We start from the raw sequence: 121,896 nt of genomic DNA on the forward strand, positions 1-121,896 counted from the left end.
GATGAGCCCTGTATTGAGGTGTATCTTTTGTATACCACTTTAGAAGGCTGCTTACTCTGTAACCCCCCTTACACAATGCCCCCATGGGGCCTGTAAGGTATTTTAAATAAATAAAAAAACAACGATTGAAGAGAAACGTTATATAATAGTTAGCAAGAGAGATTCAGCAGAATACAAGTAAATTTTAAAAGGCGTTATACAAGTTTCAAAAATGCGACAAGGTGGAAATGGAACATGATTTTTCACTTAACTTAGCAAGGGCACACTTTCATTCATATTATACAGCAGTAAAAGCAGTACACGGCCACACACGCCACTGCTCGCAGCGCGGTGATGTATCGGGCAACAAGTAATTGGTTCTCGAGAGTGTGGTAGTGGCTCACGCTTTTGTGTCATCTGCAGTGAGGTGGAGGGTTGTTTGCAACATCCAAATTTATGTGGATTGCACACAACACATACTGGCCAGGGAATATTATGAATTCGTAACGTCCCGAAATTCGTATTATCGACATTCTGCTGCACAAGCCCTATCCCCTGGCTTTAAAAATACATAAATGTATGTAATCCTGCGGGAGTGATGTAATTGGCTAGACTAAGCACAATGTGGCAGTAATTTTGTATGTTGCTTGACCTGTGTGTGCTATGGTAGAGAATAGGAAGAGTTTGTTTTGTGCTACGCATCACAGAAAAGACTTTTTAGTTGAACCCCTTTATAAGAGACACGTATTGAGGAGCAGTGTTTCTCTTATAAGCAGGGTACCATGTTTTCATTATCTGATCAGCCCTTATTTCAAAGTACGCACCCTACGACCCAAAGAAACACAAAAGAAGGCTACAGCTTGCTTCAAAAGGTTTATTATGTCATTTGTTTTTATGCTGTTGTCACAGCCACACATTGAACACAGTTCATGTTCTCTCAACAACAACTTTCTCACTCTACTGTGCGGGTGAAATAGTTCTACATGTTGGTCTGTTTCATGGCTACATTAACATGTTTTTCAGCAGAGCTTCTTCCAGCTTGGTGACAAGGCCAAGAGCTTCATGCTCACTTGGCCGAAGCTGTGTATGTCAGTGCGCTTGCCCAAGTGCTGTCATCACCTCACCAGAAGTCAGTGCTGGACTCATCCACTGCACTGTTTTCTTGGTCCTCTTCCTGCACCATTCTGATAATGTTTTCATCAGAAAAGTCTTCCGCAAGAGGAATCTTGTCCTCTGCTTCAACAAAGCTTAGAAATGTGCCATACCCTTCAATCACTCTCAATGACTGGCCGGGTTTCTGGCTCCTCAGGTCCTGCACATTGCATGTTTTCATCAATTTCCTCTTCATGCTGCAGACAAAAAAACCAGCTTTTCGAAAGCACCCTCTTACTGTGCTGCCCTCAATGTTGCTTCAAGCGGCAGTAAGCATTTCATTTGCTGTCCTCATGTTGACGGTCATTTCTCGCTTCTGCACCATGTCAAAGAGCAGTCGTTCAACAAGCCGCCCTCTGTACTTGGATTTCACAGCTCTTATGATCCCCTGGTCTAAAGGCTGTAGCAGAGAAGTGGAGGGAAATACTTAAGCTGAACAGCTTTCAATGGTAGTGGTTTCACATGTGCACAACAGCTGTACAAAAACATCAGAATTCTCCTGTTTTTCCTGGCCATCTTCTCATCAAAGCTTGTCAGCCATTTGTTGAAGATCTGGCCGTCATCCATGCAGCTTTATTAGCTGTGTACTCCACATTGATGGAGTAATTCTCTAAACAGCGTGGTTTCTTAGACTTACCAATGGCTAAAATTCTTTCTTTTTCACTTCCATCCATGTTAGTACATAACATAGCTGTAAGGCTTTCTTTGGGCTTTTTGCCTGTGCTGCAGCCTTGGTTAGCAAAGGCAAACATTTTGTCGGGAGCGTAGCGTTTTGAAAAATAGCCCGGACTTATCAAGGTTAAAAACATCGCACGCCTTCCACCCTCTTAATAAAGACGGCAGCGTTTAATTTTTGCACTGGTTTTTGCACGGGTCGGCAGTCGGGCACCATAACCACTGAGCCAACGTGGCGGCGGCACAAGAGAATTGGGGATGATATAACTGTGCCCCTGGCAGAATTATTTCACCCTCAATTATTTCGGTTGATATCGTAAATCTAACTGCTATGATGTGAAGACTATTTGTTGTTAACTGCAAGTTCTTCAGCCAAAAAAAAAATAGCATCTTTGCACACCAGATCTTTGTTAATGGTCTGGGAAACAAATCCACAAAACTGCTGCCTGTAACCATGTGCAGTCGTCCATCCCATCACATCAGTTGGTCAACCTGAATATTGTTTCTGTAACTGCAGGAGCTGTATGTAGCAGTGGGCATCTCTGGTGCCATTCAACATCTTGCCGGAATGAAGGACTCCAAGACCATTGTAGCCATAAACAAGGACCCTGAAGCACCCATTTTTCAAGTTGCTGACCTTGGCCTTGTTGCAGACCTCTTCAAGGCTGTCCCCGAGATGCTCAGCAAAATAGACAATTACATCACCAAGTGATAGTGGGGTACTTTCACTAATAAATGCAATATTTTATGTATCGACTGGGAGCGCAGCTTTCATAAAAGCCTGTCTGCAGGAGCTTCATTTTGGACCAGCGTGTCATGGCAGATTATTAGGCAACATATGGGGTTGTACAGAAGGGACCACGAGAGAGAAATTCTAAAAACACATCTCCAGCTCACTCCCTCCTATAAAATATGTTACCTAACAAAATGCCATACATGAGAGTTGGCTAGTAAATTGGCTATGTTTTAAGACATTTGAATATGGATCCTACAGCAGAAAGTAGGCCAATGTGATATTGCTTTAGTCTGGTTGCTGTACATTACGTTTGCCGACTTGCATTTACTGTTACTATTCGCTACATGCCGAAATAAACTATGTCACAGGCAGTGTAAAGAAAAAGCACTTTTTCACAGTACCATTCGATGAAAAAGTGCTGTTTAAGAGTCAAGTTTCCCTTTTCACAATAAATTTTTTTTTTGTAATAACTTCACTGGACTTGTGTACTTTCTTTTATGTGGCTGGAACATCATGTTACTGCATCCTTGCCCAAGGCCATGAGGATGATGCATTTGGGACGAGAAACTGAACTCCCCTGGATGTAAAAAATTTATGCTGAGAAAAGGCAATGAATGCACAGATGTTGCTACCTCCTAAACAGCAGCGCAACTATTGCACGCCAGATCAGTTGCATCTGGTTCTGCTCTTCCAGGCAGTGGCTCAGACTCCACAAGCATTGGCAAACATATCGGCACAATGTGTCACCAACTGCATTTGCCAGTACAAAAGCGTGTAATCTGCGACGTGCACATAAAGGGAGATTTTAAGTCTGCGCTATTGGTAGTGCCTTTCATTTCATCAGTGCAAACCCCTTTCTTGAACAAAGGAACTGAGAGTACTTGGCCTCCACCTAGAAAACCTCGCTGCTACTCCAAAAGGGGCGATATGCACATGATAGATAAGCGGGCGAGTTGGTGATACATAATGCAAAAAACAGCGCGAACAAACGGGGACTAGACGAGGAATACACAGGAACAAGCGCTGTGTTCCTGTGTATTCCTCGTCTAGTCCCCGTTTGTTCGCGCTGTTTTTTGCGATATGCACATGTTCGCTGATCTCTTGCAACAGCATACACAAAGCTGGACGACCTTTTCTCAAAGTGGCATTCTACTCTACACTTCTCCGACACTGGCAGAAAGCTTCCTTTATCTCTTACTCTCTGCCCATGGAGCTACTCGCAGTTTCCTTATCAGTGCATTAGGAAGTTTAGGCAGGATGTCTATAAAATATGCCTACACACTGCACGCCCCATATGGCTGGCACTTAGCCTTTCGTGCAGACATTTTGCAGGCTGCTTCGTTCATACAGATTTATCTGCTACCCATGGGCACTTGCAAGGACCAGTGCTAATAAGATGGTTGATAAGGCAGTCCTGCAAGTGGGCATTTATGTCGTGTAGCTCTAACGTAGGCTTCGACAAGAGGCATAATGGAGGGCTCCAAGTTTGCTTGGGTTGTCCTGATTGAAATGTGGTTACCGTATATTGCCGATAAGTCAAGATTTCTTCTTTTTTTTTTTTTGAAGAATGACCATCCAAATTTTGGAGTCTAATCTGAGTCGACCTTTACGCGGAGCCATAAGGTCGACCTACATGGGGGTCAAAAGTACGTATTTACTTGTGTAATGAGCCCACTCCACTTCTGCTGTTGAGCATTTACTTTTTTTAATGTTGGCTTTTCGTAGCGCATTCCTCAGTTTCAAGCCATCTGCAGCGCACACCTTGGCAGCACGCCAGGATGCAGCACCCCGATAACATCGCAGCTTGTTTACCTTTGGGAAGAGCTCCTGCAGGGGTGACGTACTCAGCGAATTTGGCAAATAGTTAAGACGCTGTGCGCACTCTCAGGAGCGCCTGCTGCCAAGCGACATTGTCTGTGCAGAGTTTTCCATATGCGGCATTTCGGCACCGCTTCCGCAGACCAACAGCAGCAGTAGCTCACAAGATGGCCATGAATGCAACAGTGTTCTCCTCACAAGCGATGACGAGTCATAAGAGATACCTCATTGACAAATGTTTCATTGCATGACTCAAGTCTTCTGAAAACCTTGCTGGTGAGCTAGATCTGTAGAGTGAGGAAGTACTGACCTACATTTGGAGTCCAAATTTTTAATGCGAGAGCGTTAAGGAGCTCATGAGGCAGGAAAGCCGTCATCGCCGTCGCCAGTCTAAGGCTGACTCTGCTAGACATGTCTGCTGCCACAACTTCTTTGCGTCATTCATGAGGGAAAAACCTTGCACAAGCTTTCCACTTCTCACAGAGGCAATCAGGAGTGCTGTGAATGAGTGCGGCGCCACCATTCGTCCTTGAGGAAGCGCTTGAGGTTCCATGAGGTTCGCTTGCACACAGGGACCTCAAGGTCCTGCGCGGCGGAGTGATGCTGTCATGTGGATGGCCTACGGAGTGAGCACTTGCTTGCTTCTGACATGCATGTGATGGAGCCAGTATTGTCTACTAGTGCTCGGTTTTCTTCTGAGTCCGCACATTCTGTGAATGCTGGCGTGCCATCTACAACGACGGGTGCTCGACCACAAGGGAACGGTTTGGTTTGGTTTACAGGGGCTTAACGTCCCAAAGCGGCTCAGGCTATGAGGGACGCCGTAGTGGAGGGCTTCGGAAATTCTGACCACCTGGGGTTGTTTCATGTGCGCTGACATCGCACAGTACAAGGGCCTCTATAATTTCGCCTCATCGAAATTCGACCGCCGCGGCCGGGATCGAACCCGCGTCTTTCAGGCCAGCAGCCGAGTGCCATAACCACTCAGCCACCGCGGCAGCTCACAAGGGAATGCTATCGTGTTTCACTCTTAATGCAGAGCTTAAGCGTCTCCCAAGTTTCTTTTTTTTTGTTCAGAGGGGGTCACGAGTTGAACATCGACTTATAATCGGCGATACGGCAATTTAGCTTTGTCCTCAGCTAGCAACTTAGCACTAAATGGCAGGCGTAGCAGGCAGGAGGTCTAAAATGACCATTTTTCAGGAAAGGGGTCTGCACTCACTAAAATGAGCAGATGAAAGTTTTTGCAGAAATGTGGTGAAGAGTCCGTTTTTTTTGCAAAGTGTAGTGATCTGCACCAGTGTTGCTATGCACCTCACACCCAGAGAGCCGTCAAAAGATCCTTAAGATGGCTATCCAAGTCTACATGAAAGAGGAAGGTTAACCCTTTCCGGCCCAAATTAAAAATGTTCAATAGAAAAAATTGATATCCAGAAACTAGCATGTGTAGGGGGAGGATAATTCTAAAAGATCAGAAAGTTTCGTTGTTCCTTACAAGTTTTTTGCATGATTCCAAATGGAATCTTTGGAATTTATGGGGTGCGAAATGATTAGTTTTTGAGATTTCTTTGAAAATTTCAATAAATATGAACTGCTTTGAAACTACGCTAGCCTTTGGCAGAGTATAGGATGCTACATTTCTTACCAAGAATTCGCGAGAATGACATGACACACAGCTTGTACCTCTATTGTCATCTTTTCATTGTTTGCGACACTATGTCACCAGAATTCTTGAGTTGGTTGAAGACGAGCACCGATTCTTTGAGACATGCCATGTAACAGGCTGGGCAACCACACTGCCAGTATCCATATTTCCAGCCTCGTGCTTACGGCATCTACTTACTACAAAAACTAAAAATTTGTGATGCAATTATATCAAAGATTGCGTTGATGCAGAATCATTTGAAGTATTCGTACAGTGAAGGTGCTCCTTTGAGTGAGGGTTCCTATGAATTATTTCTGCCTTGTTCAGTAGTATTGTGCAGCATCCATAATAAGCATCGTTCCGCGATTACTTTTTTGGTCCAAATATGAACTGTTGGGTGAGTTGGCCGGCTTTTCCGAGGTTGAAAGCTGTATGCCTTTTAATCTTCGGCATAGTTGTGCTACCACTCGGCTCTGCATCGTCCTGCAGTTTTCAATTTGCTAGCGTGGACGATATTCCATAGAAATTCAATTCTTTTGCCTTGTGCTTTGTCTTTGGGTTGTTGTTGATGATCTACGTACGATAAGTGCTATTTCTTCATCATTGGATGAATCCACACTTCAACACGTCTAGTGGGCCACTCTTGAAAGTTCTTCCGTTCTGTATGATGAAAAGTACTAGCGCTTAATGTATGTATCTCTTTCAGAAAAAAAAACGTTTGTTACATATAGACTGCTAAAGAAGCAACATATACAAACAGTCACAGGCATCTCAAATAAGCAACCGCGCTGCTTATTCTACAATAGGGCCTCTAAGTCTCGGTAATTCCTTTGGAATCATTAGTTGTGAAATGTTTCATCGCTTGTAAATGTGTTTAGCAGAAAGAATTTATTTTGAAGGAGTAACGTGAGGCTTACTTGTGCCCTCCCATGTTATTAAATAAAAACAGAAATGGCTTTCTTCTACATGGCGCAAGGGAGGACGCAGCACCAGGCGATGGTGACAGCGAAGCATAAGCAGTTTCTATATCCCTCTCCTACCTACTAGCATACGTTAGTCAGGAAAAGGCCGCTAATATACCGGGTGCTTCAGCAAACAGTTTCAAAAAATTTCAAAAGTAGGCCTTTTGGGGTAATAATATGGCTTTCGTGGCACAGTATCACCAGTGTTGGCGGACACCAAAAACCGGTGAATCCTCTGAAGTAGTAAGCTGGTTAACTAATTTTTAATAATTAAATGTTTAACTAGTAGAGTTAGACGTCTAGTTGCAATTAGAGATTTGCAGCCGGTCGTTGGTAACAGCCATATCAGTTTTTATAAATTTTGATAACGCGATTACCCTTGGCACTGTGGCTCAACGAAATTTGGCTGCATCTTGCGAAAATGCATGCGCTTTCGAAAGCATGCAGGCAAAGCAACCACTCCAGTGCACGTAACTAGTCAAAAAAGCCAAGTTTTGCCGAGCCACAAAGCCAAGGGTAACCGCGTTTTCAAAATTTATAAAAACTGATATGGCTGTTACTAACGACCGGCTGCAAATCTCTAATTGTAACTAGATGCCTAACTCTCCTAGTTAAAAAGTTAATTATTAAAAATTAGTTGACCACCTTACTACATAAGATGATTCACCGGTTTTCTGGTGTCTGCCAACACTGGTAATATTATGTCGCAAAAGCCATATTTTTACCCCAGAAAGCCTGCTTTTGAAATTTTTGAAAGCGTTCGCTGAAACATCCAGTATGTTGATGAATTGCTAAATGTCGGAACTACCACATAAACAGCAGGACTTTCTCACTCAATTCGAGACTGGCGGCCCCCCAAATTTGGTGATTCCAACTGGAATCTCTCTTGAAAGCCTCTGCAAGTAAGTGGCACTAGCCACATTAGCAACCTGTGCTGGACTGTCTTAGCAGCAGAATTTCCATGCCTTGTGCACCACTACCACATGCTGGGATACTCATGAAAATACGTAGCCTACACCTTTAAAGCTGCACGAAATGAATGCCGACGTGTACTAACCATCCATCGTTATTTTCCAAGCAGCCGAAGTCTTCAAAGTCTTGGAATGCTTCCTAAATACTTGTACAGTTCTCCACAGACCTGTCTAGAGCGCTTGAACAGCGTAGTGCAGATTACACTGGCGTCGTTTATGAGTGGCTTATGGCTCGAAACAGAATCTTATCATGCAAGCACATTCTCATGGATCGTGCTCAACTGCTCATGTCTTTAAAAGCTACATCAGACCCACCAGGTAGCGGCGATTTTTATAAATGCACAACAGAGCATGCCGTTCGAGTACTCTGGACAGGTCTGTGGACGACTGTACTGTGGTGGAAAAAAAGACAGGCAACAGATATTTTTTTTTCCAGCTGGCAAAAGGCAAAGATTCAGATGCTGCATAATTACTGGCAGGAAACACAATTCTAAGAGTAAAAAAAATGCACCATCAATGCGTAGGCCACTACAGCCTGATGTGGCGTCCAAAGTAAATCAAAAGTTAGAAGACAAGCCAAAAGATTTTGGTGTAAATACATCCCAGATTCTCATGCCGGCTGGCAAGACACTTTCAGTGATGTGATGCAGAAATACACAGGACGAGAATGAAGCAGTGTTGTGCACATTGGCCTTTTAAGCCCTCATGCCACAATACTGCAGCGGTTATCCCCTTTTAGCATATGACCTGTAGAATATTCAACTTGCATGATCTCTTCAGTGGCAAGCAGCTGCCAGTAAGAAGCACAAGTCTGCATGAGAAAAAGCCAGTGGTTTTATGCAGCTCACGAGAGAGGAATCAGGGTTTGCAGCGACCCACAAAACGTGGGTAGAGGCAAGCATCACGTATGTGGTTGCGCTTGAGCACCCAGGTAAGGAAGCGTTCAAATCCCAGGCCATAGCCACCATGTGGACAAGTGCCGTAGCGTCGCTGGTCCGTGTACCAGTAGTAGTGGCTTGCGTCGATGCCTTCTCGCTCATAGCCCTTAAGCAGTTCCTCATGGTTCCAGATCCTCATGGAGCCGCCCACTATCTCACCCACACCAGGCATCAAAAGGTCGACCTGTTTGCAGAGAGGAGAGAAAGAAGCAACGGTCCTTAGACCTGAATCGCAACATTCTGTGATCCAGCTGCACATTTCTCTTAGATGATGATGCACCAATGTAGTGGTGGTACAGCATCATTTTTTTATTATTTTTTTTTTGCAACTGTAATAGGTGCCAGTTTGATTTATAACTGACGCCGTTTATGACAATCACGTCAGCGAATGGTAACGTGTTGTAGAGCGGTTTTTTATTCTAACACTAATGTTGGTGATATTAATTGATGACTCTAATTAACTAAGTGTTTGTTGCCTCCTCTGTGATATAAGGTGGTCGCACAAGGCTTCTATAGCACTGAATGAATGCTCCTCAGTGGTGCAGAGGTAGCGTGCCTGGCTTGTGAGTCAGAGGGCAATGGTTTGATTCCTGCTCGACCATTTCTTTCTTTTCGGTGAAAGTGCTTTTCTTTTTCTTTTTTTCAAGACACTTTGCAATGGTGGTTGGATGAAGTCACGACCCTCTTGACCAATGGGCCTTTTTCATGACAGAGTAGTAGTAGTAGTAGTAGTAGTGGTGATTTAAAAATAAAATAAGAAACGGAAGGAAAAGAATGTTGCCGGCTGCAGCAATTGCTATCTAATATCTTAAGCACCTGAGCTGCAGCCGGCGGAGGTGAAAGGGAAAGGGAGAGGAAGTATAGAGGGAAGCGACAGCAAGAAAGGACAGGGGGAGCTTTGTGCACTATTTACAAAATATATAACATGACAGAAACAACACTGGTATTTCTCGAGAATGGGACCTCTAATGGTATTGCATCAAAACTGTGCAGAGAAAAGCAGCTGCACAGCTGTGTCCTCTGCACAGTGACTCAGCTCAGCTCAGCTTGCTTTTTCAACTGTGTAATTAAGTTCTCACTTGCAATGTGACACAAGACACATACCGACTCCGTCAAACGAGGGTCATCAGCACATCGTTGCATGTAGAAGGACTTTATCTCGGCAGGAAAACGGCACAGCAGTATGGGCTGCAAGAGAGCATATGTCAGTGCAGTACATGCAGCTATAAATGAGGTAAATTTTTGACAAAGCATGCACGAACTACAGCAAAGATGCTGTTCAGAAAGTCTGTGATAGGACTTCAAAGCAAGTATCAACGGAATGCCAAGACCATGCGTAACTTTTTGGCCAACCCCATGTTTTTATATGTCTGTTGTTTTAACCTCAAAAGAATGTAAAATTTGATGTGCTCTGAGCTTTTTTGCAGTGGCAGTACTATGCAAATTATGTATGTGTACTATGCCAGGACACAGGATTAATTTTCACTCAAATCAACCTGTGACAAATAGAGACCCGTTTAATTAAACACTCTCTCATGGCACAAGGAGCCACCCATGACATGGGTTCTCATGCCAAGTGAAGCTGCTTGATATATAATTACTAGACTACTGAGCACCTGAATGGAAATTTTCCTGAAATAAAGTGCAATGCCTGTGCTCTACTCCTAAGCCTGTTTCATACAGTGCATACACAGTAGAACCTCACTGATCCATTCCAAGGTGTACAATTTGTTGGTATATACATTCAAAATCGTGACCAATAAACTGTCCCATAGAGTTAAAATACTGTTTTAGAGTGATAGCGTTTTTTTTTTTTTGTGTTTACCAGAAGTGCATGATTGGGCAACGCACCGTGCCAGAGTGCGTCAACACTGGTGTTCTGAGTTTTGTGGAGCCGCTGTTATGAGCGTGTTACAGCTGCGCCGCTGAAAGATAGCCGACTTCATAATGAGCTTACGACATGTGAGGTGACATCATGGCCAATTATGTAAGGTGTGGCATTGAGCAGGTTTGCCATTGGTTATGTGTCGCACCCACACCAGAGAGCGGAAACAGTCACCGTGCATGAATGCTCAACAGCGCGCCGCGGAGAATGCAAGTGATGGACGGTGATGCCATACGACGAACCATTGCTATCTTTGAGTTATGGGATCTGCGCAACAAGTGTAAATGTAAATTTTTCTTCTGGTTACTGCATTCCCACATAATACAATTTCCCGGCAAGTAAGTTCAAAATTTCGACAAATTCTGTTCACACGATTGAATTCATATTCTACTCATTTAGAGGCCAACAGAATGTGTGTTAACATAAGAACGGCCCGAATTTTGGGGCAGACGACATGAAGAGCTGCAGAGCAGAGGCAGTAACTTGCCGCCACGGTTTCTCTGCGGAGCCTAGTTGCAAGGGGGCGAAGCATCCAAAAATGACAATGATGCACTAATAAATGAGTGGGCCAAGTCCAAGAGAATGCGACAACAGTCAGCTGTCGCAGCAGTTACCCCGTAATACAGATGTGCAAGGGGGCAAAGTTTCTTCTGCACTAAAACAGCAAATGCGAACAGAATTCTTCATAATAAGGCTATAACATCACACCAGCACAAGGACGAGGCAAGATGAGACAAGACACAGTGCTGACTTACAACTGAAGAGTTTATTCAGAGTGCCATCATTATTATGTCATAACAACTCGCCCTTCAATCCGCACTGTAGAACTCTGCAGGCACTAGTAAAAGGAGCTGCTCAGGCCTTGTTCCTACTAATGAAAACTGACATCTATAAAAAGTGCCACCACATGTCATTGTACCTCATTCCACAGTTCAGCTTTTAAAAATCTTGGAGGCTTTGGACTGCACATGTTCCCAAATAATGTTTCTATTCTCACATCTTTTTAAAACTGCATCAACAAGGTGCTACTGTGTCAGCGTGTATTGTACACATAATGATGTCATTTAATCCACCTGACCTTCCTGCACAAGTACAGGGTTTGCAGCACTGCATCTCTTGATCCTCCACTGCACATGCACCCCCTGTACACCGTGGCTCTTGACTGTGCCTTGTGCAAAGCACCATTCCAGAGCAGTGCAAAGAACCTCTCAAATGGATGGCAAGGAGGCACAGCCACAGCACACAGTGTTTTGCTTGCTACAGTCAACTTAAGTAGTTGCTTTCAGTAGACATGCAAAGCTTTCATACACATTTTAAAAAAGAATTTATGTGAATTTATGCAAACAGTTTTTATGTACGAATTCAAATTTATAGGACTGTTCACCGATGCATCCTAATACTTCTGGAGGACAGAAAGTTAAGCGAGCAGAATTATGCATTCTAATATTTTCATTTGGCTGACATGCTCGTGAGGTCATGACGCTGGAAACAACAGGCGCTACATTCCCCTCTGTATGTTCCAATGAGGACCAAATGCCTTTGGCTTTGGCAGGCAGGCTGCTATAAATGCCATGCTAATGTGAAAAGATGGTGCTTGACGATGACGTACCTTGTTGATCTTGTCAGTCATCTGACGCTCTGGAAGCTCAGGAATGTCCTCACCAAACTCGTAGAAAGTGCCGTCCTCCTTTGTGATGTTGTTCTTACGCAAATACTCTATGGCCTCTGAATATTGTAGCCTCAAGAAAGGCCGCTCTGGCACAGCAAACTCCTGCAAGTGATAGGGTGTGCGGACTGTCATGCCACAAGGCAACAAGACAGGTGACTACCAGCACAAACAAGGTTCTTGGGTCAGTCAGCATGACTTCTGACCAAACTGTGCAAGGATGGGAAAAGTTGCTGCACCCGGTTTCATAGTTAAGACCACAGTTACAAGTGCATCTATGCTGATACACTGCAAGATAATTTCGGGGCTTATTCCTGAAGCGGTGATGCCCAGATGACACTACCTCATATCACCAAAACTTCAGAACACAAATTGAACAGAATGCCTTAGCTGTTTAAACACAATAATGAGTCAATGCTATGGCTATGCAAATGCACCAGCAAATCAAAAGCCTAAAAATCTGAAAAAAATTCTCCCAAAGAGCTGGGTGTCACGGCTTTCACAGATTGCTGACGGTGATTTAGTGTGTGTAATGAGCTAACAAGTTTAAGCATGCAACCAAAATAGTAAAGAATTAGCACAGCTGCAAGGCCTTGTGTAAAGAACATGGCCCGAAGCTAAGAATAAATAATTCACTTGCTAAAATCTGCCAAATTTAATGACGTCTGTCAAGTTGAAAAGGTAGCACTGGCATCAGTCATGAGAGCTATGTAAACAAACCGCTGAAAAACAAGAATAAACATTCATTTTTACTTGAATTTTTTACAGACATGACATTTCCAGCAAATTTCTTAAAATACCCCATTCAACAACAGTAGCTGCCTGCTGATCAGACACCAAATTTAATGCCTACACACACATTTACATGCAGCAAGACCTTGTCAAATGGAAGGCAATCATCACACAAATAACAGGCATCCAGCTTGCTAGGAAACAGTAGCCTTTTCCATTTGCAAATTTCATTGTTCTGATACCCTGTGTCACAACAACCTGCACAATTAAAGCACAATGCTGATGTTCACAGCACGCTACTTTAAGCTTAAAGGTGCACTAAACAGAAATCTGAACTCGTCTTTTTACAGCGGGAACTCAATCTACATGTTCCGAGCATTCTCAGAAACTTCGATATTGTCCTGTGCGGCCAATTTCCCAAATTTAAATCAGATTACATGTCCCGGCTCCCGCATTTTTTGAACTTAACGCTGAAGGTAGGAGTCAACCAACGCGTGGAGTGCCTTTCAGCCAGTACTGTGGCGGCTTCGCTTTCACTTTTATTTTGTTTTTTTTTTAGGTTTCTATGAATAAATAGTTTCAGTCTCAGACAACATAGCTGCAAATTAGGCCCACGGAAATAAAAATATGCATGAACTCTTTGATTTATGCATCACTCCGCCGATGGCAGAGCAGCAAGCTGCCACAGGACTGGCTGGAAGGCACTCCACGTGTTGGTTTACTCCTCCTACCTTAAGCATTGAGTTCAAAAAGAAAGGCGGGAGCCGGGACGTTTAATCCGATTTAAATCAGGGAAATCGGCTGCACAGGTCAATAATTTGCAGTTTCTAACAATGGTCGGAAAGTGTAGATCGAGTTCCCGCAATAAACAGACAAGTTCAGATTCCTCTTTAGCGTGCCTTTAACTGCTTAAAGAGTTTGTAACAATAAAAATGGATCATTACTGTTGTTATTACGTTATAAATAGCAAGCAGGCCAAACTATTACTCACAGGGTTCAGCTCGAGCACAATGGGGGCAGCATGTGATTTGAGAATGCGCTCACATACACCCACCACCAGGTCCTCCACTCTGTCCATGAACTCATCAAATGTCAGGAAAGGGCATTCTGCCTCAATGTGTGTAAACCTGAAAAAAGAAAAAAAAAACATTTGGTGTCAAGAGGTATCCATTCCTTATCTCTCCTCCACAGAAAGCTGTAGACCAAGCTACAAGTGCAGACAATGTGAACTCATGAAAGCGGCACTGACTTGCAAAAGCAACATTACGATACTAAACATGATTTGGAGTCGCCATAATTTTACAAATGCCTCTAACAATGTGAGCATATGGGTTGTTCCAGTAGGTGCACTGTAGCCACGCTTCACATTAAGGTGAATACATACCTCTGTGCTACAGGTAGCAAGCTGTAGCGCTGGACCGATACCCAAGCACCTCAATTAAATAAAAACTGAATCTTTTTTTCACACAGAGAAGTTTGCATTCCAGAAACAAGGTTCACTGATTTTGTTCCTTATTTTACTTTAGTATGGTTAGCAACTGTGAGAAAAATAACGGTAAAAGAGAAGCAACGCACTCAGACAAATGGCGCCGTGTGCGAGATTGTTCTGCCCTGTAGGACTGTGCCACACAGAATACATCCCCAAGAGCTGGGACAACTGTTTCCAAGTACAACTGTGAAGACTGTGTCAGGTAAGCCTATAAATGGCAGAAAAAGAGAAATAAGAGAATTCTTCATTGAAGCCGACAGTTCGAAAAACAGTACACAAAAAGCTCAGTGAAATAACTAAATAACTGAAGCTATTCACTCAGACCAGAAAACAAAGAAAAAAATTTACAAGTTAAAGCCCTTCAGACCAGTTTTTGTTTTCAGCAAAATTAAAAGTTTTTTTCAGAAGTGCTAATTAGGACAATGCAAACATTCATGAAGCCCACATGTAGGCACCTGCAAAACTGCAATGAATGGCTTAAAGGAGAGAAACCATAAAAAAAAAAAAACATACCGGTTCCCCAAAGTAGTCAAACGCAAAGAGCGTTGAGCCACCTTCCACTTGTGTCTGCACCATGGTCGGAGGGATAACCTCCACATAGTTTTTGCTGAAGAAGTAGTCTCGAAAGCAGTGCATCACTGCTGACTTGGCCATCATTATTTTGGAAAGCTGGTAACGAAAAGAAAAGTCACATGTGAACCATGATATATATATATATATATATATATTGACCCATGCAAGTCATACAGCTGGACAGATGACCAAATGTTCAGTTGTAGTCAAGTGCCTAGCACTGGCTACAGTCCCAATAACACTTACTCAAACCTCTAGTTCTCAGAAAGATACGTAACCAATTCTTAGAGTTAACAGCAGTGGCACTAAAATTTCGTCAACATGGGACTGAGCACTTGCAAGAAACTCCCACCACTGCATTTTGTGCCGCCACATCCTCTATAGAGGTTGTTGAACAGGCTTGTACTTTGGGCAACAGCAACATTACTACTGTACAGGAGCAACAATATGGTCAGAGCCACAGAAGCCTAGCTAGATGCAAACCAGGTTCCTGCCTTGGTACTGAAGTAAGCAGCTGGGTTATAAAATGTCAAAAATCCGCATCTGCTTGTTTAGATTCTAGTGTAAAAGAACTGGTGGTTGACCAAACATGTCGTGAGATTACAATGGATACGAGATCTTATGTTACACTCATGCTTTTTCTAACTAAAAGTGTTTGTCACATGTTACCAGTGTTTTTGCTCTTTTCAGCGTGCCTTCTGGTGCAAAGAAAGATCACGCTGAAAAGCAACACAGCCTAACCACCAAACAGCATCGCTGCTTTTGTACATATGCATGCTCACAAAGGAGTGCAAGAGAGGGCATTATTCGTGCAGAAGTGAGGCAGCAATCCTGGAGACATGTTCCAAGGTGTCAGTCTACTTATTCAATAAAACATTACTTATTTGCAACTGGGGCCACATTTGTTTTTTGGTTTCTGATTCACCAGGAATGAACCATTTCTACTTCCTGGGCACTTCTATCAACACCAAAGCAAATGCTGATACCAGAATCTAACAGCCATCACTAACATGGCACAAACTGCTACACTTCATTTATCACATCTGCTGGAGTATCAAAAGGGCCGGTGAAGCCTTTGCCTACCTCTCAGTTCAACTCAAGCTACCCTGCTGCTCAGGACAAGGAGCACATAAACCGACCTACATTCTTCACGAAGGCCCATCACTAGACGACCTTTGCATAAGACCAGAAATGGAATTGCATTGCTAAGCCAAAATTCCAACTATACAGTAGCTAACACCACCAATACTCAATTAATTTAGAAAAACTGTTTATATGTCGATTACAAGAAAAATGTCTAAATTATATTATATGCACGCTTCGAATAACATGAATATTCAAAGTGTGACTGGTGTTCTGATCACTTCTGACTTAAACTGGACTGCGCATGTTCGAAGCACTACCAGCAAAAAAATGATCAAGTTGTTCTTCCTTAGAAGGGCCCTGCATCATTCCATAAGTGATACAAAACTTTTAGCTATGTCACGTTTATCTGATCACTCTTGGAATATGCTAACATAGCCTGGTTCCCCTAAAGTAAAGGTAATGTCAGAACACTCGAAATAGTGCAAAGATAAGCCGTGAATTCCATCTTCAACTGCCTTCTTCAGCTGTCGTACACATTCACTCGCACGTTTATGCTCCGCAAGTTTCCACACACAGTCCAGCTGTTCTAAATTACACCGCCTCAGATTTTTGTACTTAATATTTAATTACTCATTAATGATGTCCTATACATACTTTGTTCACATCAGCCAATCATGAGTAACTTGACACAAGCATGCACTCACTTATGAAGAATTTTCTGTTCTAATAGCACTTTACAATGCTCATTTTTTCCAAAAGCAGTCCGAGATAGGAATCACTTGAGCCCATCAATTAACCAACCATGGACAAATTTATCAAGCTGGCTGAGAGTTATGTTATATTTCTTTTGACATGAATTTGTTAATATTATTCCACTGCAGTGTTTCTCCCATTGTATTTATGAGATGCAACTGCTTTCTCATTTTTTTACTTGATTCGTTCTTTGTCTATGCCACATGTGCTGCATGTGTATCATCTTATTGGTGGAGCTTCAAACAGCAGCCAATGAAACTACACTTGTGTACACCTTATGTTTTTGTCCACTCCTGTAAAACTTCCAAAAAGGGATTGACAGCATTCCAAGATAAATACAGTATGATAAGCTCAGAATATCACAGCAAGGCAGGGCACTACTAGAACACACGGGTGAAAAACACCTCAGATTTTTTTCACCCACCACCTCTCATATTCTCTTGAATGGGGCCCAACACTGTAGATCCCAGGTCCTTACCCACATGCAAAGACCCAAGATGCCATCTAAAAATACACACTTTTATCAAGAGATATTGGCCAACATGTCAATCACATTACATTATTTTTCTCAGATGCAGCTTATACCATGAAGATGTACTTGTATAAAGCATTCGCAACACTACTACATACATAACTGGCGTCTCTCATAGCCTGAGTCGCTTTGGGACGTTAAACCCCATAAACTAAACTAAACTACATACATAACTCAAGGTGTGAAAATATCATTACAATATTCACCACTAGATAACTCCAACATGAAGCAGTCCATCCACGCTATCGTTTAATTGGCCACCAACATCGGCTACCCTTAAATAAAATAACTTATACACTGCGAGACCACTGTCCAGATACCAGCTAACCGGAAAACACAGAAAACTGAGTGCCAAATGTAGACAGTACAACTTCAGTGGTATGTCCACGGTTCATGTGCTCAAAACTGCAGACAATAAAAATATCTCAGAGAGTGACACCATTACGCTGTTTTTCTTCCGATTAATATTGCAACAGATAATCTCCAAAAAGACGACGTGGAGGAAGTGTCCGGTTTTGTGCGCGCTATCCGCTCAGTGTTCGCTGTGATCTGTGCCCTGTGCTCCGGTCGTCCTTGTGCCTGCCTAGACTTCGAGCCACGCAACATCTTTGGTGGAGGTGCTGGGCAGACGATCTCTACGCCACGCAGCTCCAAAGCGGTCGTCAGGCCGGGCCTACTACCATCATGGCTCCACCCGGCGAGCCACAAACCACTCCTACTGCTCCCTTCCTGGTCATGGCTCCTCCCCGTGACCCCGGTACCTTTTCTGGGAATGACGGCACCAATGTCGGCAACTGGCTCAGCCTATATGAACGAGTGAGCACGTATAACTGGTGGGATCCCACCGTGATGCTAGCGGATGCTATCTTCTATCTTAGTTGCACGGCCCCCCGGCAGGATCCTTAACCAAGCTGGCCCAGACCTCCTCCTCGTTGTGCCCAAGCACCTTCGCACTGCTGTCCTCCAAGAGCTGCATGATCTCCCCACTGCTGGTCACTTGGGTGTTTCCCGTACTTACGACCGCGTGCGTCGTTGATTCTTTTGGCCCTGCCTCTACCACTGTGTATGCCGTTATAATGCTGCCTGTGAGGAGCCGGTCTGCTTCAGCCCATTGACATCCCACCCGAACCATTCCACCGCGTCGGCTTAGACCTTTTGGGACCGTTTTCAGAATCCACCTCGGGAAACAGATGGGTAGCTGTTGTCACACACTACGCTACTCGTTACGCGATCACGCGAGCGCTCCCTACCAGTACTGCTACTGATGTTGCTGATTTTCTTTAGACCGGCCTCATCCGACATCATGGTGCTCCCCGTCAACTTCTTATCGACCGAGGCCAATGCTTTCTGTCCAGAGTTGTCGCTGACATTCTTCGCTCATGCTCTACAAAACATAAGCTCACCACCGCCTACCACCTGCAGACAAACGGCCTCACAGAATGCCTCAACCGCACTCTCACCGATATGCTGGCTATGTACATTTCTCCAGACCATCGCGACTGGGATATTGCTCTCCCCTATGTGATCTTCGCCTACAACTCTTCCCGCCATGACACTGCCGGTTACTCCCCTTTTTATTTTTTGTACAGCCGCGAGCCCCTGCTGCCTCTGGACACGCTGCTTCCCACTTCTACTGCTCCGCCATCTGCATACGCCTACAACGCCATTGCTCGCGCTGACCACGTCCACCAACTCGCACGCTCCCAGCTACCTCGCTTCCCAGACCTCTCAGCAGGAATTCTACAACCGTCGTCACCGTATGGTCTCCTTCTCCCCCAGCTCCCTCTTCCTGCTTTTGTCGCCATCTCGCCGCGTGGAGCTCCCAGAAAAACTTCTGTCCCGCTATATCGGCCCGTATCGTGTCCTGCGCCAAGTCACCGCAGTAACCTACGAGATCGCTCCGGCCTTCCCCGGTGCCACGTCCTCTCAGCATCAGACTGATGTTGTGCACGTTTCTCGACTCAAACCTTACGCCTCGCAGTCCCCTTCACTGCCCTGATGTACACCGAGACAGTGCCTTTTCAACTGGGGGGCCGTGCATCGAATAATCTCCAAAAGGACGACTTGGAGGAAGTGTCTGGTGTGTGCGCACTATCCGCTCCATGTTCGCTGTGATCTGTGCCCTGTGCTCCGGTCGTCCTTGTGCCTGCCTAGACTTCGGGCCACGTAACACCTTGTTCCCGGAAAACATGATTTCTTAGCTACTAAGTTCAAAATTTAGACAAGTACTGGCAAATATAATACATTTAGCGACCAACTGCACATGTGCAGATATGCGAGTGGGCCGAACCTGGGGGCATGCGACATGGAAGAGACGGTATACAGTGGCAGTCACCTGCCATGGTGGCTTCTCTGCCGTGTATTGATGCAAAGGGACGAAGCATAAAAAAAAAATTACGCATTTACATAAAGGCGGGCCGTTCTCGCAAAGACGTGACATAAAGAGGAGGAACACACCAGCTTTGGAGTGCTTTAGGGCAAGAGGGCAAAGCTTACAAACGAGGATGTGCTTACATATGAGCAGGCTGGCTCTCGAGAACGTAAGCAAGAATGCAGTGACAGTCAACTGCTATGCAACTTCCCCACAATGCATTCATACAAGGGGATGAAGTGTCCAAAAACACGGAAGAGACCACTAATTTTGCCACTGCTGTAAACGGAGCTGACGTGCTGTGAAGTTTCTTCACTACCAAGAACAACACAAATAAGGACTGAATTCGCTGCCCAGACCTGGTGCCTCGGAATGCTCATCGCTATTTTTTTTATGAAGTGAAAATGTCAGTATATACCTTCGTACCTCATTCAACAGTTACATTTTTCAAAATTGGGCCGTATGATTCATATGTTTTTCCGGATAATACGTTTATTTCCCGCATTTTTTTAAACAACGTATCAACGAGTTTTAAACAACGTATCAACGAGGTTCAACTGTACTCATGATACAGGTAGGCAATACAGCATAACCTGAACCCTAGCCCATTGCAGCATCACTGGGAACAAGGCAACCACATTACTGCGAGCTCATCTCTCCATCCTGTAACTGCAACGTAGTTTCACTCAATGCTGCCACCACTGCTGTGCTTATCTATCTTGCTACATTCCTTTAATGCATCAAAATTCAACAAAAACTAAATGACGCTCGTTCTCAGAATGCTCACCACTGCCTGCCAAGCTTCTTCATTACTCATCCACACTATGCGCCAGTAGCCCTGGCAAGCATACAAAGGACCCAAAGGAATGCCTGAAGATGTGATTATCCAGGGAATATTACATTCCTTCCACATGCTTTCCCATGACTTTGAATGCCCTTTATACAAGCTTGAGACAACACCTACAGTGAAGCACCTCCTCTGAAAATGTGCTGCTCTAGTGCCCCGGCATGTAAGGTACTAGGACCTACTGACACATCAAGGGTCAATTCAAAATTTTCAAGACCTGTCACTGCCACCTCCCAAAGCCCTGGCTTCAACTACCTTTGAAGTAGTGCCTGTCCACTCACTCATCTACTTGCCCAGGCACAAGTTACATGCTTTAGTCAGAGCAGCAAGTGCCGTAATATAAGCAGAATATAACTGTTGTGTGTCAAGAAATCTGATACATACATGGCACATTTTTTCCAGCTGCTGTATTACTACTACTTACCGTGTCTCCCCGCAGTGCCAGGTGGCGGTTGTCTAATAGAATGTCGATATGGGATTCCTGCAAAATAAGAATGTCAAAATGAATAACAAGAACCCACAATGCAAGAAGACAGAAACGAAAAGAATGAAACTTGCAGAAAGAAACTTATCATTGCTGCCTGTCCATTAGCAAGCATGTCAGATTACATCTAACATTAACAACTCACTGCTGCACAGCTACTGACATGTGTGAATACCTTTCCTACTTAAAACAATTAAAATCTCTCCTGACCAATCAAAATTTTGCATAGCAGTGCATTCTGTCGAATACTGAATTTTGTGATAAGACTTCCATGATCCATCACAAAAGAAAAAAAGTCAAGCTGCTTTCAAACATATCTCCCCAAATATGCACATTTTGCACCTTCGTGTAATTTGCACACCCCTAATTTAATACCCACGTTTATAAAAGAAAAAGCTTTTACTCTTTACAATCCCTGCTGTGCCAGACCACAAACATGCACGTGAGTGCGTGCAAGGCATGCTTGGGAAGATCGGCATGGCCAGATTGCCATTTGTGGCTGACATACCGATACTACTGCATGCACTGAGTGTAATCGGCTTACTGTGACTACATGCATCAAAAAATTACAGGGACGTTCTCAGTAATGTGGCCTCTGCTAAGAAGACATTTTTGTTTGCGAAAGGGTTAGCAGAGAAATATCACAAGCTTCATTGCAGCCAAGTTTATGCAGAGAATGAAACCAGGTCACATCCAGTGAACTGATTGGTGACGTTATTTTCCTGCACAAAAATAAATGCTTGAATCTTTTGCTATACATGGCAGAAGCAAGCACACTTCAAATTCTAGCACATCATGTACACAGCCAAAAGTTTCATCAGTCTTGGCCGCTGCCAGCGGACCTTCACAGGCACGTCTATCTCTGGTCAGCATAGGTGTGCGCAGGGTCCTCCCTTAGGGGGAGCAAAGTTCCACTGCAGTGCCCCCGCCCTCCTATTAAACCTCCTCTCACCGAGGCCTCAAAAGTCAAAACGCAGGGCAACGATGATTTTTTTTTTCAATCTGACGGAATTGCAAAGTATACAAAATATTATTAACCCGCCGCGGTGGCTCAGTGGTTAGGGTGCTCAGCCACTGATACGGAGTACCCGGGTTCGAACCCGACCGCGGCGGCCGCATTTCGATGGAGGCGAAACACTAAGGCGCCCATGTGCTGTGGGATGTCCGTGCATGTTAAAAATCACCTGGATCCCCAGGTGGTGGAAATTATTCTAGAGCCCTACACTACAGCACCTCTTTCTTCCTTTCTTCTTCCAGTCCCTCCTTTATCCCTGGCCCCATGTTCTGCTGATATGTGAGACAGACACTGCGCCATTTCCTTTCCCCAAAAACCAATTTTTTTTTCCAAATATTAAGCAGTAGTTTTTACTTTCATCTGTAACATTGGAAAAGGAAGGCAGTCCCTATGACATTGAGGCATAAATGTAAACAAAGCGCTTCCAAAGGAATTTCCATTCTCTCACCCACAGAAAATATGCGCCACATTTATCTTTTCTTAACTGCAAAAAAGAACCTGGAAAGGTTGTCTGAAAGTGACCAGGCAAGTAAACAGTTTCTGAAACGCAAAATCACAGGCAGGTCCTTGGCTGTCAGTATCGTCAAAAAACCTGCATGGCTATAACACAGCACTATAAACAATGACAGGACAGATGCGACAGAGTAAAGGTATGAGGCAGATTTGGTGACCCCCTAAGATGATTAGGGAGGGGGGGCTGCACCCTCTCTCCCCAGCCTGTGCGCATGCCTATGCCAGTCAGAACTACCTACAGACATAAGAAAACAAAGGCTGCAACAAAAAAATACTGGCAGAACCTTCAACTCTGCTATAATGAGATGTGCAAACCATCGGGACGCTTTTAGCACACAAAGGCAATCCCTCACTGGATTGACACCTAGGAGAACACACTATTGTACACCGCAAAATCTAAATTGTATGCATTGGTATGAATCATGCTTTTCAAATTATCTTTGCCAGAGCTGAGCAATCACCTCGTTAAGGACGTTATCTAGGCCCCCCGCTGGAGCATCTCCAACCAGCTCCCAGAAGTCCACGTGGAGCTCATGACCCCCGGGTGCCTGCAAGTGAAGTGCCATGAGGTCAATGACTAAAATGCTGAATTGCAGGCAGAAGGCATGATCAAAAAGAGAAGTTCTTGGACACAAGCCCGGTGTGCACCAAACAATGTACATTTCATGCAGACACATGCCCAAACATGATATTGAAAAAAGAAAAAGCAATCTAGCAGCTATCAGAGCAGTAAACAACTTCATATTCTTTACATGTGGTTTGCCATGCCAATGAGGGGAAAAATTACTGGTGATTCCTGTCAATCAATCAACGGCCACTCAATAAAGAAACTAATTCTCACTGCACATATTTATTCAGTTAGAAAAATGGCTACTCGTCTCAAACCGATATGGCATCATGGTACACAGAGCAAGCATGGGACATCATGCCTTGAAGCAATGAATGTCCAACAAATTGAATCCTTGCTCTGGCATTATTGTTTTGCTCTATTGAATCTTAGTGCTTAACATATTGCAAATTTCTCCTTTTTAACTAGCACCAAGCAAATGCAGCACAACAAAGCATAACTTAAAGCTGTTTTCTAAACTCACCGATTTGCCTTCAAGTACAGGACGAAGCTCTCCATAAACATGAACAGATGATTCAGTTGTCAACACCAAGGCCTCGTATGTATGGCACTGAAACAGAAACCAAATGTACATCCAAGTGTTTTCAAAGTTAGACACATGGCATAGTTCATAGCGGAAATGCTGTGCAGTAAACTGACGTCTTTTCTGTTGTCTCTCCTTTTCCGTGAACATCAATTTAGCACACACCATTTCTAAAAGATCATGTACCAACTAGCACGTCACAAAGTCTTACTTTATTTCATAGTGGACACACTGTAGGCTCATGAATTCAGCCATTCCAATAATGAACACAGATTTGTGCATGCAACAAACTGACTAAAGTCCCTGAACTAAAATAATGTAAAAAGAATGCATGGCTTTCTGAACTTCGATAGTAGCACATCAGTTTTAATTTCCAAGAAGTTCAGAGTAAGCAAACAACACATGCACAAAAAGTACAATAAGAGCCATTCTCACACATTTTGGTAGACACAGAAAGCTGGTTTATTCTGTCACCTTACTCTTTACCTGTAGTTCATTAAAGAGGCATTGATGACAAATTGAAGCTGACCTGTACCGATTAGGGGTGTGCGAATAGTATTTGAAATTTTCAGTGAAAATTTTTAGATTTGTTGACAATTTTTTGATCATCAATGACAATGCCAATGCGGATTTTATAGCAGATAGCATTTAATCCCATTAATTTTGATGCATACGCTTCATGACAAGAACTACACCAAGTTACTACAACGAAGACTAAAGTTTTCAACAATGACATCTGTTGGGGTTATGAACCTCGTGTGAAAAAAAACACTACTACCAGCTGTTTCAGCACATTATAAGGAGGTAAAGAGAAGAATTATCAAGTAATGCCTGACAACTGCACTAAAAAACTTATGCGAGCACATGATTCAAGAATGCTTAGCACTACAGATCAGACGACAGTCTGATTCCAGGTACTTTAGAGCCACTAGTGGCTACTGCAGCTGAAGGCATGCTCCAAAAAATAAAAATATGGCGATCAGCAAGAAGGAAGGTACAAGTGGACAGCATGACTGCAGGAAAATAACTGTACTCCCTTACATTTGCCAGACCTCTCACAACCTAAAGAAGATTGGGAAACGAGCAGGTGTTGAAGTGACGTTTTCGGCGCCTCCCAAATAGTTGATCCTTTCTTGCTGTCCCCTCACCTCTTTCATTTCCCTTCTGCATACTGCCTTCTATCCTTTCTTTCCCCTGCCTCAGCTCAGGCGCCTACAGTGATGGCAGATGCCTTCCTTATTATATTTTTAATTGAACACTTACTACTACTACTACTACTTGTTGATGCTTTGCAAAAGGACAACATGCGCAGCAAAAAAAGCATGCAAAACTGACAACCAGAAGCAATCTGCCACTTGTGATGATGTTGTTTATCGCATGCCGTTGTATTATGAACACAAGTATATTGGTCAAACAGGCAGATGCGTAAATACCAGAATAAAGGAACATGAATAAAATGTTAATGAAAGCAGTCAGGGCCACCACAGCCTGTACTGCCATCAATGCGGGACTCAATCTAGGCGATGGGGCTGTTCTAGGCCATATGTGCCTTTGTTTGAGCAAAGTCAGATTATTGACTGTCACAAAGACCATCGAGGCAATGAATACTGCACATGCAGGTAACAGGTGTGTCAGCATGGCATGCCTTCACTAACAAGAAAAGAGCTCATGTTTTTAGATGGTCGACAATCACCAACGAACTGAGTGATATCACTTATGCCTCAATCACCCTGATTGTTCTTTTCCGTTTCATGCTAGAGCTTTGTGTGTGCATGTATACTGCCTCAAATTCGCTTGTCCGTGGCAATATGCAGGAACAGCAAGAAATAGACAGCCGGAAGTGAGCTCTCGTTTCGTTGTGTGCTCTTTCTCGTCCCATCTTGGTTTCACATTGTTTAGCAGCTGCTATGAAGGCCTGTGAGCTTCTTAACAAGTTTTTTAAGCAGATGCTCTCTTATACTTGTCACAATATTTTCACACATTAAAAACAGACATTTGATACATATGCCTGGTTGGCATGGCCACTCCTTGCAGGAAAGGTGACGTCATAGGTTGCTATCAGAGGGGTGTGGCACAGTGCATGGCAAGCAAAACGCAATGCAAGCAAGAGCACGACTTCCACGTCCCCTCACGGCACCCGGCTGGCCTGACAACCAAGCATGGGCTACGAAGCACCGCCATCCCAAATGCCACGTTCTCAACACAGGCGAAAACAAAAGTTTGGCACAAGACATGCACAGCGCAGGTGTCAACGCTCTTTGAGTGCAGTAGCGCGGACCAGCTTTACGACCGCTTGCGACTACTGTTTCTCCTGTGGCGTAAAATCCGTATAGTTCCTAAATCCGAACATACCAAAAATTGCTCAGCACGAAGACTACCGCCGTGTGGACAACGCTAAAGTGCATGCGTGCGACGGCCTCAACTACTTCAGTACCTAGCTATGGTGGGACTCTTCGGAGCTAGATTGGCTAGATGCTCAGTTTCTGGGAGTGCTATCACAGGGATAAAAAATGGTATTAGACTCCGAAGAGAGCGTTTGCACCCATCCACTTTCTTTACCAGTGTTAATGAAGAGTTGGAAAATGTGTTGCAAATGGCGCACTGAACAATGCTGCACCTCGTTTCCAGTCCATGAGCGTGGAGCAGCCAAGCCAAAACTCACACAGCTCAAGATGGCTGTCAACTCGTTTGTTTTGTTCGGTCAGATCAGATCGACCTGGTACACAGCAGGATGCAGACAGATAGGCCTAGCAGTACCGCGTGTACGCGCTTGCCCCGTACCAACCATCCAGTCTGAGAGGAAAGAGCTAGTACAATGATGTGACAGGCTCGAGACCCCGTAGAATGAATTAGCAAGCTCATTTGGAGATGCCACGATGCTTGGCCACAAAAGTACAGATCAATAAGAAAATTCGTAATCTTTAAATGTTCCAAAACTACAATTGCTTCAAATACTGAAAGTGCGGCACAAATCGAATCAAATGGTGAATATAATTTGCGAACTATTCAAAATTTATAACACTCACACACCACTATGAGCAGGTGTCACCTTTTGCTTCTATCCTTTACCAGTATATCTTTTAAAATCCTTTTCAAAAACCCAGCTCTAATCTTCGAGACAAATGTGCTAAGAGAATTTGTTTCGTTGGACACAAACCAGCTGCTCCACCTCAACAACACAACTGCTAAAGAGAAAGCAATGGAACAAAACAAGATGAGCAAATTTGATCATAAGTGAAATGAGATGTTCTGTAAACCAGGCAATACTGCTGCTATGTCCGTAAAATATGCTCACAGTAGATCAAAGATAATTAAGAAAAGCTTGTTGTATACCGTACCAACAGTGTCAGAAACATTATGAGCACACAGTGACCACACACAAAATTATATACCCCTCTTAAGCTGGACATTTCCAGTGGCACTTCATTTGATCGACAGTTGAACTAAATGGCAGCTGAGTGGCATTACAAGGCATCGCCAAATGTCACTGAGATCTCAATAGCACTTCAGTTCAACTGAGGTCAGGGGTCACAGTTGAATAGGCCAGCTGACAAAACTGTGGTTGATGGACCTGCTGCATCAGCCGAAATGACAGAGATAAATGCTGCAGACACATGTACTGAAACCACATGACAGACTGCTGTTCTGGCTTGTAAAGTCCTTCATCTACAACTGTGACTGGTTAAATCCATGTAAGCACACTAACATGTGGAGCAGTATGAGAAAAAAACTGACCATGCACTAAACCCTAGCATGCCCTCTGTAGTATTCAGCTGTGGCATATACAAGAACAAAAGCTTGTACAAAAATTGCAATTCAATGAAATGAAGATTGGAAAGTGTTTAAAATTAAAAATGTCAAAATACAAGCATATTTCTTTTATAGTTATCTTGCTCCAATTAATGTTTGCCTTTTGCTAATTTGCACTAAAATTAACAATGTGCAAACTATTTACGGTATACCCTGGGTGTGCGTTACCTTTAGGTCAGGTGTTGAAGTGCTTCTGAGTTAAAATCCCCATTTATAAAACTGTGAGGCATAACCGGAGGTTGTGGCGCTCTGTCTTTGAGAGACTGAAATTATATCAGCTGCAGAGGTGGTAATACAGCCTTTCCTGCTGTTCCCTCACACTGCTTTAAACAAGATATGCAGCACACACTATCACGACCTTTGCACAGCAGTGCCAAGCACATGCTCAGTGCATGACGTACAAGCTGGTCGGTGAGGATGCACTGGAGAAAGCCCGTGCCGTCTCGCAGCAGGATGAACATGAGCGAACGGCCTTGCCTTCGGAGGTGGTGAACCCAGCCGAACAGGTCCACTCGCTGACCCCGGTGACTTTTTGCTTCGCGCACTTTGATCTGTGAACACAAAAGAAAGGCAGCCATCACTACAGATGATCAGAGAGTCAAGTGCAGGGAGCAGATAGTCCGGATGTCTCGATGACCACAAATCTGGTTAAGTATGAGAAGTTCCGCACACATCAATGCATGTCTGAGGTCACCCGCAAGGTCCACAATAAACAACTCCAAATTACCATTGTCCTTGCATGAGGCATTTGAAAATAATCAAATACAAGTAAAATAACTGAACTTCTAGCCTTGCACTGCCAATCAGTCAAACTGCATTATACTGATTGAATCAGCCATTTTGTAGCTTTTGCTACTTTTAAAGCTCTATCTGAACAAAAACGGTGCTGCAGAATGCACGTACGACAAGGTAGTGACATGACATCATACAGGCACATGCACAGTAAGTGCTGCTAGTGCTTACTGATGCTCTAATGCACTCATTTAGTGGATTTCCAATTTTGCATATTGTTGCAAAATTGAAAAAAAAACAGCAAAGCTTAATGTCAAAACCTAAAGAAATACCAGTATCGTGAAAGAGAGTTGATAGGAAAGGAATCGACGCACAAGCGACACTAAGGCTATGATACGTATTGTGCCAGTAAGTAGTTGGTTAGTGATTAATTGAAACAAGTAACATTTGTTACAAGACACTGAAATACCACAATACACTAATACATTCTCACTCCATAACACTTCAGAGAAAGTATTCAGAAAGAAACCCATTTTCATGAGCGCATCAAAGCACATCATGCAAATGAAATTATGGGATTCAATGGATATAAAAAAAAATACCCAGAAAGGCAAACATACCTTAACTGGAGCAGGCAGGGATGGATCAAGCTGTATCGTCACTTTTTTAGCCTCTTCTATGTTCTTTTCACGCCGTGCTCCATCTTCTGCTTCTTTCTGCGTTCGCTCAGCATTTTTGTACTGCTCTCGCACCCAGATCTTCCGCACTTTTTTGATCTGGGACTGGGACACTAGGGCCCATTTCTGCATGAAAGACAAGGTCAAGCATTACTTGCATCCTGCCACAATACACAAAGTAGTGTCACTGCAACAGTTAGTGTGCACTGAGAGCCAAGTTGAAGTTAAACCTGAGCCACATGCACACAAGAAATCAATGCTTAAAGTTTTTTAACGGCATTATTTTCACAGTTGGTGCTACATGTGCAGATTTAATACCATTATACGTATGTTACAATGATAATGCCCTTAAGGCAGCCCAAAACTTTTAGTTGATTATAAACAGCACTTAGAAGCACAAAATATCTGATCAGTGTTGTCCACATGTAATATTAAAATTATGTTGTAGAAAGTGCCACTGTTCTTGATTGACACGCAGAAAAAGTAGCCTCAAGCTCATGCAAGTGCCAGAGAAGTGGCGCCATTCATGACAGAAATGTAGTACAGGTGCCTCACCTGAATGAAAGTTATGAATAAGACATTTTCTACTTGGTAGAAGGTTGTTTCCAACGAAGCTTTATGATTTCCAGTGTGAGGATCGGGATGAGAGTACACATTTCTTGGGCGTAAGAGCTGCAGCGAACTCAGTAGGCCCCAAATGGCAGTATGAATAATGCCACTTAATTTGTGCATGTGGCAGTGCACAAATGACATTAAGATTTAAGGCATGCATTTTGGTTTACGAGTTTGGTTTGGTTTATGAGTTTGGTTTGGTTTACAACTATTTACAAGTGCGGTAACCCAACCTTGCTTCAGGGTGCGGCCTCTCTGCACGGTGCCCAAGTGCTGGGTTTGGTTTATGGTTTATGCGGGTTTAACGTCCCAAAGCGACTCAGGCTATGAGGTACGCCGTAGTGAAGGGCTCCAGTAATTTCGACCACCTGGGGTTCTTTAACGTGCACTGACATCGCATAGTACACGGGCCTCTAGAATTTCGCCTCCATCGAAATTCGACCGCCGCGGCCGGGATCGAACCTGCGTCTTTCGGGCCAGCAGCCGAGCGCCATAACCACTCAGCCACGGCGGCAGCAAGGCATTAATTTTGTCCGTACGGTATGCTCTCAGCAATGAAATCAGAAATATGCACAGACACTGTCTGTGACAAAGCACGCTGGCTTTACAATCAAGGGATGAAAACCTACACCATAAACGCACCCACCTCGCCATCTTTGCCATCACCGAAGATTGGAGGGAAGGGTTCGCTGCCAGCAATTCTCATTACCTGATTGGAAAGGAAGAGGATCAGGGATTAGCCAACACCAGCGTTGACTGCGGTTTCCATTCGTCATCTGGAGGCTCCTTACCTGCAGTAAGCTCCTGACAGGCTTCAGCTCACTGCCGTCCCCGGATTCATCATCCCCGTTCAATTCGGACATGTACAGCGGTTCTGCATCATCCGCACGAGTGCATTAAGCTCAACATTCATTACCAGCCGTGGATTACGAACTTGTTCACTCAATACGTGCGCGCATTATACCCACAGGAAATGTACTGTTAGGCAAGTTGCACGGCAGAACACGCAAAGTTTTGCTACACAACCGAAACAAGTACAGTCGGGCAGGAATGAAACACGAACAGCGCCTGTGAGGAAAACAAAATATTTTACCTGTGCACTTCCAGCTGCTGTGTACAACTGGCCTGATTCAAGTGGCTGGGTGAAGGGCCTATCTAAGTACGTATTCAAAGACTGGCTCTAAAGGTATACCTCACTGCAAAGTATAAAATCGTGGCATAGGCGAGTTCATGTTTCATCCCGGCCTGAGTGCACTTCTGGGTTGAAGAGGGCCGGCATGAGAACAAAACGTTTGCTAGCACGACTAGAAAACGTAGAATTAAATGCCCAACATGTACACATACAAGCATTCTCGTTTGTTGAACTGGCTTCAGCCAAGCGATGTGTCAATGGACTTTAGAAACTCAACTTGCAGGCGTGGTGCACCGGAGAAAAATGCCGGCAATGGCTATTCCAGCTAAGTTATTTGCTTTAGAGCAATTTCTCGCAGCGCGAAGCAAATATTTCAGAGTGATCGTTTTGTTCTTCAGAAAGGAAATCGAGTTCAAACTGTATGAGCTGGCAGATCATGACGGCCGGTGGTAGTTCGGTGTTTGCCACACAGCTTCAGCGAATGCATTGAAACTTACTTTTGTCAGTCTGTTGAGCGTCCTCACCCATTTTGTGCGTAGAAAAGATGTCTTCAGTAGCGAAAAAAACTGGTTTGATCCCCTAGTATGTGCCACAGAAAGTTTCTCTAAAGCAGCACTTCGCTACCGTGTTAAAGACCATGCAAAATACGAACAGCAGCGGACGATATGCCTGCATAAGGCCTTGTCTGATGCAACATATGATGCAAGCCGCACGTAAGCTAGGAAGAAAGTCTTCTACTTAGCATTTTAATAACGTGCAGTTGGAGTAAAGCAATAAAACTTTTTAGTAATTATAAATATCGTAAAAAATTTTGTTTAGGATCGGCGGCAGCTAGGCCTCATCTGGAAACGTTGTTGCATCACGATCATCATCATCGGGTTGGAATTTTTTTTTTACTACTAGAGTACACTCTACTACTACTACTATTTCTACTGCTTCGTCCATGCACAGGAATCATGGAGGAAGAAAAAAAGTTTTTTCGGAAGAAAAAAAGTTTTTTCTTCCTCCATGACAGGAATGGAGGAACTGTCCTTCTTCCATTTTCCTTCCTCCATGACCGACACAACCAAGAACTACTGAAGTTGATCCCAACAGGCAGGCTAGACACATAAAACTCTCGCATACACAATATAAGGAGCATGTGCACTTCCACATTGAAAACTGAAAATTGTTTTTTGGGGAATGGCGCAGTATCTGTCCCACATCTCGGCGGACACCTGAACCGCGCCGTAAGGCAAGCTATAAATGACGGTGTGAAATAAGAAAGGAAGAAAGAGGTGGCGTAGTGGAGGTCTTCGTAAAATAATTTCGACCACCTGGGGATTTTTAACGTGCACTGACATCGCACAGCACACGGGTGCCTTTGCATTTCTCCTCCATCGAAACGCGGCCGCCGCGGTCGGGTTCCCTTGGCCACGCTACCGACTCACCTGTACATGTTAACATAAAGCGCGGCAATTTTGAACACATAGATAGATGGTTACAAACTTAATTCTAGTGGTACAATAGTGTGTGGAAATCAGAAGCCTGCATATCGATTGCAAAAGACTGTCCTCACTCGAGAGCCATCACTGCGATCTCTTCAGTTATCACGCATTTAATGCTAGCATTAAATGCGTGATAACTGAAGCCGCGGTGAGCGATTTCAGCGATCTGTGCATGGGACCGTCCTTCTGCGTCACACGCACAGAAAAAAAAATCCAAAAACAACTCTCACGGCTCGGACTCGAACCCAGAAATTTCTCGCGGGAAGTGAGTACAACATAGCCGCTCATCAACATCATAACCGCTACATCAACACGCTCGATAGCTCTCACAAAATGGGAATTAGACTATTTGAGCCCGGTTCCATTAGAGGTAATTAAGTCGTCCTACCCTAACTTCGAAGTTTTAATGGTCAGGGTTTCTGAATTCAGCTTTAGCTCTTATTGGCCGCTTTGGCGTTGGTTATTTTCGTTCTGCTTTTAACGGCCTTTTCGGCTCTTTTATTGCACTTCATTTTCATTCTGCTTTTAACGACCTTTTGGCTATTTTATTGTTTTTTTTTGTTTTCATGTTGTCATCGCATATTGTCATTTGTTACTCTGTTATTGCCTATCGGCGCCATCCTTTTACCAGCCCTTTTATTTCAGTCTGTTCCCAGGTACAGCACTGTTATCTCGTGTCTTTTTCACCTTAGTTATCTTTCTGTCGCGTGCAAGCCCAGCGAGAGAGAAAGAGAGAGAGAAAAAAGAGAGAGAGAGAGAGAGATAGAGAGCGAACAACTTTATTTGCCACTTCACGGTTGGGAGTTAGGGCAGGTGGGCTGAGTGTGGCCCCCAAGGTGGGGACGACGTCTTGAGCCCACGAGACGAGTGCGAATTGTGTCTTCTTGTCTGGTCCCGCAAGAAGTTGGATCCAAACCTCCGCGGAGGGAGCTGGCAGTAATGTTTGTGGGGGCGGGTTACCCTCGCATCCCCAGAGGATGTGTGCCTGAGTTGCAAACACTCCGTGGTAGCAGTTAGGACAGACGGGGTCATATTCGCCGTCAATGATGAGGTTTAGTCTAGAATGACTGAGAATCGAATTGGTCTGCAGTCTGCGAAGCATGGTGGCTTGCGCTCGGTCGAGTTCGGGGTTGGGAGGCGGGTACACGCGTCTTGTCTCCTTGTAGAAGTTGGTGATTTCCGCATAGGACCGGGGGGCCTCGGCGAGAGCATCCGGGTTCGAAGGGCCGGCACCCCAGCACGCGCTCAAAACTCGCCGTTCGCAATTTCGCGGGGGGCCCAATAAAACCCGTCACCCTTAGCATTCTTAAAAAAGCAGCCCAACCTACCAGACATGTCTAACTGATTTGGGTGCCGTCCCGCTCGGACAATCCGGGGAACGAGGCAGCTCACAAAAAAGCCCGAGGTTCCGTCAACCGGGCGGGGAGATCGCCTATTCATCCGGGGTCTACGAGAGACGTACGCTACATGACCTCTTTTCATGGCATTACCCACCATCAGACTTGGGCAGGCGAGTTTATCCCCCTCCGGCTAAAACACTGTCCAAAGCACAAGAAACCGCATGGAGACGGCTTCAAACGCGCTCCGTCACGAACCCTGCGCAGCTGTCTCACATGCACCCCTCGCAATACGAACCCCAATGTTTCCGCTGTGGCGAACGCGCCACTTATTACCACATCTTATGGGATTGTAAGGAAGAACCGCCTCCGGCGGAGCTAGTACAATTATCCCTTCTCTCGAGCGGTGGGAGGCTGTGCTGGCCAGCTCAGACCCGAAGACGCAAGTCCGGGCCGTCGAGTGGGCCATCCAAGTCGCCAACAGTCATGGACTAACGGCCACCTTATAACACGGCCATTCGATCACCGAGCTCTTCTTGAAGAAATAAAATGTTTTTACAATCCAATTCAACCCCATAGGACTCTTTAACGTGCACAGACGTCGCACAACACATATGGCCTTTTGCGTTTCGCCTACATCGAAAGGTGGCTCCCGAAGCCGTGGAGTATATCGGTGTGCGTCACGCAGCTACGGATCCACCGTGTTGCTCTGTTGCGAACTCTTTCGGAAGAGGTAGGTGTTACGTGCAGCTTTTATTGTTGTTGTTGTTGTTGACCTCACACAATGGCACATACCCACAAGGGGGATTGGCCATAACCAGGCGGTGACTATTTAAATGACCAGTTGCATGTGGCAAGCATGGGATGACCTACCAAAATTTAGTTAGCACGCGTGCCCTGTGCTGACGAAGTTGTTGTTGCCTTGGTTGCATGGCACATACGGGATATTGACGATCCTCGTGGGGACCGTGCCGTGGGGACCGTGCTCTCTTTCGGCGCGAGTGCCAGGGGTTTCGCATTGCATCAAGTTAGCGAATACCTCCACAATTATATAACAGCTACCGGCAGATTCCCTTCCTAATCGTTTCCAAAATTTCCGCATTCAAAAGAGCGTATGGGTATTTTCATATATTTATTTATTTAATTCTTAGATACTCTCTCCCGACATTTAGTTTCTTCCTTTTCTTTTAAATCACTCTGAAATTTCACCCAAAGCACAATAGTTAGCTTGTTGTTGTTAGTTTACCCTAGCCCGAGACCATCATTTCCTTTTTTCACCTTTTTTCTCCAAATTTGAGTCTTCTTCACAAAATTGTCCAATTACTCCACTCCTTACCCATGTGTGCGTTTGTATCAACAATGTACCCTGGCCAATCCCCCACCGTGGGTACGTGCCATTCAGCCAGAGGCCATCATCATCATCATCGTTGTCGGCGTTCTAAATTCACTCGGTCGGCTAATCCCTTCCGTGCACGGAGCAAGAGAAGCAGGTTGACCTTCAGTTCTTTGGTGAGTACGATTACAGATTATTTCCCTCTGCACCACAGCTTGTTTTTAAGTTTGGGCTCTTGGATAAGCGTAGTGCGCATTGGGATACGCCGTTCACATTGTGTTTGGCGGCTGTGCTGTTCGCTAAGCCTAATCAGGTAAACGACACTGCATAAGCCGTGCTTCTGTCACGCTGAGGTGTGATCTAACTGCGGATGTTCCGTTGCCCTCCCCCCACCCTTTTTTTCGCTATAGACGCGCTATCAGATTTCGTGCGCCTGAAGCACTCTTCAAGACCTCTTGCTAGGCATCGAACGCATCCACCGCGGTGCTTGTTGTGCCGTACAGTAAGCCTAATTAGCTCATCGCTTCGGTGACGCTCAGATATGCGATCCTGTTATCATTTTTTTCGCTATGTGCACGTTATGGGGCTTCATATGGATGAAGTGCTCTGCGAACCCACCAGTGCGGCTTGAACGCACCCGACTCGTTAATTGGCTCGTGGCGCTCGGCTGCTGAGAGCACAAGAATGCGTGATCGAGTCCCGGCTGCGGTGACCGTATTTCGGTCGAGGCGCTGAATCCGACCGCGGCGGCTGCGTTTCGATGGAGGTGAAACGCTAAGGCACCCGTGTGCTGTGCGATGTCATTGCTCGTTAGAGATCCTCAGGGGGTCGAAATTATTCCGGAGCCCTCCACTACGGCACCTCTTTCTTCCTTTCTTCTCTCAGTCCATCATTCATCCCTTCCCTTAAGACGCGGTTCAGGTGTCCACCGATATGTGAGACAGATACTGCGGCATTTCCGTTCCCTAAAAACCAATTTATTTATTACTTGTCAGCGCACGGTTAAGGACCCAGTTGGTCGCAATATGGAGCTTCCCGCTAAGGCACGGTACAGGTGTTCAGGGAGAACGCTGCAGTTACAGCGTCTTTCATTTCCTCATAAAACATCCGCATTTTCATTTTTCACTTCGAACCTGCGCTGGGCTACTGAGACGAAACCTTCCTTCCTTACATGGCGCGGTTGAAAAATTCACGAAGTGGTGACAGTTACTGTGCCTTTCATTTCGTCAAAAACCACTATTTTTAACGCGATAGCGTTAAGGAGCTCATGTTGCAGAACAGCCAGTGTCGTCGGCGTCTTTGGCGCATCTCGGTGGACACCTTACGGCGCGATACGGGAGTCCAGCAAAAATCAAGAATTGAGAGACAGCTAGGCGTCATTTTCTTTCCTTAAAACAAATTTTCATTTCAAATTCCTTCCCTTACTGTTCGGTTCGGTGTCCACCGAGATATGTGAAACAGGCGTCCTTTCCATAAATTGTCCAACGGGCCAAGCGTCGCGCCGAACGGGCATTGACGTTCCGTGGAAAGCGCTGCAACACGCTGTCGCGTCTCACTCTTAAAGACGAAGCTTAAGCGTCCTCCAAAATTTTTTTTACTGAGCCGGGGTGCCCACTGCCCAGGTTCCAACCAAGCCTCGGCGGTATGCGTTTCAATTGAAGCGAATTCAGCGAAGCGCAAAAGGCGCCCTCCACTGTGGCGTATTTTTCTCTTTCTTCGTTTGCTCCCATCTTCATCTTCCCTCGCGACGTGGTTGAGGTGTCCAACGAGGTTTGTTACTGCGCCTCCAATAGGGCACCTCTTGCTCTCTTCTTTCACTCCACCTTCCTCCTTTCCCTTACGGCGCGGCTGAGGTGTTCACGAGCAGTGAGGAAGTTACTGCGTCATTTCGGTTCCTGAAATAAACCATGCACTAATGCAGTGTTACAGCGTCCTCTCGTTTCCTCAAAACAATTTTTTTTAAAACTCGAAGCTTTAGGCCTAAGCAAAATCCTCGCTTGAGTGCGCCTCCCTTTGCTTTATAGCATGGCTAACCACGCTGTCTTCTTTCTTCAGCAGGTCAGCCAACATGCAGATCTTTGTGAAGACCCTCACAGGCAAGACCATCACGCTCGAGGTCGAGCCGAGCGACACTATCGAAAACGTCAAGACCAAGATCCAGGACAAGGAGGGCATCCCGCCCGATCAGCAGCGTCTCATCTTCGCTGGCAAGCAGCTCGAGGACGGCCGCACGCTGTCCGATTACAACATTCAGAAGGAGTCCACCCTTCACCTCGTGCTGCGTCTGCGCGGTGGTATGCAGATTTTTGTGAAGACCCTCACTGGCAAGACCATCACTCTTGAGGTTGAGCCCAGCGATACGATTGAAAATGTGAAGGCCAAGATCCAGGACAAGGAAGGCATCCCGCCGGACCAGCAGCGTCTCATCTTCGCTGGCAAGCAGCTCGAGGATGGCCGTACGTTGTCTGACTACAACATTCAGAAGGAGTCGACCCTTCACCTTGTGCTGAGGCTCCGTGGTGGCCAGTAGACATTTTGTTTCCTTCAGTGGTCAAGCGTCGACCCTTTAAATTGCTATGAGACACTCTGATGTCTTCAGATAACATTGCAAGGCGACTTTTTCCTCCATTCCCTGTCCCACGGAGTGACCAGCAGCCATGTGCAAGCACAATAAAATTTGCCGTGTGCATTTAAAGTGTTTGTTGCGAATCTCTACGACCGCTGCAAGGTGCATCTGGAGCTTTACGTATATCAAAATCTTTCGTGAGTGCATTACGTCATCGGAAATAGAACAGCACTACGTGAATATCCTGTAACTGGCAGGGGAATTGGTTTTCGTGAAAATCAAATGCCGCAGTAATTGGTTTCAGACGGAGAGGCAGCGGAAGACAGACTTTGAAAGGCAGCGGAGCGCAGGATAAAAAACATAAATAAAAGCAAAAGAAAAATGATAAAACAAAAATACAAAGAAACAAAATAAAAGATTAAAACGAAAATAAAGTAAAACGTTATAAATGAATTAAAAATAATTAAAAATGCGATAAATAAAATAAAAATAAGAACTGCAGGGAAAATTGCAGAAAGAAATGGGCAAAGAACTGCAGAATAAAAATTGAAAATTGGTTTTTTGAGTGGAAAGGAAATGGATCTGTCTCATATATCGTTGGACACCTGAACCGCGCCGTAAGGGAAGGGATAAGGGAGGGAGTGAAAGTAAAAATAATTGGAGAAGGAGATACAATTCAAATTGGTTGTTGGGGAAAGGGACACCTGGCTACCGCATCGGGTCAGCTGTAATAACTGCGCGGAGTTTACTGATTGCAAGTGTCGGTTACAGCGATGCGGGCCGTTTTAAAGCGAAAGCTTTACTGGCCGCGAACTTGCAATTTCGCCGTGGCGGTGCTCCAAGGAGGCACATGACGTCACAACGTGCGCCTCGCTGCGGATATTTCTCCCTCTCTCGCTCCCTAGTCACTACTGCGTATGTGCCACTAGTAGTACCGAGCCACGTGTCCCACCGCTGCGCAGCGCCACGCCTTCCCTCAAAATAATAATAATTGGTTTTTGGGGAAAGGAAATGGCGCAGTATCTATCTCATATATCGTTGGGCACCTGAACCGCGCCGCAATGGAAGGGATAAATGAGGAGTGAAAGAAAGGAAGAGAGAGAGAGAGCTTTTTTCCCTCAAAATCCAACTTTCAATTTTCAGTTTTCTCTTTCTTCTTTCCGTCCCTTCTTTATCCCTTCCTTTACGGCGCGGTTCGTGTGTCCGCCGAGATATGTGAGACGGTTACTGTGCGATTTCCTTTCCTCAAAAACGAAACAAAACAAGTGAGCCGACGGCGTTCATAGAGTTCATTGGCGTTGACAACTTTGCAAAGGCCGTTCATTTTCACGAAAGGAAAGGCGCACAACCGGCTCCGTCGGCCAGTGGAGACCTCAATCTCGCTTTCATGCACATGGCGTTGGCGTCCAACTGCAAAAGCCTGCTTTGATTGCGTTCCGCACACTGGATAGGCAGCGCGCCCTCCCTGCCACCCTTATCCAGTGACTCTAGCCACCGTGGGAGGTGGCATGCAGTTATTCGCGAGAGATTGATCACCAAATGAACGCTGCGGCCTAGCTATTGCTGCAGTGCCGCATATCAGCCCCAACACTGTCAGCGCTAATGCATTCAGGCCACATCTCTCTCTCACCACCGCCACATGTATCAAAGCACGAACGAGGCGTCCGCATATATCCAGGGAGCCAGTAATGCGCCCTTCCTTTCCTCAAAGCCATGGCCGTCTAGAACATTGTCAACGCCAATGAACGCAGTGAACTCCATCTTTCGCTTTTTATATCCTGGATTAGCTGGGCTAATCCGCATTATTTTCTCCTTATTTATTCACATTTATTTTTGTAGACTGCATATCTTTCATAACAATGAGAGTGTTTGGACAAGCATATAAAGCGTCGCAATACAACTGGCCGCCTGAAGAGTTGAATATAAGTGGTAATTTTCAGACAAGAAGAGATATCCAAACAATTCTATTTACAGGGCCATGATTCCGGACCGACTTTACCGCGCACCGGACGGCGGCTCGCTGCTGCAGCGTATGCGCTCGCACCCGCGCTCACGAATGGGCGCGGCGCTACTCGAGTATGAGCAATTGACACAAGGCCCACCCCACTACGGCTCCTGCGCGCCCTGGCCTGCTGCCTCGGAGGTACAGCGAGAGATCGCCGGCATAGCGGGAAAGCGGAGCACACCCCTCTGTGCCGTGCAGCAGCTGGCCAGAACCGTCATACACGAGGAGCTCCAGGACCATCTCTTCGTGTACACCGATGGCTCAGTGGCCCGCGACAGCTGCTCCCTTGCTGCGGCGGCCACCATCCCCGCCCTGCGCCTGCACATCCAGCAACACGCAGCCTTCCTGGGCTCCTCCACCACGGCGGAGTTGATGGGGATCCGGCTCGGGCTGGACTTTCTGCTCACCCTCTGTCCTGAGGAGTGCTCTGCTGTACGACTCCCGCGCCGCCCTCAGCCGCCTGCAATCAAACGGCCGCGGTACTCCACTAGTGCGGGAAATTCGCTCGCGCATCGAGCGCCTCGCGCAGAGAGGATGCGCCGTGCGTGCACAGTGGGTGCCCGGTCACTTCGGCATCGCCGGCAACGAAGAAGATGACGACCTCGCGACCGCCAGTCCCTTGACTGGTCTTTTTCTCTCCGTCTCCAAGATTTCACTCCTATCTATCTGGCTGAGTTTCTAGCAGTGGTTCTCGCTCTGTGCAAGGTACCAATTTCTTTATCAGCAGTAATAATAATTACGGACTCGTTATCTTTATGCACTTCCCTCTCGGCGTCCACTGAATCGCAGCTCTTTCGGATACTAAAATTCCTGATCCCTCCACACATCACATCAATTCGATTTCTTTGGGTTCCTGGGCACAGGGGTCTTCTATTAAATGAATCAGCTGATGCTTTAGCGAAGGCAGCCCTGAGTGGACCGATTGTTGACCCGCTTCCAACAACTGCTTACATCACGGCGGCACGCTTTCGACGGTACACTGTAATGAACGAATTGGGCGCATCAGCGCTTACTTCCTTGGACGACTTCCAGCACCTACTGTTCCCATGGAGAAGCTCAGTCTGGCGATCGCGCAATCTTGAAGTTTCCTTCACGAGGCTTCGTTGCCGAGTGCCGCAACTTAATTTTTACCTATACAGGCCTGGTCTGGCGATCTCCCCATTGTGTCCGTAGGTCATCCCATGCTTGCCACATGCAAGTGGTCATTTAAATAGTCACCGCCTGGTTATGGCCAATCCCCCTTGTGGGTATGTGCCATTGTGTGAGGACAACAACAACAACAACAACAACAACAACAACAACTACCTGCCAGCGATCTGCCCCTTGCGCTTGAGGACGTGCGTGCGGTCATCCACGACCATCTCCGAATGCAGCAACCCGACCCGCGCATCGCAGGCGGTGAGCGCATCGACAGCGTCACCGGCTATCGTGCACTTCAGCGGTCGCAACGTGTAATGATCCTCAGCGCGCGCATTGGCTGCGTGTGGGCCGGGGAACGACGGGAGCGTCACAGAATCGCGACGAGTGATTTGTGTGACGGATACGGTGCAGTGGAAACACTAGAACACTTGCTCCTTCACTGTGCCGCGTTCGCCGATGCTCGTCGCGATATGCTTGCGACCAGGTCTATAGGGCACTGGACATACTACCAGACTCCCTCAATACGCTATTGTGGCCGCAGGGCAGTGCGCGCACCCGTGAGCGAACCACGGTGAGCCTCTGTGCATTCCTCGAACACACGGGCTTGACGTCCCGTCTGTTCTCTGTCAGGTAGTTACACGCAGTGACCGAACGCTCCGCGAGTTCTACCTTGAACGATTAACAACTGGACGCCCCACTACAGTTGTAGTCAACGCAGTGCTGTGCGCGTTTGTTTTTATTGCTCCATCATGAACTAATCACGCGATAAAATCTGGACCCATTTCTTATTGTGTAAATAGTTTGTGTATATTACCTCTCCCCCTATCCTCTCCTCCTGTCCCCTCACCTCTTTCATTTCATTTCTCCATTCTGCCTGCTATCCTTTACTTCCGCTGCGCCAGCTCAGGTGCTTTGATCAGTATCGATGGCAGATGCCGGGGCTAGCAAAAATCTTTTCCTTCCTTTTATTATTATTTTAATAAAAAAAAACACTCCTACTACTACCATGATTCACTTCAGCATATACGACTGTTTACATCGCACATGTACATTGTGAGCTTCTGATTTAATACTCAACATGGGTGAAAACGAAAAGCGCGCGTGAATAACGAGCTAGTAGGGCTTCGAAGATGCTTCTGAGCATCATCGAAGTCACAACGAGATACGTTTGTTAATATTGTTACGCCGCTTAAGCTGCGCAGATGTTCAGGCTTCCAGGTCCACGAAACTGGGGGTTGAGCATGCCGTGGCTTCACCGCGCATTCGTAGTAGACATGTGCATGGTGTGCCGACGCCTTGCAAATGTTTGGTCAGTTCTTCACTGACAACACTACGCAAGATCTTCCAAATTTAGGTGCAATTAGCCGCATCTTAACGCTATAGCGGTAAGCAGCTCTTTCGCAGAAAATCCGGCGTCGGCGCCGTTGACCGTGTGCGAAAAATCCCCAGAGTAGGGGGTATACGTAGGCAAGCTTGGTCACGTGACCTTGTAGCATCATCACAACGTGCCCATCGGATTGTGAGCAAACTGCGCACCGTGGTACTAGCAGTTAAACTATAATGATTGGTCGCGAGAGGTTGCTGGGAAGAGAAACCCGGATCGAACAAGTCCCATGCACTGCATGGTGGCAGCACTGCCATCGCAGGGCAGCGCAGTGGCGCATCGCTAAGCCGCTGCACCACTGCGCCAGGAATGGTCTTAAGACTCCCAGGGATCTATGAATGTTAAATAGAGAATGCTCAATTATGCATATATGGGCATTAACCCGTTAGCTATCGCGTCGTGCCCTTAAGGCGGAGCTTAAGTGTCCCCTCCAGTTTTAGTGCGATAACCAAGAACCTTGTGTGAAGCCTCTGAGCAACTCGGGTAGGCTGTTATGAACAGGATCCACACCAACGATTAATGCGGAGATTAATCGACCGGGATGACCACGTGGTAGCGGCAATTTCGACAGATCGTTGACCCCACGAGGACCCCACGAAAAAAAGATGTGCTGGGAACCCGCCTGCGGAATCTTTCCGACGCTCTCAGGAAGGGTGGAGCTAGATGACATTCCCTTTGTCTGTTTCCTCGCAAGACGCGACCGTCGGTGGTCAGACGACAGGGGAAGAAGACAACGGCTCCTTCCAGGAATTAACCGTGACTGAAAAGTGCCTGGTTTGGATGGACGTACAGCTTTGGGCGAAGTAGCGGACCTCCGAATCCTCCTCGCCCATTCCCACGGGGCTCCGCGTGCTATGTGCGGCGACTCTTCCGATCTGTGTCTCGTGTGGTGAAAGGGGCGGAGCCCCAGTGTATTTAACGAGCGCCCTGAGTACGAACGATCGCTCTGGGCCTTGGCGACAAGGCTCATCCAGTCGCTCGACGCTATGAACTCTTAATTCTTGACTGTTTGCTCTTTTCTAAATTGTGTAAATAAGTTTCTCAAAGTGCCAAGTAAACCTGCTTGTTTTTCGTTTTCCCAAACATCAGGTTCCATATTTCTTCAATTCGAAGGCTCGGACACGCTACCCGAAGGAGGCCGGGTACGAGTGAACCCCTGCGCCACAACAGATGGGGTTAGCTCGGAGGAGCGTCGCGCCAGCTGTAGCCAATGGGAGGAGGGTGTCGCGCCAGCTGCCGCCGAGTGGAGAGACGGTGTGAAGCTGAAGAGCGAGAAATGGGGCTGCGTGCACATCAGGGGCCGAATTACGCAACGATCAAATCACAAACCTCTCACAAACGGACCAACTAACCCCGCTCCTATTGGTCGATATGTCCGCCAGTTCGTGCCGGCCAATAGGAGCGGGGCTTTGTGATAGTTCTGTGATCTTTTTTTTTAGATTGTGATCATTTCATGATACGACGAGAAAGATGAGGCGAAGAATGAACACATGCTTTCGCACGTCTGCTCGGTTCGACTTCAAAACCCTAACACTTTTTTTAATGCCTCAAACATGCGGTCATTTGATAACGTCTGATGTGCTGGTGAGGATATCCTTGGTTATCAATAAATTATAAACATCTCCAACAAACCCCTTTAAGAGATGACAAACCCTGTCTTCTTCGGACATGCACTGTTCACAATGCGGCAGAGCCTCAAGACTTCCTCGCGGTGTAAGTCGTACAGGTTTTTCCAGGAAACTGCGCTCGTTGAGAAAGGATCTGCTCCGCCTTGCGTTTATTAGACGGTAGAGTCGTCAAAGCACTAAAGCACTTTGCGATCTCATCCACGAACTTATCCCACGTGGACAGGGCGTCTTCGCGGTTCTCGAACCACATCAGCGCTGTGCCGGCCAGAAAGAAGACCACGTTGTCGAGCTGCATGACTGAGTCCCATTGATTATATTTGCTGATACGTTGGTAGTGCGTCAGCCAATCCTCCACATCCTCATCGACTCCACCGGAAAACGTTCTCGGCTCCCTGGTGTTCATGGCCTGCAGATTGGGAGCCATTCTAGTCGCGCCCGAAGAGTGACCTTCCCGGCCTTGGCTCGCCATGGCTGTTTGGTCAGGCGCCAGCTCGGCCAAGCGTCTGCTCCGTCGAGGTTGCAAGGTCCGGGACGACTGCCCGGCACGCTACACCAAGTTGTTACGGGGAAGGATTTATTTACAGGATGACCGGGGAATGGGGGAAAGCAGGGAACGGCCTGCGTCAGGCTGTTGTTGATGGCTTAACAAAATATTGCACACACCCGCACTGAGGGAGCGGCCAAAAATCTCGAGGAATAGATTACTGTTTACCTGCACATTTACGTGGCTTAAAGAAAAAATAGTAGTAATAAACAAACAAACAAATAAATAAAGACAAATGAAACGCACGTGGGAGTGCAACACCAGTGTTTTCTAATTCAAGTAGGGCATGGACTGCAAAAAAAAAACAGTTGGAATAAAGAAATAATATTAACGATAAATTCAATTCAAAATGTAATTAATACAAATAAAAGAAAATATTGTAAGGTTTAGCAAGGAAGACGACGAGATTCCAGTAAGAAATATATCAGGCCGCGTAATCAGAGACTATACGGTTTAGACGGACTTGGTCGTAGGCCAGTTGGTAGGACATCGTGAGGAGCAAAACCGCAAAACAGGAAGTGACTGAGGCAGGCGACGACAGAGGCAGGCGACGACACAGGGCGGCAACACAGGGCGGTTGGTGTTGTCGCCTGCCTCAGTCCCGTCCTGTTTTGCGGTTTTGCTCCTCACGATGACTACACGGTTACACAGATAGGCACGCAATGGGCCTTGATGACCATCATATATTTAGTCATCCTGCGGACAACTCGATACGCTATATGTATTTTGAGCACACATAAATTACGGGTAAGAGATAACTGTTCGGCCACGGGCGCCTAAAATAGACTAAATCCCGTTGTAGCTGTGGGCGCAGCCGGAAGCCGATGCGTAAATATTTCGCTTTCGCGCGAGGCAACAGGAAATGCTGTTTCCGTATATTTTTTTTTCTCTTTGTCATGCCTTCCGCATTCTGTGAGTTTATGGCCTGCAGTATGCAGTTTGCCATTTTGCGCGTTTGTCTAAAGTCTGTATTGTGTTCCATATGTTACCTTCGTCCGTTTGCTCGATCGCCTGTTTGTGTCGCAGGTTTATGACAGTTGTTCGCGCGCAGTACCTGCACAGAGTCCAGGCACAGCCGCATTCTGAATGCGCTGTTGATGCATTACCCTGGTTTTAGCGTATAGCGTGATTCCGTGATTCGCTATATATACCGCGCGCTATCCGCTTCCGCGAGGAACCATCTGCGCATACCTGTATGGTGGCCTCCAGGAGCCAGATGCGGGGGCGTATACACCTGCCACGGAAGCGGAACATCTATCGCTCTGTGCTGAATGCTGAAATATTTTTGTTGTGTATACCTCGCCCGCCAGCTGCCAACACCGCGTGCGCAGATGGTCGTGTATACCACTGCGCAGAAGGGGTGAGATTTCTGTACCTTCTCTGTACCATCCGCGCTGGAGGCCTGGAGCAGCGAGCAGCTGGTAGAGAGAATGCCGCCAGATTAGGTCCCCAAATAGCGGGAAAACTCAGGACGCACTCCGAGCGGAGTTTCCCTCTCTGAACGGTTTTTCTGCGTCAGCAATAGTAGTGCCCTTCCACAAAATTTCGGCGTCGGCGTGTGAGAGCAATTCGAGTGATGCCGGCGTCAACGTATGAGAACAAAGGAGTGAAGCTCGCACCCTCCAGAAGAGCCACCCTCCAAATGCCTCCACCCACCAAGCCAACCATCGCCACACACGCCCACACACCCACCTACACTCAATGTCCACCTCAACCCTCCAGAATGCCTCCAGAAGCACCACCTCTCAGAAGTACATACACCAGCGGCACAAAAATTGGAGGGGACATATAAGCGTAATAGGTCAATTCCCATACATATGCAGAAGGTCATTCTCTGCATTCATATATCGCGGGGAGTCCCCGTACACCCTTCCTGGAGCAGTGGAGCAACAGTTAAGCGATGCGCCACTGCCCTGCAATGGCAGGTGCTCCCGGCGGTGGGCAAATTGTGCGGCCCAGGCTGCTCTTTAAGGGCTATCGATCATTAATTTAACTGCCACCTGCCATGATAGGCAGTTTGCTTACTATCCTGTGGGCAGGTTGTGAGCGCAAGGTTACGTGAGCTAGGTAGCCCACCTGCCTCCTATAGGTTGCTCTCTGGGGACCACCTGCCAGGGCCATGCCCATGAGTTTTCGGTCACAATGCCAACACCGGATTTTATGGTGAGCGGGGCTTTTAACGCCCTCGTGTTAATACCCACAACCACTCTCTAGAAGATTCCACCCATGCAGAAACCCATGGTAGGAAAAATTCCTAGAGAAGCAATGTATATAGTGTCAGGTGGACCACCTAGCTAGGCACGTGACCCTGTGATTTAATCTAAACCTGCCAACTTTGGCAGGTGACAGTTACAAATTAATGATAACGAGGAGTGTTATGAGGACTCCCAGATTTATATGAATGTCAAGTGAGAATGACCAATTCTGCCTATGTGCACTAACCCATTAACGCTATTGCGCCGTACGCTTGAAGCGGAGCTTTAGTGACGTGTCAATTTTTTTTTAAAACCACGATGAACGCAACACATGCCACGCGGAAGTTCTCCATTTGAGACTCGCAATAGTATCATATTTCAAGCTCGTTACCCTTAGCAGTGTGTACAAATAGTGTGTCTTGTGCGCACTAAAGGGATCAGAACTTGTAGGCCTACAAAAGGGCTAGAAACGAAGCTATAATAATAAGCGAATAAACGCAGTGGCATATCCAAGGGGAAAGGGAGTACACCCCCCCCCCCCTCACCTCTAAAGCTGTTGCTACCTTTTCTACGAAACCGGAGTGTGTGTGATCGGCATTAGGGAGCGCGTGGGGCGTCAAGCAGAACCGCCACCAAAACACTGAGGGGAGAAACTAGGAAACAAATCAATAAACAATATACAGATGTTTTCAGTTCCGGGCGCATTTGGGGGAGGCAGTCTTATTTGCACCGTGTATTTATTAGTTCAGTAGGGTATGGGGCCGACTCTCCGTCCCTTAAACCCCAATCTTGCTTATAATGGGGAAAGGGCCCTTCTATTTCTTGGCATTATCGTTTGAACAAAAGAAAAAGAAAATATTTTGTGATTAGTAAGTGTCAATAAATATCCATATATAAGAGCGAATGCACGCACCCGAGGAGCCGTTTGAATGTTTTTTTCTTCTTTTAAGCTTATCAGTTCTACATCAATTTACAGCTGCAGCGACAAGCATGTATAATTTATTCTGTCTTACGCCATTTACAATTTTCATGGTATAATCGAGAAATGGCTAAGCACACACACAATTGACCTTGAATTACTCTAATCAGGCTTCTGAATGAAATTCAACGCGGCAGTAACTGCGTGTTTCCAAAAAAAAAATGTGCAGAAAGAACGCAAGCATTAATTTAGGAAATGATCGTCACTTCTGGGTCAATGCAGGCGGGCGTTACTTTCGTGATTTATAACGCAAGCAGGAACTACAAACTTCGTGCGTGTAGCAACTCGCAGCTGCTGCTTTGCCGGCGAAATCAACACTGGAAACGAGGCTTCGTCCGCAAATAACTCAAGAATTATTTGCGGATATCTAATAGCGTTCATAAATATTATTGGTCTCACAGAAAACTTCATTGTTATGTAACAACGCCACGATAATTAAGCGCCGCCAAGCGTTGCAAATGCTTGTTCACTTCGAGTGTTGGCGCGCCTTTTGTTCGGACTGTCCTGGCGAAAGCGGCTATGGCGAAACATACTGCTGAACGCTTTTTTTGTCATTAGTATTGTGAATTTTTTGCTTTATATCATAAAATACAACACTACGTGAAAAAAAAAGCCCATGACGGTCCGCGAAATGTGCATCAGAACAACGCCCTCCGCTTGTTGCTGCAGCCACTCGCTTCCCGCCAAAACTTTCCAGCGTGGCGGAAACGAGCGCGGCGTCCGACAGATGGCGATAGAATGTTCATAGGGTCCATGTAGAGCTCGTCACAGAAAGGAAGAAATCCCCGTATTCAACCCTGGAGTGAGGGATGTACAGCCCAGTTAAAAGCCCAAGGGGTATGCGTCGAACTAAGCCACGTATAGTGGGGCTCTTTTAGCATCCGCCTTTCGGAGTAGTGAGTACGAGAGTTCCTCTTCCCTTCTACAGATTTCGAGCGCTGGCGTTGCGCGCATCATACTCAGAGATTCTGGACAAGTGCAATCTTTCAACCGGATTCGTTGGTTATGAGCGCGATTCTTCGCTTTTCGTAAGATTGCACCGTGACAGTTAATCAATATAGCTGGTGATCACCCCTCGGGACGCTTGTAGTTTTCTGCTATTTGTGGTCAAAAACAGGCCCCATTGGGTTTTTGTGGCAGTCGGAGCTAGCGCAGGGCAAACTTTAGAAGCAATATGTAAAAGCAATATTCCCGTCAATATGTTCATAACAGCATCCTACAATGTTTCATAGCTGCCTCGCAAATAAAATAGATGTACAAGAAAGCTGGTATTGAATGATCCACACAGTGTGGCCCAGAACCAGAATCTTGTGGGCTCTAAACTTTTGACAGAGTGCACCTGCCAATACTTGCGCTTAGAGATGGATGCAGTCGAGATACGAAGCACTCTTCCGCGTTTCCAGCGATCCAAAAATCACCTGGTCCGAGCGTACTTAAGGTGCGAGGCCTCGTTTAAAGGGCCTCTAATAAGGAGCTCTAATAGAGTTGTGGTATATGGCCAGGATGTTAAAATACGCCGCTGCACGAATGTTATCCAGCAAGAATTTTTTCTTAATGCGCTTTGTAGAAGGTGAGTTATCTGTAGTCAAAATTTGAATTTCAGCGTCTTCGCGCCTTTCCCTCTCCTCACTTTTTTCACATTGGAAGGTTGGCGCTCCTCCGTCGGCCCCACCTCCTGGGACAGAGCTTCAGGGCCCGCCGGAGGCGGCTTATTGGCCGCGGCCACGGTTGCTGCCTGAAGTGTGAAAGAATGTAACCAATAGCCACCTTTCAACTTGTGTACGCAGGTGCGAGCGACGGAGGAGGATGCGAGCACGAAAAAGTCGCCGGGAAGGGCTCGCAACTTTCGCGCATGATTGTGGGTCCTCTGCTGCGTGTGAGGTGTATTATTTGGCTCAGGTTTTCATGACAACACAATGCAGTGGTTGAGCGAGTTGATATGCTCTCCTCAGAAGGTGCTTCAGAGCCCCTTTAAAACTCAATATTTTTCATAAAAATTGATTTTTCAAATCTTGTTTGGTTTATTAGTTTATTGGGGATTAACGTCCCAAAGGGACTCAGGCTATGAGGGATGCCGTAGTGAAGAACTCCAGAAATTTCGACAGCCTGGGGTTCTTAAAACGTGCACTGACGTCGCACAGTACATGGGCCCCTAGAATTTCGCCACCATTGAAATTCGACCACCGCGGCCAGGATCGAGCCCGCGTCATTCGGGTCAACAGCCGAGCGCCATAACCGCTGAGCCACAGCGGCAGCCCCAAATTCTGTTTCACCAAAGTGCCTATTCATTCCTGAGTTAACTGAAAAAACATTTTTTTCTAATTAACGCTGCAAAAAAGATACAGCCAGAGTTGTAACCTTCTGCGCATCTCTCGAATCTGAAACTAGAAGTTTTACAGCCGAATAGAAGCCTCGTCGCTTTGAAAGCAATGACAGTGCCGTGAGCGGTGCGTAGGACGCAGTTGACGTTTGCGTTTTGCAATAGCCTATCGAGCTTGCTCATTACGTAAAAAGATACATCAAGACACTCTTGATTAGAGGCGGCCTGAAGCGCATGCGATCGATCTTGTACAAAGCGTATTTGAAGGAATGAGTCATTGGGTTTGAAAACTTGGGAAGGCTCCAGCCGACTACGGGCGTCGCATCCATTCTCATCAGCGCTTGCCTCCACATTTGGATGGATGGATGGATGGATGGATGGATGAATGGGCGGAAGGAAGGAAGGAAGATAAGAGCGTTCCCCTTTGAAGCGGGGGGGTGGCAGTTTATTTATTTATTTACTTATTTATTCAGCATACCCCTAAAGGCCCTCCTTCGAGGGTACGACATGGGGGGGGGGGGGGGGGGGCGGGGTCAGTGTAAAAACATGTCAAAGAACAGCATTAACGCGCAAAGGAACAATAAACAGGCTAGGTATAACATAGAAAAAATAATTAAGCACATGAGAATAAATAAAAAGCAGGCGATAAAAACAATATAGTACAAACTATAGGTTTAAGGAAAAAGATTAGGCATAACGGAGATGTAAAGTACTACAGTGTACATATTAGGCACGAAAAGAACAGAAGTAATCACAAAGTTGCCGCCATGCTCGACTTTCTTTCTTTATATTTCTTTAACGGTGTTATAAATCGACCTATAAACTCGCCATTTTCTTTAAGTACACTTCTCACTTTTTGTCGCCTCTCTGGTTTTGAGCCACCAATCTCCCTTCACTTCACTTCACTTTATTCACCTTAAAGACCCCCTTCAGAGGGTATTACATAAGGGTACGTGGGTTAACATATAGATCAACAAGTACAAGTAATTTCTTTGAAATATAATTGCTTACAGCATCTGAAAATACAGACGGGTGCGTGATATGGCAGCGATATCGATGGGGAGGGCATTCCGCTCCACAACAGTTCGGGGAAAAAAGGAGCCTGAAAAAGTTGCAGTACGGGACACAGGGCGGGCAATCTGAAACGGATGGGCAGTGCGGTGAGATATGCGGTTCGGATGAGTAATCGCTTTTTGCCAACTTCCACCGCAGATTCGCTCACATTACCGTCGCTATCTCTAAACCGTTCAGGGAGAGTGACTGTGCATGCATCGACATCCGGATGGATACCATCACGTTCGAGTATATGATGTTCAATTGTTTCTACAGATTTACCGCACATTGCACATGTGTCATCTTGTGCATGTGGCAAATCATGTGGCAAATCAGATAGTCCCCATAAGGACTAACCTCTGTCTCTCCCCCTTTTAGTCTTTTCTTTTTCCTTAGAGTGAGCAGTATTATACGCAGCGTGTTGTAAAGCTTATGAATATTCATACAGGATGTTCAAAGTTAGGCTCCGGATTGTTCAAAAACAAGCGATGAGCAATGCACGAAAGCACTTATATACCGAACACAGGTTATATGACCAGACGCACGCAAAGTGAGAGGATAACTGTCGTCAGCCTCCAAAGTAACTGGAAGCAATTAATAACTTTCCAGCTACTCCAGGTAGCATGGATGTTTGTATTGGAAAGTTACTCAGGCTGTGCTGTGTTGCCAAGCACGGCGCGAGTGCATCTCCGTTTCGGACGCCTGCTGACCTGGTTCTCTTGTTCTAGCGCTCCGCTGCGACCCCGCGACTCCCGACTGTGGTGACTGCGGCCAAAGAGATGACCAACCCCAGCAACCTACCGCCCTCAGGTGACATTCCGCCTGACGCGACCTCGCGCACACGAGATGTCGCAGCCACCCTGCACCGCCTGCCCTCGTTCTGGCGCAAGAACCCGGATGTTCTCCCAGGTGGAAGCCATTTTCCATCTCCACCGCGTCACCTCAGACACCTCTCGGTTCCACCACCCCACTTCCAACCTGTCTCCTGGAGTGGCTCACAAGGGGGCGAACGTCAGCACTGGCCAATAGGCGATACCCCTCACTAGCGCCTTAAGCAGGGCATTCTGGACCACACCATGGCGTCTGAGCCCGCTCGACCCCAGCACCTGCCCACCAGCGAAGTGCTGGGCGATATCCGACCCCCCCCAGCTGCTCATCAGCATCCGTGGCATCTTCTAGGTGAGAGCAACGTCGACTCCAACGGCGCACTGTTGAGGGAGCTGTTCCTGCAGTTTTTTTTTTTTTGAAGCGATGTTTATTGCCTCAGGGCATAAAAAATATGAAGTGAGAGATGAGAAATATGGTTAAATAAATGAAAAAAGATGGGCTGATTTGATGAAATCAAGAAGCGAACGATGATATGGACCCTGTGTCCAGGCAATATAGGAATCCGGATTGTCCGGTGAGAGTCCCACTGCCGCCAGGTGCCGAATTCTCGTCGGCTTCAACGCCGGGCAGTCCCACAACAGGTGGTGGATATCCGCCCCACAATCTTTGTTCTTGCAGACTGGACACCCGGGGTGGGGATATAATACTTTGAAATGCGGCCACTTGCGTGTCACAGCAGGAGTTAGGGCAACACCGACCCGTATCCTCCGAAGCGCAACCTCCTCTTCACAGGTAAGACCATGGGGGAGGGTTACCGCACAAGGAGGGATTAGAGCACGTGTGCGGCACCGGAGGTGTTCCTTTTTTGTTAAAAGGAGGGTGGTGTCATCCAAAGTGAGGACTCGAGGCAAAGACGAGGTTGGGGTCGAAAGGCGGGTCGCAGAATCTGCGCGGCTTTGTATGCTCAGGAGGTCACGCGGGGCCCACTCAATACGGATTTCCTGCGGGATGCGTGCCGCTAGACGATGGATGTCTTGGCAGATTTCTGGGGTACGACTGACTCGTCGCAATAGGCGTGTGACTTGAAGGGCGTCGGTGCGAATGACAATGCATGGGAACGGAGGCCACAGAGCAAAGTGCATCTTGAACCGCAAGCATCTCCGCACAGAAGGAGGTTCTGAGAGGCGAAACCTTGACGTTTTGTTCAGAACAGGCTTGCAAGGACAGTAAACTGCCGTTGTTGTTTCGCAGGCCTGGATGCTTGCGTCAACGTACATAACGATGGAGTCATGCGGAAGATTGGCACCTTGCTCTGTAATTCGGTCGCGAAACGACGATGCCGCGCGGGTAGATGATGGCCGACGTAGATCAGTTGGCTTGTTATCGCTTAGCTGCAAAAACGCCAGGGAGGAAGAACTGGCGGGGGCGGTTGTAGAATGTAGTGCGATGAAGCATATGCCCTGAGTGCACACGTTGTGTGTGTAAGGCTTGATTTCAGGCGGCGAGCATCGCGTCGTTGCTTCACCAGCTCATCTAGTGTATTCAGCTGCGCATGTTCTTGGAGCGCCACGATCGGGGTAATGCGGGGAAGGCTAGTGATGACCCTCATTGCCGCTCGATTAACAGCTTCTAGACGATCCCATTGAGCCCTCGTCAAATGCTGGAATTGGGCGTGGTAAACGAGGCGCGGTTGCACAACCTTACCCGCACCAACTGTCGTGCAACATGAGAGCGGGCTCCTCCTGTTTTAGGAGCAATGCGTCTAATCAGACCCAACGCCTGAATTGCTTGCTTTTTAGCCCAACAAAGCCAAGCAGTACCTGTTCCTGACTCGTGTATTGTCAAGCCCAAGATTTTTACGGTCAAACTTTCTTGAATTGGAGTTCCGGATAGATGGAGACGAATTGGTGTTGCAGCAAGTTTACGGCGCCCCCAGTGGTTGGTGACTGACACGAACATGGTTTTGCTCACTGAAAGCTGCAAACCAATTGAAGAATCATAAGTCGACGTAATATCTACGGCTGATTGTAGGGCTGCTGCTTGGATTAATCAGGTCATTGTGAGTGCTCCACACCGTTATGTCATCAGCATACAATGAGAACTTAATCTCAGAGACATCATGTAAGCGCCAAGCAAGGGGGAAAAAGCAATATTAAATAATGTTGGCGATAACACCGATCCCTGAGGAACGCCGCGAAAAGGCACAAATGATCCGACGGCCACACCACCGAGGCGTATGGCAAAGTGTCGGCCTTCAAGGAAGGATTGAACAAAATTGCACACTCTAACGGGGAAATGCAGCATGTCAAGCGATTCCAGGATGGCAGCATGACTGATAATATCGTACGCCTTTCCAACGTCCATGGCCAGTAGAGTACGTACATTGTGGCTGCGAGTTGAGGCAAGAACTGCTGACGCCAAGACAGCCAGTCCATCTTCTGTACCCATGGGCGTACGAAAGCCAATTTGGGCGGGATGGTAGAAACCATGGTGCTCAAGCCACCACGACAGTCGAGTGGCAAGCATTTTTTCGGTAAGCTTGCATAATGTTGGCGTAAGCGACATAGGCCGGAAATTTCCGAGGTCTGTCGGCGGCTTCCCCGGCTTTGAGATGGGGATCACAATAGCCAATTTCCGGTTTTCTGGTACCACACCTTCTATCCATACCTTGTTGATGGTGGCGAGGAGTTGAGGCAGTACAGCGGAACTTAAGTTCTTGTAAACCTCGTGCGGAATGGAGTCAGGTCCAGGCGCAGTCTTCCGACGGGCCTCGTCTATTGCTGCAAGCAACTCGGGCATTGAAAATGGGCTTGCAATTCCCTCGGCGTCGGCTGTAGATGGGAGCTTATCGACATACGCTGGAATGGAAGCCTAGGGGGCTCCTATGACCCTTGCAGGCAGCACATCATACTTGGGGAAAAACTTCCGCGCTGCCTCTCTGGCGAAATCATCCGGAGCTAAGTTAGCTGCGAAGCATGCTGTGGCCGCTGCGTCAGGACGTCGGGAACCATGTTCCATTGCACGAAACGTTCGCCAGAGAGCAGCATTCGATGTCTTTGTCGAGAACTGCTCACACCACGCATGCCACTGCCGTCGCGAGAGATCGCGTTCATATCTGCGAGCCTTGGCAGTAAGGTAATTCAGCCTTGTCCGTGCTTACGCAGAAGTCGGGTCTCGGGAAGCTGCCATCTCCGCTTGTCGGCGAACAGCCCACAGGCTAAGCCGACCCACATCCGGCACCGGGCGGTTCACGTCCGTCCAGGCGACAGCAGTAGCCTTATTCAGCGCAGTTGGTATGCAGTCCACAAGTAGTGTAGATGATTGCAGAGAGAGGTCTTCGACGGTGGTGCGAAACGTGTCCCAAATGACCACAGAACACCTACGGCGTAATCGGCGGGCCGTCGATGGATGGAGACCGATGATGATAGGATGGTGGTCACTACCCCAGCAGTCTGGCTCCAGGTGCCACGATGGAGTCCCGGGTCCTGACCACCACGTAAGTTCCGGAGCATATATTGGACTGCGAGCATGGCGCACAGTCCGCGTTGCTGAATCTGGATGGTTGAGTAAAACAAACAGCGCGTCGGCGAATGCGTCCCGCACACGCGTATACCACGGGGGCTTGAAGTGGGGTACCTCTAGTTCGGATGAGGGGCGTTAAAGTCACCACCGACTAAAACAGGCCACCTTGGGTACTGTCGTCGTAGAGTTAATAACCACCCCAGAGTTAGCCGCAGCCCGACCGTCTCGTCTTTTTGCTGCAGGAGACACGACTCTCGACCGCCTCGCAGAGCAATCTCCTAACATGGGAGTACTCGGAGATTTTCAAAATTTTCCAAAGCTTGAACTCGGTCCGAGTAATTACACATTCAAGGCGGGGACAAGCGCCGTGAAACTCCTCGCTGCATGTGTCGAAGCTGTTCGGTATAGTGTCTTTCATTTCGTTAGCCAGAAGTGTAAGGGAAATCGTTACCAGCTTCACCTGTTGCTGTTCTCCGTTGGCACACAAGACGACACACGACCAGCTGCATCACGTCGGTAGGAGTTTTGCGCCGATCGTTACCGGTTTGCGTTGCGCAAATGCGCGGATTGAGCTGAAATTTTGGAGGCGTATACATGCCGGAGCAATACACGTGTTAGAACTGATGATAGTTCCACTATATGGATACTTCTAAGAACGCGACCGCTTCCAAGTCTCTAATATAAATGTATGCTAACTGGAGTGTCTGCAAAAGTTTATTAATTGGATTTAGCGAATGGAAGGCTAACAACGCCAATTATCCATTCACTTTGTGTCCGCCTGGTCGTATACGGGGTGATTTGTTTTTGGCTTTACAGATATTTATTTTAAAAATTGTGAGAGACACGTCGAAGTGGTTTGTGAATGTGGAAAGTACACCAAGGAGAACATTACATCCCTGATATGTATAAATAATTAGATGACTAATTAATGATTGGTTATTTGTGTTTAACGCCCCAAAGCGACTCAGGCTATGAGGGACGCCGTGTGAAGGGCTCCTGAAATTTCGACCACCTGGGAATCTTTAACGTTCACTGACATCTAACAGTACACGCGCCTCTAGAATTTCGCCTCCATCGAAATTTGGCCGCCGCGGCAGGGATCAAACCCGCGTCTTTCGGGTCAGCAGCCGAACGCCATAACCACTGAGCCACCGTGGCGACCCACTAATTAATGAAAGCTAACCAATAAACCTTTTTTATGTTCAATGTTAGGGGGCAGGATTATATTGCCAAATTTGAAGGTTTTCTACGTCGAAGGTGAGCCCTGTTTTTAAGTTTCATTAATCGGCAATGTGGCTCGAAATATCGATGGTCAAAAATGCGCATTTAAAGGCTCGTCCAGTTGGCTTTTCCGCATTGCATATTTATAAAATGGCCTCGCTGCGCGTGGTATCGCCGCTGAAATCATTAACTTCTCCTGCATCATCAAATATACAAACAGCTTTCGTATTTGATGTATGATGACGCCGCTTTTGATGACGTCGAAACGCAAAAGAAGCACTTTTAGTGAACATTGTTAGCAATGGCTGGTTTAAAGGCGGCCCTGTCCAGCGACAATCTGACCAACAAACCTGGATCATTCAGCTAGTCCCCAAGTCAGCTGGCCCCAGGGAAGCCCTGGACTAGGGGCACCGACAACCAAGCTCCTGCAAATTCTTCTTTTGGCTAAATAAAAGCTTTTTTTCTCTCTTCCTCCGACTGGTCATTAGTCCCTCATTCCGATTTGATTCGGAGATACAACGAATTATATTGGCTATCGCTCGATGGTTTCGTAATGTCGACATTACTCAAGGTTAACAAAAATTGCTTATCTGCATGCTTGTGAGTGCTCAGAAATGCACAAAAGCACAGAACTTGCAACGTGACCAAGTCCATGTCATACAGGAGTCGTGTGCTGAAAGGGTGTTGCTACCTTGGCCAGCAGGAGTCTATTTGGAGATCTCTGCTTATAATCCCAAGCCTGATTTTCTACCGGCACCAGTCTGCGACGGAACGGAGACTGTCTTTACGCCAAGCCCTTTTGCCTTTTTAGACCGTGCTTTAGACAAGCTGGAAACACTTCTCAGAGCTGAAATTACGCGAAAAAAAGAGTCGTAAACAGCGCACGCCGCCATACTGGGAACTGCGGCTGCTTTACAGCGTTCAAAGTTGCCGCCTCGGTCGTGTCCCTGAAACCATTATTCTAGCTCGACGCCAGCGCCGCTCTAGCGTTGCGTAAAGCGAAGGTTTGACGGTACGCAGTCAAAGCCTAGCATGGAGATGGAACCCGCGTAAAGATGGCAGCGTGTTAAGTTCGAAACTCGTAGCGATGCCCCTTAGAGCCAGTAGAGGCGTCTAGTTAGGCAGCGCGTCGGCGCCCGATTCCGTCCACGATAAGAGCCCTTGGCGAGAGCTGCGGCCGCAAGAGACCGGAAGCTCATGGAGTGGTCACCTCGTGCGACTCAGCGGGATAATCCACGGCGGCCTCTTCAGCAGCAGCCGCCGCCGCCGCTTCACCCGCTCGCTAGTGCGGCGGCAGCCGCGGCGACGCACGGCTCCCGGAGCGCTCAGCCGGACGATGGCCCCGGCGGACTCAAGCGAAAGCCGCCGTACAGTTACTCGACGCTCATCTCCTTTGCCATCAACAGCTCGCCGACCAAGAAGATGACGCTAAGCGACATTTACACCTGGATTTGCGCAAACTTCCCCTTCTACCGGGAGGCGGGCACGGGATGGAAGGTAGGTTTCGTCGTTCGCCAGCTCTCTCGGTTTCGGTCTCGCCACTCCGCGATCGCGGCTTCGTGGTGCGTGGGCTCGAAAAATTCAAGCGCGCACGCCCAGTATCCGCGGTCGAAAAACGATCGCGGAGAGGTACGGGCGCGCGCGCGTCGTTTCCAGGCGCCGACCTTGGCACACGGCATGAAGCGCTTCGCGATCGCTTTTGGTTGTCTGTGTTTCTTTCTGCGCCGCGAAACGCTCGTGTGGCGGTGTCGGCCTCGAGTCGAGGACGGCAACTCCGGGCTCGCCGGGTCGCGACTCGAGGTGCAGCAGCAACGGCGACCTCGGTTTGTTGACGTCGTACTCCCGCAACCACGTCTCTCCAGTGATAGTTGTCTGACCTTTGTGTTTACAAACGTTGGGGCTCCCGTGTCGATGTCCGCGCGCGTGTTGGCGGCGCGCTCGTCGTCGGGCGCTGCTGACGACGTCGAGGGTCCTTGACGTCGAGCTTCCGCCGCCGCCGCGGCGCTTTGCCTTGAGCCGCTGGCGCTAACTCGGTCTTTATTTTTTTTCTCCCCTTTTCTTTTGTGCCTCCCTGCAGAACTCCATTCGCCACAATCTGTCGCTGAACAAGTGCTTTCACAAGGTACCTCGGTCAAAGGACGACCCCGGAAAGGTAACGTGTATTGATCATCGCAGCGCGCGCTGCCCCCCTCTCATTCTTCTTTTTTTTTAATCGCTGTTGTTGTCGTTTTGTGGGACTCTTTCTTTTTTTCACTCCTCTCCGCGGGTGCGGGCGAGTGAAAAACGGCTGCTGCGGGCTTCGCCGCCGCGCGCTGCGGCGATGGAGAATCCGCGGCCCTGCGGTTTCGAATACGCGGACCGCGCGGCGCTCGACGTGATCGCCGCACGTGCACATGTGTGTGCGCGCGTGTTACTCGAGGTGCCTGAGGGCCAGGGTCGTGAAACACTTGCGTCGCGTGTTGTCTCTGGTTCGTTGCGCGTTGTTTACTGTTTTAGTGCACAGCTAGACTGCGAATGTTCGAGAGGCGGCGGAAATGGGAATGCACGAAAGTCGAAGCGAGAGGAGATGTTCGGAATAAAGAAAAGAAAAAAGAACCCGTCTTTGAACATGTGGGGTGGAAACTACGAGCGCGCGGGGCCACGACATCCAGTGCTCTGTGCATGGTTGGCTCGTGCGCGCGTGTGAGAAAAGCGCACTTGTGCAAGCCGTACTGGCCGTGCGTCGCTTCGGTTCTTCTCAACTGCAAGTCGCAGTTGTTGCTGCTTGGCAATCACGGAACTCCGCTGTTTGTAGCTGTCTCTTGAGAAGGTGACAGGCGGCGCAGAGCCGGGAAGGGCGACAGTGAGACGGAAAAAGAAATACGTAAACAGTGCGCGCAGGTGCCGAGTGCTGCCGAGGTAATCCGCGCGCCAGCACACACCGCTTGGCGGTTGCACTGCGAGCACGTGCGGTCATTGCGGCCTTGGATGCGCGGCGCAAGCAGCGCGCAAGTTTCAAGGTGGCGCGCGCCTCGCTTGCCCACGGCGAGGAAGGGAAAAAGGAAAACTGAGGGCAGAGATGATGCGAGCAGCAGCTAGAGGTGTCTTCGATAACATGGCATTGGTGCGAATGACGCGAAGTTACGGCGCCGGGAACGCCGTAATTATTCCATAATAATAATGAAATGATGGCTTCCGAAGGGGTCGTCAAATTTTGCAAATCCCGTTTATTGTCTCGAGTTAATTACTAATTAATTGCAAAATAAAAATTACCTGTGGTGCCAGCAATATGCGTGCAGCTGGTTTCCCTCGTCTGCCCCTAATATTTTATTTTTAGCCCTTGGCTCAAGTTAGCTGAGACACCCGGTATATACGACAACCTGGTGGGCAGCCTGCCACAAAAAAGGCTTCAAACAAACAAACAATGGCTAAATGCGGGGAATGGCCTGTCTCTTCGATTTGGCTGCACTTGCTGCACTAGTTCCGTGAAGTTCCACAGCAGTGCTGCCCGCGTGCACCGTCAGTTCAAGTGCAGCTTAGCACTGGCGCTTCCAAAATGAATGGTCGAGTGCAGGCCTGGTCGTCTGCTAGCCTTGGTGTCGCCATCAAATTACAGTCAACTGCGTGCCACCGGCATCAGCGGGCACCAAGATCCCGAACCACGTGAAGAATTTTCAAGCACGAAATCCCAAGGAAGTGTTTCACCAGCTCCAGGAAATTGTTTCACAGGAACAAAAAAAAAGTTGTTGAATGCATACACACAGACAATTTACAAATATGCACTGGAATGCTGCCCATGCGGCTCAACTTGACCGCTTAGGTTTACAATTATACGCCATGAACAGTTACTCACGTCTTCCTCTCAAGAAAGAGCTTGCTATAATTAATTAATTAGACTACTGTCATATCTGCTTCGCTTCTCCGACCTACACATGGGTGCCGTCATATTGCTGCACTACAGCTGTACTTCCACTTGAGAGAGGGCAAGCCAGCCAAGAACTCGTGCTACACTGGTCTGGTTTTGGGGAAAGGAAATGGCACAGTATCTGTCTCATAAATCGTTGGACACCTGAACTGCGCCGTAAGGGAAGGGATAAATGAGGGAGTGAAAGAAGAAACTGGGCTGGCACTTTTGCAAACTAAGACAGAAGTGCAGCGGGCACACGCTGCACTGGCACAACGAATGCATAAGTGCTGCCTTTCTTGAGCTGATGCAGAAAGTGCAGCCAAATCAAAGAGACCTTATAAGTGCTTGCACACTAAAAATGGTTGCCTGCTTCAGATTCATGCATTCTCTGTATTCTAGCATGGGGATCTCAGATCCCTTGTCAACACTGGTGGGGGTTCTAGACCCCCTGACTTTAAACCCTGGTCATGTTACGGTTACAAACATTGTGGGTGTCCATACATGCCGCGAGAAAACTCCCGAACCAAGAAAACTGCTCAGGGGAGGTAATGACGGGAGCTGAAGGCACTGCACTAGTAGTTAGTTAAGGCCTGACAAGGCTGTAGGGCCTCTCTGTCTGCATCTGGCATTTATTTAAAGTAGTGTGGCAATGCCTGAAAATGTACAACTTAGGCGCTCGTCTACTGATCCGGAGTACCTGGGTTTGAACCCGACCGCGGCGGCCGCGTTTCAGTGGAGGTGAAACACAAAAGGCGCCCATGTGCTGTGGGATGTCGGTGCACGGGAAAGATCCCAGGTGGTCGAAATTATTCCGAAGCCCTCCACTACGGCACCTCTTTCTTCCTTTCTTCTTTCACTCCCTCCTTTATCCCTTCCCTTACGGCAGCGCAGCCCGGTTCAGGTGTCTGCTGATATGTGAGACAGATACTATGCCATTTCCTCTCCCCAGCAACCAGTTTTCAATTTTGCTGCATAATCCAGTGATTCCATTGTTTCAGTGCATCCCTGGCTTTTGCCCTTTGTTAATTTGCTCTTATGACCATTTGTGTCGGACTTAATAGCTAGTAAACTGTGGTGTACATCTGAAGAATACTGACCTTTAGGTTAAGACCGAAGTTCTAGAAATGAATTCAGCTTACATTTATCAGTTTACTTTGGTTAAAACCGAAAACTCCAACCACTAATTATAAGAAGGGTTTATGATGCATGTAGATTATGAGCACTAGGAACAAAAATGAAATATTGCCTGACGTCCCATTTTTAACAAAAGCCATGCGCAAAAAAGAATAGTATTGGGTTAACTTCCCTCTGTCATAGAACCTGTTGGTAAAAATTATCCATGCTGGTTGTGTATGCAGGCACACGATTTCTGCTGGAACTGTGTGTGTGGTGATCGTGTAGAAATTTTTTTATGTGCTGAAAGTGCAGTGCTTTTGTATTCAGGCATTTAATTTGAAAGTTTCCATCACACTAGTAGCCTTCAGCTGCGTGATGCTTACATGCGATGAGCACATCTTTCGCCTGTGCAGTCAGCTTTGCAGCTTTCCTTTCTGAGGCTGATTTTATGCAGAAAGGGGTGCGTTTTTCTCTGAGTTTCATTCATTTGGTCAAGCATATAAACCCGACCAGATTGGTATTGTATCAAAACTTTTTGAAGTAGATTGCATCAGTGTGCCTGGTGTAGCACGCTTGTTTAGCTTTACAAGTATGTCACAGGGAAGGTGATTGGCTGGTATACCTTTCAGAATGACACGGTGTATTCCCACATTGCTGGGATACTGGTTAATCCTAAACTTGCATTTAGTGTAGCAATTTAGTTAAGTTGGTGGGTTCTTTATATAACTCATGTCTGCAAGAGGGAGTCTGAACATTGGTATCTGCTCACTGCCATGCCTACTCGAAGGTCTTTCTTCATTATCAGGACGCTTGGTTGTTCAACATGCTTTCAGATTTTGGCCTCTTGCCGTTTTGGCAGGCCTTCCTAAAATTTTTGTCACCTTGCTACTTTGCTACAGTACAGTTGCTACTTTGGTGAGGGTTGGTTGAGCAGATGGTAATCTCAGCAGGGCAGAGTTGAAGTGGGTGTGTAGTGATGGCAGGGCAAGCGTGCCTAAGTAAGGTGCAGTTTGTATTGTGGTCAAAATTTGTATAAGACAGTTGAGTAGTGGTTGCCAAATTTTGGTTTGTAATGATAAGTAATGAAACGGTGTAGTCATAAATTAGTGAGCAGGTGGTAGATATATTAGTGAGTGGTGTTGGTGCTTTTTTTCATATTTTATTGAGAACCAGCTTCATATGGATCGGGAATTAGTTTTTAGATTTCTTCTCTGTTTTGTAGTTTTCCAAATAACAGAAGTATATAAAGTTGTGCAAGTTGATACATGCTTATTTTACAATAGCTTGAGGCAGGCATCTGCATTGACTAGAGAGCGAGGCGATATGAGCACAGTAGTCCTACTGAATATGATGAAAACTATAGTCTGATACAACTCAAGAACGAAGTGGCTTACCCCTGTCAAAGGACCCCCTTCCAGCCAATGGCGTCGGCTGATTCTCATGAGCCTGAAAGCGTGATAATGCAGGGAGTGGGAGACGAAAGGGGATTCCCCTCCCTCCATGGTCGGAGGTAGACGCCCCCCACCCCTGCATTGTGGTGCTAGCCACTTTGTTTTTGAGTTGTATCTGATTATAGTTTAACAAAAAGCAAGTCAGATCTAGGCATCTTTTCTGAAAAATTTGCATGCATTTTTATGTGTAAAAGATGGTATTGAGGGGAACTACATTTTGGAATGGCCTTATGCCATATTTAGGAAAGACAGCAGCCTTGTTTGTATTGCAAAAGCCAAGAACTGAATGATAAGGTTCCAAAGCCAGCAGCGAGAGTTTAGATAGAGATAGGACAAAGAAAAACACTGCTCAAATTGGGTATTTTCTATATCTCCTTGGCAAAATAGTGTGCAACTTTGATGTAATGTTACATTCAGTGTGAGAAGAAAATAACATTGAAATCAATATTTTGGGTCATGGAAATTAAGGATGCTTTGGCTTATACTGAAGTTAAAAACAGAATTGCCTGTTGCAGAAAAATGCTGAAAATTTAAGAATGTGTCTGTGGATCTCTAACTTGTTTTTTACTGCTAGCAAGGTTGCTGTGCTATTAACATACTGTGTATTATTGGCTGACATTCCCGGAACGTCCAGAAATGCAGAACATATCATTGATAAGCAAATGCATGAAACTAGGCTTTTCGTAGACTAACCACACTAACAGCTGCATTGCAGACCTTGCTTTCGTTATCTTATATTACTCTCTGATATCCCCATCTTGCACTTGCTGCTTTTACTAGATTTTAACTTGTTTTTCTTTTTGTGCAACTAATCGCAGTTAAATTGGTATAGTGGAGGCCCAGTAAGGAAAGTATTTTGCACTGTGGATCCATTTGGATAAGCAGCCAGTGTATGGCTCGAGCTGAAGGTACCATTCAATGCTGAGCCCCCATCATTCGGTGCCTTGCTATCAGCACCAAATTAGATGCAAAATGTCTTGGGTTGAGCATGAGGCAATTTATTGGTTTCTTGCTTGCACATAACTTTAACTGCAATCCACGTAGCAGTGCGCCAGTCTGATGTGCTTTCTGCATCGACTGTCTTGGCCAGGAGTGGCATTTGATATTACACTTAGAATCTGGTTACATGCATAAATGCCAGGGAGCTTGAGTGGGAAGATGGCCACTGTCACAGCTCAAATGATAGCACACCAGTTTATGTTATGCAGTGCCATGGATTCTGTCCTTTCTGGTGACTTGTTGTCTTTCCAACAAATCTATCCACTTCATATTAACAGTGCAAATCCCTTGTGTTTTCCTTGGCTGTAGTGACAATTGTTTGTTATTTTTTACTTATGTAGTAAGTAATTAATTATAATTAATTATAACAGGGACTATAAGCAGTGGCAATTCATTTCATGAAAGGGACCCCTTATAATTATTTTTCTGTTTGTTGCGTGTGGTAAGCTGGTTTTTGGTCAAAGAACTCTGCTTTGAATCAGCAAATTTTTAATGTTAGGGTAGTTAAACTCATGATATCAAACTTAATGTGATGAAATTGTATACCACGATTGGACAATATCACTGCAGCCTCTTTCTTTATTGCTGTTTTTATGTTCATTTTTTAATTGGTTTGTCCATGGAAGGTTGTGGCCAAGTACTGCACCAGGGTGGCCAAATCCTGTTCTGGTGAGGGAGTGCGTTGTCGGTTCTGGACACCGAGATTAGGCAGCACCCCAGGCCTGTTTATGCAATTCCATCGACGCGAGGAGTTTTTTTTGTTTTGTTTTTACAAACCCGGTGGAGAATTGCGCGACACTGGTAGTCGAACCCCGGTCCTCTTGTGCGCGAGGCGGACTTTGTACCTCTACGCCATCGCTACCATCGCTGCTGGACAGGGTTAATTGGAGGGACATGGGAGAGGCCTTTGCCCTGCAGTGGGTGTAGTCAGGCTGATGATGATGATGATGATCTCATTTTATTGTGCATTGATGGTTATTTCTAAAAAGATTTACGAGGCAAAGCCGTTGAACTTGTCATCACATTATGCAGGAAAAGATTGTGCAGTGAGTCACTGTAGGTACTTGATGTTCGCACTTTTAACTCTCCTGAGAAGACGAAGGCCTAGTTTTGGTGACATTGCATATTGTCTATCGACTTGTCGTGGGTTTTATAGTCTGTGTAATAATTAACTTATCATTACTAAGATAGCACGTGCAGCCTTGTGTACATTAAGGACAGGCATTGCAAGGCATCTGGCTCAGCTCATGAAAAATGAAAATTGGTTTTTTGAGTAAAGGGAATATGGCGCAGTATCTGTCTCACATCTCTGCCTGCATGGATAAAGGAGGGAGTTAAAGAAGCACATGCCCTTTTTTGCAAATTTGTTTATGGGAAAAGCACAACTGAAAAATGGACGTACACTGCATTTCTTTTTTACTGGCAGTGCAGACAGCATAGGTATATGAATAGTGAGCTATCTTTAAAATTTTTCTTGGTCATTGACTGGGGCACTTTTATTTCTGGCGGATGTTACAGCAGTGCAGACATCTGTGTAGCTAACTCACGCATGCAGTGGAATTTTGTCACCTGACATTTCCAAGCTGAGGCTGCTGTCCTCTGATGCGAAACAGTTGTACAGCAGCTGTGCGATGCCTGTGCTGCAGCGTTTGGCTCCAGCCTGTACTGACGTGGACAAAAAATATGTCCCCGCTGTGCCCACTGCACTGATTTCCAGCTGTCAGAGCTCGGTACATAGATTGATTTATACTCGTCAGTGTGCTCCAAAGATAGAAATTTTAGAAAAGTGTGGTGGTGTGGTCTGATTTAGCTGTGCTGCTGTTTGGCATTTGTGCTGTCAGATTTTGTGTGTGACCCTGCATTCTTCTTTTTTTTTTCTGCAAGAGCCAGTGAAAAGAAACAAAAGAATATAGAAGTGTGATATGTAAAATTTTAAGCTTCTGCTGTGTGATGCTGGTTCTGTATTCTTGTAGCCGTGACGGTTACCAACATTTCAGCAGTTTGTTTTGTGTGTATCTCAATCAATCAATCAATAATTTTATTTCTTCCTCACAAAAAGATTAGCGGAGGACGAGGAGGGCTCGAAGAAAAAGTGGAAGTTTCCACTTGACGAGCTTCGAGCCCCCTATTTACAAGGCATATACAGTGGAAGATTAAGAAACATACATCTTTATACATTAGAAAGTTTAAAAGTCAGTACGTATAATATGCAATACAAAAATAATATACTCATTTTTGAGCCACAAATAAAGGTCAGTATGTACAAGGAAGGCAGCCACGGTAGCACACCAATTCTACGAGAGAATTTCTAAAATACATAAAACAATTTCATACACGCTCACTATCGCGTTACAAAGGACTTAAGCATATTGTTGGTAATGGTGCTTATGTTAATTCCTTGACAATGAAGGTGGTTTAGTAGGGTCGGTAGGGCATGACGGAGCATTTGTTCAGATAGTCTTAAGCGTGAGTAAGGAATTTTCCAAATTAGATTAGTGTGTGTATTGTAGTGTCGTGTTTGACGGGTCAAGTTAGCAAGTGTACGGAGAATTTCAAGCGAGTCATGCTTATATCGCTTTGCAAGGTAGAATGAGTACATATGATGGATGGAAAGAATGTCAAATTTAGTGAAAAGTTCGGATGTATGTTCACGATAATCTCTTATGCTAACACTGAGCTATTCAGAACAAGGAAAAGCACTTATCGATATTTTTCATTCATTAATTGAACAGGTTCCTGGAACATGAATGATTGTGATTGCCTGATTGCCTGGCAATAGCACTAGCACTAGCCACCAATAAGCTTCTTAATGACCTTTTAACCTTCTTGTTACAACTGCATTCCTGCTGCATTTCAGCATTTCGTGAACATCCTTTATTACTCCAGCTGCAAACTTTTAATTTTATGCCCTCATTTGTTTTACTGTGTCTATTAGTCTACAAGAATGTTTTTTCAATGCAGTAATCTACAATCAAATAAACCACTGAAGGGATAGATAGACCTTTCTTAGAGGTACAGTGAAGCTCAGCATTTATTATGTCATGCACATTAAAAACTGAAAATTTGATTTGAAGCTGTTTACTTGCTGTTGTTGTCCATTGGCTATAATCCCTTTGTTGCTTGTGTCTGGTTCAGTCTCCAGCCTTTAGTCTATGCTTTCAACTGCATCCTAATGCTGTTGGCCCAAGAGAACTTGTGATGTAGGGTTCTGAACTCACTGCCCTAATTTTGGCTCTCAGTGCTACATTGCTAGTTGCATTTGTTAGTAGGTCATGGTGGATTGGGAATGCTTAGAGTGCACACTCATTCTGATGTCATGCTTCAAGCGGAGCGCTATTGGTCACTGTATGGAACACCGTGGCATTCTCTTTGTCACCGATGTTTCTCTAGCTGCAGGCTTTGTTTCTATCCATGGCTGTCATGTTCTGAATAAGGTGAAACAAAAGGGCTATTTGGCAAACTAAAATACTGAGATTTTTGCTTCAAGAAGGGTAACAAATATTAGGGGTTGACAGATTTGCTAGTTTGCACTGCAGTAAGTTGCTTTTCTATCCTGCTTTATTTTTGTCTCATGACCTTATAAAAGCTTCTGGCAGTCTGCACTCTATGTTTCGCTTGAGGTGAGCAATAGTTTTGTTTAAAGGGACTCTGAGAAAAACTCCATCCTATTTCTATTTCTAATAAAATTTTATTGTATAGATTTTTGTGGCTCTGCTTATCTACTGACATTAGTTTTGTAGCAAAAGACATATTTATTGCTTGGAAATTTGATGCTGAAAATGGAAAATTTTTCACCTTCATTGGATTCAAACTCCTGACAGTTAATTAATGGTGACATCGAGACAGTTATGAACATTGTGGTCGCTGGCTGGAAGTAGATGGCAGTGTGGTCTGGTCTCGGATATCGACGTGCAAAAATGTGTATTGATGTTATCACATTTTGTTTGAGAAAACGGCTGGTGGTGGCGATGTCTGTACATAGCTTTTCTTTGGCCTTTTTTAGTTAATGAAAACTTCATATTCAGTGAAAGTAGCCACTTAAATTTGTCATTAAACAGCGAGAATCAGTTGATGGTGGGCCGACTTATATTTTTCCTAGATGTCCCTTAGTTCATTCAGCATGGTGAGTACAAGTTTTTCTGAAGTGGCACTTTTTAAGATCAAAGAAATACAAAGAAATGAAGTGTGAAGAGGAAAGGAGTACAAAGTGTAAGTGGTATCATTGCTACTCGTATCCGACCACCTGTTTATTGCCAGAGCGGTGCAGTGAAAACATAGGACTAAACTCCGTGCTGTTCTTGTTAAAAAAATGTGCCCTGTTCATGCAACCCTGCATTCTTTTAACGCCTGTCCTGATTGTTCCTCATGAATTCAACTCCATGTCCTTTAAAATAGTGGAACTCAACAGAATTTTGCTGTCTTTGGCCATGGACACAAGTTCTTTGCTGCTGTTGTCTCATGGAACTGACTGATACATGTATATGTATATCTGTTTGTGCTTGTACATGTGTGCTTGCATGTGTGGGGGTAGAAAGCTGCTATAAATGTGTCAGTAGTACAGTTATAATAATGACTGTAACAATTGTAATTTCTCCTAAATACATGTACATACATGGTAGATTCATTTACTCCTTCACAAAGGTGCCTTATTTCTTCCAAGTTTTAGGCTTGTGAAGTGTTGCAGACTTCGGGTTCTGCTGTAACCTGTGTGGTATAAGAAAGGTGTCCAGGGGTTCTTCACTGCAGGCTTGAGTCCTTCAAACTTTTCATATAGAGGGCTTTGTGATGGCTTTGCTGTGCCGTCGAACACTGTAAAAGGAAACAAAAAAAAAATCGATTAACTCGGGGAACTCATAACTGTGCGACTTGGACACAAATGAAGATTCTTAGTTTACTTCTAGCCTTTGTTTTCTGCTAATCACAGTGACATGCAATAATTGTCGCTAGAAATGAAGTATTCACATAACCAGAATATCTTGCACTTCTGATATAAATACGTACGAGAAATGAAGTAGAGCTGGTAATTCCACTTTAGTATTTTGACAGTGTGTAGTGGCTAAGTTTTCTGTTTTTATTTCATCTGCTTCGTTCTTTGAATTGATTGTTGTACCACAAATAAAGATGAGCAGGTTGCTAGTAAGCATGAAAGAAAATTCAGGGCTAGAACTTCTTAGACTCTTGCCATATTTTTTTCTCTATGCTTGTCTGTTTGCATGTCATTTGACTGCCCTTGAGTGGCCTCTAGTTGGAAGTGATGTGGCATCTTCATTACAACCAAACAAATTCTGAAACATTAGCATTTGCTCTGCTCTGTCATCAATGCCAGACTACCACTAATGAATTTGTCTTGATGGTCTTTGGAATTTTTAGTGCGAAATTATGAGTGATGGAAATTAATGTGTGGGTGGAGATTATAATTGGAGGCAGCAAAAGCATATTTGGAGTGGGAGGTCCTGCTTTTGCAAAGGGAAGGAAATAATAATGGTTGCTTGTTCAACACCACTAGAAAGGCAATCAGGTATGTGGCGTAGCTAAGGGGTCGTAGGCATGTTAAAAGCAGCATATTATTGAACTTGAGCGCCTATACGCTGAGAAACAAGTAGTGACAAGCTAGATAACAGCAGGCAATGTTACCAATGGTGGTGTTGCTATTATTGGCTCTGCGAAACACATTGTCTGCTCACAGATGATGTCATTAGTACAAAATGCAAATATGGAATGCTGTGGTGGCCTGTAGAAGCAGCACAAGAGTTTTGTTGGAAAAAGCGACAGCACAACACACAAAACTGCCAAACGTCTTCAAATGTTTTGTCTGGTGTTGGTATAGTATTCCTTGTTGATTACAGCTTTTTGATCACTGCGTAAGCGTTGGTATTGATGAGCTGTGCATAGTACCTTTGAAACCTGCCTAACATATCTTTGGATTTTCACCTTTTCCTAGTGGAGAGCACACGTGCTGCTGTGGTCCATAAGGACCGAAAAAGCCTTGTGTCAGCTATTATTGTGAATTCACAAGGCTCTGCTTTCAGCATATGTTGAGTTTTGCATGATTAAGTAACATGCAAAGAGAGAATCGTGCAAGCCATGTACAAGCTAGAAAAAACTAACCAATGAGATCCTTAGCACAAGCTTGAAAGCAACCTTCAAAGAGTGCTTGAGGATAGAAGTTGTTGGGGTGGTGGTTTTGAGCCATGGGTTAGCCTGCAGAGTCCTACTTGTCAAGGGTTGAGAACCTCACAAATCAGTGCTCCCAGCACTTAAATGATCCATGCAATTTTATCTCATTGAGGTTTATACAAAGATATCTTCAGCCTATGATATTCTTACTTGAAAACATTTTTTGGTAATTTCATTCAAACTGTTCAGTTTGACTTCACCTTTGATGACATTTCTTTTTTTCAATGTGAAAATAAGAGAGCTAGGTGTATAAGTGTGTCGGCATACAAGCTACATTTTTTGTTTTTGTGTTAAGTTTAGAAATGCATTATGCTGCATCGAGCATTGGAAAGTGATCTTTAAGCTGTTGTGATCTGGTGTGCTGAATTTATAATGGCATACCTTACAGTACTTTTAGTTTGAAGTTCTGTTGTGATCATCATGCATGCAGCAGGCTGAAGGGATTGAATGGAGACTCATGCTTTAGTCAAACATATGGAATGGAGTGACACCATGGGGTAGTTGCTGCCATGCTGTTTTGCTTCATGTATCTGAGGCCTATCAGTTGTGACAAAACAGAGATAGGTGAACATTGCTTGAGAATGATGACTTTTTGGCTTAACAAGGGATGGACGAAAAGTTTTGTTGCTTAAACAAAAAGAAACTGCAGTGTGATCACAAAATATTTTTATTTAATGGCATCTGTTTTCGTTGTGCTGGCCTATTTTCATCGGCATGTGGGACTGTGTACAGACAGTTGGCACGGACAAATGCTAGAGATGAATTTCAGGAGTGAGCACTGCATGCATATTCATGGTGTGCAAAACAGTTTTTCCTCCCAGCACTCAATGCCTATGGCTTTGAAGTCATACAAACTGCACTTTTCTGATCCCGACTTTGCATATTCATACCCTGTGTTGCTCCTACTGTTCGAGGTGCGTGAAAAATGAAAATTTTTCTGGTCCATGGTGCTGCTGTGGCTGCTGATGATAAGTAGTGTGACACTGAATTCTTTTATATATCTAAGTTTTTGACTGCGATAGCTGTAGGAGGCACTTTCCCTGAGGTGTTTGGCGACTCTGTAACGAGATAACCTAATGCTGTCACTCTTGGCAAGTGAGTGTGATTCTGGTCAGTGGTGTGTCAAATGATAATGCTCCTCCTGTGATCATATGATCCAGGGTGTCATGTGATCTGTGGTCATGGGATTCAGACTCAGGTGAATGTGCACTCTTGAGAAAGGAGCGTCTATGGCTACAAGATGTGGGTGGGCCTGGCTCGTATTGACCTCGGAATAAGGATTGGGGTGAGGGCTATTGTTGTTACTCCTTCGCTGTGAGAAATGGTAGAAAGTGTAGTATGTTTTTTCTTTTTTTCTTTCCCTGGAGTATGTGGGGGGAGCTTGTGTGCAGAAAACAAAATGGTGCACAAGTTGTTTTTCAGTATGTGAAATTGCATATGAAGTTTCTATTCTAACAACTACACTGTATGTAGGCGCAAAATGCTTCATCTCGTCTTGTAGGCGGATGCAGTTTTTTTCTTTGTGGATTTTTCATCAGACGATGCGCATGTTAGCGTGACCTTTTAGATGTTAGAACAACTGAATTTGTTTCCCATATTTTATTGCAACACCTGTGCCCTTCTTCTCCCAGCTAGGTGCCACTACGGCCTCCATCACACAATGGTGTACTGGTTTTCAATTGCTTTGCCTGCTGGAAGCAGAAAGCTGGCACAAGGCGGTCGGTCCTGCGTACTTATCGCAGGTGTTCATTGGTGGTAGTGTGTGTGGGCATTTGTAGACTATGTGCACTTGCCCTTTCTTAAGTGTTGATATAGTTGACAGTGTGCAGACAAGTTCCACCTTTTCAGCACCTCGGTGACTGCATGCATTTATGGTTTGTCAGGGAGGTATTTTTGAGCAAATGTCTGCCGTCCTAAATCGCCCTGACATTTTCTTTCCATGCCTTCTCTTTTTTGCTTTAAAATAGCTTAATGCTTTTGAACAGCTGTGTTGGGCCTAGAGTTGTGACATTTGTTTCTGGGCTGCGTTGAGCGCTCTCCAGAGATGTGTTTTCACAACTGCTTTTCAGCTTAGTGCGTGGGTCTTATTTATCATAAGCGTACTTCGATGCAGACCCCCAGCGTGGGCAGCTTAATGCAAACATTTTACTTTTGGCCGTGCAGCAGATGTAAAGCCAAGCCTGATGGCTTGTGCTTGGCCCTTTGATCAATTTTTTTTTACTGTTGACAGCAATTATGTGGCATCAGACCATTAACATCCTTTTGCATGTCAGCTGGTTACTGTCATTTGGAGAGATAGATATGATTTCGGCCACAAACTTGCCTTCTTATGATATGAATTAATATAGGAACTGGCGAAAGTGGGAGACAGATATTGATGGCAGGAGACGAAATGCTAAATGCGCCTCCAATTCAGGCCACTTGACCTGGCTACTGGTTTTATCTGTTTGAAAACCTTGGTCATCTTACATGAGCTGCAATACCGAGCTGAGGACACCACTAATAAAGTCGTAACAATATTTAGACCTCAACCCTGAAATGCCTGTTCTGATAGCATAGGTGCTATAGAAACCTTATGCACGGTTTGTGCTGTTCTATGCTTATGTCATGAGAGGCTTATGTTCACAGTCATTCCTCATTAATGTGGACACAGTGGTTCCTGAGCATAACACTTCATAAAGTGAGTCATGCAGATAACGAAGTATGAAGAAAAACTACACTCACTTATTTGGGAAAAAACTTTGTGAGAAGTCTGCTTCTGCATGCACATAACAGTGTGCAGTGGAGTCAAAATTGTGTAAAATCTTGGCAACTGGAAGTGCATTAGCCTGATTTCTGTTGATTTTCAGTAGATGGTAGTGCAGTTTGAAGTACCTCATGGGCCATGAGATGCGGGATGGCATGCTTTGCACTGATCAAATTCTCAACTACAGAGCTTTCAGTGTACATTGAATTGGTGTTGTATTTTGGGATTTGGCATTACTTCCACAATGGCCTCATGACTGAGCTGCTCCTGCTCCTGGGCTTCTTCATCAGTGCTAAGCAGTTTTTCAACAGTGCTTTCTGTGTTCATTGCACCAGCTTATTTAAGGCACTCTTGAAGCCTCACTAGGGGAATGTCATCTTCCCAGTTGCTGTCCTGGCCCAAGCACATTCTTTCTTAGCCATACCTCTTTATAATGACAATAGGGCCGGGGATCGAGCATGAACATTAAGAAAAACTCCACATTTGTATACTTGTTTGTTGTTTAATTGATTTTTCAGGATTTATTGTCTTGAGTTATTGATTCATTCATACTGTCAGCATATGGCAAGGGAGGAGTTGCTGTATGTATATGTCCTGTGTGTACAACTTAAAGAAAAACCAAAAAATGTTAAGCAGTTCCGTGGAACTTGCAGTGGTGGATACACAAGTTTGTACACGTGTGCAGGCACAGAGAGAGAGAGAGAGAGAGAGATGCAGTGAGATGCTGAGAGTTCCAATTTGTACAGAGCAAGAACAGGCCAAAGTTCATATACATGTGGTATAGTTATCATAAGTGGTGCAAAAGCACACAGTATGCAATAAGTTTGTCGCACCCTTAGGGGGAACGCGGCTTTCAAATCATGAAAATCTCGAAAAGATTCAAATTTTAGAAAACACCAGATTTCATATTTATAAGGTCTTTCTAAGTATATCCCAAAAGGTTTTCCTTGAAAACAGCCCAGAAGTGACTTTTTAAAAATGTTTTTTGTGATTGTAGATAGCCAAAACTGGCTGAGATCTCCGTGCAAATGCCAGTTTTCACAAAAGTGTTTTTTTTTTTTACCTGACTGCCCTGCTTGCAGAAAGCATAGCATGCCAGTGGCTTCCTGGATTTTCAAGAGGTTTGTTGCATTGTGTTCCTTGATAAATACATTATGCAGTGACATTTTTATATTTCTTAATTTTCTCTTTTTTTCTCTCTGTCTCTAATTTGGCGCGACGATAATAGCATGGATATAATGTTTCATGCAGAAAAAACTCAGGTTGATAAGAATATTTAGAGAAACTCACTGCATGAACCATTTTTTTTGGATAAAATGTAAGAGCAACTCTATGCTCCTACCATATGTTTAGTTGTCACGCCAGGCTTTCTGCGAGTTTGGTATAGCAGTGTAGCACATAAAAATTTTATGTCAAAACTACTGCAGACATATGAGTGTAAATTTATATTCATTCATTCAGTGCACTTCTCAATAAGCGTGCCATATTTAATTGCTCTATGCCAAAAAAAAATTCACCTCTAAAAACCCTCCTTAAAGGCAACTCTAGCATTTTTTCTGCCTCCACGAACCTTACTAAAACTTTCATGGTACATTCTCCGCAGTCTTCTTGTATTTTGTGCTAGATATTGCAGCTAGGTGGAATTTTGTTGTAGTGCAAATTAGTTTTAAAATTTCCCATTTTTAGGCCTTCAGTGGGGGCGGTTTCTACAGGCAACCTTGCATTTTGATGTCACAGTTTGCACGCTCATCGTCTATATTCACTCCCGAGTTTGCTGAAGGACAATTTCGAGCTTGTTTTTGGTAATTTCAGAGAAATAATAATCCAAGCTGCCACTTACTGTTGCCAGCTTAGACAGTCAACGCACACACGATCAGCTTGCACGTGATAGGAGTGCACACATGATAGGTTTTGTGACAGTATCTGTGATGTCATAGTTCAGTTGAAACCCAGTTTCAGTTTTGGTTTCCTGGTTTTTCCTCATTCAGAATACTTCTACTTAGTATTTGGCAAAACTTTTTTTTGTTCTGGAGAAAGGAGGATCTTAAGGAATGTAAATGTGGCTATCATTGTCAAAGGTGCTAAGTTCCGTGGGGTAAAGGAAGACGTTTGGTAGTTTATTCCAGTTGTCTAGTGACTGAAAGAATGCTTCAAGCAGTTGAGAGTGAAAAGTGTACACAGATGTGCAGATTGACTTGCACACAAATGCATTTCTGTGTATTTCCAAAACAGGATGTGTGCACAGCAGTGACGCGTGGTAATGTGGAATGCATGCTCATCAGGTGCCACGGCCGCCAAAATATTGGGTTCGTGCCTTTTTGTCCATTACAGGATGATACCAACATGCAATGGAATGCAAGTCTGTTACACTACACGCTATACCAGAGTTTGCACCTTTCTCCCTTGTATGTTCTTTATGGTTCACTTTTGGTAGAGAGCTTGGCCAGTCTTAGTTGTGCAGGCATTTCTGCTCCTGCCTTGTTGGCTCTTTTTTTTCAAGTTTCCAAATACCCAAGCTCGTTTTTGTATTAGTATGCATCATTAAGCAAAAACAGATTTACTATTCCTTGGTCACTGCGAAACATAAATTAATGTAAATTTGTGTTTGCATCGAAGAGCTCAAATAATCCTAATGCGACTATACCTACATCGACTAAGATAATGTTATTCTTTGCGTATATTATAAGGTAATGTCATCTTCCATTCAGGTAATTAAAACTGACTTCAATGAAGAGCACAACCATTGGTTTAGACATTGCTGCGGGATCTGAATTACTGGTGAATGTTTGCAAATAAGTGTGCGACGATATAGCGGTAAAGGATGTTCATTTTTTTTAATTGTATACGTAAAGATTCCTGCTTGCTATCATAAAATAAGCGCCTTAATGTTTGTGTAGCTTAAGGAAAAACTGGAAGCAGCTCTTTAAAATGTTGTCACTACTCTATCACTCGTGTTTTGCATTGCAGATGCAATTTAACCATTGTTCAAGCCAGATTTTTGTGTGAAACCTTCCATTCGGTATTCTCTTACTAAAGGTTCCTCCTTTCAGATTTTTTTTCCCTTTGCATGTCAGGAGGCACATTGTGTACCGTGAACTACTCTTTAAATGCAGCCTAGTGGGCATTCGTCATGATTAGGTGCAAATATAGATCCCCATTTTTGTGCTAGTTGCTGCAAAAAACTATGAAATGTTAGGTCACACGGTTGCTTGCTTACTTGCTTGCCTGCCTTGTATTTGTTAATGTCATCTGAACCTCAAATACCACTCCAAATCATGTCTATTGCACACTGCTTCTTTTTGTTTATCCATTCAAAATATGTGTCATCATCCCTGTAGCAGGCTTCTGTGCAGAATGCAGTAATAAGCAGGATCATGAATAGTTGCACCACAAAACTTTGAAAATGGCGGGGGTTGACTTTCAACTGCATCAGCTGCAATTCTGCCATGAAAGTTGTAGTTGTGGCTTTCATAACATCTTAGATTGTAGAATGCTGCAATCTTGAAGAAAGGAGAAAAAATATCTGCACAAATTGTACATGTGTGCTGCAAACCTCGATCATCTGTCCGATGCATCTGCTTTGTAGGTTGCATCCGTCGGTGGCAGTTGTTGGTGTGTGCTCTCCTCGTTCCTTATTTACTGAAGTTTGCACAAAGAGTTTGAAGTCTTGGTCTGATAGAATGAGTGGCATGCTTTGTGAGCTTGTTGAGTTGGGCCTGACTTGCCGTGTCAGGATAGAAACCCTGGCACAGCTAAGCATGAAGCTGGTGGGTGCTTGTACCCCTTATAAAGAGCGAGGGGTTTCCAATGGTACCTGCATTCAAACCGAGCACCACCTGCATGGAGGGGGTTGCTACACAGCTAGGTTGCCATTGTGGTTGCATCTGATAAAATTTGCGCATTGTTGCTGCATGTTGTAATGACTTTTTGTGGTAAATGTTTTGAAAGTGAAAAAACAATTCTGTCCTGTTTCCCAACTTTTGGTCTTTTCTTTTACATGCTAAGCTGTTCGGTTCTTTAGGTTGCAAACCCAGTTTTGTAGGCCTGAATTACTTCACTGGTTCTCAGCTGTAGCTTTTGTTTGTTTTGACATTTCCAAGCTTGTTGGGTTGATGATCTGATTGCTAAATTTACCTGCAGTTGTGTTGCACAGTTTTTGTCTCCATCAACTGACCAACGGACTTGCTCAGTGCAGATTTTTTTTTCCTTTCATGGTGTAGGGTATAGTTAGTACTCAGTCTGTCTTATTTTCCAACTTTTGGTCTTTTCTTCCATGCTGAGCTATTCTGTTCTGAAGATTGCAGGCTCACTCTTATGTGCTAGAATTACTTCACCCGTTCCCAACTTGCAGTTTTTATTCGCTTTGACATTTATGGAGTATTTTTCAGTTCATGATTTCATTGCTGAACTGAGCAGCAATTTTGTTGCACAAGTTATATCCTCATTGACTGCCCCCTGACTTGCACATTCCAAAATTCTTTTTCTTTTCATGGTGTAATATAAGGTTGTTGTTCTGTCTTATTGCCTCTACTGATGAGCACTGAGCCTGTGCTTCTGTTTTTGCCTTCAGTAACAAGTTATCTTTCAGGAGACATATGTCTTGGGGAAATCGATCTTTTTTCATTAATGGATGAAGTGATGCCATGAAGGTGCTGAAAATCTAAAATAGCCTTGTATTACACCTGGAACAGTAGCTGCATATCCAACCTTTAAATATTTTGTAGAGCTTCGGCAGAACTTGCATTTTAGAACAAATTTTGGCTTCAGACGTAGTACAGGATTACACAAACCACTAACTTGGATCATTCAGGGCGATTGTTCCCAAAGGCAAGAATTCAGATGCACTGTATAGGGCACCTCAAGAAACGTTTGCACTTGCTTGTTTTAAAGCGAAAGCTTTACTACGCCAGCCAGCGAGCCATTTCGGCTTGTCACGCCGAATGGCATATGCCGTATGTAGGGAGCCGTATGCAGTGGCCGACGAACGACCTTGAGCTGCCGTTAACTAGCAGCGCCGCAGCCACGCCCCAACAGATGGCGCCGCCGCTGCCGTCACGCTCGCTCCACCAGATGTGCTCCGCTGGGGTAGAGGGAGAGGAGGTGTCGCCTCGCGGGGGCTATGTATATATGCGCTTCGCCTCAGTGTGTTGTAGTCGTTACAGAGAGCGCGAAAGAGACTCAACAACAACAGAACGAAGCGAGGAAGAGAGAACGCGCTCAAGAGACGCCAGAAGAACGCACCGCAAGACTCGAGAAGCGTCGTAACGAAGATGCGGCTAGAAGAAGTCGTGCCACGTCCCGGAGTGACTCTTCAACTGCGGAAGAGACCGGTTTGAGTTCTCGAGAGCATCAGAATGAGACGCTGTGTAGACGACGTGCCGAGGAAATTAAGCTTTCGCAATTCAACTAGGGTTAACCAGAGCTAAACCACAGCCAATTTTTTTTCATGAATTGGCTCTGAATTCGAAATGAAATGCACATATTTTTCAGTCTTGAAATTTGCTTTCTTATGGTAGTGTTCCCAACCATTTTTTTGTTTTTCCAAGGAAGAGAGTTCCAAGGCAAAAGGCTACAGGCCTGACGTGATATGGGACACTTGGGGTGCAGTTTGCAGTTGCGTATGAGTATATGTGGCAATGTAGCACAGCAAAGAAAGATAAAAGGAATCATATCCGTGTACTAATACTGAACATCTGGACTACATCAGTTTACATACTCGGCTGTTCTGTACATATTCCCACTGTCAGCATCTGATGCCACAGTGATGGCCTCTGTGGCAGCTGTGTGCAGCACATATTTGATGATGAACACTCTTGGGTTTATTTTTTGTTTAGAAATTCAGTTTATCACACTGGTCCTGTCTTGCCCTTCACAGAATATGGAAGGCCGGCATTGATTTGCATGGATTCAATAAATGTTTTCATACACTTGTTATATGGTGAAGCATAATATACTTCTATCTCAGTCTTGCTTTCAGTTTACTGCCGAGTTGTAGTGTTTGCATTATGAAAAGGAAGACAGTTTTTTTTGCGGCTAGATTTTTGTAAAATGCATAACTCTTCAGATTTTCCTGTACCTTATTGGCCTACAAAAAAAAATGTCAGCCTGTCATTCGGTGGACAAAGGAGAGGTTGTTGCATTGTCTTGTGAGTGAAATGAAAACTTACGCCTGTTCACATTAGCTGGACACTAATAGAACATACATCATTGGAGAATAAAATGTGAACAAAAGAAGGTGTGCAACATGCCATGCCAAATAAAATTCTGCGTCCATTACTGCAACACTTTTTGCATCCACAAAAGAAAGAAATGAACTATGCACCATGTACAGGTAAATTAAACCATATTGCTGAATTGTGTATCTTTTTTAGTGGGAAAGAAAAAGGAAAATAGGGAGAAAGGTGTTCTTCACAATGGCTGAAGGCTTTTATTTATATGTTTCAAGGAGCATTAATAAGTGGGAACAGGTTTGAGGTGCAACATTACAAAGTAATGAAAATGTACAAAGAATGACTTGCCAGCAGTGGGGAAAAGAGATGCTGATGGTGACACACGTCAACGCAAAGAACTCAAACATAAAGAGAAAGCGTGGACATGAAATTAAGGACCTTGCTTATCGAGTCAGTCGTGTTCTACTATGGTTAGTAGAGCTATCTGAAAGGTTGTTGGTTCTGTTAAGGCAGTGCTTGAAGGCAGCACCACAATTAAAAAAAAAGTCAAAGTTTTGATGCCTGTTTGTTAAAGTGATGATCGTTGGAACTTTTTATACTTTGTCAACGCGTGCCATGATATGTGTTGCCAGATGAATATGGGCATGGGAAAGTGGTGAGTTATAATACAATGAATGGAAAAATGATAAGCTTGCAGAATTCCTGCACATGGTGAAAGGTGAAAGACTAAGCAATTATTTTCAGAAACGTTTCACATCGATGCTGTAAGTTGTGAGTAGCAAGGCAGCATTAATTGGTCTATTTTATTATGAAAGATGAAAAGGCACTCTTTCAAGAAAATTGGAGATGTTAGCATGGTAGTTTACTGACAGGCTGCTCCAGATTAAGGCAATGAAAACAAATGCATTCATATAAAACTCTCTTACACACACATACAGACACAGGATTTTCACAGGGTAAGTATGGCCCATGTCCCAAAGGTATATTGTCGCGAATATTTGTAGTGCTTGTTTGTTCATTCTTGAAAGCTGCCGGCACGCTGCTTTATCGCTTTGTGATTGAAGATGCGACCAGATTTATCTCGATTGATCGCATCCAGGTGCAACCGATTCTATGTTGTTTGAGAATGTTGTTGTAACCTTGCACACATATCTCGAAAGTTCGCTATCAGCTTCAAATTCAGTGCAGCTGAGAGCGGCCGGCATTCTGTTCGATGACTGCCGAGCACGCTTGTTGCTTTTGCCGCCACCGAGTTATTCAGTTCATTGTAAGCGCAGGTCAGCCCAATAATCAGTTTCTTTTGGAAGCCTTCTTTCGCTGTCTTCCTCACTGCCTGGACAGACGTCAGCGCTACATGACAATATTTTAACAGGGCTTTTGTTGCATGTAATGCCAGGCCTGTCTAAGTACTTTTAACAGGTTGGGGGTAGAGCTGTTTCATTCTGGATAGATTGATTGAGTCAATGGCCGACGTGGTCATTTATTCTTTTTCAGAAAACGCTGAGCAGATATATTGTTCATTATGAAATAAAAATTGGCTAATAGCGGCGGTTAGTGTGGTTTCTTAATTTTTTGCTGTCTCAAAACTAATTTCTGTTGCTTTCATGTAGATTTTTTTTAGCTGTGGACATGTTGGGGACTGAGTAGTATACACACCAAACTGAAGATTGTACACAATAGCAGTGGATATATTTCAAGAAGCGGTTGTTGTTCGCTTGAAGTGTGTGGTGCTTGTGAAGAAGAGGTGCAGTAGACTAGGTATAGAGCTTTTCAAGGCACGAGAAGTAAACCTCGTTTCGTGTGAAATTAAAATGCGCACCAGGGTGTTAGCTTGTTTACTCATGTTGTTTTGATGCCTATGTTTATCATTCATGGTGCTGCCCAATCTGAACTGTTTTTGTTTTTATTGTTGTTTTGAAGCTTGCACTCGGTGCCTCAAGTTTGATGAATGAAGGTTTTCCTTCCACTTGTAAAATAATGCTGCCTTTTTTTTTCATAGTTTGTCGCTATTGGGGCATTGCTTTTTGTATCATATGCTTCCCAGATACAAATTCTTTTACAGGTATAGCTGTATGGCATACACTCCCATTTATTTACACAGGTCATTTGAACACAAAACTGCACTGTTCCTAGCGGTTGTGCCGCAAACCACTATGTGACGAAGGATGGAAGTATGTTTTAGCACTAGCTGTGCACGATCACTGTCACGTGCAAGTGGCAGACGGAGGGTAGAAAGCACGAAAAAGATAGCACAATAGCTGCTGTGCATGTTGAAGCAACAGTAACCATATACAAGCCACTGTACCTAATCCGCCCTTCAACAGGAGGAGCGCAACGATCATCTATGCTCTTGCGTCAAACATACATTTATGCATGAGGTGCTGTTTTTATGAGGTGCAGAAATTCAGTTTTCATTTATTTCTGGCATTAACGCATGATGTCACTGAAGGTCACTTTATCAACTATGCTAGTCTACAAGTTTACCACAGCAGTGACGGTACTGTGAATGCAGAGAGGTAGAGCACCGTGAAGGTACTTGCTCTGCTACGGAACTTTAACTGGTGGCAGCCATATTCTTTCCAAATCCAGCAGCTTGGAAAGAAGGAACGCAGTACCCTGAAAAATCGATTGTCACTGACACTGGAATAGACAAGTCGCATGCTCACAAAGCAGTGACTCTTGCGATGCTGCCAGGTTGTAAGTATAGAGGGGAACGGCTGCGGGAGAGGAGCTTGGCTTTGTGCAGAAATTAATCATACCTTTTGTTTTCTCTGAGGGGACGTAGTACTACACTGGCTACCAAAGCAGACTGAAGAGAGTTCCCATAGCTAATGTAGAGCACGCTGCAGCACTTGGTGTGTCCCTAATTTAAAAAAAAATTATTTTACTTTATTGATCCAGAGGGATCTGGCTGGGTGTGTTTAGGCCGATGGCTGGGCATTGTATGCGGTTGCCCTTTCATGTGCTGCCAAGTCGCATTTCTTTTGCTGTCCCATCTTTTCTAGTGCACTTTTCAAATAAGCAGCTTGGTGTATTAAATAATGCAGAACGCATTGCAGCTGCTGTGTGGCATTAAAGGAATTTTACTTCCCTAGTTCCTCAAGCTTGCTTTGTGGCCTGCTAGTGATGTTTCTGATTATGCCTGCATAGGACTCGAGGCACTTTCTTTAGCATAGTTGGCCGATTTTTTTTTTTCCTTTAACATATTGACTGTGTCATTTAGTCCGAACTTTTCATGCTGTGGCATTGATTTCGTGGCAGTGGTTTGGTATTACACCAGCTCAGATCTTATTGCAGTATTACAGTAGCTTTTAGCTGCATCTCAGAAAGTTTAAATTTAGCAGTGATTTTTATGCTGTGCTATCCAAATATTGTCACATTTTTATCTCTTCATAATATATTAGTTTATTTACTGCAACAACTCCATTACTTGCATTCCAAGATCTGCCCCTTGGTAAATGATGAAGATAGGTGTAAAGTGATGCACAATTTCATGCCAGTGGTTGTGAAATCAGCACTTATGATGGTCTATGTTGCTGCAGAAGGTCTATGTTTTACTCAGTACTAGTAGCCTCCTGACACAGTTTATAACTGTAGCCATTTTCGGAGTGCTTGCTGCATTGAAGAAAAGTATATTTCTCAGTCTGGATATTTGGGAATGAAGGTTCTGCTTGCCCATGTTGTCCTCTGTGTGTTCCTAACACCGGTTTAAAGACTGGGTTAGAAGCAGTGAAGCCAGCATTGCTGTTCTGGGCATTTGCAATCACTGTTCCTGATTATCTTGGCTTGAAATTGACTGAAAGGGCAGGACGCAGTGTGCATCTTATCATTAAAACCTGCTGTTTTAGTAGTACATAAACGGTGGTGTCTGTCGGTTTAGTAGAATGTATTTGGTAGTGGTGATGACGATGGGGCGATTACAAGTCTTAGGGGCTGTGTAGCGCTTGCATTCTTTTTTTTGAGCTGAGCTTTGTTTTAATTTTTCAGCATTATGGAGCTATGTGGATATCTTTTACAGGCACATAAAAGATAATTTCAGAGTAATCATTTAGTGTGATTTACTTTTCAGATTCCTGATCTCACGTACAAATATCTTTGCCGCTTCTTTATATTATATTAGCGCACCGTGGTGGCTTAGTGGTAATGGCGCTCGGCTGCTGACCCGAAAGACACGGGTTGAATCCCTGCCGCGGCGGCCGAATTTCGATTGAGGCGAAATTATAGAGGCCCATGTGCTGTGCGATGTCAGTGCACGTTAAAGAACCCCAGGTGGTCGAAATTTACGGAGCCCTTGACCACGGCGTCCCTCATAGCCTGAGTCGCTTTGGGACGTTACACCCCCATAAACCAAACCAAACCAAACCAAGCCTCTTTATATTAAAATGGCGAACTGCCGTGTCCTATTTTCATGCCAAAACTGAATTCGCTACAATTGCTTTGCTAGTGTGGTTTGCACTATGGCTTTGTTTGGCACCTTCTTGAGGCTCATTGTTCTTTCTTGACTCATAAAAAGATGCTGTATTTCTCATGGCTGAAATTGGAACTCAGAATAAAGGGGTCAAATCACATGGGAAGATACTCTCTGCCATCACGGTTCATGGCAGCCACATTTCTGTGGCGCTGAAATGCAAAAACATCCATGCACTGTGATTAGTGCACATTAAAGAACCTCAGGTGGTCTGAATCAGTCCAGAGGCCTCAAATACAGAATGCCTTATAGCTCACAGGGTTACTTCGGCATGTAAACATTCATTCAGTACAAGGGCACAATTCCTTGGGCATTTCCTGTTCTTTCCTGTTCTCCTTTGTGTCTGCTTTTCATGTAGTTCGCTTTTGATGAAGGCTTCTTATGAGTAAAGGTTGTGGCAAAGGGCTGAGGGCTGTGCTTGAATATCATTTCTCTTCCAGTCAAGCACGTTTTTTTTTCTTTCTCGTCTCTCTTTCGTGACTCCGTTGACATTCTATTGAGACAGCGCTAGTGGAAAGGCCAACTGTCTGCATTCAGAGTAGTTATTGTTTTTTGCATATGCCACGCGTTTTCACCCTTGTGTCATGCGTGAACTTTATTTGCCTTCAAATGCTAGCAATCGCTTATCTGTGAAGCATGGGTGGAGGAGCACTCCTGGTATGGAAGTGCAAAATAAAAGTATGGAGTACAAAATCCTTACTCTTTGCAGCTTGCGATGCAGACACGAGTATAATTTCAAACACCTTTTAGTTTCAAGAAATGCTGCAAAATGCATTATGGAAACCCAACTTTGTACTTCAAAAAATGGAACATTAAAAGCCAGTTCTGTGGGCTGGCATGGTGGCTGAGTTGCCTGCTGAAAATAAAGTTGTGAGGTTGATTTCTGGATATGGAAGCTGAATGTGAACAAAGGTGAAATGCAAAAACATTGGCAAACTGAAATTTTGGTGCTCTTTAAGAAAGCCCTAGAGGTGAATACTTAAGCCTGTGTCTTCTGTTGTTGCATATCCATTAGCATGACTTTTTGCACTCTGAAGCAGCTTAGTGCAGGAAAAGAACCATTAAGCATAACATGCTCAGATGAATTGAGAATGAGTCGAAAGGAACCAGAGGAACATTCAATGTTAAAATTGCAAGTTCACTTGCAGCTGTAAAGGTCAAAGTCTTGCTGTGAGGGTGTCTGCAGAGCAAACTCATTATGTTTCAGCAGAAGTCTGGCACTATATGAGGTAAAGTTCCTAGATTACCTGTGGATAGCTTGGCACCAGGTGGTTCCGAGCTACCACTGCAAATTCTTCATGCTTACACTTACTGCTGCTGATGTAGAGCTCCGGAATTTCTTGCTCTGTTGTGTAATGAAGAGTGTAATGTGCAAGCTCCTAATGTGTACAAGTTAAAACGGTTTACACTGACTTATGCTGTGGTTATGGTATTATATTAATGGGTACTTGATATTCAACGTGTAAAGACGCAAATCAAAGAATAAATGTGGATGGCCACAATCTTTGTTAGCACACCGCAGCTTAGTAGGTAGGTAGGTAGGCCTCAAACAATGCTGGCACATTCCCACTGTGGGGGAGTGGCCAAGACACAGGCGGTTAATTGCTGGATACAGGAAAGTTTTGACGGGAAAAGGAGTGGTAATAGCATGTAGGCTGATAGATTGAAAGACACAAGGACAGGGGTCCTGTTAACTTGGAGATCGAAGACTGGACAATGGCTTAATGCGCATAATAGTAATCAATGCCTGTAATGTTTCAATGTCGTACTGACTGAGAGTGGGAAAAAGAAATTAGAATCAGTAGTCAAGCGTTTGTGAGCGCCAAACTGAACTTCGTCAGCTTCATCTTCCGTCTGCTTTCTCTTCTTCGGCGGCACTGGCCGCTGGGGCATCAAACCCCAATTGTCTGTCTTACAATACCCCTGGTGTGAAAGGGTGCTATCCTGGCGGCCTAAAGGCACAAGATGGTAGTGGGGTCGCTCTCCAGAAAATTCGGTGTCGGCGGTGTCGGCAGTGTGAGTGAAAAATGGCAGGTGGCCCCCAGAGAGCAACCTAGGTGGCAGGTGGGCCACCTAGGTCACGTGACCTTGTGGCATCATCACAATCTGCCCACTGGATAGTGAGCAAAACTGCCCACCGTAACAGGTGGCAGTTAAATTAATGGTTGGTCACTTCCGAAAAGCAACCTGGGCCACACAAGGCCCACAGCTGGGAGCACCTGCCGTCGCAGCGCAGTAGTGCATCGCTTAACCGCTGCACCACTGCACCAGGAGGGGTATGAGGGCTCCGAGGGGTCTATGAATGTAAAGTAGAGTATGACCTTCTGCATATATGGGAATTAACCCATTATGCTACCCTGTCATACCCTTATGTGGTCCCTCCAATTTTTTTTTTCCTTATGTGATTTATGCTTATTGGGCCTACATTTCTTTGGCATCTGTCCTGTGCAGGGTTCCTACTGGGAGCTGGACCTCAAGTCGGGCAATGAGCTGCCGTGTCGAAAGAAAAAGCTGAAGTCTTATGATTCAGTAAGTGTGCTTGCTGTCAATGTGCTGCCTGCAGTGTGCCAGTCTAAGCTACCTTTGCTGCTTTATGAAGTGCGTTCTAAACATTGTCACTGCGAGTTCTCGTGGGAGCATGCTAGAAAGTGTTCTGTATTCATGTTTATAGTTTCCCTTGCTTAGTGGCAAGGGGAGGCTAGTCTATAATGACTTAGAGCTAAGCTTGGCAAATGTTTTAAGCATGTAATTGAAGCATTTCACGTCATTAAAGCAATTGGCCAATTTGGTATCGTTTCTTTTTTTTCATAAAAAACTGAAGCCTTAACTCTTTTGTTACCATGGAAAAAGGACTGTTTCTGATAGGTCTGAGGCATAGTTTTTGCTTGCAAAATATGTGAGGTGTAAAAAAGGGAAATTTACATGAAAATTATGGCAATAGAATGCGCTTTCTGAAGAAATTTATTTTATCTCAAATACTTAGCATAAATATTCACAAAAAATTGGCAAACACAAGAAAGATGAAAATTAATAAAAAATTTTGACAAGAAAATATCTCTTGTAGAAAGAATACTCAAAACTTTATGAAATATAAAAATGTTTCAAATTTGTTTAAAACTAGCCATTAAAAGTTTGAATTTATAACTCAAAAACTTTTTGAGCTAGAAATTTTTTCTGACACTACATGAAAAAAGACCGTTTTCAAAGTGTCATTGACATAAATTCTTCTTACTGAGCAAAAAATTTTTAAAGTAGAATGTGATGTATCAAAATATAGCTTGGTAAATGTACTTTTCGACATTGTCAGTTTGAGCTAAAAATGTTCTTAAAGAAGCCAGGAAAAAAATTGCAGAAAGACGAAAAGCATATCCATCATATTTTTGACATGAAAATTATAAATGGTAATACAGTAAAACCTAGTTATAGTGACTAGGTAAAAAACTGCAAAATGGTTCGATATAACCGAAATTTGTAGTATCAAATTAAATACTTTGGCTGGAGAAGGTAAATTTAATCAGTGAAAGAACAGTAAATAGAAGAGGTCTTTTCTGTAGTCTTAGTACCGTTTCGAAGCAGCTCATGGCGATTGCAGGGGCCGCAGAAACCGAGCGGAAAACATGAGTTAGGTTGGCTTTTTCACAAAGCACTGAAGCATATGGCAGTGGCAATTCATACGTTAGCTAGGGTGGCTTCCTCGCAGTACAGCAGTGTTGCATAAGAAATTGGACGCCAGGAGGAAGGCTATAGCTGTTGTCTCCACCTCCTCTCCGTGACAGTCAGCGTGAGCAAAGGATGGCTGCTGGAAAGCTACAACAACCGACGATGTCACTGGTTCGGAGGCACTATCTCTGGGTGCGAAAGATGGGTGGTTACTAGCTGTTCTCGCCATTATATCTTTTGTGTTGCTGTTGTGGCACTTGCCACACCATCGCTAGTCCACTGTGTAGTGAGGCAATGCCTGCCGCCGGCCATCTGAGCGGGCACAGTTTTGCGCTCGGTAGTTCGATATATTTGTTTTACGAAAAACCACGTTCGATATATAAAGTGAGAGATAGGTGTGTTTGGTGAAGATATGTAGGAACAGTTTGATATAGCTGATAATTCATAATATCTGTTATAACAAGGTTTGACTCCAAATTGGTTGAAAGGGCTCTGAAATGCATCGATCTTACTGAAAACTATTTCAGAAGATGTTTCAGATGATTTAGGGCTAGTGGGAAGGCATCCACAGTTTTTGCGAACAACTTTGGGCTCTTATAAAGTGTAAATATAAAGCGTAAATCAGAGGTCAGTGCCCTGATTTCTATCGGGCCTCAAGTTTATTCTTTTTTTGGGCAGGCGGAAGTAAAGCTGACCCATATGATTTCAAGACCCTATAGAAACCGGATGTATGTATCATTCATGAGATCAGTGCGATGCGTAAAACGGCTTCATGAGTGAAAAAAAAGAGAAGTAGTGGAAAACAAAGCCTGCGAGCGGAGTGATGCTCACATGTCGTGTAGAGGTTGTGTAGTTTTTTCGTCAGAGTCACATTCCAATGATGCTGTATCATCGTCAGAGTCACTGCTGCTTGAAACACTGAGAAAAATCTGCTGCAGGTGCAGCAGAATCGTGCGAAGTGGGATTTTTCCGAGCGCTTGCCGTCTCTGTGGCTGACGCCATCCCACGAGTGCTCTAAACCGGAACCTCAACTTCAGGGGCATATCATAAATTGCTGCCTAGCGGGAAATATATGAACTACACAAGAAACGAAAGTACAGTGTCTAAACAACAAGCTAGATAGCATGGAAAATCTTCGGCGGCCCTGGTAGCACTGAAATCCCACTTTGAATTCGTCGATCACCAGTGATCGATGCAAAGTGGCGTGGTGACCAGAAAGTTAAGCTGTTAACAGCGGCCCCTTGAACAAGTAAACGCGACAAAGCACTTTAAAAATATGGACTTGGTAGCATCAAGAAGCTCACTGACGGTGATTAAATATTTTATGAGCTCCTCACAAATGCAAGGAAGTACATGTACAAAAGAGGCAACATGCAACATTTTTGGGTAGGCTTTGGGATGAGCAACATTCTTGTTTATATGAGGTGCTGCATTTGTTTAAGGGAGCAATGCCTTCTTGTCATTCATTCTCAAAAGCTACAACAGTTTCAAAGATTAGCTTAGAACTAAGCTATTTTTGTTCTATTTGTCATCTCTAAAGATTTTGAGAGCACAAGGAAAGGCTTGTCCGCTTTTATGTAACAGTCTTCCTAGCCCTGAAATGAGCTACTAAGCAGCCTTTCAGAACCTCAGCTGTTTTGTTCACAGAAGGAAGCTGTTCTCCATGTTTGTCGACATTTCTTCTCAATGAACCAGAGGCAGTTATTGCCTAGCACTGAGTCAGATGTCATTTTATTTACTGGTCTATCTGCATTTTTGAAAATTTTCTGATCTTGCCCAGAGAATGTTTGTGCTCACTTTGGACCTGCACAGATCAAACGAATATTCTTTCTGTCATTTCTCAAGGTGGCTAAAAGGTTGCACACGTGTTTTTTGCTAAGAACAGTCAATGCTACCAAGTCAAGTAGATATTTAAGACCAAAAATGCTTATAGGAAAGAACGTGGACCCAGGAATCTGGCATTTTCTGGCACAAAAGTCAGAATATGCTTTTATAGACATGATTGTCTTAGACATTTGTAGGCACTATGCTAAGCAGCTATTAAACTCTCATTTGGGCTTAAATTTCAAGAGGGCACAAGAGGAGCATGCTAGAAAGAACAGGCATTTGCCAGTAATTTGGTCTCTAGGTGTCAGCAACAGCACATGAGTATGTTTAAATTCGTCTCTCAGTGCTAGCAACTCTAGTGGTGTGCTTTGTTGATGGCATACCTATGTGCAGCTGTTATGAACTGAAGGACCACCTGAACTGAAGGGCCACCTGAACTGCGGTGTGTCTTATTCAAGTGTGAATGTGTGCTTGTTGTCGCATGTGTATGTGTGTGCAGCTTATTCCAGAACAACACACAGAGTGAATTATTGCTGCTGCTTTCACGCTTTCTGGCGTAGTGTTGCTGATCTTTGCCATTCTGGTTGTTGCAACCTGCTGTTATTACGAGATGATGCTTGAACAGCCAGCATGTTTGACAAGTGGAAAACTGGCTGGCCGTGTGAACTGTCACTATTTGACCATGTGTCCTACAGTGAAGTTTTGAGCTTTTGCTTTTTTCCATCTGTGTCAGGTGTACCCTTACAGTCCTGAAACTGGCCTTAACACATGGAATCCAGAGCCCGAGAGCCACTCTTCACCTCCAGACAACAGTGTCACCATTCCAGAGATAAAGGTATTGCTACTGTTCTTGCACACACTTTTGTGGTGCATTCTTGAAATGTTTTTCTTTCTCATGGAAAGTTCCTTCTCGGCCACTGTGCTTCTGGTCTAGATGATTGATGTAGTTGTTAACCTAGGTAGAGCTCACTAGCTGACCTTTAGTATAGGTTCGCTCATAAATTTTGCTTGGTGTCATTCATTTAACTACTGTAACATAGTTCTAGGTTGGGGTTGGTAAGAACAGAGGATAAGTTTATGGTACAATAAGTAAATACCGAGTGAAGTAACACAGACGAGAATGAAAGTGGTTCGTTCAGGAGAAATTGGTGCAGCAGTGACAAAGGAAGAAGATTTTATCCAATTGTTCGGAATTATGACAGCACCGTCGAAATATTTTTCGTTTGTTATGCCTGCATGTAACCTTTATTTCAACTTAGCATGCTTAAAAACTGTTATAAACTGCCTTTTGGCACCTAGAATTGCTGAGTTTTATTGTTGGAAAAAACATTTATAGTATCGAGACTATCTTGAGGTCAAGCTAACCTTGTATTTCTCTTCCCAAAAAATTATATTTCAGAGTTTATCGGTCCCATTTGTGTGCCTACAATGTACCACATTTGCCTTCTGTCTCATTCTGTACTTATTCTTTCTTATTTTTCCACACAACTTAGCATTGCTGTTTATATTCTTGACCTGTGTTTTAAAGTTGAGCAGCTGTTATGCAGATGTTGAAGGCAGGTGTTGCTTGTTCTGGACATGTGGTGGCAACAGGCTTTTACTTGCTCAAAGATTTTCATGCCTGTTGGGTCTGGTTCTTCCCTTGGCCTCATGATCAAGACTGGTGCATTACTGTTTTGTGTGCACGCTGCACCAATTTTGTACAAAAAAGTCTCTAACACATTGACATTGGTATATTCGATTTCTGTGTATACGTTATTGCAAGATTCTGTGTTATGGATTGTATGGATGCTTGCAGTTGCTGCAGGGCTTCAGATATTTACTGAACTGTATGCTGAATTTTTTATGCTGACTAAAGGGCCACTGAGGTTACCTCTATCCAATTTTCTTTTTTTTTTTTCTTAGTAAAATTCAGTTGTGTTTTTGTGGCTATGTTGGCATTTATTCAGCACCAAAAGACATATTTATTGCTGGGAAATTGTAAGTTAGGAAACAAATTTTTTTTTCACCACTCAGTTTGAACTTACGACGATAATGATGTCAAGAGAATTATCAACTTAGCAGTTGCTGGCTGGAAGTGGACGGCAGTGTGTTCCAGCCTCGCAGATCAGCAGACGGAAATGCGCTTCGTGTCATCACAGTTTACTCGGGAAAATGCCATGTGGCAGCAGTACCTGTGTTTTGTATTTTAGCCTTTTCTAGCTTATTAAAGCTCTGTTTTCATTGAAACAGCCTCTCTGTCATTAGAACATGGTAATCAATCAATAGTGACTAACTTGAATTTGTCCTGAGTGTGCCTTTATAGATTGCACAAGACTGCAAATTTTATGCATACCTGCTGTGCATTTTGAGGAGTGGTAGTCCATTTTTTACTTTTATTCTTTCTAATGTGTACGCCCTCGTTACCTCCCTGCCCATTTCCATCTTGCAGCAAGAAGTCCTACGGCCTGAATATGAGGTTGATGATGATCAGTCACGGGTATCAGCCGAGTACTACGATGAGCCTGTCAAGACAAGTGAGTTGTCTGTGGTGGCATATGCAATGGAACCTCGCTAATGTGTATCCATTTAAAGTGTAGTTATGGTTGAAACAAAGCTTCACTGAATCTTAACTCCAGCACCATTGACACTAAGTATTCAACGGTTGCTTGTTCCATAGTTGTTGACTCTAAATTCATAGCATTCTGATAACATAGCTGGCACTGCACTATGCTGGAGGAAGATTTTGCACCTTTCTGGTAATCTTACTGCCAGTTATCACAATAAAATGTTGAAATAGCGTAAATATTCATGAAGATCAGAGTATCCTCAGGAAAGAAGATCAGAGTATCCCTGTATTGAAGCAGCCATCTACTGCTGCCAGCCTTATTGAGGTTATGGATCCTGCCCAGCATGCAGCCCAGCTGATTGCGGTTGATACGAGAGCCACGTGGCATTTTTGGGTTTATGACAGTTGGACATCAGCTTTAGCGGTGTTGGCTAAAGTTATTTCAACTGTGGTTTGGTTTGGTTAATGGGGGTTTAACGTGCCAAAGCGACTCAGGCTATGAGGGACACCGTAGTGAAGGGCTCCGGAAATTTCGACCACCTGGGGTTCTTTAACGTGCACAGACATCGCACAGGACATGGGCCTCTAGAATTTTCACAGGCCTCTAGAATGTTTCAACTGTGGGTCAGGCATTATGTGTAATGAATCGGTGTTCATATTGGCTGCGAGTAAGAATGGGCATGTTGATGTCGACTCAGACAGTCCTGATTTGTGACATTTGTGTCGGGGAAACCACCAACGAGTTTGTTGTTGTTTTTGCTTTAGCTTCTTTGCCCAAGAAAACTCCTTGATTAGAACCACATAGTAGAGAAATTTGGAATACAGAGGCATGTAGAATGACCTATGGACGACCAGGCGGACCTCTCCTGTTCCGTTAAATTCTCTCTCCTCCTATCGACAGCAAATGATAAAGCAAAAACTTCCAGAATTACTAAATCTTTGTTATAGACATGCCATACACATAGAAAAAACATTACGAGAGCAGTTAACGTTGTTTTTTTCTAGCGTAGGTGGATTCCCTTGAACATCATTCACCTCTGTGTATTTCCCTTAAGTCACAGATTTTGGCTTGTCTTTCATATGTTTCTCAGGCGTTTTCTTCATTAATTTTATTATGTTTGGAGATAGACCCTTCTGAGTGTGTAAGTGTGCCTTTGATTTTGTGCATAAAGCTTCTAGTTGAGACATGAATATGAAATAATTCTTGCAATTTCTGGAACGTCATTTGCAAAGTCCTAGTTGTGTTTTTCTTTATGCTGTGGCTTTCTTTATGTTGTGTTTTTAATTGTGTTCCATGCTCACTTGTTTAGGTATGTGTATATTTATATGCCATGGAAGTGCTTGTAATGAGTATGCTTAGTTTTTTATATTCAAAATGTGTTTTTTTCTTCATGTTGCTCGTTCAACTTTCTACTTTATTTAATGTAAATGTGTATTTCCTTTGGTGGGGGGAACTAATCAAGCTGTCTGATCAGCTTTTTTTCCCCCACCTCCCATATCAACTTTATTGAAAATAAAGGTAATTAGTATTATCATCATCATTGTCATTGTAATCTCTGTGCCTTTCATGTGCCCATGTAAGATCCACAGCACCAGCAAATCAGGCTAAACATACCTCGCAGTGCACTGATACATGTGCGTATTTACTCGCGTAATTTGTTTACCCCTAACTTATTAGCCAGATTTATAAAAAAAGAACTTTTACTCTCCCTGCTGCGCCAGACCACCAGAATGCACACATGTTTGTGCAAGGAAGGCTTGGGAATATCGGCACGGCAGCATCGCTGTGTGCAGCTAGGGAAGGTGCGAGTGGTGGTGAGGGGACGAAATGTGCGCCATTTACCCCGCTGTAGTGGTGGTTGCTTCCCCAGACAAAGTTTGGAGAGCAAACTTTCAGTAACGCACATGCCGTAATCCGAAGCTGCTGAACTGTTTGCTGTTCGGCTTGCCGCTAGTCAGCCAGGCCACACGTGAGGGTGCTGTTTTATCACCTTTTATCTCCATTTGCCTCTGACTGCTGGCTTCACTATGTATCATTGCAGGTTTGTTGCTTTGAGCTGTGCACACGGCGCTCTGTCATCCCGCAGGAAACTACATAACGTGGGGCAGGGTGGGAGGGGTATGCGTCTTATATTTAGAGTCTACTTTTTTTTTTCTTTGGCCAACAACGGGTGCGAGTATATTTACTGGCTTCAGTTTTGTTGCTGTAACTTGCTGCTGTAGTGGTGTAGCATTTGTTGGTATTGCTTCATTATGCCTCATGCATACACAAGCCTGAGTAGGTGAAAATGCTTACAGGTCTATTATCAACACAGACAGGAATAGTTCTCTTGCAACAGAATGGTGACTAACATTAGCAAAGAGAGCAGTTTATAGTCACATCTTGTCATCTTCCTATATATTTAGCCTGATAAATTGAGAAAGCTACAAAATAAAACAATCCTCAGCTAAATTGACACTTTTTTAATACACTTGGTAGTTAGTAGTGGTGCGACAATCCTGTAAATAATGGCTGTACTAATCTTGGGCTTGATATTGATAAGCATGAGTTGTGCTGTGGAACAGGTGAGTTTTGAACTGTTCCAGCTGTTGCCATTGGGCGCGAGCATGATCAGCAAGGAGGATAGGTGGCAATAAGCATGTTGTTTTCCTTCCTTGCGCTATATCTTTCTCCTTGTCCATCCTCCATGCAGTCATGGAGTCATTCACACATGAGCAGCTGGTGGAACTGACAGCCACGCTGGCTTCATTGCAAGAGGCTGAGGCCACAGGGTATGCCAGCCACCCAGGGGATGCTGGACTGCTGGCAGCCACTGCCCCCAACCTGGCCCCGTCCCCTCCCGCTGCACCTCCCACATTGCACAGGCTCGAGGCAGCCTCCCAGTCTGCTGCTGTGCCCGGTGAGTTGTTGCTTTTTGTTAGTGCCATGTTTTATCACATCTTGGTTGGCTAATAGAATAACCAACAAGACGTAATACTATGTATCAGGTTGTTTCTGTGTTTACCCTTATCTTTCTTTTACTGTTTCCTTGGCACTTTTCTTAGATCATTTTTATAATTTTGTATTGAAAATAACATACCAGTACAATAACAAAATGAAGATCAATAAATGTGCTACATTATAATTTCAAATAGAAATGTGATTCATCAATGTTTGATTTTATTCATCTAATACAAACTGTGATGAAAATTATGGCAAATGCATAGAATAATATGCGTACATTTTAAAAAGAAAAATAATTTCAAATGTATGAAATATGCAAAATGTGTCCTACTTTGTTGCCTAAAACACTTGAATATTTAAGTCTTCTGGGTTAATAGTTTGATCTACAATAAAGATGCTTGTTGCCATACAAAAACTTGCCCTTGAAGCTACTACAAGAGCTTTCTTTTCTTTGAAAATTTGTATTTTAAAATGCTAAGAAGTATGGAGGCACCAGCTAACAAACATTCTTCTTAGTGGTGTACATTTTGCATAGTAAATGCTGGATTGTAATAGAATGAAATGTATAAATATATAGTGAAGTGACGAGAGGAGAGTGAAAAGCACTAAGACGATAATTATGACTGCAGATAACTCAGCTTCTACTAAGTGCAATAAAAGAGTTCTTACTGGATGATATTGATGAAGCGGTGTCCTTTAACATCCCAGGAATACCGCATATTTATTGAGAGCCCCTTTCAGAGTTCCTTTAATGATGAAACATGCTTTGAGGCATGCGACATGTCCACAAGAGCAGTCAGATGACTACTACAGATCAACATGGAAAGAACAGCACCAGAAAACAAGCTGGCTCCACTCTAGTATAGGTGCAGTCATAGATGCTCTGTAATACCGTTGTAAATGAGCATGAAATTAAGGGACACACCTCAGCACCTGCAACCATTTTTTGAGTCACAGCATTTAGCATAAGGTTGCTCGCTCCACCTAACAGTTGTGGAACTGCTACGCCATAGACAACAAATTGCGCCTTACATAGTTACTGGCACCCTCCTGCGCACCACAGGAAACGTAGTGCTAAAAGCTGTGGCCTTGCTTCGGTTTCGGCTTTTGCTTGGCTGGAGCCATTTCTTTGTTGTAGCATAACTTCACAATACCAGTAAATGCCTCATATCGTGGCCTGTGTCATGGAAGAATTTGGCCGGTGATAGCTTTTAGTGCTCAAGGAGACATGCTCGGAATTATGAGACAGTGGCGAGAAATATGTACCAATTTGTTATTTTAATCAGTGTGGCTTACCTTATATAACTGCATATAAGTCATCATTGTTTTGCTAAAATGTCCATCTGAGATTGGTTGTGGTGGTGGTGGTGAAAAACTATTTCATTAAAAGGAAGGGCGGCTGGGGGTTCAGTCATAGTGGGCGGGGTCCTCAGTCCAGTACTACGATAGCTTCTGCTATCCTGCAGCAGGCCCGCACGATCAGCTATTGCTGATTGCACAGGCTAGAGCTGGACTGAGCAGCTTCCAATGAAGAGGGAGAAAATTTGGGGTCGCGGAGCCGAACAATTTGCGGAGTCTTAAGTAGTTTCGGCCGAGCCATGGTGGCCACGTGTAGTACGTGTCCCGTGACAGTGCCTGTTCTCTGCAAGATGCCTGGAGATCCTCTGGGGGGGGGGGGACAAAGTTTATTCTTACTCAAATCGTCTGCGCTAACAAAAATTCGAACTGCATGCCATTCATCCAGCTCGCTCATGCTGACGAATCCTTTTCCAATTGAATGGTAGACAGTGCGAGAGCAAAGTCCAAGTAACCTCTGATAGTCTGATAGCGCGTTGCTCCCAAATCTGAAACAGTACTGCAGGCGACAGCTCGGCTTATCACTTGCTAGTCAGCCGGAATGCACATGAGTATGGCAGGCAGGAAGGTGCGCCGGTTAATTACCTTTCATCTTTCCTGGTTTCGTGATTGCATCATAGCATGTCTGTTGTCTTGAGCTATGCCTTGCCACGGTGCATTACCGCGGGAGAAACAAAGAGTGTTTTTTTTTTTTTTTTTGCCATTGAGGGTTGTGAGTTTGGGGAGCAACTTATATTCAAACTCTACCTATACGCAGCAATGTGTAGTAACCGGCGGGTGCAGGAAAGCAACAGTGATGTTATAGATGACGCTTGATTAGCGTTTCACCCATTACAGTGCATTTGAAGCAAGCGAGCGACCTTTCTCCGGCGCACAACGTTGTTCATTTGTTCCCTTATTTTGTGACTACACGGACAAACAGCAGTTATCCGCCACGGTGGTTCAGTGGCTGTGGCATTTGGGTGCTGATTCCAAGATCATGGGATCGAATACTGGCTGCAGCGGCCACATTTTGATGGAGGTGAAATGCAAAAGACGCTTGTATGCTGTGCGATGTCAGTGCACGTTAAAGGGACATTAAGGACAACGCTATCAAATTTTTTTGTTATGAAAATCTGACTGTTCGGCATTTTGTGGCTTTCTTGCCACTGTACAGCAGTGAAAGGTGCATTTATTTCTAAGAGATTTGGATTCGAAGTTCCAAAACTTTTTCCTGCCACTATGGTTCAAACTCGGGACTCTCTGATGATGAAATAGGAGAAGAGCGACATAAAGCAGCAGAAACGGAAACGAGGACTCCGTGATTGCTAGCGGCAAGCGCTGTGCTCTTGCCTAGCAGCAGCCAAAATGAAAACTACTGCTCGCCAGACTTTGAAGGCCTCTATCAGCCATCAACGCTTCATTTACGTTTTGCACTAACGTTACAATGGATCCCGTTCCCGATTCCAACAACTAAGTTCTCGCAAATAACTGTGGCCTGCATTCAGTGACCTCAACCCCACACAGCGTGCGATGCTTTTGAGGGCCGGGGCGGCGGGACTGGCAAGAAAGTCTTAGCGCCGAGGAGTCGGCAGCGTCGCTGTCAGCGCTGAGCCACCATCACAACTGATGTGTGGCGACTGGTACGTCCAGGCATATTTAAATTCTGTATTAATAGTCCTTGTAGGGCTGGTTATACAGCCCAGCACCTTGGTACGTCGACGAAGCGAACACGCCGAGTGGTGCGTTTGCTATCTTGGAGGCACGTTGAACATTGGCTATACACAGCTCTTTTTTTTTTTCTCTCTATTTCCTTGTCGCAGTTGCGTGCCATTGCACAAGCTTCGTCCGAGGAGCACTTAGAGAGGCGCTTGGAGGTCCTCTGCTGCTCCGGCCTTGTAAGTCGAGGCACATAACGAAACCATGCGGGCACGCAGAACGCATAGCTGTGAAGCACCCCAAAACTTACCGAAACTCAGCTGGCCACCTGTTGCGCTGTTAATTGCAGGTTTTCTTTGACTTCCAACATTCAGGTTGTCTTCTTTCCGTCTTCCTCGTGTGATAAAAGTGCACTGCTGGTTTCAAAACAAACCTATAATACTTCAGTATCGATCAGATACGTAACCTTCATGCACGTTTGTCAGCCTCAGAGGTCTGTGGTATCTTTTCTCCTATTTCGTCATCACGTTTGTACTTGTGAGATTGGCCTGTGGCGGCAATACCTGTATTTTAGTTCTGCTCTTTTCTACCTTACAAAAGCCTTGTTTTCAGAAAAAGTGGTGTTTTTGTGTTTAGGAGCTGGTATTCTATTGATACAAGCCAACTTCAATTTCTTCTCAGTGTCTCTTTAAACGGAACCTTTGAACTACTCTCAGAAGGAGTACATACCATCTTTGAAAAGGAGTCTTTGAACTGATCTTATGCGGAGTACCTCAGTCTCTGAAGAGGAGTTTATGCCTTGCATTAAGGTGGACTTATCTCACCACTGATGCGAAACAGGCTACTCTCAAGATGGAGTACCCTGAATTAGTGGTTTTTTGAGGGAAGGAAATGGCGCCGTAACTGTCTCACGACTCAGTGCACACCTCAACTGCGCCATGAGGGAAGGGAGGCCCCAGGGGGCCTAAAAAAGCTCTCACATTGTACTTGTAGTTGAGTTGGTTGTGTGCAAGTATAGATCATTGTGTCTGTAGACTGTAGTTATCAGCTCATATGATCGCTGGGAACTAAATTTGACCATTGGTTGTCTGTTAAATTTTGTGCCCACGCTGCACTACCAGTAGTTAAGAGACTGAAATCTCAGCCCTGACGTATGAATCGTTTTGTGAATGACATTTGACAGCCGTTATCCAGTGGCATGGTCTAATGGCCAGCTACATGCTCTGCAGAGTGAAGTTAGGTCACTACAAGACAGTTACTTTTCTTGCTCGGAGAGTGCTGATGAAGCAGCCTGTAGGATGCATTATGCTGAAATTCCTTTTCAGGCTGCTTTTGCTCATGTAGTAAACAGTGAGATGGCCAAACTGGAGCAGTCCTTTAAGTCCGACTGGCCCTGTTGTTAACTACAAAAAGAATTAACTGCTCTTGGTACTTAGTGCGTATTAATTTTATCCTGCTCATACATGGCCAACTTCTGTCGTTGTCTGAGCACTGCATGTCCTTTTGTTGTCGTTCTGGCAGCGCACCAGCGATCCGTGTGCCAGTATGGTGCTGTGACCCAACCAGATGATGTTTCCCGTGAGAGCTATGGCAGCAGCAGCAGCCCCAACCTTAGTGGAGGGTTCCTCGACCAGGTCAGTTCACCCGGACCTATGCACTTGTGTCTGTGGTGTTGATTATCCTTGTATTTCTTGCTGCTTCAAGTTGAGAGCTGTTGAGCTACTTCTGCTTCATTCAGTTTGATGGTTAGCTAGAGAAGTAACAATTTTTGGCACTGTTTAGATTTTTTTTAATAAGAGCACTGTCTGTATAGGCCTGAGCAATGCACAGGGTTGGATGTGTAAAGGGTTATCACCTTATTATACTTTTTTAGCAGGTTACAAGCAAGACTTTAGTGCTGTTTGTATGACTGCATCACATTTGTTATCAGCAACTTTTACATTATTGGTATGAGAGTTCTGCATATTGCAAATACAGTCAACCCGGATATTATGAAATATTGGCTATATCGAACACACAGATTATTCCCTTGAAAATTCTTTGTAAAATTATAGGAAAGCCATGCGGTTTATTGAACTTGAATTTTGCTGGTCATTCGATATATAAAACGGCACGCCGCGCCCCTGCAACTTGTGCTTCCCATAATGGTACTCTTTGATCACTTTTTGTTTAGAGGTGCATTGTTTTGCCTGTTGGTTGCATAGAATGAGTTATAGTGATGCTATTAGCATCGGTCGTACCACGTGTACACCGGTTTTTAATATTTTAATTACCTCGCGAAAACAAATTCATGGCGCTGACAGTGTCACCATACAGTGGCGGTTTTTAGCAGTGGATATGACATCACTTGGTGGGAGCTTGATGATTGGACAAACAGTAAATATACTGCAAATTGTGTTAATAAATAGAGATACGCTTTGTTAAGTTTTTGCGTTTTATATTACATCAGCAAAACCAACTTGTTTGGCTTAGATAAAAGCACTGTAAAGCAAGTAAAACAAAAATGCACTGCCAGAGGCTCTGGCTACTTTTTGCATCGAAGGACTTTTCGCCACTCTGTACACATCCTTCGACCTAGCACACAGCATTTATGGCTACTCTCTACGTATCTGAAAACGGCTTTGCAGAATCGATCCTGTCTAACCATTGCACTCTACAAGCGTTTGCTTCGGTCCCAAGGAAGGAGGCAAAGAAAAAAGCCATTCGTTTCACATTTAGCAGTGCTCATCGTCAGCTTGTGGGGGATCGTCGGGCGGCGGCGACAGGTGGCGCCTTGCTCGCCGTAGTGTTTCTGTATATGCTGCCGCAGGGCATATACAGGAACACTAGCTTGCTGTTCCTAGTGGCGGGTTATGGTAGGCGGTAAGCAGTAGTTAGCAGTAGTGGCACATGCTATGCTAAATGTATCTAGTATCTTGCACAGGCCATCAATCCGTCACAGTATCCCGTGCTCGTGTTGGATCGCATTCGGATCTATAAGTGAGGGAACGTCACAGATCAGTGCTCACTTCTGCGCCGTCAACGTGACGATGAAGCATCGCTGGGTCAGCTGGGCATTCACATGGTTGTTGAAAACTGCGTTACCAGCCTTGGCAAGAACGAGTTACAGTGATTAGGCAACCGTGGTGTGCAAACTTCCGCGACGTGCTCAGATAGGCTGTTTCGATTGGTCCCACCTCGTGTAGTCATTGGGAGAGCGAAATGGGAATGGGAAGCAGCGCGAGAATCGAGTTGAGGGCAGCAGTTTGTTTGCTTGTATTTTGAAATTTCTTCATTGAATAACCCCCGTTCCTATGCATCGATTCCTGTAATTCTTTTTGTCTTAGCATCTGTGTGACATAAAGAATCCATCTGAAGTATAGCCGGCATCCATTCAAGCAGTGTTTCGCAGCCCCTTTAAGAAGACACAGGTGCGACTGCGCGGCCTTAGGCACCTTCTGGTAGTGCTAGCACTGTGAAAACACGTGGCGAAGTAATCATGGAGTGTGCTAGAGGATGAACTTCAGCCTCTCGTATGCATAATTTTCATGCTGCAGTGCTGTCATGCACTGAAGCTGACCTAACTGAAGCCTAGTGGCGGCCCTCACAGGGCATGCTTCGGCGCCGACCAACTGTACCTTCATTTTAATAAACTGTTATTCTGTTTATAGTGTACTGGTAACAAGATTAAGCATGTTATGATAGGCAGTGGCTACTTCCAAAGCACCTTACTCTGCGACTTCGATGCAAAGCAGGTTATAGGACTAGCAACGCCAAGTGAGCGGTGCACTGTCATTGTGCCAATGGGCGGCATGTTGCTGCACGAAGCGCCTCACTACCGTGGGCGCTATATTCTTGATTATAGGTTGCAGATATAAGCTTATCTTTCACCACTTTTTTTTTATATCGAATTATCTATGTATCGAACTGCTTAGCAATGCCCTTCGTGTTCGATATATCCAGGTTCAACCTGCAAAGAAGGAATAGGAATTTGATGTTGGGCATTAAATCTGCAGTAACGCACAGAAGAAGAACATAAACAAGACACAGCATAGAATTCATGTCATGTGTCACTGTTCTAATGTGTGATGCGGTATCTCAGAAACTCATCCATCACCATGTTTTAGTTATGATAGCAACCAGGCTAGGACTTTTGGTGCGGTGAGAGTTCCATCTAGGGATGCAAAGGAAGACTCTTGTTGATTTGGGTTTAAATGCTTGTGCAGAACAAAGGTTCTGTACAGTAGGCACCAGCAGTGACAACCATTTTCAGGCTGCTCTTCTGCTCAAGAAAAACTTAAGGGCAAGTTCCATCTCACCTCTATCTTATTCCCTGCCTACTACACAACTTTGTATTAATGTATTTGCATCAGAAAGCTTGCCTGGGTGCCGCTCCTTCAGCCTGTAGTTGCTAGATCCTCGTCATTTTTCTTCATCTGCAGATTCCCGACATTGTGAAGGACGAATGTGGGGAGGCTCCTACGTATGCCTCGCTTGGCTACTCACCGTCTCTATCCTCCGCCGTGGACACTGGTGCCAAGAGTCACCCGCAGCAGCACCAGCAGCAGCAGCCACCTCACCACCACCACCACCACCAGCATCAGCACCAGCACCAACACCACCACCACCATTACCACACAATGCAGGTGCCCATGCCCTGCAGCCCGGCCCCCTACACGTGGCACCACCCAGCCTGAAGAGAACATGAAGGTGAGGACTGGCAGCTGGCAGGTGACTGGTGGCTTCACTGTGATGTTGCACCACATGCATACCGCCTACCTCCCACAACGCCTACCAGCCTCTTAGAAAGAGTGGCAGCAGCAGGCCTGCTCACTGTATCGCTGTCTGTATTTGCCGCCTGTCCGGTCATCGATGTCTATGGACGAGGATGTGCTGGTGAATGACAGCAGTGACCTTGCCATGTGTCGTCTGTGATTACTGCCGGCCAGCACGTCAAAGCATCAGGGAGGCACACTGTCGTCTGTTGCCACTGCTTCCTTACCTGCCGAGTGTGAGGCAAGAGATAACAGCCTCACGCAATCCCCATCTCCACCACTGCAGAGTTTGTGTCCATCAGGGAGTGTCTGTTATTGCTGCAGCAGTGAAAGAACGCCCAGCAGCAAGACTTGTTCGTTGTTGTTCTTGCTGCACCTTGTTTGAGTGGCATCCTGTGTGTGTACACTATAGTTAGGCACTGGACTTTTTCTTTTGTGTTTTGTTGCGGCTGACATTAAAAGCCTGGGCTGCTTTGTGCAATGGCAGTAGAACTTCAGTTTTGGCACTTATAAGTTTGGTGAAAGCATATTTTTACGGTGCCTGGCAAAAATGTGAGCTGGACAGGTTTGCTGACTTTGCACATGGATAGTGGTGCGGCTCGCTGTTCTGCTTATTATGTGCCATTTCTTCTACACTTTGTGACACAAGGATTTGTTCATGAGTGCATACTTTGGTGGTTGGTGTTCCAAACACGTAAGCTGTGGTCAGATGTTACCATGCTGTCAATGGAGTTCTGAGGCTGGCCTGGAAAAGGAAGATGTCTGTCACTCAGTCATCTATGCCTCGCATGTTGAAACTAATTTTTTTTTTCTCAAAAGGTGCAAACTGCTTTTTTTTTTTTTCGAAAGCCACTGTGCTTAATAGAGCACAACCCGTTGTGCAGATTCGCCTAACTTAATGTAAAGTGGAAGAGTTAAAACTTATGGCAAAAACCTCTAATTTTTTCTTCTCAGTTGTCATTGTACGATGCAGTCAGTTCTGGGAATATGCTTGTCTTTAACTGCCTGTAGCATGAGACAAAGTGAGGGCTGTCATACTAGAGTAGCATGGATGGATGTCCATCCATATTCTAGGAGGTGGTGGTATATGTAAAATTCACTAGTTTCGTGCATTCTGGAAACTGAAGCGCTGATAGAAACTAAGATCACTTAGTACCAAGGCATTTTCGTTCTTTTTGTTCACATTCTTAACATCAATCAGGCTGCTGTTCTGGGCGCAAAGTTTATTCGACAGTCGAGTGCCATATTACATGCATCTGGAGCAGTCCCAAATTAGATAAAAAGTTTTGCTAGTTCACCTGTAAAACTACGCACTTGTTCTTTTGGTTGCTGCACGGAATTCTAGGTAATGCGAGTTTGAAGGTACATACTTTGGACTTTAATGTCTCATGCCACTAATGCTGTCTTAGTACATTGCCCGAGTGCACCGTTATAATTAAGGGTTTGTCTAGTTACTACTGTGACAGGTTGTCATCTGCAGTGGTTGACTGCCTCTGGGCAATTTTAATGCCATGCAGTCTTATGTGCATCTACTTGCCTGCAGACCATTGTGTTTGCCAGGAGGGAAAGTTTTCTGACGAAACCCGGGAAGCTTTTCTAAAAAGATCTAAAATGTATTCTTGAAAATGTTTAAAGAAAAGGTTTTTTAAGAATATTCTCTAGACTTATTAACAAATGATAACGGTTGGTGGACACCTATCAGACCACTTCTTAACAGTTGTAGCACAGAGCCATTTTTAGGTATTTGGCCATCGAGGCATTGTTTGAAGTACAAAACACTTTTCATCTCATTTGACGCTTATCTCTGATGTTTGGCGGTCATCTTTCATTGCATGGTGCCATAACAGAGGACATTATTGTGCCCAGTTATCATTTCTCTTGCTGCATAATTAATTGCTTTATGTAGTCATAGAAGTAGTATAATTTTGCCCAAAAATTCATACTTATTTTGCTGTTCTCTTTGGAAGGTTTGTGGTCCTGGAGTATTACGGTTAGCTATACATATAGCACTGCAGGAAGACTGACCCTTCATTATCCTAGTTGTTTCACTTTCCTTTGCTAAAGCTTGTGTAGGCTTAGGTAGCATTGTACATTCCTTCACTTGTTTTTAACTTTCTCTTTTAGCTTTCACAGTTGTTTGTTGCAGGTTGTGGGCGAATTGCACTTTATTTTTTTACTATATCTTGAGTCTACCACTGGGATGCATGTTATAGATAAGTGTAGATGTACTTTGTGGCAACGTGTGCAAGGAAGAGGAGCTGGCTTTGGCAAAAAGATGGGGGAAATACATATTTTGTTCGTGTTACATTTTATTGATTCCCAAAAACATTGTGCTCAGCTTGACAGTGCTGAATATTTGAGACAAACAGGAATTGGCTGTTACTTCACAAGTCTCTTTTTGTACTCAATAATCATTCTAACTCGAAGCTTTTGCTTGTTGTTTGCAAGGAAATTGCTGTAGATATAGCATTGTGAAATGTGGTCTTTTGTTCCACTGTGCTGAATGCCAGCATTCGTGATGCGATGCAAGAAAGAAAAAAATTGATTGCTTAATTTTTGTTGTATACCACAGGATCTTCAGAAAAAATTTCGGTTTAGTGTTGCATTGTCTGCATTTCATTTTTTGTCTGCCATAATTACCTTAGTGGTGGAGCAAGCATGCATAATGTAATGCTGCTAATATGCAGGGATGTTACATAGTTAAAGAAAAGAACACTTGAGATGGAAGTCTGAAAAAAACAAAAATGGAAGCTTGAACTGCTAACCTGCATCTTAAAGCAAAGTCAAAATGGAAAAAAAAAAATGTTATACTACAGTACTCAGAGGGATGGGGAAAGGACAAGTGCTAGTTGTGTTTTGCTTTATGAACTTAAGCTCTTGATTGTGATGCCTGCAAAGAAAGCATTAATGGTACAAAACTACTTTTTTTTACTTTAAGTTTGAAGAACAAACTGTACCTGATTCAGATGTATTATTCCCTGACATGTTTGCTTGTGTTTCTACGGTGCATTGTTAAGTTCAAAACTGGCGTGGCAAAGATGTTGGTACAAGCCTTAGAGTGCTGTTTTGGAATTTCTTGAGTGAATAGTGTTCCATGTTTTTAAATGCACATGTGAGGGCATACCTTCTATCGTTAATAGATCTCAAAAATGTGTTCATCAAATTATCCTCATGTTGTTTCCCTCTGGCATACTAAGTGCAATGTTGCAAAGCCTTTCTGCATTTTGGACGGGTTTTCATGGAGCTGCATTTTAAGCACTTACCTTCTTTATTTGTTCATGCAATTAAATTTGTGAACTGGGAGGCCGAAGACTAGCTCTCACAATGCTGGTACCTCATGAGAGGCAGTGAAGCTAGGTGTCTGTGTATCTAAATTTTCAAGACATGTGGGTGGCCTTTGCAGGTGTACTGTGATCAGTGGTGAAGCCTCGGTACCTAAAACTGCGAGATGTGCTTTGCTTCATGCACAGGTCACTGCAGCACAGGTTCACGACATTGCTGTTCCTTGATATGTCTAGGTCTTGCACTCGTGCCACCTGTTTTGCTTGAAAGGTTGTAAAGCTGCTCATATGGGACATGCTGTGAATGCTCACATTTGCAATCTTCGTGTCTTGCCTGTACTAATTCTTCAAGGGGGCTGCTGTCATGGTTTCAACTTGATGTATTGCTTTTTGTGGTCTCTTGTCAAGTTTAGTATATTAGTAATATCTGTGTTTGGTGTCTCTCTTAGGACGAGAAAACCTCGTGCCAGAAAGGACATAAATTCAAAATATGTAGATTGCTGTTATACTAGCATTGCCAGAGTTGTTACACTAGCTATTATCAGCTTCATAACTTGAACCCTTAAAATGCTTTTGTTTTCTTTTCTTTTATACACTTTATGATGCTAACAGTTTTAATGCCAAAATGGGGCAACATTGGTGCATTAGCCATATTTCCCTTATTGTCATTTTTTGTATTAGAAGTACATCTGAGATAAAGAGGACTGACAGGTGAGATTATTGATGCAGAATTGTGCTTTATGCATATACCTGAAAAAATGCTGTGGTTGCTCTATTGTTTTCCTTCTTTGAGCACTGTAAATAATGACATACATGGCTGATAGGAAGCATTCTGGTTCATGCTTTTGCTGGTACCTTTTGACAATATACCGATGTAGTAAGCTATTTTTTGCTGGCTTTCTCTCTCTCTCTGCTGTTTTCTTCTTCTAAATACCATTTTCTTTTTTATTCATAGGATGTGTGTACATGAAGCTATATTCGTAAATAAGTGTGCACACATTTCTTTTGTTGCTCCTGTGATATTCTGTGAGGGATATAGGACTCCGTTATGCTGTATTAATGGGGGTGTTTGTTGCCATTTGCCTTTTATGTGCCCACGAATCTTGCTGTTTGCATGCACCGTTTGGGCATGTGCCATAGTACTGAGTCCTTGCTTGTCTCGGACATGAGCTATGGACAGGGCATAATGTGCATAGCACTGATGGCACTCATTATTCTAGTGACATGTTGATTGTGTACCGCTGCGCATACAGTGAAGTTTAGAACTGGCATGCCATGGGAGAATATTCACAGTATCTATGTGGCTTTTTGTGGAAGCCAGAGTGATTTAAAGAAAGACAAAAATCCATGGTTCATAGTGTCAGAATATGTTTTTTTTTTCATTGTGGTACTCTGCTGGCATGATAACAGGACTGTTAACTTGTGCTAATTGTCAAAGTTTAAATCCTAACTTTATTTGATAACTAGCTTTTAGCGGTTGGTACACATGTACACCGCTTTAAAAGGAGCAAACAGCTAGGCATTCATGCCTGCGATGTGAAAAATTGCATCTTCCTAGTTAGTGTAGTTTGTTTGGTTGCCTCAAATTTTGGGATAAGTCAATGTATTATTTCGTTTTTTTAGATGATGGATTCCATGAGAAGCACCACCTGCAGCTGGCAGAGCAGATTTAAGAACTTTAGTGCCATAGATCACACAAACAGTTTGGGAGCATCTTGAATTGAAAATTGGTTTCCAGTGTTGCTATTACTCTGCTGTGTAGTTACCAAGGCTAGTCGCACCACCACTGGCTTCCCATGGTCGCTTAGACTGTCAAAAACATTTGAGCGATTTGCTTTGTGAATTTACTATCTGGAACTGCATTGTGGGACATGGGTATTGGAGAAATCTGCCAATAGAAGCTTTGATTGACAGGTGGGTCACATCAAGTACTGCTACCTTTTTTCTTTTGTGTTGCGTAAAGAGGCTGTAGCAACACAGACTGCACCTTTGAAGGTGCCTTTAACACCCTGTGTGCTTTTTGGTTTTTGTAAAGCATTTTCTGAGTCTGAAGACCGTGAGAAAAAGGTACTCCTGACAGATTGAACTTTTATTTGAAGTCACAGCTTCACAGGGGTGACGATGAAAGCTGCACCTGCCCTATCGAATTGCTTGCTTGTAAAAAGTGCTAGGAAAAGCAAGCAATGTTTCTTCTGTCACACATGTTCATTTAAAATTGGAACGGTCTTGTTTTCGGCAGCTATTGAGTGAAAATGGGTTGCTTTGTGCAGGAACACAAGTTTTCTGCAGAGTTACCACTGGGAGCTTTTTAAGGCGGGAACTGTGCATGAAGCAGGTCTCTTGTAGACTAATCTTGACCAGAGTGCTGATGGAATTGTATTAAATTGATCATCCTTCTTTGCTAAATTTCTTCACTGCATTTTTCTTGGTGTTTTCTTCATTAGTTTTCAGTTGTGAATAATATGGCGGGTATATGGCACCGCTGGTTTCTTGTCACTGCCGGCTGTCTGTTTCTGGAGGGCATCTAGGAGCATGCTGCTTTGATGCAAGTTTAGGAAAGGCCTTCATCTTTGGAGAGTTGCAGTATGTGCCCTATTAGGTTCTTCATGCATCAGGACACAATCTGAATGGGCTGGCACTGCTTCTTCTCCCTTGCTGTTATCTGACCTCATCTCTTTGCACTTGTGTTAGTGTGAAGCCACGGAGCACAGCTCAATTGTTGCTTGGGCATCCATGCGTGAGCTTTACTAGACATGAATCAGCGGGCTGGATTCTAATTGAGCCTCGGTTGAGATGTTTGCGGTGTATATGTGTTGTGTAGAAGGATTGTGGGCTGTAGTTGTTTGTATATACACATGTATGTATATGATTCTTGACAGATATGTGTACCCCTGCATTGTGTTGTTTTTTGTGCCTGAAGTGCACTAATCATTCTTGGATGCTGAGTTGTCATGCATGTATCAGAAGTGGTGGTTGCAGAATTACTTAGCAACATGTTTGACTGCTCCTGCTTCTGTACATGTGAAGTCTGGAAGTTGTGCAGCCGTGTGCTTTTACACACTTTGTGTATCCTGTGCGTGGGTGTGTCGTGAAAGCGGCTCTGGCACGGTAGGCCACTTGGCCAGAAAGACTCACAAAGTGTGGTCATACGTATATTAGCTGTTTTTTCATGAAAAGCTTTTTGTGCATTGTGGTTGGTCGTGATGGAAGGTACTGTTGAGAGACTTAGTCGGTTTTATTTCCTTTTCTCTTAAAATGTGCACTTGAAGTGATTTTGGTGCTTAAGAACTGCCCTGCTAAACCTTTGGGTTTTTTTGTTGCTGCCGACTTGTTTTAGTCAGTTTCCAATCAAAGTGTTCAAAGCCTTTTCTGTTAAGTTACGTGGTGTTGTGTCCTGTTGTCAAGTGTAACATCTCCATCAGAGTTTTATCCTGAAGTCACTGTGGTTTCTCATATCCTGTGGCTGTGTCCATCGGCATTTCACTCGAGTGAGCTTTAGCATTCTGTTCAGTTTCGTTTTATTTTTCAGCAAATGAAGCTCACGCAAGAAGTACTGAATGGCTTTGCTGTGCGCCAAGTTCTCTTGTGATGTTACTTGTCAAGTGTACTTTAAGGGCTTTGGTGTCACTTGGCTTCTAGTAAATGTACTAAGCATTAACTCATTACTTTAAATCATCATCTGTTTGAAAAAATGTGTGGAGAAATTAAATAAGATATTCCTGCCTGTCATGTTGAATATAGGAGGTGTTCGGTCGTGATGAGTGCTTGCCTTTGTGTAAAATATCTTGTGTGCGACTTTGCCAGTTCAGGAAAAGTTCATTGCTGTGAAGTGTTTGTTATGATAATGCTCGTTAAAAGGAGAAAGCCAACATGGGACACTCTAGCAGGGTGAACTTCATTCAAATGAAGTTTGCCCAAATAATTTACTGCTGCTTTGTTGTTTTGTACCTTCATGGTTGAGGTGTCGCTGTACTTTTCTTACCAGCAGCTTGGATGTTACACCAGTCGTTGCATGAACATCACATTGAAGTGAGTCCACAATTTAAATGTAATGCTTAGTCCAGCACTCCCAGGATGGCAGTGTTGGGCACATTTTCCAAGCACACTGCTAGTGTCACTTCTGAAAATCAAGGCAGGTGAAAGTTGATCCGAGGTAGCAACTTTACGGTTTGAGCAGGCAGGCTCCAGGGTACTTCAGGCGTACTTATTGCGATAGTCTGCGTCTGCTTTGGACAGTTTTTGGTGACAGGTTATCAGGAGCTAGCAGTCGTTCGAATCCCCTGAAGTGGGTGTCAACCACTGTTGGCCCATTGTAACTAGTAGTTCACCTGCCTTGCCAAATTTGACGTGACAATCTTTAGGCCTCCAAATTTTGGTGCAATGAGCATGCCATTTTGAAACACAGGTTTGCGAGTTTTACAGTCTGTATGATCAGGCTCGATGGTTGTGCACTTTGGTTGATGGTGGAGATTGGAATGTGTTGATGGTGCTAGGGGAGCCTTACATTGCTTCCCTATCCAACTCCCAGGGCGATTTCTCGCAGTTCCACTCATTCACTGGAATTGCCAGAGTTACCAACTCCAGAAGTTGCTCACTGCTACTGCTTGAGGCCACACTATTTCTTCCGGCCTTGCATGGCAGTGGCATGGCCTGTAGGTCTCTGCAGCATCTCCCGTCTCATGCTCTTCACTTCACCGTGTGTTTGCTCAGGATGTGGCACCCTCTTTCATGAGAGGCTGTCCTTGGTAAGGATGTGTCATATTGCTACTACCTCAAATTGTTTGCGCTGTATGAAGCCGTCACGGGCAGTTCACTGTTTTTATTTCATTTTCTCCACATGGTCCATTGTTTTGGTGCTGGTCTTAATGAGCGTTGCTGCTGACCGGTCAGAAGCCTCCCCCCCCCCCCCCCCCATCCCTAATCCCCCTTCCCCCCCCCCTCTTCTCCTTCTGCAAACTTTTTGAGATTTTATGATATTTTAAAGTTATGTATCCCACTTCATTTTTATGTGTATTTATTGAGGTGCACGCATTTTCATTTTTGTTAGAGTACTGCCAGTTACATCACCCGTTCCAAGTTGGCGGTCATGGTAAGCACTGTGGCAATGATGTGGCATCATGAAATGCTGCACTGTCCACATCATCATACACTTTTGATGCTTCATTCTTCTGCTGCATGTCTCTAAATTTTGAGGATGGTCATGACCTACTTTCAGTGCTATCTTCACAAGTGCTCTTTTTGCCACCACATTTGGTCTCTCCATTTTTAATGAAGTCATGCTCGCTTGCTCAGTGGCATATTTTTTTTAATAAGGTTGTCAGCAACCAGCTGTTTTGTTCCTATCTATGTTGCAAACTGTCTGTGCACCTTACTGAAGTGTGAAGTCGCTGCCTTGTGAAAAATACTTTGTGTAGCTATTGCGGACGGCATTGCTATTGTGCATAACTTTAGGCCAGCTTTATTGGATGTCCGTATACCTATGACGGTTTCTTTATCTTTTTTTTTCTTCTTAACGTAACAGCTGCATCTTGTTATTCTGTGAAACAATTTGCATCCCTTGGTGCTTTTTGGCTCAAGAGACAGGCATACTTTCATTGCTTGCAAAGGAATCGGGGCATGCTGCGGATATTTTAAATGGCACGTGTAAACTGTTTGTACCTTGGACTGTTCACTACAAATGAGTATTCAATTATTGCTGAAGCTTTGCAATGCAGCAGTAAAATTTGCTTTATGCAGTGAACTTCATTAGATATGGGCCATCATTTTGTTAATATTTTTTCATGGTATGACCATATGTGAAGTACTGCAAAGTGACACTGCAGTCTGAATATGCGTATTACTCAGTGCTGTGAAATGAGGCGAAATGGGAAGTCAGTCTATAAATTACATGGTCCATGCTAAAGTGCCTAAGTATTTTGGATAGTAAAATTTCCTGTTCTTTCAGTAGAATTCCATTTTTGGGTCTCCGAATAATTGCGATGATGGTGTCCTGCGCGGTACATAGCCGCTCATTAACTGTCATCGCCAGCATCTTTGTGTGCCCTGCCTTGTGCATGTTGTTAGAGTTCTGCTGGTCGAGCTTGTTGTGTTTAAATTCTCGCTGCCTGTTTTGCTTTTTTGGATGTAGCCGACTGAAGGCTGGGGTGCTGTGCGGAAAGGAACGGGTACTTTGGCTTCATGGGCATGTGCTCTGAAAAAACTGTAATCAAGGAATCAGGATACGTCGACTCTTCCCTTTGCCCCTTTTGCTGCATGCCCATCAGAAAGTGTTTGTATTCACAGGTTGGCTGCCCGTCGCTTGCACAAGCTTTTTACGTATGTGCACATGGTCAATAACGCATCAATGTTAGTGACGCTCCACCACTCACATGTGTGCTTGCCAGCTCTTCTATTTTTTTAGGGCACTCCGAAGTGTTGCACTCTGAGGACTGCAACCACTGAACTTGAAAATGGTAAGACTTTAATGGCGTCTCCTAAGTAATGTCTAGGTTGTAATAGCTGGACAGTATGGTACACGTGTCCTGATTCAAGGATCAGCGGTTACGTCCTTTAAGCGAAGGTCATTGCGCTTTGATGGAAGCCTATGCTCCTTTCTCTCTAGTGCATGTTCCTGCATCTTGTCATGGCCGCCACTGCATGTAGGGTTTGCATACTGTACTCGGCCACGACATTGTTTGGTGGTTCATCCTGTGCAGGCCAAGTGCCTCTGATGAGGGGTCTCATCAAAGGGGCCTCCTCTGCTCGGCATTTGCTGGTGTGCTGTGGTGCCGTACAGGTCTGATTAAATCTTGTTCTTTCGATGGGCGTGAAGATAATCGCGCGCTTGCGCCAGACGTATTTTCTTGGGTGCGATCAGGTTCACTCCGGTCGGCTACTTGCAGTGTCTTTTCGGGTTTTAAAAATACGAGGTGGTGATGCCTCGCGTTTCCTGTTCAGCTTATTTGAAATACTTGGCTGCCCTTTTTTCTCTTTCTTTTCTACACGTGTTCACCTCATCTTGCCCGTTTGATCTTCATTCATCTCATTCCCTGAGGACTGTGCCTCTCTGTTTAATTCGCTTCAGATGAGCTTTCCAAGATGCATGACCGTTTTCTGTGCCATGGCAGAGGACTTGCACATGCCATGGCATCGACTGCTGCAGTCAAGTAGTCTTGACCCGGTGAACATTTATAACTTGTGAAATTGACTCACGAAGAATGACTGCGTTTATGAACCTTGTATGCGCCTTGTTGAGCAAGCTTTTTTGTTGGTCATCGTTGAACGGAGTCCTCAGCGGAAGAGTGGGCCGTTACTCATACCAGCATATTCTAGACTGTGGTGACGTCCAAAGCTTTCTGCATTTTGTGTGGCCATAAGCGGTTAGCAGAAAAGCCATCGCCTCATGCGATGGGTGATATAACTTTGTTAGTTTGTGGCAGATTTCAGGGGTTTGAAATTATTTTCGCAGAATACACGGCATTGTACCAGGTTGTTGAGCTCTCCTTTCAATTTATAGGCGTTTACGAAGGGTTCGTTGAGTTCTGGAAAGTGTGTGGGTGTTTATTTTGTTCCTCTTTCTGGCTACAGCTGACACTAGTGGCATCCCTGACTGTGCCAACGGTGCTGAGAACGGTACCCTGCAAGGAAGGTTATACGCTGTGAAGGATAAGTGTATTTCCTATGTCGCTGACAACTATCTCATGCAGCGTGATTGACAGTGCATTAGACTTGAGACGCCTACAGCGTAGTTCTGCTGTAAGTGTTGTACCGCTGTGCCCACGCGTTTGCCGAAGAGTGCCGCGCAATGATTCTTGCGAATTCTGGAAAAGGAGCGATAGCCTCAACTTTCTAAAAGCTTGTCGATGTTATACACCGAACTCTTTGCCATGGAAAGGCAAATCTGCAATCCTGGCTTGAATAATAGTGAACAGTGAGGTTGAACAAGTCGAAAAAAGGTCCGACTGCGTTATCTTGCTTCCCGGCGGTGTGTCGATAGAATCCTGGTGTTGTGCGGGGTGGTATATACAGTCATTCTTTGTAATCGATCTCATAGTCTCGAATGGCTTTGGTTGCTTGCTTTTGCATAGCTGGATGTTGGGTGATGTCATTCTGAGTACTCGAGCACCGTTGGCACGACATCATATCGGCGACAGCCGCATTGTTTTAATCCGAAAGTTAAAAAAAAAAAAGAGTACACTGCCAGTGTTATTTCTCTCTGTGTGTTCATGCAGACACGGGCTCGGTGCACGGCACACGAGTTGAGTTTGTTGTCCAGCGTACGACACACACACACACATACATGTATACTGCTGTACACATGCGACACACTCAAATGTTTTTCTGATGCTTTTTCTGCCCCATTGCCGCCACTTTCTTCTGTATCTCATTTCTGTGAAGGAAAGAAAGAAGTGTACGGCAGGAAAGCGCGTTGTCGTGCTACTTTTGAGTTTTGCGGTGAACCTGCGTGTTCTGTTTGGTTGTATATTTTTGATATACAAACATGCACTGAAATAAATGTCAGAAGGTGTGCATCTACTTGGTTGTCCGTGTAATCTCCTTTACTCATATCGCTCCTGCTCTCAGGCTGAGTGGAGACGAGACGTGTTTGGCTCGCACAAATAATGACTGTACCGTGCGACTCACTCGGTGTACAGAGTGCTACAGCATCTTTTTTCAGATCCATAAATGTGCAACGAGTCCAGAACAGACTGCTGTAGCAGTGCCCTTTTAAAGCACGTTAAGCGGTCCCAAAATTTTATAGTGTGCTGCCACTAAGGTCCCGAACCAGTACTTTACAACTGCTTCGCCTAGCTATTTGCCATCTACCATGCACTGCGCGAGAATGTGGCCTGAAATGCCGTGACGCGTGGCGACAGCGCGCTCTCCTTTCACCTTCCTCTGTCTTGACTCGATTAGCCCCTTCCTTAAGAGCAGCACACACTCTTATGTTCTCCATTGCTTTCGCTTTCTGCTTCGATCCCTTTCATGGACTGACGCATCCTCTCCATATCACCTTCCTTCTCACTCAAGTTCCACTCCTTATATCCATTGAGGGCAACCTACACCGCATGTCGCACATGCATCATGCCAAGGGTTGTGTACCACAGCACGGCAGCTACGCCAGTGATGAAATCATCGTAGAAACGATCCCGACAAACAGTCAAGCGTCCGTAGGTTGATTAGCACGGGACGCCAGTGCTAGTGCAAGCCCCCTTTACCACAATGGGCGACATAGATCATGGATCGAACACCAGCACTCCTACCAGCCATCACCATAAATCTAAAGCCCCTCAATAAACTAAAGGTAACAACCTCCTCCTCGTTCAAATGAAGTGCAGCCGTTTTGGTTTTAACCCAACGCTGGGCAGCAGTTTCGTTTTCTGTACCGAACCAACATGGCGGGCCTAGTTCTTATTGCGTGTGGCGTTTTCTGCCTATGGTCAAAATGAAACCATTGCATGGGAGATTAAAAAAAATAGTCACTCCAATAACTACCCAGAGCTAGGTTGCACTGCTTTACCAAAGCTTTTTGAATAGCAATTGCTTTGATTGCGGAGTACATGGTGGAAGTGGCACCTGTGAGCAAGCCCATCCTCGGTGTGTTGTTTTTTCGAATAGCGCCTTTTGCTCAATCTCATTTGGCACTTCACACTGCCAAGAAGAAGCAGAGCGACATGCGCTTTGGGTGTGAATCCCTGGTGGCACAAAATATCTCCAGAGACCGGGCTTCTGTGGGAGCTTCAAAGGGGAATGACTATTTCGTCGCTTTGCAATGGCGCTCAACACTTCGTCCCTACTCAAGTCAAGTTTATTTCAGCTTTTGTCATACAAAACCCATGGATGACGAAAAAAAAGTGGTTCACAATGACCGCTTGACAAGCTTCGTCACCCATAGAAGTCTGCAGCATTCGAAGAGAGAGTTACACAGGAGAATCATTATGCATTGTTAGAGAAAGGAGAGAGAAAAAAAAGGGAGAAATGACAGGTAAAAACATTTCAACGCAGTAACAAAATACAACCTAGTCAATGAACAGTTCCCTAAGTGCAGAAGTCATTTTTGTTAAATTACTATAGAGAGGGGTGTTCAAACATTTCAGTAGAATATATTTTAACATTGCAGAACCATAGATTGTTCTGCATCTTGGTATTGCAAACATTCTATGGTCTCTAGTTGCATAGGGTGTGGCTAATGGTATAAGAGGAACAATGCGGCTCAAAAAGGGGTAATTTCATGCCGTAATTTTTTTATAAAAGCAGGCAAACCTGTACATAAATAGCTTATTAACCGGAATAATTTTATACTTTTGTCTTATGGGGCGAGTCGGGGCATCATAAGAAGCATTTGTAATGATCCATAGCATTTTTTTCTGTAGCATAAAAGGTTTTCGTATATTTGACATAATAGTATTGCCCGACACCAAGTAACATAACCTATATATGAGAAGAAAAGGGCGTAATAAAGGTCGAGCTTCGTTTTCACTGGCAAAGTATGTTTATTACAAGCAATGATACCTATCAATTTAGACAGGATGATGCATATCTTGCTAATGTGGGAGTAAAATCTATGCCAAGGGAGGTGAATGCCTTGATGTATTGTAGTTCTGTGCCGCTGAAAAGGATTGGTGATGGATTCAAGACTATCTTGCCTTTAGAGTGAAATATTATTGCCTTTGTTTTCTCTTGGTTTACTGATAATGGATTCAATGAAGACCATTTCCTCAAGTTATCCAGTGCTGTGTTCGCGGTGTCTGTCAGTCGTTTCATATCTGAGGAGGAGCAGAATAAACTGGAATAAACTGGTGTTGTCAGCATAAATAATATATTTTATCTCTTTGCTTATGTTGACTATGTCGTTTATATATATATTAAAAAGTATAGGACCCAGAAGACTGCCCTGGGGTACACTGTTTGAAATTTGTAGAACTTCAGAATGGCAATTATTGATGGAAACATATTGTGATCGTGAGCACGTATATGATTTGAAACGATTAAGGGCATGACCACATATACCGTAATGTACAAGCTTTACAAAGAGAGTATTATGGTTAAGCGTATCAAAACACTTACTAAAGTCTACAAAAATTACTAATGCAAGCCTCTGGGATTCGATGTTGCTTAATATATATTCTTTTTGATTACGTAATACCTGTTCTGTTGATCTATTTTTGGTGAACCCGTACTGGCAGTCATTTATAATAGAGTGTTTCTGTAGGAAATTATGAACACGGAAATGAATTGCACTTTCAAGCCCCTCAGAGAACAAGGGCAAAATGGATATTGGCCTATAATTACTTAGATTATTTCTGTCTCCCTTTTTAAAAATTACGGCCACCCAAGCAAGTTTCATAGCAGCAAGAAAACTGCCGGTAGAAAGTACAATGTTATATATATGCATTAGACATGGCACAATTTCATGTAAGGCATATTTTATTGGATGGGTTTAGATATTGCAAGAGTCTATAGCTTGCCGTGTCCTTCAGGGTTCTTAGATTAATGTATACCTCATTTTCATTAGTCGGTTCAAAAAACAAGGATTGTGAAATTTTGTTACCCAAAAATCTCGAACAGGCAGGGTTGTGAAAGCGACTCCCAATTGAGGTTAAAAATTCGTTAAAAGCATTGGCCAAGCACGATCCACTTAGCTCAGTACCTTCAACTTTCAGGGCTGTAATTTTCGTTGGACGAGTAATTCTGTTTAACAGCAGATTAAGACGTTTCCATTTTTCTTTAGGATTACTGGAGAGCTCCGTATCAAATAGGTTATTGTAGTAAGTAATCCTAGCTGACCTAATTTCATTGTTCAAATGATTGTGCAATGCTTTAAATTGAGCCATAAGTGTGGTATCCTTAGTTCTAATGAATTTAGCAAACATATCCTGTTTCTTTTTCACGAGTCGTATAAGTCGTGCGGACATCCAAGGTTTGCGAGCCTTTTTTGGCATCTTTACTTCAGTGACAGGAAAACATTCTTGATGGACGGGTAAAAAAAGCCTCAAGAAAGTACTATAAGCGGTATCGGAGTCAGCTCTGGCGAAAACAGGACCCCAATCTACTAGTTGTATGCGACGTCTAAACGTTTCGAGGTTCTTTTGTGTAATGAACTGCCGGCTATAATTTGAGGTATTTGTTGGAAGGGGTTGTTTCTCAATGCGCAAAAAAATAGGGAGGTGGTCACCAATATCTACCGCAAGATCCCGCAGTAAACTGAAATTACCATGCGTAACCTGCTGTTCGAGCACCGCACAAAATGCGCGGGAACCTCTTCCCGCCTTTGGCGAGGGCCATATATGGGGCATATACTGGCCGTCTCAGCGAACACTTTCAGAAATTCTTGAAAATATTGGGTTCAATATAGCAACAAAAAAAATAGGTGTAGGATCACTCTCTCTGCCCCGGCGGACACAATATGCTGCAAGACCCTCTAATTATATGGATAATTAACAAAATCTGACTAATTAAATTTTAATTATCGTAGCTGGGTGGTTTGTCCTAATTGGGAGTTTGATGCTGTGAACAAGACGATGTCATATCAGTTTTTGAAACGAAGAAAAACTCAATTTTTAGAGCCCGCAGCGGTAGCTAGCTCAGTGGCTAGGGCGCTCGGCTACTGATCCGGAGTTCCCGGGTTCGAACCCGACCGCGGCGGCTGCGTTTCGATGGAGGCGAAACGCTAAGGCGCCCATGTGCTGTGCGATTTAAAGATCTCCGGGTGGTCGAAATTATTCCGGAGCCCTCCACGACGGCACCTCTTCCTTTCTTCTTTCACTCCCTCCTTTAATTATCCCTTCCCTTACGGCGTGGTTAAGGTGTCCGCCGATATGTGAGGAAGATACTGCGCCATTTCCTTTCCCAAAAAACCCCAAAGCATCCCAGACCATGCCACCTGGGAAGAACTGGTGCGCCCCGACCGTGAGGTCCCATGATGACGGAAATAAAGTTCATTCATTCATTCATTCATTCATTCATTCATTCATTCATTCATTCATTCATTCATTCGCTAGAAAACCGCGGCGCTCAGCTTAGTTTGCGGCCGGCGTTATCGACTGCTTCGTCGCTCGGAGTAAGGGAAATTAGTCATCGTCTGCTACGCGGCCGGCGCTTTTGGGAACACTGATAGGCACACCTGGCGTTCTGCCTGTCAGGAGTTTTTTATATTTTTTTATTTTCGTCACTAGTTTCTTGAAAGGGATAACGGTATACTCTTCTCTGACAGTGTGCAGAATACTGTTTAACGTTAAGTGCCGGTATATCGACATGCACTGTATTATTTCTGTCGAGCGTCTATTTCTTTTATGCGGTATCGGCTTGACTGCTACAATAAATGAGAATGACTTCGTAGATGAAAAGATTCTAACTGAAAACATTGCAATTTTAGCACTAAAGTGCTCACATTACGAAACAGCACAGCAAAACCACGAATATATTTCCAACGTAAAATGACATACCTAAAAATCTATGACAGGTGCCCATCGTGAGCTGAACGCACACATTCTATAATAGGGCAAGAGAGAAGTCGGCCGCCTGAGTTGTAATTACTCGAATTTAACTGTAGTCATATGCAAATGCGTGGGCTTTCTGACAGCTGTCACTAACGTACTGGCGTGTCATGAGAAAAAAGCGTGACCGCGGAAGGAACTCATGCGTGAAAATATAATACGTCACTCGATACTAGAACCAAATCAAAGTCCATGGAACACGCAGGGGGAAAGAAAAACCCAATAAACGATAGCTTGCTAAACAGCTACCACGCATATACAGAATGATTAGCGTACGTATTTCTCTGATATATGTTCAAGCAGAGAATCGCGATTTTAATTAGCCAGTGACTGTACTACAGTTGCAATTGTCTTGAAGAAAATTTTAAAAAATTTTACACGCGGCAAGCGAATCTGTGCAACCAAGTTTAGGAGTGAAGCGCACAGTCGTGTGCAATGCATGTATATCCGGTCGTGGGAAAGTGTACTACATTTGCAGAGGTTGTTACCCTCTGGCGCCCATCTGCCCGACAGTCGGCGAGAACAGCAGTCGCGCGGCTGTCGCCGGCTCGCCGCTGCTCCAAATCAGTCAATGGAGCGAAGGTCCGTGCGTCGCGAAATGATGTGTACTGGTGGACGTCGCAGCTAGCGTGCGAGCCAAAAATACGATTTTTGAAAGGCGCGCGAGGTGGCTTAATTTATACCACAGCGCTGATGGTAATCGTTTTGTCGAATTTCTAAAAACTTACCTGGTGGTTACTACGCGCCTAACTGTTATAGATAATTAACTAGAAGAAATTAGTTAACCACCTTATTAGCAGTTAATAATAATAATAATAATTGGTTTTTTTGTGGAAAGGAAATGGCGCAGTATCTGTCTCATATATCGTTGGACACCTGAACCGCGCCGTAAGGGAAGGGATAAGGGAGGGAGTGAAATAGGAAAGGAAGAAGGAGGTGCCGTAGTGGAGGGCTCCGGAATAATTTCGACCACCTGGGGATCTTTAACGTGCACTGACATCGCACAGCACACGGGCGCCTTAGCGTTTTTCCTCCATAAAAACGAAGCCGCCGCGGTCGGGTTCGAACCCGGGAACTCCGGATCAGTAGTCGAGCGCCCTAACCACTGAGCCACCGCGGCGGGTATTAGCAGTTAACATGATTCTGTTTTTCTGATACCTGCCAACGTTGATAAAAAAGGCTGACTTTAGAAAGTTAATAGCGGCTTCCCTGAAATGACTGGCATTTTATGTCATAATGTACAGGCTATATGATACTCGTCACATGCCCATTTTCACATACAGGTACCCATGAAGAGCTGCAAGAACTGGCGAACACCATGGCCGAAGACCTGCGTACGATGTCCAACGTGAATGAACAGATAATTTCAAAGCTGACAGAACTTAGCAGTATGGCTTCACGGAATGGGCAGATGCGGAATTATAACCTTGAATGTGTAAATTCCATTCTGGCTGAATATATCAGCCACTACTACGCAGAGAATGAAGAGGGCACAGGGAAGGCAGAGGACACAGGGAATGCACAGGACACAGGGAATGCAGAGAACGCAGAGACAGTAGATGGTAGAGAGCATATGAGGCCTCAGTTTGTGAGTATGTTAGTACACACATTTTCATGTTGCCACTGCTGAAGAGTGGTACTGCACACTTTGTACTGTTTCTAATACGAGATATGTCACAAGCTGTTAGCCACCTGTGTCGGTTAGTAAGCAAGAATAAAGTCAGTCTTGCTTTAATAATTCTCTGAATGGTGTCTTCATTTTCAACATTTTCCGAGTTGTGTCCACTGTGGGATAAAGGCTTCTCCCAATGGCCACCAAAAGTTCCTATCCTGAATTGGGTGTGGCCACATATACTTCCAGCAAAATTTCCTCAGCTCACCGCATCATGTGGCTCTCAGTCATCTATTATTACATCTTTCTTTCCTTGGTGTCTGTACTGTCACTTATAGACCGCCGGTTACCGACTTTGCACAATACATGTCCTGCCCATTTCTATTTACTCATATTAATTAATGCTCCAATGTTCTCAACTTGCGTTTGATCTCCCATCCGCAATACTGTCAGTCAGCCTGTTAGTGTAATGGTTAGGCTTATCATATTCGTCTGTTACCCGCTACACTGTTCTGTTTTATTTTTAGCCTTTTTTGTTAGCTTCCAGGTTGCTGTCCTGGAGGTGAGTACTCACAAGATATCAGTTAAATACTCTCTTTTTTTTAAGCTGCTGTCCATAATTTTCCACTGACCACCTCTGCACTCACCTTATCGCTTTGGGACATTAGATACGTTAAACCCCCATAACCTTATTGTTATCTGCTTGATATTTATTTCACAATTCAGATCTGTGCTCATTACTTCACCTATATATGGATGCCTTAACTGCATCCAGTACCTTGTTACCTGCCATATATTTTTGCTCCTTTGCGAAACAGTTCAATATTACTTTGGTTTTATTCATTATATTATTTAGGCCGACCACTGCATTTCACGTTTACGTTCTCATTCACTACAGTTCATCCCCTGAGTTTGTTTCCAGGTGTGTGCCGCTAATCCTTACACCTATCTCTCCCCAATTTGGTGATCTGAGTAGTTCTTGCTACGTGTAGAGAAAAACAACATAAAACTGTCTCCTTACCTTAAACTGCTTTGAATTGGGTGTTTTATTGATCCCTTTAAAGAGTACTAAGGTCGCGTATGAGTCTGGAAATTGGCAAATAACTCCTTTTTCAGTTTTTTTTTTGTGTACTACACAACAAGGGCTTAAAGGGGCCATGACATGGTCGTTCTTCATATTGCAGTTTTGTGCTTCAGTAACTAATACAAGAGCTTATGATTCAGTTTACGAAATTTGGCTGCCCTGGACGCGCTGTATATTCCAAAAAATGCGATCGAAATTGAGACCGGGAGACTCCTCCCACCGGCAG

General features: G+C 44.6%; 5 protein-coding genes across 9 annotated transcripts in view; 3 read left to right on the forward strand and 2 right to left on the reverse strand.

Annotated features, from left to right (window-relative positions):
• The window catches only part of wal (electron transfer flavoprotein subunit alpha wal), a 7,100-nt gene extending 4,083 nt beyond the window's left edge, over window positions 1–3,017 (forward strand). The window contains exon 9 of the mRNA XM_077658136.1: window positions 2,324–3,017. Within this exon, the coding sequence (XP_077514262.1) occupies window positions 2,324–2,518 (195 nt within the window). The 3' untranslated portion in view covers window positions 2,519–3,017. The remainder of the gene's footprint in view (window positions 1–2,323) is intronic.
• The window catches only part of LOC144125084 (uncharacterized), a 139,195-nt gene extending 98,408 nt beyond the window's left edge, over window positions 1–40,787 (reverse strand). For 2 of the 4 annotated variants that reach the window (XM_077658168.1, XM_077658159.1), the window contains exon 1: window positions 40,678–40,727. In XM_077658168.1, coding sequence (XP_077514294.1) covers window positions 40,678–40,712 — 35 coding nt within the window. In that variant the 5' untranslated portion in view covers window positions 40,713–40,727. Of the gene's footprint in view, window positions 1–40,677 lie in introns of all 4 variants that reach the window. The other 2 variants (XM_077658158.1, XM_077658164.1) reach the window with 2 other exon arrangements.
• Window positions 8,751–31,799, reverse strand: AsnRS (asparagine--tRNA ligase). Its single transcript, XM_077658138.1, has 14 exons — window positions 31,434–31,799; window positions 30,596–30,678; window positions 30,451–30,513; window positions 29,136–29,318; window positions 28,185–28,334; window positions 23,914–24,000; window positions 23,284–23,370; window positions 21,235–21,291; window positions 15,162–15,317; window positions 14,735–14,856; window positions 14,151–14,286; window positions 12,371–12,532; window positions 9,981–10,064; window positions 8,751–9,060 (listed from the first exon to the last, which is right to left on the reverse strand). Exons 1-14 carry the CDS (start codon window positions 31,462–31,464, stop codon window positions 8,797–8,799), a joined length of 1,665 nt encoding a protein of 554 aa, XP_077514264.1. The 5' UTR covers window positions 31,465–31,799; the 3' UTR covers window positions 8,751–8,796.
• On the forward strand, window positions 35,170–37,788 carry LOC144125074 (polyubiquitin). 2 transcript variants are annotated; one of them, XM_077658139.1, is made up of 2 exons: window positions 35,170–35,269; window positions 37,149–37,788. In XM_077658139.1, exon 2 carries the CDS (start codon window positions 37,162–37,164, stop codon window positions 37,621–37,623), a length of 462 nt encoding a protein of 153 aa, XP_077514265.1. In that variant the 5' UTR covers window positions 35,170–35,269; window positions 37,149–37,161; the 3' UTR covers window positions 37,624–37,788. The 2 variants fall into 2 exon arrangements, with proteins under 2 accessions (XP_077514265.1, XP_077514267.1); XM_077658141.1 differs by having other exon boundaries at window positions 37,152–37,788.
• A 16,725-nt stretch (window positions 40,788–57,512) lies between the features above and the next one.
• On the forward strand, window positions 57,513–114,013 carry LOC144125075 (uncharacterized). Its single transcript, XM_077658142.1, has 8 exons — window positions 57,513–57,975; window positions 58,556–58,630; window positions 85,943–86,020; window positions 89,712–89,813; window positions 91,410–91,494; window positions 94,220–94,426; window positions 98,986–99,098; window positions 101,886–114,013. The coding sequence occupies exons 1-8, from the start codon at window positions 57,676–57,678 to the stop codon at window positions 102,138–102,140; spliced, it is 1,215 nt and encodes a 404-aa protein (XP_077514268.1). The 5' UTR covers window positions 57,513–57,675; the 3' UTR covers window positions 102,141–114,013.
• The last annotated feature ends 7,883 nt before the right edge of the window (window positions 114,014–121,896 follow it).

The sequence above is a fragment of the Amblyomma americanum genome, chromosome 3, assembly GCF_052857255.1.
Source record: "Amblyomma americanum isolate KBUSLIRL-KWMA chromosome 3, ASM5285725v1, whole genome shotgun sequence".
NCBI classification, from domain to species: domain Eukaryota; kingdom Metazoa; phylum Arthropoda; class Arachnida; order Ixodida; family Ixodidae; genus Amblyomma; species Amblyomma americanum.

Coding starts and splice junctions, on each gene's coding strand:
- LOC144125074 (XM_077658139.1), top strand. CDS start 37,162: ATGCAGATCTTTGTGAAGACCCTCACAGGCAAGACCATCACGCTCGAG.
- LOC144125075 (XM_077658142.1), top strand. CDS start 57,676: ATGGAGTGGTCACCTCGTGCGACTCAGCGGGATAATCCACGGCGGCCT. Junction 89,814..91,409: donor TCACCATTCCAGAGATAAAG/GTATTGCTACTG, acceptor TCCATCTTGCAG/CAAGAAGTCCTACGGCCTGA. Junction 94,427..98,985: donor CCAGTCTGCTGCTGTGCCCG/GTGAGTTGTTGC, acceptor TCGTTCTGGCAG/CGCACCAGCGATCCGTGTGC.
- AsnRS (XM_077658138.1), bottom strand. CDS start 31,464: ATGGGTGAGGACGCTCAACAGACTGACAAAA. Junction 28,335..29,135: donor CCCTGCCTGCTCCAGTTAAG/GTATGTTTGCCT, acceptor TTGTGTTCACAG/ATCAAAGTGCGCGAAGCAAA. Junction 21,292..23,283: donor TAGATAACGTCCTTAACGAG/GTGATTGCTCAG, acceptor CTTATTTTGCAG/GAATCCCATATCGACATTCT.